The 132,834-nt window shown below is 45.0% G+C and overlaps 1 protein-coding gene across 1 annotated transcript; it reads right to left on the bottom strand.

The window, feature by feature from the left end:
* Positions 1 to 16,377: 16,377 nt before the first annotated feature.
* Positions 16,378 to 60,597, bottom strand: LOC122940809. The gene is made up of 10 exons (XM_044297580.1): positions 60,294 to 60,597; positions 34,968 to 35,043; positions 30,659 to 30,790; positions 30,203 to 30,326; positions 29,136 to 29,196; positions 28,213 to 28,259; positions 28,034 to 28,109; positions 25,496 to 25,582; positions 22,147 to 23,754; positions 16,378 to 18,353 (listed from the first exon to the last, which is right to left on the bottom strand). Exons 1-10 carry the CDS (start codon positions 60,320 to 60,322, stop codon positions 18,149 to 18,151), a joined length of 2,445 nt encoding a protein of 814 aa, XP_044153515.1. The 5' UTR covers positions 60,323 to 60,597; the 3' UTR covers positions 16,378 to 18,148.
* Positions 60,598 to 132,834: the final 72,237 nt, after the last annotated feature.

The raw sequence follows: 132,834 nt of genomic DNA, 5'->3' as shown, positions 1-132,834 counted from the left end.
CAGAGAGAAAGGATGGTAGAGTCTTGGTAGAAACCTCTGAAAGAGACACGCTGAGAGGCAATTCTCTCTGCAAAAGGCATTCCGATCATTTATTTGCCTTGCTTGCCAATCAATGGTGGGGTTATGTTTAGTGAGCCAGGGTAGCCCCAACACTAGAGGCGTAGGTAATCCGCTTAGGACAAAACATGAGACATCCTCAACATGAGCATCACCCACAGTCAAATGGATATTGTGAACCATGCCCTTTAACGATTTTTGAGAAAGTGGAGCGGAATCGATCGCAAAAACAGGTATATCTTTTCCCAAAGTGCATACCTGAAAACCATGTGTTATAGCAAATTGATTATCAATGAGATTGACCGCTGCTCCACTATCTACAAAAATCTCACAACATTTTTTCTTGCTCTCTAGTGCCACCCTCGCAAGTAGGACAAAACGGGAACTACAAGCAAACGGAAAAGCTTCAATTTCCGCATCAACCTTGCCAACAGATGAAAAGTTTTTAGAGGATTTTTTTCTTTTAGTTTCTTTATTACCCTCAAAATTCTCCCTGAATCTTCTAGAGGGGCAAACATTTGCCAAATGATTTATACTTCCACAACAGAAACAAACCCTGCCCTGAGAGCTGAATCTTCTACTATCAGAGGCAAGCAAACCCATCTGCATGGTCTCCTGCTCAGAGGGGATTGAGAGAGACTGAGACCCCTGTGCACTGAATGAGACCGCCCCACTGTCCTTGGACTGAATATGACAGGAAGGAGTGATCTCTCCTCTCTCTCTAAGACGCCTGTCAATACGAACAGGCTGAGACATGGCAGACTGCAAAGAGGCAGGTCTCTCATGAAAGGCAAATGCATCTTTCAATCCCTCTGAAAGACCATGGCAAAATTGACTTCGGAGTGCAGCATCATTCCAACCAGTATCAGCTGCCAATCTCCGAAATTCTGAACAGTATATCTCAGTGGACTGTTTACCCTGGCATAAAAGACGCAATTTAGATTCAGCCAGAGCAATACAATCCGGGTCATCATATATCTGACCCAGGGCTGCAAAAAATTCATCCACCGATCGGAGGGGCCGTGCCCCCACCGGCAGCAAGAAGGCCCAAGACTGAGCGTTATCCCTGAGCAGCGAGATGATGATCCCCACCCTCTGCTCCTCATCACCAGAGGAATGGGGAAGTAAGCGAAAATGGAGTTTGCAAGCCTCTCTTAAACAAACAAAATTCTTACTACCCCCGGAGAACGTATCCAGGAGCGAGATCTTAGGCTCAGAACAAACTCCATGAACGCAAGCTGAACCGGTCACCTGAAACTGAGATACAGTTTTACGGAGATCTGCTACCTCCAGTGAAAGACCCTGCATGCGTTCAGTCAAGAGTGAAACCGGATCTATGCTTAAGACGGTTTTGGTGGTTTATAATGTCACGGATAGTGTTGCAGAAAACTAGAAGACACAAATGAAGATCCGACTGACTTGATCCCAAACTAAGGAACATAAGGGTGAGCCCTATAAAAGCCCTAGAGCTCTCTCTGACTGCTCAGCCCATGCAAAGATCTTTATGATACATAATTGCATGCCCTCGTACCTAGGCTGTGTGACACCTGAAAACCCTATAATAGTGAGGAGACATGACCACCGGCTCCCTACACTTAATACGGAGGGAGTCAGGGTCACCTAGGATCAAGCCAACAGGAAAACACAAATAAAGGAACAGACTTATCTGAGGAACCAGCAGTTGCAGCATCTAGCAATGAGCACAATCCAGGAAGTTGTATAAACCGCAAAGTGATGCAGTATGGGAGGGGATATAAAGGGATGCAATCAGTGCAACTAGATGACAGCTGAAAGAGGGAAACGAGATGACAAAACGAAACCAAAAGAACCTCAAGCAAGAGGTACTGAAGAACGTCTGTCAGAGCTTCTCAGAGATCTGGCGGTGACACTACCATCTTTTATCACTACCACCCTACTCGCCCTTTCCCCCCTTGTCCCCCTTTTTCCCCATTACTCCTCAGTTCAGAGTTGGTCTTGACCAGTTCAACCGCTAATGTTGGATCACCTGGATTCTCAAAAACTTACATGAATTTGGCCCTGGAATTTTTTTCTTCGGAGGAGGGGGCGGGGGTGCTGTGCACACCTCAGAAAACCACATGCTTTTTTTGCCCACCTGAATTTTCAGTATTTTTGCGCTAGTTTTCCTGGCGTTTTTGTTTCCACACAAAGGAGTCATTTATCAAAGAACAGTGTTTTACAACATTTTTTTGTATTTCCCTGCTGCCAAATGATGCGCTTAATTGATGACGAGGCTCAGGCCTTATCATGTATTAAGAGCATCCGCCGGCAGTCCATGCACCCAGATTGAAATCTACTCCAGTCCTTAACCGGGGTACATTTCAGTTGTCATTTCCCCCCCCCCCCCCCCCCGAAAACTGCCATATCCAGAGAGTTCTGACAGGCTGATTACACAGGGAGATGAGCTGCCTACAAACGGGCCTCTTTCCACCTGATGAAAGATGCCCATCAGCCGATGAACGAGCGTTCGTATTCCCGATAATTGGACTGAAATCGCGCAGTTTAATAGGGCCTTAAAGGGGTTATCAAAAGTTGCAACTCCCCCCCCCATATGTTTTAATCTGCACGACAGGGAGATGCAGTGACAGCCATGGGGGAATCCGGGAGGACACAGGCGCCAGGGACCAGGTAAGTATTGTCTGTATGAGGGGCCCGGTAAGTTTACAGCTTTGAATAACACCTTTAAGGAACGCCTTCCAGTGTTTGCCTTTCCTCAACATTCAATTAATGCCCCCTGGTCAGTGGACAATTTTCATTACATTCCAATGGTAAAGATGATGTCCCAGAGTATACCGACCTTTAGAAATGTTCTTCAAGAATAACATACAGTGACTTCCATTGATCTACACGGATTGTGCCTCGTAGCGACATTTACAATACGTTCACCTGTCTAGCGCAAAGCTACAAAAACCATTGGGATGCGACAAGGATGTGGGCCATTAGGTGGATAAAAAGAAAAGGTTTGGTACCGTGTTAGCCAGTAGTGAGAAGTCTTGATGTTCTCCAAAAGAGAAACAATATAAAATATTATAATTTGATACCTTTTAATGGCTAACTAAAATAAAAGATGTTATAAGGCAAGCTTTCGAGTCTCTGTGGTCCCTTCTTCAGGTCAGACGTTTCTTTAGAGATTTTTTTCATTCCTGGCCTAAAGAAGGGACCTCAGAGACTTAAAAGATTGCCTTCTAACATTATTTATTTAGCCATTAAAAGGTATCAAATTACAATATTTTATATTGTTTCTCTTTTGGAGAACATCAAAACTTCCCATTAGGTGGGTGAAACCCCTTCCCAATCATCCTTCTAATGTAATATTTCTCTACATTTTCTTGTACAGGGCCTTTAAGGGGCTTGTCCCGAAACCTTTTTTTTTTTTTTTTAAAGAAACCCCCCTCTCGATCAGCTGCAGGTGCAGCTTCTGATATGGCTGGGATAAATTGCAGCTAGCCATACATATCCCCTGTTGTGGCTGCTGAAAGCATCATGTTAAACAGCATCCGTCAACAGGATCAACCCTTTCAAACCTGGCATAATGCCTATAACCATCCAAGTTTTAAAAAGCCCAAGGAGGGACAACATCAATGGCATGCACAGCGCACCATGTCAAATTTTAGCGCACCATGTCAAATTTTCTTTATACAAAAAAGCCAAACCGCGAACACCACCAAGTCCCCTTTGTCACCCCACACAGTAGATAAACCTCCTTAGTGCCCCCACACAGTAGTTATTTTCCCTTTTTGCCCTCACACAGTAGATATGCTCTCTTAGTGCGTTCAATCAGTAGATATGCCTCGTTAGTGCCCAAACACAGTAGAATGCCTTCTTAAAGGGATTCTGCCACCAGGTTTCACCCCTGTCAGCTAAACATATGCTGATGTTCAGGGCCTCATCAGGATTCCTAATGTGGGCTTCTAAATGTGATCTGTAGCCTTATTTTGCTAAAAAAAATTGTTTTACTAACCTGTCACTCAAAGAAATTAGGTGCCCAAGGGGATGTCAAGGGATGCAAGGTGCCGGCCGCACCCACCGCCGTTCGTGCCCAGCGCCGCCTTTCCAGACTTCTGCACCGCCTCCTAATCCTCTGTGCCGCCTCTCGCTCTCCCTCCCTCCCCCCTCCTCCTCCTGCTGTAAGATCTCGCGCATGCGCACAGGGCTCTGCCTGATGCACCCGTGCGGACTTCTCGATTTGGCTTCTTAAGGCGAAGTGTGCATGCGCCGGCACTTCGCTCAACCCAGGTATGACCTGCACTCTGGCGCCAGCCTCTCAGAGCCCTGTGCGCACGCGCGAGATCTTACAGCAGGAGGAGGGGGGAGGGAGGGAGAGCGAGAGGTGGCACAGAGGATTAGGAGGCGGTGCAGAAGTCTGGAAAGGCGGCGCTGGGCACGAACGGCGGTGGGTGCGGCCGGCAGCTTGGATCCCTTGACATCCCCTTGGGCACCTTATTTCTTTGAGTGACAGGTTAGTAAAACCTGTTTTTTAGCAAAATAAGGCTACGGATCACATTTAGAAGCCCACATTAGGAATCCTGATGAGGCCCTGAACATCAGCATATGTTTAGCTGACAGGGGTGAAACCTGGTGACAGAATCCCTTTAATGCCCCCACACAGTAGTTCTGCTCCCTCAACACTCCCCCCCTCCCCCCTTACAATAGTGTAGCCTCCTTAGTGCCCCCTTTCAGTAGTTCTGGCCCTGTACTGTTAATAAAAATAAAAAAGTAATACTCACCTAGCCCCATTCCCCCATTAAACAGACCATAACACATCATGCTCTCCCCAGTAAAGTCATTGTGCCTGCTTGACTGAACAAGAGAGCACACAGGCCGGGGAATGATGCCTAGTCTGTGCGCTCTCTAGTCTCCAGCTCAGCAGTGGAATCATTCCTACTGCCTCTTTTGATTCCATTAGGAGTCATGGTCTTCCAACAAGATAACGCCCGCACACACTGCCCACACTAGACAACGTGCTTTTCAGAGTATCCAGCAGCTCCTCTGGACAGCTTGATCACCAGATCTCTCCCCCATAGAGAATGTCAGGGACCAGAAGGGGTGACAGATCTCCCATGCACAGCAGCCAAGAACCACCTTGGATGAACTACAGTTGAAAGAGTTTTGGAATGACATACCACAGGAGGATCTCCAGCATCTGTATGACTATTACCTTGCCTCTATCACAGCAAGGAGAGATGCCACCCAGTATTAATGTGACCCTGCCTCAACATACACCCTGCTGCAGAACCCAAAATTAAGGGTCACACCACCTTGGTTGTTTGATCATTGACCAAGCAACACTAGAAGTTTATACTTCGTCAAGCCCAGCTCTATCGCATTGCTTTCCACTTGTTCAATTTTTTTAAATTTTCGAGTAGTGAATTTCTTTTAAAAATGAGATGAGTTTCAGGTATGTTGGCGGAGGGGGCTTACACACTGTTTTGTTTGTTTTTTTGCATAGGGGCTCTCAGTTGTCTATCTCCTACAACTGTAGAGAGCTGTGCTCCTGGCTCTTGTAGCACATCTTTTTGAAGTTCTGATAAACTCCTGAACGCTTACAACATAATTAAGGAATTTTAGCGCACTGTTCTTCATAACACCCTTTTGCTTCTTTGATGTTCAAAGCATTTCCTTAGACAGAGTTCCTTTAAGGTGCTGTCTGAGCATGTCAGTTGAGGTGAGGCCTGTTTCAGCTGGGTCTCCTGGCATTCGGGGTTACTATTCTGTTGCCTTAAGTTACGTGAGCTTCATAGTCTCTTATATTCTACCCTAGTATAAAGAAGAGATCTTGGCTGAAGCCTTGTAGAAAAACATCTCACCATCGCTGTCCATCATTAAACCACAAAAAAGAATAAAAAATGGCAGCACCTTAAAAATGGTTTCAGTGGAGCAAAGCTCATACTTCATTCAACCATATTCATCCCACATATGGGCTGAAGTACCAGCTTTTTCACTGAAATCATTTTTAAAGCCTCAATACACATTTGTGAATCCCCAGAAATGGTCAGGTTGGATAGTAATCTAATGTGCAAGGGGAATCTCCGACTCTTCCCCAACAGATGTATTGAACATTTTTATTATATTCTTATGTTCTTCCAGGAGATAAGCCACCAGAGATGTCTGCAGTGTCTCTCTCCTCACTGACAACACATAGATACTTGGCCAAATCAGATATGCATGTGTGTGGGGGCATCAGGAGGGAGGTGGGAGACATGGCTGTTGTGAATAGATCTTTTTTGTGAATATAATTTTTTTGTGAATAGATTTGATAGATGATTAAACGGGGTTGTCCGGGTTCAGAGTTGAACCCGGACATACCCATAATTTCACCCAGGCAACCCCCTGACTTGAGCATCGGAACAGTTCATGCTCCGATGCACTACCTTGCCCTGCTCTAAATCGCGCAAGGTCAAGGGCTCTTTTGTTTACAATCACACACTGCCGGGCAGAAGCTTCCGCCCGGCAGTGTGTTTGGTGACGTCACTGGCTGTGATGGGCGTGCTTTAGCGCTGCCCTAGCTGTTTTAATAGCTAGGGCAGCGCTAAAGCCCGCCCATCAGTGCCGGTGTCGTCACCAGGCTTCCTGGCAGCCCCATGGAGAGCCCGGTACGTCATCGGATCTCCAAAAAAATGCCTATGCCCTGCGCAATTTAGCGCAGGGCAAAGGAGAGCATCGGAGCATGAACTGCTCCAATGCTCAAGTCAGGGGGGCTGCCTGGGTAAAAATGGGGATATGTCCGGGTTCAGCTCTGAACCCGGACAACCCCTTTAATTGACCGATAGACAGATAAATAGATTCAGTGCATTCAGAAAGTCTTTAGTACCTTTCCCTTTTTTCGCATTTTGTTCTGACCTTGTGCTTTCCTCCATCATTCTGCATCCAATCCCCCATAATGATAACAGAATGTTAAATATCTTTGCTTCGAAATAAGTATTCAGACCCTTTACTCAGGGTTTTACCTTTGGCAGCCACTACAGCCTTCAGTCTTCTTGGGAATGATACCACACAATTTCCACTCCTGGATTTGGGGACTTTCTGTAGATACTATCAAACTTTGTCAGGTTGGATGGGGACCGTCGATGGACAGCCATTTTCAGATCTCTCTAGAGATGTTTAATTTGAGTAAGGGCTCTGGCTGAGCCACTGAAAGAGATTCACATAGTTGTCCCTCATCTACTCCTGTGTTGTTTAAGCTGTGTGCTTAGGGTCATTCTCTTGTTGGAAAGTGAACCTTTGACCTAGTTTGAGGTCCAAAGCACTCTGGATCAGGTTTTTATTAAGAATATCTCTGTACTTTGCTCCATTCAGCCTTCCCTTAACCCCAACCAATCTACCTGTCTCATCTGCTGAAAAACAGCTCCACAGCAGTATGCTGCCACCACGATGCTTCACTGTAGGGATGATAATGGGAAGGTGATGAGCAATGCCTGGTTCTTGGTTCCATCAGACTCCAGGCAGGTTTTCATGTGCATTTTACTGAGGAGAGGCTTCTTTCTGGCCTCCTTGTCGTAAAACACAGATTGGAGGAGTGCTGCAGTGATGGTTGACCTTCTACAAGTTTCTCCCATCTGCACACAGAATCTTTGGAGCTCAGCCAGAGTGACCATTGGGTTTTTGGTCACTTCTTTTACGAAGTCCCCTTACTCTCTGATTACTTAGTTTTGAGGGGCAACCAGCTCTAGGAAGAGTCCTCGTTTTCCAAACTTCTTCCTTTTAAGAATTATGAAGGCCATTGTCCTCTTGTGAACTTTCAATGGAGCAGAAATTTTTGTAACCTCCAGATCCATGCCTCCACACAATCCTGTCTTCTGAGCTCTACGAGCAGTTCTTTCCTTATCTGGCTTGGTTTTTGATCTGATATGCATGGTCAGCTGTGAGACCTTATATAGACAGGGATTGTCTTTCCAAATCTTGTCCAATCAACTGAATTTATCACAGGTGGACTCCAATCAAGGTGTAGAAATATCTCAAAGATGATCAAAAGAAATGGGAAGCCCCCAGAGCTAAATGTCAAGTGTCATAGCAAAGAGTCTGAATATTTATGTCCAAGTTTGCTTTTTAATAACTTTCTTATTATGAGGTATTGAATGTAGAATGAAGGGGGAAATAAAATTACGTTTAGCACAAGGCCGCAACATACCAAAATGTGAAAAAAGTGAAAGGGTCTGAAGACTTTTCCAATTCACACTAGATAAATAGACAGGTGATGATCATAAAAACAAATAATTAGTTGAAAATTGGCACCTGTAGTTTTCGAAAAATCCACTGCATTGCAATTGCGTTGCAAACCAAGCTAGATAAAAAGGTCTATCCCTGAACCACATTTATCATCAAGCCTGAGCCCCTGTGATACATCTAGTTCGGGTCTAGACCGCCGGTCTACACTTCCACCATCTATGCAATTTGTAAATCTGCACTGTGTGTGTGTGTGTGTGTGTGTGTGTGTGTGTGTGTGTGAAGCACACCTAAAGGAAATCAATATTGGATTTGAAATTGCAAAGTGACACACTGGGGAATATGTATCAAAACCGATATTCAGAAAAAGAGGAGTTGCTGCTTTTATTTTCCAAAGGAGCTCTGAAAAATGAAAGGTGGATTCTGATTGGCTGCTCTGGGCTAGGACAGATTAGAGCAGGGGTTAGCCACCTCCAGCACTCCAGGTGTTGTGAAACTACATCTCCCATCATGCACACTTGATTGGCTGCTCTCTAAACTCCCACAAAAGTGGAAAGAGCATACTGGGAGTTGTAGTTTCACAACAGCTGGAGTGCCGAAGGTTGCTGATCCCTGTATTAGAGAGTAGTGAAAAGCTTTGTAGAAGAAATGCAGCCTCACAATGTTATGGGAACAGCAGTCGGATGAATTGATTATGCATCATGCTGCGAATCATTAGGCAAACAAGGCTGGAGGTGACCGAGCACAAGAAACGTGACGTGCTCTGCAGGATAAATCACTCCGTGCTGATTATAGTATCTGACCTCCAACATCCTGCCAATTTTCTATTCTTACCACCACGGACTCCACCAGATTTGTGAATATGAAGCTGAACAAACTAAAGAAATTAACTAATCAGTGTCATTAACTTGACATGTAGGGCACCGGATTATTCTGGATTATTGGACACTCATAGCAAAACAAATCAAAATTACTTAACACCAGAAGGGGGATGCGTTGAAAAAGATCTTTGCCCTAGGTTTTATATATGTTCCCCTTTTTGTGTAAATGTGGTTTTCGATAGAAACAGGAACTCAGACTTTACTTTTAAAAAATAAAAAATTAATAAATGGCCAGCTTTTTATAAATAACTAGCTGATGACCCGGCGTTGCTCGGGTATTTATTTATTGCAGTTTTCTGCTAAATAACAGTGACTTTCACAATGGCCGCCCCTTTAACAGTGACCGCCCCTTTAACAGTGACTTTCACAATGGCCGCCCCTTTAACAGTGACTTTCACGGTGGCTGTCCCTTTAACAGTGACTTTCATGGTGGCCGTTCCTTTAACAAAGGATTTTAACAGTGACTTTGACAGTGAACTCCACAGCGCCCATCCGTTTAATAGTGGCCCTTGCCCCCCACGCTTGTAGCAGTGTAGTTGTACCGTCATACGTCATATGACTGAATATTTCAGGACATGCAAACTGCTAAAAACCTGTTATCGGTTGGTATGGCAATCTGGAGTAGGACCTGTGAGCTTCTATTGGCTGATAAGGGACATGTGACCATGTGTATGGCAGTTAGGATTTAAGTGAAAGACTTGCAGGCTTGTATTGGCTAATATCTTGGGAACGGTACATCCTAGAGAGCTGAGACCCCCGCAAGATTTCTTTCCAGGTAGCAAGGGATGTGTATACCAAGTTTCGTTGAAATGGATGGTTGCGTTTTTGAGTTTTCGCAGAACATACACACATCTATGTGTTTTTTATTTTTATATTTATATATATAAATAAAAAGCCACATTTATTGTCTTCCAGAATATATAAAAAACGCTGCATAAAAATAAACATGACATATATTGTAGTCTCGGTCCCTCTATGAGCAGATGGCGCATAGCTCACTCACCCCTGTAAAGTGAATACGTTCCACAGCGGTAATTAATAGAATATCTCGTTGATACAAGCTTCAGTTATACAGTTTTTTATTGTTTTGCCTTAGGATCAGTGGGGACATTAAGCGTGTCCAAATGTATTGATTGTATAGTTTCCACAAAGACGTCAGACGCGCAGTAGCAGTCACGTGTACTTGCAGTCACTATTTGGTATACTTAGCAGGTAATGCGGTTAATATGCGCTGTACTTAGATATTGCGATGATCTGCTTACCAAACTTGACGCATTCTTTAAAGGCTCGCACATACGTGACTTTGATCGAGTTGTAAAGAGTTTGTTGTCTTGTCGATGTATGTGCTGGTGCCGGCACATGCGAACTGGTGACTTTATAACGCTATCTTTATTCCTTGGCTTCAGAATTCATATCTTTATGAAGTCTGAAGCCAGAACAAGTGGCAACTATACAATCAACGCATTTGGACACACCTAATGTCCCCACTGATCCTATGGCAAAATAATCAAAAACTGTATAACTGAAGCTTGTATCAACGAGATATTCTATTCATTACTGCGGTGGAACGTATTCACTTTACAGGGGTGAGTGAGCTATGCGCCATCTGCTCATAGAGGGGCCGAGACTACAGTACATGTCATGTTTATTTTTATGTAGTGTTTTTTATATATTCTGGAAGACAATAAATGTGGCTTTATTATTTATAAAAAGTCGGCCATTTATTAATTATTCTATCAAGCAGCTAAGTGGGACAGCAGGCCGTGCTATTTTACAGTGAGCTCCCTTTCTGGAGATGATTTGTTAAGATAGGAAATAATCTTAAAAGGGCTAGCAGAGTACTAGATGTTACAACAAGAACTTTTAGACACTTGCAGGAGTGGCTCGAGGCGTAACCAAGAAGGCAGCAAACAGTTTGTCTCAGCTCGATAGGATATGCCATCAATGTCAGATAGGTGCGGGTCTTGGCTCCCGTGCGGTGGACTCGCTGCATTCTTAGTATCTCCTGTACCTACCAGATTGAGCCTGATAAAGGTCCATGGTTGATGTAAACGTTGCCAAATCTGGATCTCTGATACATGCCGATAACCATTTCGCTTTTGCTATATGGATTAACCCTTTGGTGATCTAATAAAATGTAACTCACTCTGCATCAAACATTGTGCCGTAAAATTGTTCTCTACTATCCTGAGGACAGGTCATCAATATCAAAATCTCAGAGAACCCCTTTCAGAATCAACCACTGAACAAGTCGTGTGCTGTGGCTTTTGATCTAGAACTGTAATGGTAATACGCTGTAGACTTTCACATTCTAAGAAACACCATTCCCATTTGTTTAGGGTCTGGACTAGGGATCGACCGATATTGATTTTTTTTTTTTTTTTTTTTTAGGGCCGATACCGATAATTTGTGAACTTTCAGGCCGATAGCTGATAATTTATACCGATATTCTGGGAATTTTCATTTTTGAAAAAAAAAAAAATTCCCACAAGTCTGCTGAAAATTTATGTTTATTGTTAATGTGTATTTTTTTTTTTTGTAAATCTTTCTTTTTCATTTATACTTAATATTTTGGTGTTTTTATAACTTTTTTTTTTTACTAACTTTTAGCCCCCCTTAGGGACTAGAACCCTTGTCCTATTCACCCTGATAGATCTCTATCAGGGTGAATAGGAGCTCACACAGCAGCATGGAGCTTACCATGGCATCCAGGGCTTCAATAGCGTCCTGGCTGCCATGGTAACCGATCGGAGCCCCAGCATTACACTGCTGGGGCTCCGATCGGAGGAGCAGGGAAGAGGGGATCCTGTGGAGGGGCACACTGCGCCACCAATGTTTTTAATACTGGGGTTGGGGGGGGGGGGGCCCTATGCGCCACCACTGCTTAATACTGGGGGGGGGAGGGGGGGCACACTGCACCACCAATGTCTAATACTGGGGGGCGCACTGCACCACCAATGAAGCTTAATCTCTTATTTATTCATATACAGGAGGCGGGAACTGGCTGCAGTATCACATAGCCGGCTCCCGACCTCTATGAGCAGTTGCTGCGATCCTCGGCACCTGAGGAGTTAACTACCGCAGATCGCAGCTACAGCTCATAGAGGCCGGGAGCCGGCTATGTGATCCTGCAGCTCCCGCCTCCTGTATATGAATAAACGAGAGATTAAGCTTCATTGGTGGCGCAGTGGCCATAGCTCCTCCTCTTGTCCCCTGTCCTTTCATTGGCGGCAGCAGCACAGGGGGAGGAGACACTGCTCCTTCTCCCCTGTGCTGCTGCTGCTGCTGAGGGAACACGGAGAGCGCTGACAGCAGCGCGATCTGTGTTCTCCATACGCTATCAGAATATCGGCAAAATAAATGCTGATACCGATAGCGTTCAAAATCCTGAATATCGGCCGATAATATCGGTAAATCCGATAATCGGACGATCCCTAGTCTGGACAGCTTTTTCCAGGCAACTGCATGAAGTGCCATTAAAGTCAGTACCTGTTAATGTGTCCTCCCAGGAAAAAAAAGGGAGTGGAGCCGACGTGAGAAGTGAAATCGTTAATTTCTAACGATAATTTGTTTTCCCTTAGTCCTAACAGCAGCACACTAATTTTCCCACCCTAAGGGAAAACAAATTATTGTTAGAAATTAACGATTCCCTTACATCCTACCAGCAGCACAGATGGGGAGATAGCAAGAAGAATCCCCTAGGGAGGGTCCTCATGCCTGGCAGAAGTAAGAACTGTCTGCCCGAAGGCCGAAAACTCTGCTACCTTAGCATCTATTCTATAATGAGAGATGAAGGTTGATTCAGAGCTCCAGGAAGTCGCCTTATAGATCAGCTCTAAGGGGAGAAGGCTTCTCTCCGCAACAGAGGTTGCAACGGCCCTAGTAGAATGGGCCCTCACAAACTCCAGAGGATCTAAAGATTGGGACATAAAAGCCTCCCTGATGGCTTTTCTGACCAATCGACTAATAGTAGCTTTAGATGCTTTACGGTCTTTAGACTTACCGGCAAACAGGATGACGTGTTTCTCATCTATCCTGAACTCCCTGGATCTTTCCACATAGACCTGAAGGCATCTCGAGATGTCCAGTGGATGTCTAACTGGAGCATCGGAGGAGGAGGCAGAGAATAAACACAGGTAGAGAGATTACCTGGTTAACATTTTGAAAAGTTGGAACCTTAGGTCTGAAATAAGGTAGAAATTTCAGAAGGACTCTGTCCTGTAAAAAAAATGATATATGGATGCATTGCAGAAAAAGCTTGCAGCTCAGAGATTCTCTTGGCTGAGGTTATAGCTAGAAGAAAGACCACTTTAAGAGTTAAGAATTTAAAGTTTGCCTCCTCCAAAGGTTCAAAGGGGGGAGATGCTAACCCCTTGAGAACTACTGATGGGTCCCATTGGGGAACAGGTTTCAGTATTGTAGGCTTCAATCTTTCAGCTCCCTTAAGGAAGCGTTTGATGAGCGGGTCCCGAGAGTATGGTCTGTTGAGACAGGCCAAGATGGCAAAGACTTGAACCTTCAGGGTAGATAGGGAGAGACCTTTATCTAGTCCATCCTGAAGGAACTGTAATATCGCCGGAAGGGGCGGATCTGCAGATGCCACCTGGTTGGAACTACACCATGACGTGAAGATCCTCATAATCCGGGAGTAGGCCTTCTTCGTAGACTCTGCTCTGGAATGCAACGGGGTTCTCAGGACCGACTCAGAGAGCCCTCCCACTCTGGGAAGGGACTGATCAACCTCCAGGCTGTCATGTTGAATCTGTGCAGATATGAGTGTCCCACGACACCAGGGTCCCCGGCTCATCTGAATGAGCTGCGTAAACCAGGATCTCCTGGGCCAAAATGGTATGATGGCTATTACCGAGGCCTGATCCTGACGGATATTCATCAATACCCTCGGTATCATGGAAAAAGGAGGGAAGATGTAAGCCAGCCTGAACTTCCACGGTATCGTCGGAGCGTCTATCGCCAGGGGGTTGTCCTCCCTGTATAGGGAACAGAACCTCTGCACCTTGGCGTTGAACCTGGTTGCCATGAGATCCACCTCTGGCATGCCCCATCTGTGGACTGCCTGCCTGAAGATCTCCGGATGTAGTGACCACTCCATGGTCGGTAATCCACGACTTAGGCGATCCGCAATGATGTTGAGTGAGCCTCGGATGCGAGTGGCAGATAGATGGGATAGGTTCAGCTCTGCCCACCGCAGAATTACCCCGATCTCTGAAAGAAGGGGTAAGCATCTTGTGCCTCCCTGCTTGTTTATATAAACCACCGCAGTCATGTTGTCTGACTGGACTTTCACTGCCTTGCCCCGGATCTGAGGGGCGAAGTGGAGGAGGGCTAGCCGGATAGCGCGCATCTCACGGAGGTTCGAAGAAAGATGCCGCTCCTGAGGAGACCAAGATCCCCGAACTGGGGATCCGTCTAAATGGGCGCCCCAGCCTACAAGGGACGCGTCTGTTGTCAATATGAGCCAATCTGGTTGGGTCATAGACTTTCCCACTGGCAGATGGAACCACCATCTGAGGGAATTCCGGGTTTGGTTGGATAGGGAGCACAGGGAATCTAGCCCCGCAGGGCTGCCGTTCCATTTGTCTAAGACCTCCAATTGAAGAGGACGGAGGTGCCATAAAGCCCAAGGGACTGCATCCGCAGCCATGAGCCCCAGCATCTTCATGAGACTCCGGATGGAGACTCAACGTGGGACAGAAAGGATCCTCGCCAGGTCCTGAATCCGCGCTCTTCTTTCTGGCATCAACTGGAGGGACATCTCCAGAGAGTCGACCACGAATCCTAAGTAATGGATTGAAGTCGATGGGCTCACATTCTACTTCTGCCAGTTGATGATCCAGCCTAGGCAGAGCAGAAAGGAAATTGCGACATGAAGATGATGGGTAAGTATTGGAACTGAAGAGGCTAGAAGAAACCAATCGTCAAAGTAGGGAACAATGGTCAGTCCCTGAAGTCTCAGAGCTGCCACCACCGAGGAGTCTGAAATTTCCTGGGCCCATACATGTTTGAAGTGGGAAAGACGTCCCCCCACGGGAAGCTGGGGGAGGGGTACAGGAAAATCCAGAGGCGTAACGACAGGGGCAGCAGGGTTTAACCAAGAGCCTCTGAGAGGCCCATAGTCAGGAGTGTTTTGCCTCCTTGGTGGGTTTGCGGGAGCATCTCGAGGATCTTCGAGACTGCCCCGCCCCCCCCCCCCCAATCTCTACGTGCCCTGGCCTGCTATCTGGATCTGCCTCCGCGATCTTGCCTGCCACAACCCCGAAAGGGCTGTTGGGGAAGATTCTTCCCTTTCTTATCGGAGAGTCCCTCCATGATCTTGTCTAATTCCGAACCGAACAGGCGGTCCGGCTCGAAGGGGAACCCACACAAATTGTATTTAGAAGCGTTATCAGCATTCCAGGGTTTCAGCCATAAAGGTCTTCGGGCAGCCGACACTAGCACCCCAATCGTCTATATATAATTTAGGTTTAAAATAACCTAATATTATCTTTATATTTAATAATAATAAAAAGAAATGCCCCCCCTGTGAAATGCTCCAGCTGGCAGCAGGAGAAAGCGCCACAGGCCGGGAAGGGAGAAACCGGAAGCAACGTCGCCGCCGGCCGCGCGTTACCTCCGGTCATGGCGGCGCCCATGCCCCGCCGGCATCGGAGTGCCGGGAGAGAGCGCGGCACCAAAAAATGGTACCGCACTACCCCCAAGTAAGCCGTAGGACCAGAGGTAGGTCTGATGGGGGGAAAAGAAAGAGTGCAACAATAAGCGCAGACAGCAAAGAAAAAAGGAGACAAATGGGGGGAAAAAAGAAAGAAACCCCCATTAAAAATACAGCCTCCTGCTCCCCCAAAAAGAGGGGGGAGCACCTCACTAGTCCACCTGTCCAAAGGACAGAAAAAAACATGGTGGGCTGGGGGGTGATCCCCATCCTTTATGGGAGCTGGAGTTTGTTCATTGGTTCTTTTGGGCTCATTAAAATTCCGCCGGTCCTACCAGTCCACAGGGGGCAGGTAACCTCATCTGTGCTGCTGGTAGGACATAAGGGAACCACACTTTCCTAGAGCCATGGCCACGTGGTTCTAGCAACTCTCAGGTCTCACAGTGGTTGGCGGCCCACTTATCAGACACTGGTGGTACATCCTAGCAATAGACGGTCATTTCAAAATGCCACCACTGAATATAAGAAGACAAAAACATAATATACACACACAAAAAAAAACAAAAAAACAACACTACACACATAGGAAGCACAACACAGGCACGCAGTTTAATAGCCAATAAGATAATACAGTGAAAAGTGCATTCAACTCAGCACATTCTGCAGTATGATCTCCATCTTATGAAAAGAAAGACTGTAAAGGCTATGGGCACCTTCGGGGCAATTTTTTATTGCATTTATTTATTTTGGGCTAAAAAACAAAAAAAAAAAAAATTGTAGTGAAGGCAATTTTCTTACCAGAGACTGTATTTGTGATCCTCAGCTGTGTCATGTGACCAACATTCTGACATTCCAAATAACACAGCATCTAAAGTGTGGACAGGAGGCCAGTTTTTCTATGCTTTCCTATGAGAACCTCAATGTCGGTCTTAAAAGGAATGAATAGAGAAGTAACGGACTTCTTGTCCTGTGTCAGTTGGAGATCAGTCTTGGTCACATGACACAGCTGAGGTTCAGAAGGAAAGTTATAACTCACAAATACTACCTTTCTAACAGGTCAGAGAATAAAAAAATCTGTGGGAGTGCTTCTTTAAACATTTTCTGAAGTTTTTCAGATACATGCAGTTAAACATCAGTCTATTTGCAGACTATCCCTCCTGAGTTCCGTCAGCTGATGGCTCAGGTGAAGCCTCATCTCTGATCTTCTGACCTCAAACACTCATTTTGATAAGAGTTTAGGTATAATGAATGTTTAGATCAGACTTCACCTTAGCCATCAGCTAACAGAACTCAGGAGGGACAGTCTGCAAATAGACTGATTTTTAACCGCATGTATCACAAACTGTTAAAAATATTTAATAAAGACCAACTGAAAAAAATTATTTTTATCCCAAAATGAAATCATAAAAAAATTGCCCCCAAAGGGGTACATAGCCTTTAAGTCCTTAAAAGGTAAATGATAAATTACATATACTTAATGGATATGCCCCAAACATTCAAAAACATTATCTGCTTGTAAACTATGAATAAGAGTATTGTAACTCTCCTACATACTATGGATATAGAGACACCATACAACGTACAAAAATATTAAAAAGGGGTTGTCCAACCCAAAAAAAAAACTATTTTAGGGATGGCCCTGAAAAGTAATGAATGGGGGGAAAAAATGCTACTCACCTGTTCACTGCTACTCCGTTCCATCCCTGAGGCTCCTGTCTCCACTCCTTACAGTTGCTGGTGGACTGGAAATGTGATGTCTCACCTGTGGTTAAGTGCACTGCTGCAGCCATTCACCAGCTCAGCGCTGATGTGTCCCCAATCGGCACGGCAGCCGTGATCACCACTGTGGATGAGATGCGAAATGTCCGGTCCACCAGTGACGGGAAGGAGCGGAGACGGAAGCCTTGGCGCTGGAACAGGACAGCAATGGATAAAACTGCTTTTGGGGCCAGACAGCCGAAGTCATGGAAATGCAGACTTTGTAATTCGATCTTTCCAGTTCGGTGACCAGCAGCATCCTGCTCATAGGGATAATGGCTTCCTACACTGTGACGACCATTAAGTAACACGTAAACAGTAATAAAATGGTCATAAAAAGAGAATATTACAAGACTCTTGAATCAATATCTTTTAGTTACAGTATACCCCTAATTATCTCTAATGACGTATATAAAAAAAAAAAAAAAAAAAAAAGCACCCTATAGGAAAAGATAGTGGGGGGGAAGGAAGGAAAAAAAAAAAAAAAAAAGACAAAAAAGAAGGATCATACACTACGTCTGACACTGGGACATTTTACAAATGGAAGTACAAGAACTCTTTACAACTACTGACATGTAGCTCCAAACTAGAAAATAGTTAGATTTCAGGTAAATCGGCTCCTTCGCAGAAAGCTGGTGGCATCCTGTGATGGAGGTAACATCTCGCGCGGATCTCTGTTGTCATAGCCTGGCAGTCCTCTGGCATTCTCTGCTGGTTGTCCTGACTTCATAAGAGAAGGGTATGGAGCGAATCTGTTGACTCCTCTAAGTGAGTCTTCAGAAGGATTCATCTTTCTTGCTTCAAAAGATCTTAGGAGGGAAAATAAGAAAGTGTCCATTTAAGTGGTCAAGATAGCGGTCAGACAAACAGCAATTTCAAGGGGTTGGGTCACAAAGCATATTCTACTTTTTTCAAACCAGCACCTGGATCTGAATACTTGTGTAATAGCATGTAATTAAAAATTTAGTATAGACAGCGAGTTATTCAATAAAATGTATCTGTATAGTGCCACCTGTTTGTTCTCTTCATTATTTTTTTTGTCCATCTGACTGAACTGGTCGAGCATGCTCAGTTTAGATCTTCAACTGCCACCAGCCATATGTTCTCTTAGAAGCTGTGCCAGTTACAGGGAGAGAGCTGCAGCAGAAAGGACATGTCCCCTGAGCTGCCAGCCTGAAGATAATCTAGCAGAGCAATTGGAGCAATGCATGTGGAGATCTCTGCATCTATGGGAGGTACAGGGCTGGTCCTTGCTTTCTTAGAAAGGTATTGTCTTTTTTTTTTTATTTCAAAACAATAATTTACCATACAAAATAAAACAAAGGCTGGTATTGAAAGGTATTGTCTTGTACTATATAATGTACGATTTTATTTTTTTATTTTCATGGCATGAATTATAAGAGTTAGAGAGAATAGAGAAGCTATAATGCGTGGCTTCCACTTGGGCATCCCTGGCACAACCTCACACTACGCTGTCACCCTTTTATTTTAATCATCACTAGGTAATATTACATGAATGTTAAGCCGCCCACAGCTTTGCAGGGTGGTATCCGTTGATGACCAGGGGCAGTTTCAGCAGCCATTAGATGAATGTCGAGGCAGCTTCCCTTTGAGAAGGCGTTGTCCAGGTGTGAAGAAGTGCAACTGCACACTGGTCGAGACAACCACAGAGGCAATTGTCCAAGGTCCAGCAAGTATCATACAAGGGTCCTACTAAATCAAACTTACCTGTACATGAGATCTGGTGGGCGTCAGATGGTTGCCTCAGCCACTGTCCTGCTCAGCGTGTATGATTGGCCGGGACAGTATGCCTGGACAACAGCTTAAATCAGGGATGCCCAACCTGGGGCCCTCCAGCTGTTGCAAAACTACAATTCCCAGCATGCAAGCACAGCCTATAGCTATGAGGGCATGCTGGAAGTTGCAGTTTTGGCAACAGCTGGAGGGCTGCAGGTTGAGCATCCCTGCCCTAAATCCTATAAAACCAATTCTAAGTATATATGGTGATAATTTACCCAACCCGCTATACACATGCGCGCTCAGTTGAGCATTCATGTGTTCTGACAAAGTTGGGCGTGCCCCCATAGACATCAGATAGCTGACAGGCGGGTTAGCTCTGTGCCATAATCTATTTTTATTGTTACTTACTCCCTGGATTTATTTTTCTTTAGATTTACCTCATTTGCAGTTCTCTCTTATCCCCCATGTTTGAATCCTACTTCCTGGTTTGTCATGTGACTGCTGTCCGATCAGGTCTTAGGGCAGTGAGATGTGTCCTGACATCAGCAGATCACGTGACGCTAACCACGCCCCTTGTTCGTACCAGTAATGCTTCCTACGAGGCTCCAATGCAGGACGTAACCTACAGCAACTGAATATGTAAACGATTTGCCCCGGGGTGCAATGCTAAGCTAATAACTTTATAATAAGGTAGTTTTTAGAAATGGTGGTATTTAGGATAAGGGATGTAACAGCGATATCTGTTGGGTGGGATACATTAATATTAGTGGCACAGCCCCTTTAATGTGTATGGCCAGTTTTCAGGGACCTACCTTCCATGGAGGCAGACTGCTATGGGGCCCTGGTGGAGGGCGGCATGGTGCTCACCTTTTCCCGACATGAAAAGACTGCATTTTCAAGTAACCACCGCTGGATGGAGCTCAGTGCAAAAATACTTTTACAATTTCCATTGCAGTCAATGGTAACTGTATAAATTCCTATGCACTGAGCTCCCCTAGTGGTGGCTACAAGCAGTTTTATAATTCACTGTAAGGGAAACAAGAGGCAGAGATCTGTATGGAGGAGATTTATCAATGTGTTTATGGCAGTTGTCTGGTGTAAATACATTAAGAAATTTGATGTTGAGAATGAGCGCCATATTTATGAAGCAGCGATTCAACATTTTCCAACATAGAAGTCGGATGAAGTGCGTGAGAAGGAGAGCAATTTTATTACTTTTTTAAATTAAAGTTTCTTCCACAATCCTGGGAATTGTGCTTTTGCATTCCCTATTACCTGGGAGTGTTTGATGCAAACTGGGAAACTAGGTGGGGCGGAAGGAGCTGAGATCTGTGTACGCCCCTGCCAGCTTTAGATGTGTAAATTAGGGGTTGACTAGGTGAAGCTGGACTCACAGGACTGCACCAGACCCATGTTAATAGTAGGAACTCACATTCATCCTTTCCATAATAAAAAGGTATTTAGAGGGTCATTTACTAAACTAAAATACACCTAAATTAGGCGCCGCTACCTGCAACTTCGCCCTGCTCACTCCAGGTCTAAAAGTTGTGGGTGTTGCGTGCGTGGGGAAGGGGATGGGCAGGCAAGCCCATCTCATTCATCAATTTCTACTTTTGTTTTAGGAGTAGAAATTGGTCTAAGGCTGGTTTCACACGGGCAGTGCAGGAAAATATGCGGGTGCGTTGCAGGAACATGCGCGATTTTTAAGCGCAAGTGCAAAACATTGTAATGCGTTTTGCACGCGCAAGAGAAAAATCGGCATGTTTGGTACCCAAACTCGAACTTCTTCACAGAAGTTTGGGTTAGGGTTAGGTCACGGTGTTGTGTAGATTGTATTATTTCCCTTATAACATAGTTATAGGGGAAAATAGCATTCTTAAAAGAGAATGCTTAGTACAATAGGGCTGGAGGGGTTAAAAAAAAAAAAAAAAAAAAATTTAACTCACCTTAATTCACTTGTTCGCGCAGCCCGGCTTCTCTTCTGTCTTCATCTGTGCTGTGCAGTAGGAATAGGACCTTTGATGACGTCACTGTGCTAATCACATGATCCATCACCATGGTGATGGATCATGTGACGGACCATGTGATGAGCACAGTGACGTCACCACAGGTCTTTTTCCTGTGCACAGCAAAGATGAAGACAGAAGAGAAGCCGGGCTGCGTGAACAAGTGGATTAAGGCGAGTTAAAAAATTTTTTTTTAACCCCACCAGCCCTATTGTACTATGCATTCTGTTAAGAATGCTAATATTTTCCCTTATAACCATGTTATAAGGGAAAATAATAATGATCGGGTCCCGATCGTCTCCTAGCAACCGTGCGTGAAAATCGCACCGCATCCGCACTTACTTGCGGATGCTTGCGATTTTCACGCAGCCCTATTCACTTTTTATGGGGCCTGCGTTGCGTGAAAAACGCACAATATAGAGCATGCAGCGATTTTCACGCAACGCACAAGTGATGCGTGAAAATCACTGCTCATGTGCACAGCCTCATAGAAGTGAATGGGTCCGGATTCAGTGCGGGTGCAATGCGTTCACCTCACACATTGCACCCGCGCGGAAATCTCGCCCGTGTGAAAGGGGCCTAAATGGAAGACAGCAAGGAGGCTGTCTTACAGTTAGACTGGCGCTGGATGCGCCAAAGCTATGGAGAGACTGGCGCCTCTTCATAACACCGGCCGATCCACCACCAGCACAGGGCCTTTATTAAGACCGACATCTAAAACGCTGGTCTTAATAAATGTGCCCATTTAATGTATATAATATTATTAGTAGTGGTGAGAGCTGGCAAACACAAATATTGTAGGAGACATGTACAATCACAATTAATACTATGGTTTTATAGCAATAACTAGGTTTACCTTGGGTCACTCATGAAGTCTCTTGGTTTGTTCATTGGAAAGTCATCTTCCTGTGGGTACATCCCTTCATTCACAGAGCCCTCCATAGCTCGAGCATCTCTCGGGTGCATTTGCTCATTCATGGACCCCTGCACGGTGCGTACATCCCTCTGGTACATTCTCGCATTCATGAGCCCCTCCATGGGTCGCGTGTCTCTTATGGGCATACGTTCATTCATGGCACCCTCTCTTGAATGCATTTGATTATTCATGGCACCCTCTCTTGAATGCATTTGATTATTCATGGTCCCTTCCATTCCTCGATCAATCCTTGGCTGCATTCTCGCATTCATGGGTCCCTCCATGGATCTTGGATCTCGGGGATTCAACATTTCATTTATTGGACGATTTAAGGCTCTTGAACCCCCTGTGGGTATTCTATCATTCAGAGAATTTTCCAAAGCCTGCCCATCCCTGGGATTCAACCTTTCATTTAAAATTCTTGCAACTCTGGTCTGCAGCCGTTCATTTGTCGAAGGCTCTACTTGTTGTGCTTCCCTAGGATACATCCTATTATGATTCATTGGGCCTTCTGTGAACTGTGCATCCCTGGACTGCATCCTTTCACTCATGGGCCGTACGTTTTGTAGCTGCATCCGCTCATCCATTAAATTTCTAGTACCCTGAGTATCTCTTTGGGGGAGTCTTTCATTTGCAGACCCATCCATATATCTTGGATCTCTTGAGTACATTCTTTCAAGATTAGGGCCTTCCATTTCTCGTCTGTTCCTCGGGGGCATCATTTCATTCACAGGCTCACCGAGAAGTTGTGAGTTCCTGGCATTAATTCTTTCGCTCATGGGACCTTCTAGGGTCCTTGCGTTTCTTGGTTGCATCCGTTCATTAAAAGGACCTTTAGAAGTATCGGTCCTCATTTCCCGCTCTCTAGGATCAAACCTCATCTCTCGCTCTGGGGCCAATTTTTCACTTTCCATGCTTTGAAACTCCTGGCGACGCAATCTCGCTCTAAAATCTAAATCACTGATCAAAGAGCGCATTATACGTTCTGCTTCTGTGCTGCCATATCCAGCACTGTTCATTTTCCCTGGTGGGAGTGATGGTACGTTATAAGAGGAAGGCTCGTTATAGTCCTGATAGCCTTGTACTGGGCTTTGTTGCTCTCTCGTTCTATCCCCATAACCCATCTGCTCCTGTGGCATTCCGCGAGGCCTAGGCACGTCTCTAGGTCCATAATTATCTCGAACATCCATAAGGGGTCTTGGTTCAGAACCATGAAAGTCTTGCCTGTTGTCTACCCCCGGGTTAAATCTGCCATCTGCATTAAAGTCAACTGGTCTTCGGAGCCTTTCATTCACACGTTCTTGCATATTAGAAGGAAATTCTTGTTTACGAAGATCAACGTCGTCACTCATATCCCTCAGTGGTAGCCCTCTCCCTCTAAATTCAGCCCTCGAGTTGAACAAATTCCTGCCGTCCTCTTGATATTCATCTGACCTAGCTCTCATAAGTGGTAATGGCCTTCGATCACGAGCATCAAAATCTGCATGTTCGTTTCCTGGAATAAGTTCAAGTAGCGGCCTGATAGCCTCATCTCGGACGCCTCGCTCCCTGCAAGAAGTAGCACATTAAAACATATAGGCAAGCATCCCATACATCACTAGATTTTCTCTTAATCCAATGCAGCCATTAGAATCAGTCACCCCGATTCTGGATTATCAGCCACAGTAACACATGAGTTGTACTGCATATAAGGAGCCCAGATCCCCATTTCATTTTCCTACTGCCCCCCTTTACCCCGCAGTCAGTGCTAAAAGCGGTACTGAAATGCACAGTGCAAACTGCTTTGCCAACATAAACGAGAGGACTCCAGTGCGCATGCACAGCAGTCCTCACAATATATTTGCCATAATAAAGAGGTTGGCTTACAAGCAGCATTTATCACCTACCTGCAAGATATGTGATAAATATATGTTTGCTAAAGGTCCAACTGCTGGGACGCACAGAGTCTTGTGTGCATAAAGCGGTAGCGGGCAGGCGTGTTCACATGATTTTGATGCAGAAAGTTGGGCAACTAAAAATCTGTTCCATTCATCTGAATGAGATTGCTTTGGCGGCAACACGTGAATTTTTGCAAGCTCTTATGCAAACGAATGGGACTGCCAAAGACATTTCTGCAACTAAATTTGTGTGAGCAGCACACACAAACTAATGGGGCTTTATAAAGAGACAATAATAGACAGGAGCTAACCAAAAACCTATAGCATTAATATAACAAAGGCACACACTGCCAGCCAAATAGAAAATAACAAAAAAAAGCATTTCTAATATCAGGTAGACACATTGTATACATTGTGTCACCATGTCACCTTTATCTTGCCCTCGATCACTTCATGGCACTTTGCGTGAAGCCCTTTGTATGATGTTAGTAATTGTGTAAAGCTTAGGTATCTATATTTTATAGAGGTTTCTATTATAAGAACCCCTGGATACAGGAATTAATATTTAGATATGTTTGCATTTGTTGATAGATTAATTATTTTTTTATAGTCCATTCAATGCCTTTTGTGATGCTGCAGAGATATTATGGTATATGTGTCTGCCTGATATTATAACTGCATTTTTATATTTTTCTAATAAAGATGAATTGCTATATTCTATTAGGCTGGCAGTGTGTGACTTTATATTATAGTGGAGTATAAAGCAGGCCATAAATATTAGCTCTATATCAGAATAAAGGTGGATGTACACCCAATTGTTGTGCAGATTATTAGGGATGAAGTTTGTGCAAACGCTCATTCCCGATAATCTGTCTGTGTAAAGGTGCCGCCAAACACCCGACGAACAAGCTAAATGCTCAAAATGGGACGAAACTATTGTTTGTGAGGACACCTCAAAAGTCATTTCTGGGCAGCAGATTGTGATGTCTAAACAGCGATCTGCTGCCCAGGAACAATGAATCTGTATGAGGACGAGTGGTAGCAGCAGCCGTAACCCATCCGCATACAGTGGGGGGAATTGCTGCATGTAATTCAGCTCTTCACATCCACTGACGAGCAGGCAGCGTTCCTTCCCCACAATGTCCTGCTTCATCGGGCTGTGTAAATAGACCTTCACTCACCAATTTCGGTGGGACTGGCCGACCATCTTATTAGTATAGGGGGAAATGAATTCTAAATGGTAAGGGTGGGGGGGGAAGCCACTACTCAACAGCCTGGTGCAGCCGACATAAATGTAAAATGTATGGCCAGCTTTAGTATAAATAATGCTTCTAATTGTTTGGAAAATGATCCCTTAATAAATGAAACCTACTCTAAGGTGACACCTTTTAGCAAAGGCTGTAGACGCTCACCTGGACAGAGTATCTGGAGCATAATAGGTTCCAGTATCCCAGGCTCTTGTTTCTTCAGTGGTTGGAGGCGAGTCTATACCAACATTACTAATAGAAGAAATGAGAAAACGAATATTATTACAAACACCATAAAATACTACAAATAAAAACTAAATAGTTTGGCCATTAATGGTTCATTTTTGACGAGCTATGGTTCATTTTTGTATCACATTCCAATGACCCATAACTCGTAGCCTTATTTTGCTAAAAAAACAGGTTTTACTAAGATGTCACTCAAAGAAATAAGGTGCCCAAGGGGATGTCAAGGGATGCAAGATGCCGGCCGCACCCACCGCCGTTCGTGCCCAGCGCCGCCTTTCCAGACTTCTGCACCCCCTCCTAATCCTCTGTGCCGCCTCTCGCTCTCCCTCCCTCCCTCCTCCTGCTGCTGCTGCAAGATCTTGCGCATGCGCACAGGGCTCTGCCTGATGCGCCCGTGCGGACTTCTCGATTTGGCTTCTTAAAGCCAAGTGCGCATGCGTCGGCACTTCGCTCAACCCAGGTATGACCTGCACTCTGGCGCCAGCCTCTCAGAGCCCTGTGCGCACGCGCGAGATTTTACAGCAGAAGGAGGGGGGAGGGAGGGAGAGCGAGAGGCGGCACAGAGGATTAGGAGGCGGTGCAGAAGTCTGGAAAGGCGGCGCTGGGCACGAACGGCGGTGGGTGCGGCCGGCACCTTGCATCCCTTGACATCCCCTTGGGCACCTTATTTCTTTGAGTGACAGGTTAGTAAAACCTGTTTTTTAGCAAAATAAGGCTACGGATCACATTTAGAAGCCCACATTAGGAATCCTGATGAGGCCCTGAACATCAGCATATGTTTAGCTGACAGGGGTAAAACCTGGTGACAGAATCCCTTTAACACCCGATTAAAAAAAATATATTTTAAAAAATTTACTCTACGGGTTACACTGCACTCCAAATTGACAGTATTTTTTGTTTTCTTAATGTTTAATAAAGCCTAGAGCAGGGGTCAGCATCCTTCGGCACTCCAGCTGTGGTGAAACTACGACTCCCAGCATGCGCAGTTGCTTGGCTGTTCTCAGAACTCCCAAAAAAGTGAATGGAGCATGCTGGGAGTTGTAGTTTCACAACAGCTGGGAGGTTGCTGATCCATGCTCTAGAGGTTGTTATAAATGCAGCAATAATATATTTAAGTGGTGGTGAACCTATGACATGAGTGTCACAAAGGCACTCAGAGCCCTCTCTGTGGGCACCCGCACCCTGGAAAAAGTCTATGGTGTACCGACATGCCTTAGACATTTCCTGCCATTCATTAGCGCAGGGCACAGTATGGACAGAACAGGCAGGGCATTGAATGCAAACAGGCTATTATAGCTAAATGATAAAGTACAAGGAAGATATACTATATTGGACTGTAGTATTCAGGTTAAATTACCGGGTTGGCACTTTGCAATAAATAAGTGGGTTTTTGGGTTGCAGTTTGGGCACTCGGCCTCTAAATTAGGTCACCATCACTGCTATATATGTATAGTTCCTCTATGTTTTAGTATTTCTGCACAATAAAACAGGTCTTATGGGGGGGAAAAAAAACAAAAAACTTGTATAGCTGAAAGTCCAAGAACCACTAGCATTTTCTTTCGCCCATCGACGTAGTCATATGGTATGTATATTTTTATTAGTACCATTTTGGACTACATATACTTTAACTATACTTTTGTTCTGAGTGGGGGAGAGGGTACAAATAAAATGTAAAAAAAAATAAAAAAATATTCTGTATAATTATATTAATTTATTGTATCGGATGTTATGATTATAATGTTTAAGGCAAACCAGGTTTAAAAAAAATAATAATTTTATTATAAATTTTAAATAAAATTTTATTAAAAATATTATTTAACTTTTCTTTAACAACTAGGGAACTTGCAGGCAACCTATTGGGTTATGCCTTATGGGCAGATACCAGACCCCGGCTGCCGTATTAACTGTTCAGCGCCCCACAATCACATCATGGCGATTTCCATCATGAACCGTAGCCACAAGGTGCCAACAGAGCCTCAAATGACAAATGTCACCATACTCTTTGTCCAACAGGGGTGTGTGAGCCTGACATTGTACAATCTGTGCTGGACTTGTCAGACGGTGTAGTGGCACACCCTAGTAAAAAGGGCAACGGCAACACCCAGTCGTAAACTTATTAGGAATTACAATACTCATATATAGGTGTATTCTCCTATGCAAAAAAAAATAAAGACACCTTACATGGCTTTGGATATATGAATAATTTAAACACCTCACATAAGGATCCTTATGTCATGTCTTGTCTTTCATACAAATGGGACTAGAGAGACGGTTTTCTTCCTTGTTGCACACGCTTTCCCCAATGAGCATTGCCTGTAGGACTCCCTATACCACCTGGATCTCTGCAAGGAGAACCAGTACCAAGAAATCTATATGGCACCAAAAGATTCTGGACGGGGCCCTGAATTAGAAGCTAGAAAAACACACCATATGAGAACATAGCTGAATGTTCAATACCTTCGAGGAGGTCCTTTCACAATATCCTCAATGTAGACTGTTCCTTCGATTGGGTGACCTCGAGCCTGACCAAAAGCTTCCGAAGAATAGAAAATATATATATTTAATATAAATAAATAAATAAAAAATCAGTGCATAAATAGATACATACATGCACACAGATAGATCTGTAGACTTACCAGATAGTGCATTCATTGGCCTCCATCCATCAACATCAATAAGGTACCTAATTGTAACCAGGGAGAAATAGTGTTGAGATAGGAGGTAAAGGTGGCCATACACTTTAGATGAATGTCACCCAAACTGGCAAATTGAATGTGTACAGGGAGTCCTGACTCTCCCACAGATGGGAGAAAGAAGAATCAGGTATGTTTGAGGTTTCTGGCACACTAGGCCGAACCAAGACTGCAGGTCTATGGAGAAATGTTGTGGAGGTCAAGTGGGGCAGTTGTAGGTCGAACGAGGATTCAGCCATCTAAAATGTATAGCCATCGTAAACGCCCACATACAAATTACAGTATTATAAGCAGGACCAGCTGACAGTAGGATATGTATGGGTGGCCTCCTGACTCTCCTCCGATAATGTTGGAGAGGAATGTATCAGGAGATTTGAATTTCCGTGCCCGATCCTTTAGTTCTTTGGTATAAAGATGCAGACAGGTGTCTGGCAGTGGCTTTCTCCTCTCTTCTCACTGAAAACACAAACTAAGGCTAGCTCCACACTAGCATTAAAACCATCTGGCAGAGAAACACCCACACATCATAACCGTAGCGGGCCGGAGCACCGCCAGGCCCCTTAGACTATAATGGGACCTGGTGGGAAACAGACCCGTTTCCTGCGTTAGTGCCGGCCTTCAACCACACAAAAAACGGTGCATGCACCAATTTTTGACCAGTTTAATCCCGACAGTAATGACGGAAACAGGCTGTGCCGCAACAGCTTGCCGGATGGTTTTAACGCTAGTGTGAAACTAGCCTGAGGATGTACGTGCGTGGAGGACTTGGGAGAGACAGCGGTCAGTGAAACAATGGTTTTCTGGCACCTACTAAAGGTGTATGGGAACATTAAACTGGAAGGTGACAGGCAGTGCATTGACCTTACCTGCATATAAGATATCCAGTCCTATTGATTCCGGTTGTACAGTGAACACCAATGAGTTTATCTAGTGGGGAGAAAAAAAAAAAAAAAAAGTGTAATATTGGTGATAGAATAGATAAGAAGTTGTGCATTTATATTCCTTGCAGGCACCCGCTGAGCAACTTTTACAACTTTCCACCAATCATAAACCTTCTGATTTACACAATGCATCTAGATGGCCTTCAGCAGTTAAAATACCGGTGAATGCAGCACAAAGCCGGCATTCATGCTGGACACTTGATGGATCCTATTATAATGAATAGGGATCGGGGGGGGGGGGGGGCAGCACTGACGGTAATTCCGGTAATCTGCTCTTCTGCCAGAACAGACTACACGATTTAGCAAACCCAAATGTGGAGGTAGCCCAATTGATTCGAATTCCCTAATGAATAATTCCAGAAACTAGTTTTCATGGTGTCTCACCTTACAGATGCTACATCCCCTTCTTAGCAGCACTCTCGCTCTTAAAATAGCTGAAATCAATAGGAGCCTACAGGAGCATGAGGCGCGCAGCATCCATTACAGTCACAGGTCAGATGACAGCTCGGCAGGGCGGCAAATTAACCCCCTGACAGGCCAGAAACTGGAGCGACTTTAACAACCACATTTCATAGAGATAGTTGCAGAATATTCTAAAATGTCAGCAGCAGCTACAGATCAACTATGATAAGGAAAAACCAGAAATGTGCGTCGCCACATGAGCCCATTAAAAGGGGCTGCCCGCAAAGGCAATCCATGTCAACATATAGGGCGACTGCCACTCTATGAGCCAGAACAGTGCGTAGCTCTGCACGAGCGGCTCTCATTACGGTGGAATCAAGCGGTCTTTATAATAAATGGAGGACTAACCCTGGCACCCGACTGGCAGTCATGTAATACTACATTTGTCCCGCCGCAGCCAGAATCCACCACCTGCTTGGGGTTACGCAAGCGGATCCTGGGGCGATCAAAAGAGCATCCTAGCACCTGCATTTTGAAATGGATTTTCTCAGAAGTTTCCTGATGCAGCTTTGGAGCCCAAAAATTCTTACCATTTTCAGAATTAGCCACCAAAAACTTCCATACGACTCTCTTGAACTGGTGAATGGTGGCGTCATCTGGGATCTTCAGTCCTGCTGTGTGCAGTTTCACATACTGTATACCTTTTGGCAAATCCTTTACGGAAAGTGAACATACATTAGTATCATTGATCGGTTTGGTAAAGGGTTTATCTAAAGGATAGGGGATAAGTTTCTGATCAGTGTGGATCCAACCACAAAGACTCCCCCCCTTACCCTTGCTGATCATGAGAAAGGGCCCCCTGCTCCATCTGAACGGGGCGGCAGACATGCATGCCTGTCCACCGCTCCATTAAACTGTATGCTGGAGACACCCGAGTACAAGTGCTCAGCTATCTCTGGCAGCTTCATAGAGGGGAAGTTTCCAATTTTATTGCAACTGTTTAAAGGGTTAAACCATGTGCCACTGACAGAAATCATTCCTCTTACCTTAGTGGTGTAGTAACGTTCAGTGTTAGTCAGGTCTATGATAAGTCCCAGTTCTTCATTTTGGGTGCGGATTGCAGTAATTAAATCTTTAGGGGTGAACTTCTGGTTCTCTGTTACACGCTGATTAGTGACCTGTAAGGAAGATGCATGACACATATAACTTCTACCCACCATAGGATGAAAGTGCATCGACTTAAAGACATTGGGCGCCATTTACCTAAACCTGGCATTGCACACCCTAGTCTTAGTATAATCTCCACTGGAGTAGGATGTGCATCTCATCAGCAAACTAAGCTGCAAAAAACAGTGTCAGGCAGCTGCTGCCAAGGCCAATAAGATAATGGGTTGCATCAGAAGGGGCATAGATGCCAGAGATGAGAACATAGTCCTACCACTTTACAAATCGCTAGTCAGACCACACATGGAGTACTGTGTACAGTTCTGGGCTCCTGTGAACAAGGCAGATATAGCAGAGCTGGAGAGGGTTCAGAGGAGGGCAACTAAAGTAATAACTGGAATGGGGCAACTACAGGACCCAGAAAGATTATCAAAATTTGGGTTATTCACTTAAGAAAAAAAAGACGACTAAAGGGGAGATCTAATTACTATGTATAAATACATCAGTGGTCAGTACAGAGATCTCTCCCATCATCTATTTATTCCCAGGACTGTGACTGTGACGAGGGGACATCCTCTGCGTCTGGAGGAAAGAAGGTTTGTACACAAACATAGAAGAGGATTCTTTACAGTAAGAGCAGTGAGACTATGGAACTCTCTGCCTGAGGAGGTGGTGATGGTGAGTACAATAAAGGAATTCAAGAGGGGCCTGGATGTATTTCTGGAGGGTAATTATATTACAGGCTATAGCTACTAGAGAGGGGTCGTTGATCCAGGGAGTTATTCTGATTGCCTGATTGGAGTCGGGAAGGAATTTTTTATTCCCCTAAAGTGGGGAAAATTGGCTTCTACCTCACATTTTTTTTTTGCCTTCCTCTGGATCAACTTGCAGGATGACAGGCCGAACTGATGTCTTTTTTCGGCCTTATGTTACTATGTACCAAGGAATTTATCACGCCCTCCACTCCAAAATTCTGGCTTCAAAAAGTCAGCAGTAATATATAAAAGGATTTGCAGCTCGAGGGGCGCTTCTAAAACGTTTATTAACCCTTTCAAGATTGGGTGATATATATATATTTTTTCGCTTTCATTTTTTTTACTCCCAGCCTTCCCAAACCTATAACATTTTTTTAAAGACTCCCGAGTATAGGGGCTGCTGCACACTGCATCCGGCAATCCCGTTCCTCGCTGTGGGGAGCTGGAGCATGGCCCGGAATCTCAAGGCATCTGAGGGGTAAAATCTAAGTGATAGACCTTATTGTCAGGAGCGGGCATAATTTTTAAATGCCCAACCGCCAAGGTACATTTACATTGGGCATTTGGGAAGGGGTTAAAACACAGAAGCTAAAAACAAATGTGGGGGTACGACGCGTTTCGTCAGCAGACTGCCACCCCTACATTGTTTTATAAAAAAAAAAATTTAGTCTGTTTTAATAAACATTTTAGAAGCACTCCTCTAGCTGCATTTTTCATCCTCTTATATCACTTTGTGCAGGACCTCTCGGAGGTTCTTAGTGCAGGGGGAGCTGCTGTGATCCCTAGGACTCCCGGTAAGTTGACACTAGCTTGGGTTATCGCCAATGCTCGTCAGTTTACAAATGAGGTGCGGCCCTCGTTTGTTTTTTTTTGTTTTTTTTTAAAGTCCTAACATAGGGCTTACTTTATAATTTTGGTACCGTTTTTTTGTGCATCATATTTGCTAGGCATGAGCAAATCGACTTCGGAAAAAAACATTTCCCAAACTCGGGTTCGGTTCCAACTGGTACCTTGGAACCGAACCTGAGTTTAGGAAATGGATTTTTACAGTAGAAATCAATTTATGAAATTACCTGAAGTCTCACGAGACTTTGCGAAGTATGAACTTCGGCTCATCGGAGCCAATACATTGTAATACTGTCCGGAGCGCTCGCTCTGTACAGTATTGAAAAAAGTTTTATGTGAATCGACTTTGGATGTTTTATCCGAAGTCGATTTGCACATGCCTAATATTTGCATTCAGGAAAAGTTGCAGCATCTTCTATATTGTGTGTTTTTCACGCAGCCATGGCTCTTTAGAAGTGAATGGGGCTTGCGTGGAAAACGAAAGGCATCCGGATGCGATGTGTTTTTCACTGACGGCTGCTAGGAGATGCTGAGTGTTATTCCTCAGTTTTTCTTCACGTGTGAAAACATGCAATCCAGACAGAAAAAGCCATCAGTATTTTCCACAACAGAACGATGACACAATCCGTATCTCTTGTGTGAGAGAGGCCTAAGGCCCTTTTCACACGAGCGAGTTTACCACGCGGGTGCAATGCGTGATGCGAACGCATTGCGCCCGCACTGAATCCTGACCCATTCCTTTCAATGTGTCTGTGTACACGAGTGTTGTTTTTCACGCATCACTTGTGCGTTGCGTGAAAAATCGCAGCATGTTCTATATTCTGCATTTTTCACAAAGCCCTGGCTCCACAGAAATGAATGGGGCTGTGTGAATAACGCATTGCATCCGCAAAAAAGTGCGGATGCAATGTGTTTTTCACTGATGGTTGCTAGCAGATGTTGTTTGTAAACCTTCAGGTTTTTTTTCACGCGCATGAAAAACACATCAAAACGCATTGCACTCGAGCGGAAAAAACAACAACTGAACGCAATTGCAGACAAAACTGACTGAACTTGCTTTGCAAAATGGTGCGAGTTTCACTGAATGCACCCTGAATGCATCCGGACCTAATCCGTCACGCTTGTGTGAAAGGGGCCTTAAGAGTTTGAAACCAAGCCATATTCATTGGCCATCAGCTGAACAAAGTCAGAGGGAAATAAGCTCTGCCATAAGCAAGTGTGGACTGGGAACTTAAAGTGGTCCTGGAAAAAAACTAAAATGGCCCTAATGTTTTAGGTGGGTCCAAACTGACAGAAGACCGGACAACAGAAGTAGATGGGGCAGCAATACCACAGTGAAGCACAGAATACCCTCCCAAAGACCCAAATACCACAGAATACCCTCCCAAAGACCCAAATACCACAGTGCAAAATAAAATACCTTCCCAGAAGCTTGTCTCTCTGTGGTGGCCACATTCTGTCTTCCTCCAATTAAGATATGAGCAGGGGACTTAGGGCCCTTTCACACTTGCGTTCTTTTGTTCCGGCATAGAGTTCCGTCGTCGGGGCTCTATGCCGGAACAATCCTGATCAGGATTATCCTAATGCATTCTGAATGGAGAGAAATCCGTTCAGGATGCATCAGGATGTCTTCCGTTCCGGAACGGAACGTTTTTTGGCCGGAGAAAATACCGGAGCATGCAGTACTTTTTGCTCCGGCCAAAAATCCTGAAGACTTGCCGCAAGACCGGATCCGGAATTAATGCCCATTGAAAGGCATTGATCCGGATCCGGCCTTAAGCTAAACGTCGTTTCGGCGCATTGCCGGATCCGACGTTTAGCTTTTTCTCAATGGTTACCATGGCTGCCGGGACGCTAAAGTCCTGGCAGCCATGGTAAAGTGTAGCGGGGAGCGGGGGAGCAGTATACTTACCTTCCGTGCGGCTCCCGGGGCGCTCCAGAGTGACGTCAAGGCGCCCCAGGCGCATGGATGACGTGATCGCATGTACACGTCATCCATGCGCCTGGGGCGCTCTGACGTCATTCTGGAGCGCCCCGGGAGACGCACGGACTGTAAGTATGCCGCTCCCCGCTCCTACTATGGCAACCAGGACTTTAATAGAGTCCTGGCTGTCATAGTAACACTGAAAGCATTTTGAAGACGGATCCGTCTTCAAATGCTTTCTGTACACTTGCGTTTTTCCGGATCCGGCGTGTACCTCCGGCAAGTGGAGGACACGCCGGATCCGGACAACGCAAGTGTGAAAGGGCCCTTAGGTCGGCGAGATGAAGGCCACAGCACCAAGCCAGCTAATAATGACCCTTATAGTGCCCCCAGTACTATGTACCTACCCAGCTGCCCATAGCAACCAATCAGATTGATTCTTTCATGTCCCGAAGGAGCTCTGAAAAAACGAAAGGTAGAATCTGATTGGTTGCTATGGGCAGCTAAGCCAGTTTTCCTTTGCACCACCCTCAGATTTCGCCAGCTTTCCCGCAGTGGTCGTTTGCCGTTATCTTATATTCTGCCCTGCAGTTACCAAAATAACTATTCCAGAAAATGCACTGACCATGGCGTTCTGCATGCGCTCATGTGTCCACTTGTTCTTACCCCTTTCAGCGGTACTTTGAAGGCAATAAATCGAGACCCCGGCACCCGCTGACCAATTGCTGTCAAATTGCGCCACCTGCAGAAGAAAAACTGTGAATTTAGTACTGCAACTTTATATCGCTTGCACTTTCTTAACTAAGTTAACCTAACAAATGACTCCTATTTCTTCTATAGCAGCTATATAAAGGAACATTGAAGCCAAATTGTATAAAACCGCGCTATACCTGGTGCAGAAACATGAACGGCGGTACATGACACAGGGACTCAAAGGGCAGCAAAGACTTCATAAACATCTCTGGCCCTGGCCTGGGCACGGCACAGTGTAAGGCCTTATGCACACGACCATTTCCATCCAACGGTGGTTGTATCAGCACCTAGCTATCATATCAATGTGCGGAAGTGGCTGAGCTTACCCGGAAGCAACTCTGATTGAATATACTGCATAAGGGCTCATGCACACGACCGTATGTATTTTTGCGGTCCACAAAAAAAAAAATACAGCTGATGTCCGTGTGCATTCTGTATTTTGCGGAACGGAACAGCCGGCCCCTAATAGAACAGTCCTATCCTTGTCCGTTATGCGGACAATAATAGGACAAGAGCCATTTTTTTGTGGAGCAGAAATGTGGACATACAGAAACGGAATGAACACGGAGTAACTTGCGATTGAAATGAATGGTTCCGCAAAAAAAAAAAAAAAAGACCTGATAGGGAAAGAAAATACGTTTGTGTGCATGAGCCCTTAGGCTATGTTCGCAAGACCACATTTGTGTTCCGCGTCTGTGCTGCCTTTTTTGCTGTTCGGACACCTTACCCATTCATTTCTATGGGCTCCACAAAGAACAATTATAGCACACGGTTGTCACGGTGTGCTTTCCGCAAGTTTTAGAACATGTCCCCTATTTGGTAGCAAAATGCAGTCCGTGGCCTCAGATGTCAATGGGTCTGCAAAGATCACAGATGGCACACGGAAGCAACACAGCCGCATTATATGGACTTGCAGAACGAAAGCGGACACAACGGAAAGACTGCAGAATTAAATATGGACCCAAGGATCTGCGATTTGCAGAACACAAAACGGCAACGGTCACCATAATATAGCCTTAAATGAAGACTATGGCATTGTCATCACTGGGAAGAAGACTGAGCACAAGCCGACGTATGTGCAACCGCTATCAGGCTACGTTCACATCTAGTGGATTTTCCATCCAGGTTTGCAGGTGGAAAATCTGCAGCACATTACAGTAGCAGCAAAGAGGATGGTACCTTAAGAAATCTCGGACACGTGCAGCAGAAGAAATCTGCTCAGACTGCTGTGCGGATTTATAATCTGCAACATGTCAATCCTTTTCACTAAGGAGTTCAATGGATAGGGTGAAATCCGCAGCAAATTCACACGTAGGACATAAAAATTCTAATTTACAGCAAGGAGTAGATTCAAAAAAAGAGGTTACAAAGAAAGAACTGGTAGGATCCCATTCTGTCACCACAAAAAACTAAATCAAAATCTTGTGCCAAAAACCGCTTGTGTGATTCCAGTCCAAGGCTGTTTTTATGGACTCAGCTGCTCATACATTGGGAGAAAGAAGCCAAACATGTCAAGGTCTACTATACCTGTGATTTTCTAGTCAAACCGGTTAGATGCCCCAGGGAGAATGTTATTAAAGGATAACGGTCGTATATATATTTTTTCCCTTTTTGCTAGTTTATTAGAGCTAGGCATGTATACCCGAGTTAGGCTAGTTTCACACTAGCGGCGAGGAACTGCCGCTAGTGCACGCGGTCCCTGGACTACCACTCCGGCCCCATTGACTATAATGGGGGCTGGCCGGAGTTCCAGAGGCAGCACGGCAAACATGCCGAGAGGCGGTCGGTATAAAACAATACGACAGACTATATACAGACTAATCCCTTAGTCTGTCAAAAGATCTGTAATTACCTTATAATAACAGCTTTCATTAATGTCCTCTGTCCCTTTCCACTGCTCCCTTAAAAGACCGTTGCTAGGGCTTAGCTGTCTCCGGCTAAGAAGACAGGAAGACGGAGGGGCGGTCCTTCACACTGCATGCCTGGATTAGGCTTCAGAGTGAGGAGGCGTGTCTCTCAGTAATCCAATCTGATTGGCTGGCAGGGAGCTGCCGGCTACATCAAGTGTGTATGGAAAGTGAGGGAAAGCAGTTTTGGCCTCAGAGAACTGGCAGAGGAGGCAGCCATACACAGCCGTAACTAAGGGAAAAACTCAAGGAAAACAGTGGTATGTGAAGAAACTAAAGATTGCTTTATGCATAATGCTGCTGCAGCAGGAACATATGCTAAAATAGATTTTTGATGAAAACATGACTTACATTTTAACATCCCCTTATGACTTAGTTCAAGGAGGGAGAGAGAGAGAAAGAGAGAGAGAGAAAGAGAGAGAAAGAGAGAGAAAGAGAGAGAGAGAAAGAGAGAGAGAGAAAGAGAGAGAGAGAGAAAGAGAGAGAGAGAAAGAGAGAGAGAGAGAGAGAAAGAGAGAGAGAGAAAGAGAGAGAGAGAAAGAGAGAGAGAAAGAGAGAGAGAAAGAGAGAGAGAAGAGAGAGAGAGAGAGAGAAAGAGAGAGAGAGAAAGAGAGAGAGAGAAAGAGAGAAAGAGAGAGAGAGAAAGAGAGAAAGAGAGAAAGAGAGAAAGAGAAAGAGAGAGAGAAAGAGAGAGAGAAAGAGAGAGAGAAAGAGAGAGAGAAAGAGAGAGAGAAAGAGAGAGAGAAAGAGAGAGAGAAAGAGAGAGAAAGAGAGAAAGAGAGAGAGAAAGAGAGAGAGAAAGAGAGAAAGAGAGAGAGAAAGAGAGAGAGAAAGAGAGAAAGAGAGAGAAAGAGAGAAAGAGAGAAAGAGAGAAAGAGAGAAAGAGAAAGAGAGAAAAGAGAGAAAAGAGAGAGAAAGAGAGAAAAGAGAGAGAAAAGAGAGAGAGAAAAAGAGAGAAAAGAGAGAGAAAGAGAGAGAAAGAGAGAGAAAGAGAGAGAAAGAGAGAGAAAAGAGAGAAAAAAGAGAGAGAAAGAGAGAAAGAAAGAAAGAAAGAAAGAAAGAAAGAAAGAAAAGAAAGAAAAGAAAGAAAGAAAGAAAGAAAGAAAAAAGAAGAAAAAAGAAAGAAAAAGAAAGAAAGAAAGAAAGAAAGAAAGAAAGAAAGAAAGAGAGAGAAAAAGACTACTAAGGCCCTTCACCCAGGAAGACAATTCCTGTGTATTTTGGCTAACACCTTATAGGCACAATATTGAGGTCCATGGCAGGATATAGGCGCCAGGCTATACTAATCGTAGCTGCAGTTAAACTTAATGTACTGGTGACAGACTCCCTTTACAGGGCTTCTGTCATCAGGAACAGCGGTATTATACTGGCTGACTTTAGACTGCTAAGGTCAGCTGAATCTTTATTCTATGTGTCTCCTTTTTTGACAAAAACTTTTATTTTATGCAGATGAGCCTCTAGTGTTGCCCCTACTACTATCGGCTCTGTTCTCCCTCCTCCAGCCAGGACCTCATCATACCGATTGATAGGGCCTGGCAGTGTTCACGTCATCCTGCGCCTGATAAATCGTGCAGTTCAATGTGGCAAAAGGAAAAGTGGCCGCCAACAGCGGACTGTCATACTGCTCCTGCACAGCATACATCACAGTACACAGCAGTCTCCTTCTCTTCAGAGCAATGCTGCCTTTGTCATCTTCCAGGTGTACTGTGACGTATGCGGCGCACGCACATTCTTTACCATGCCTGCACCGCATACGGAATGGCACAGCGCAGGCACACAATTTAAGGGTCCATTCACACGTCCGTAGCCGGCCGGGTGTATTGCGGATCCGCAATACACTACGGACGTGTGAATGGACCCTAACCCAGAGTCACGGCCAGCCAGGGTGATGAGACAGGGCCGAGCAGTGTTCAATCAGCATGATGAGGGTGCGGTGAGAGGAGGGAGAATGGAGCCTCTAAGGCTGAGTTCACACGGGCGAGTATTCCGCACGGGTGCAATGCGGGAGGTGAATCTGGACCCATTCATTTCTATGGGGCTGTGCACATGAGCAGTGATTTTTTCACGTATCACTTATGCGTTGCGTGAAAATCGAAGCATGCTCTATATTGTGCGTCTATCACGCAACGCAACGCAGGCCCCATAGAAGTGAATGGGGCTGCGTGAAAATCGCAAGCAAGTGCGGATGCGGTGCGATTTTCACGCTAGGAGACGATCGGGATGGAGAACCGATCATTATTATTTTCCCTTATAACATGGTTATAAGGGAAAATAATAGCAATCTTAATACAGAATGCATAGTACAATAGCGCTGGAGGGGTTAAAAATAAATAAAAAATTATTTAACTCACCTTATTCCACTTGCTCGCGCAGCATCTCTTCTGTCTTCTTTTTTGCTGTGTACAGGAAAAGGACCTGTGGTGACGTCACTCCGGTCATCACATGGTCCGTCACATTATCTTTTACCATGGTGATGGATCATGTGATGACCGGAGTGACGTCACCACAGGTCCTGTTCCTGCACACAGCAAAAAAGAAGACAGAAGAGATGCCAGCTGTGCAAGCAAGTGGATTAAGGGGAGTTAAATAATTTTGTTATTTTTTTAACCCCTCCAGCGCTATTGTACTATGCATTCTGTATTCAGAATGCTATTATTTTCCCTTATAACCATGTTATAAGGGAAAATAATACAATCTACCCAGCACCTAACCCGAACTTCTGTGAAGAAGTTCGGGTTTGGGTACCAAACATGCCGATTTTTCTCACACGAGTGCAAAACGCATTACAATGTTTTGCACTCGCACGGAAAAATCGTGCATGTTCCCGCAACGCCCGTGTGAACTCAGCCTAAGAGTAATGGCAACTTCATCTCCTATATTTTGACTTGTATGTTCCTCATGTATTATATGCTACTATAGACTGAAGAGAACTTATTTCTATCCTATCTTGATCTATTGGTACTGAATATCTGATATACTTTTTCAAAACTCAATAAAAAAAAAAAAGAATTTAAAAAGAAAATAGCCAACTTTGGTTGATTCTGCCTGCCAAAAATTTGATCCATCAGAATTGAAAAAAAAATATAATAAAATACAAAATTGTCAGCAGCGCATAGCTCATGAAGGAAGTCAGGTGTGCTGAGATGGCTTGGTGGGTATATGAGGTGTGCGATAGTCTGTCTGCACAGATATCCCTCGGTGGGTATATAAAGGTGTGTGATAGGCTGTCTGATCACATTCTGTATCGCTCATTATTGTCATAGGTAAAATGAGAGATTTATTACAGTTGCTAAAAGAGACGATTATTGGCTTTTGTCCAAGGGTGGAAGTATTTCTGAACCTACGCAGTAGAGATGAGCGAATTTGAAAAAAATAATTGATTCGGCCGCTTCGCCAATTTTTTTTTTTTTTTTAATTGCTTTGATCCAAATTTATTCACAGCGAATTACTTAAAAAAAAAAAAAAATAGCTATTTCCTGGCTACTGAGAGACTTTATAAGGGTGGAGCACACTGTGCCTTGCAGTAACACGCATAGGGAGTCTGCTATGGTAGTGAAATAATACTGCGAGTCCGTATGACATGCAGGTGACGCAAAGCAAAAATAGTGGACCAGTCATGAAGTGGGGAGGGTGGGAAAAGCATTAAAAGTCCACAGAGTGGACCTATGACATAGTGGTGAGGTTCAAGCAGCATGAGGAGACCACAGAGTGGCCTAATGACCGAGTCGGGACTTGGCAGCTGCATGAGGAGGCCACCGAGTGGTACAATGACCTAGTCTGGATGTGGCAGCAGCAGCAGGCCACAGAGTGGCACAATGACCGAGTCTGGAAGTGGCGGCAGCAGTATCAGTAGAAGGCCACCGAGTAGCATAATGACCGAGTCTGAAGGTGGCAGCAGCATCAGGAGGCCGAGTAGCACAATGACCGAGTCTGAAGTTGGCAGCAGCATGAGGAGGCCACCGAGTGGGAAAACCTCACGAGTTCCCAGTCATCATGGATGGGAAGGAGGGCATCCTGTGGTGCACGGAGATGGAGAGGATCTTCAGATTCCCCCTGCACTATACGGACGTATAGGAAATGAACCGCTGCTCCCGACAGTAGCTCCTGGGAAGGTCATGGAGCGTCCTGGTCATCTATTCGGCACCCTAAAGGATTATTCTGGAAGTGTGTAGAAGCCACACGGGGGGCCCCCATGCTGCAGATTTATCATGGAGATTTACCGCATATAAGTACAGCACTGAACACTGAATAAATTTAGTTTTTCGACCAAAATACGTCAAAGATTTAACCACATATAACTGCAAAAGTTAATGCTGAAAATATTTAGTTTTTCTACTAAAATAACTGCAGAAGTGAAATGCATATATATTTTTCGTTTTGTACTCAAATAGGCCACTAAACACTTTTACCAGAAATAACTGCACCAGTGAAGTGCATATATATTATTCTGTTTCCACAGATATAAGCCACTAAAGGCTTTTCAACGTAGAACTTGCAACCCAAGAACAAATAGCTGGAAGAACAGAGTTGTATAATGGCTTTTTGGATCCCCAAATAATCTTTCCCTGCACTTGTAAGTAGCTTTTCTAGCATAGTCCCTAGCTCCTTCTGACGTCTCTCCCTGCACTAAGATGCTGTGCAATGATTCCTCCCTATCCTTTCCCTACACTTATAAATCATTTTTTCAGTTTCTTTGTTCACAATGAGGTTTTTCCTATTGCTGTCCCTAGCACCTTCTCAAGTATGTCCCTGCACTCAGAATGCTGGAAAATGGCAGACTCTAAAACGGATGTATTTATAGGGCTGTGACATCACAGGGATGGCTGGCTGCATGCAGGCATGTCAATCTGGGTGATCCCGCCTTCCCAGAGTTCCTTGCCCCATGTCCTCACACATTTTTGTAAAAATTGCAAATCGTTACAACGAAGAGCGAGGAAATTCGTATTCGTTGCAAATCAAATTTTTCCTGAAATTATGGTCGAGATCCACTTCGTCAGCTTCGATTCGCTCATCTCTACTGCAGTTTGTGAACTGTTCTCGTGCTGCTGTGGTGAAAGTGTATCCTGAGTGGACAAATGGCGTCATTGTAGATAGGCGACATGGTAAGTGTGGAGCACCACGTGACATTGATGTAAGATGTGACTGTCTGCTACCAAGGTGCGTGAGGGTGGACTGGTACTTTGGTAGAGCAGCTCAACAGCAAAACGAACCAGGGGGCTATCAGACAAGTGTGTAAAACAGTGAATACTACTGCGTATGGGGCTCCAAAGCAAACTGATGGTCACTGCACCTCTACTTACGCATAGACAGGAAAGGCTTCCATTTTTCGCTACAGTATCTGAATAGGATGAGTCACATTTTCTGCTTCATCGAACGGATAGACGTTGGCAGGACAGACAAAAAAAAAAAACGGAACAAACACCCTGTAACCATTGCTGGAAGAACACAAGATGGTGGCGTGGTAGCGTTTTGGTCTGGCACTCCCCACCCATGTGGCTATAAATCGGCCCTTGCAGATCACGTATACTCATACATGCCAATTGTTTTCTCTGGGGCAGATCGGCTCCTCCAGCAAGACAAAATAACATATCACATGCAAGAAATGTCCGACATTAGTAGAATGAGCCTGACCAAGACTTTCAAGTACTCCCCATGAACCCAATTGAGCACCTGTTGGACCACATCTATTGTGTTTGCTCTATGGATTCCCCCCAGAAGCTGTGGTATGTACTTCAGTTAGTATGGCTTCAGATACCTGGCAAAACCTACCAGGACCTGAGTCACTCCCAGCCCATCTAGCTGCTGTCCGTGCTGCATACGGCAGTTACTCTGGATATTAGCTTGTGGTCATCATAATGTGACTTGACTGTGTATATGTACTGTACATTATTACAATATTAGAGTGAAAGGAGAAGTTTATTGGAGAAAACTGTACAATTGAAAGGAGGCTCTAGGACCCTGTTGGGCCACCTCTAGTCTAGATACAAGATGAGATATGGTTGGACATGAACGTATACAGGTTCTGTATGGTATCCTGCAGCACATTTGCCCACAGATGTTGTAGATGGGCCTGTGCACTCGTAGGTTGCTTAAGCTGGCATCCCACCTGGTTCTATAAATACTCAATGCCTCATTCACACATCAGTGTTCGGTCAGTGATTTTGAGCAAAATGTCTGAGTGTATCGTGGAGGCATGTCTAGTAGTCAACGATCTCTCACCAAGAGGTAAACTACCCAAAAGTGCCACGAAAACATCCTACACAAAAAAAGTGGTATTATAAGGCAGAAAAATGCTCAGATCCCAAATGCCGTTGCCCATTCCTAACCGGGGGAGCATATCCTGCACATGTGGTCCGTTGTTAACAGCATTCCTCAGCACAACTTCTCCCTCCTCCCATTGTATGTGTGATTTCACGCTGGAGGTAACTGGGGGTTAGTTGGCTGTGTGTTGGACTCTATGCCCCTATCTGTAATTGCCCATATGGCATAGGTAGGTTAGCAGTTAGGTCCCGTGCCACTTTGAGAGACCTTGACGAGGTGCGCGGGCTCAGGTATGTTCTTGATAAGAATATATTGGCGAAAGTCTTATTTTAATATCAGTGTGAGGGTTTAGCCATATATTGTCAATTGCATTTACCAATGTAGTGCACTAATTTATGTCAAGTTTTTGTCACTGCAGAAACATGTCCCCTAAGCGGCTCATGACAGAGCTTGGGGAACACGTCACCACTGTGGCTAGTCATTGGCTGCAGCGGCACATATGACCCACATTCCCGTAGAAATTGGCAAGCAGGGACTGGAGAACAAAGACCGTAGCTGTGGACCAGAAGAGTCAGAAACCAGCAGTGGGGAGCAGGTAGGTATGCCAAAGCTAGACAACCCCTTTAACCCCTTAAGTACCCATGACGTACATGTACATCATATCTGGACGGGACTTAAAGACCAGTGACGTACATGTACATAATGCTGATCGGGCGGGTGCAAGAGCCGCGCCCGCCCGATCAGCGCTCCGGCAGTCCCTGATAGCCGAACCCCCGTTGTCGGTAAAAACACAGATGCCGGTGCATTAACCCTCTCATTGCCGTGGTCAGCGCTGACCGCGGTACGTGTGGGATCCTGCGGGGTGCCCATCGCTGCCCACAGGGGACCTAATGGCAGGGAAGGCAGCCAGATGCCTTCCTTAGGCATTGTGGCGCCTGTGAGATCCAGTCCCCTGGATCTCACAGGCAGGAAGGCTGTAAGTGTATTACAGTGAGTAATACACTTACAGCCAATTCATTACAATACAGAAGTACTGTAAAGCATTGTAAAGGGGATCAGACCCCCAAAAGTTAAAGTCCCAGAGTGGGACAAAAAAAAAAAAAAGTAAAAAAATAAATAAAGTTTTGCAAAAATAAATAAATTTAAAGTTTCAAGAAAAAAAAAAAAAAAAGGGAATAAAAGTAGACATACTAGGTATCGCTGTGTCCGTATCGACCGACTCTATAAAAATATCACATGACCTAACCCTTTAGGTAAACACCGTCAAAACAAATAAAAACTGCTAAAAAAAAAAAGTGCAACACCAAGTGATCAAAAAGGCGTATGCTCCCCAGAATAGTACCAATCTAACAGTCACCTCATCCCGCAAAAAATGAGCCCCTACCTAAGACAATTGCCAAAAAAATAAATAAAACTATGGCTCTCAGACTATGGAGACATTAAAACATTTTTTGTTTCAAAAATGATAGTGTAAAATTTAAATAAAAAGTAGGCATATTAGGTATTGCCATGCCGGTAAGTTCCTGCTCTATAAAAATATCACATGACCAAACCCCTCAGATGAACACCGTAAAAATAAATGGTGTCAAAAAAGCCATTTTTTGTTATCTTGCATCACAAAAAGTGTAATACCAAGCGATCAAAGACATATGCACCCCAAAATAGTGCCAGTCATCTCATCCCGCAAAAATGATCCTCTACCTAAGACAATTGCCCAAAAAACAAACAAAAAAAAAAAACTAACGATGGAATATAGAGACACTAAAACATGATTTTTTTTTTGTTTAAAAAATGGTAGCGTAAAACTTAAATAAATAAATAGTATACATATTAGGTATTGCCACGTCTGTAAGAACCTGCTGTATAAAAATATCACATGACCTAACCCTTCAGGTGAACACCATAAAAAAATTTTTTTAAAAGGGTGTCAAAAAAGCAATTTATCATCACCTTAAATCACAAAGAGTAATACCAAGCGATCAAAAAGTAAATGCACCCTAAAATAGTACCAATCTCATACCTAAAAAAATGAGCACCTACATAAGGCCTCTTGCACATGAACGTGTGCGCCCCGTGCCCGTATTGCGGACCGCATTTGCGGATCCTCAATACATGGGCGCCATTCCGTGGGCATTCCGCATCACGGATGCGGACCCATTCACTTCAATAGATCCGCAAATCCGGAGATGCGGAATGGAAGCACAGAACAGAAACCCACAGAGTGCTTCCGTGGGGTTTCTCCCCGTACTTCTGTTCTGCAAAAAGATAGAACATGTTTTATCTTTTTGCGAAACGGGCGTATCATGGACCCATTAAAGTGAATGGGTGCGCGATCTGCTGTGGCTGTCCCACGGTCGGTGTTCATACATTGCGGCCCGCAATTTGCGGGCCGCATCACAGCCACGGGGCACACACGTTCGTGTGCAGAAGGCCTAGGACAGTCGCCCAAAAAATTAAAACTATGGCTTTCTGAATATGGAGACACTAAATAATCATTTTTTTCAAAAATGTTTATTATGTAAAACTGAAACAAAAACAAACAAAAAAAATTGTCATTTGTTATTGTCGGGTCCGTAACAACCTGCTCTATAAAAATACCACATGATCTAGCCTGTCAGATGAACATTGTAAATAACAAAAAATATAAACGGTGCCAAAACTATTTTTGTTACCTTGCCTCACAAAAAGTGTAATATAGAGCAACCAACAATCATATGTACCCTAAAAAAGTACCAACAAAACTGCCACCTCGTCCCATAGTTTCCAAAATTGGGTCTTTTTTTGGAGTTTCTACTCTAGGGGTGCATCAGGGGGTCTTCAAATGTGACAGGGCAACTTAAAAATATCCCAGTGAAATCTGCCTTCCAAAAACCATATGGAGCTCCTTTCTTTCTGCGCCCTGCTTTGTGCCCTTACAGCAGTTTACAATCACATATGGGGTGTTTCTGTAAACTACAGAATCGGGGCAATAAATATTGAGTTTTGTTTGGCTGTTAACCCTTGCTTTGTTACTTGAAAAAATGGATTCAAATGGAAAATCTGGCAAAGTGAATTTCATGTACATTTTCCTTTAATTCGTGTGGAATACCTCAAGGGTAAGAAAGTTTGCAAAATCAGTTTTGAATACCTTGAGTGTTGTATTTTTTCAAATACAGCTATTTATAGGTGGTTTCTATTATGTAAGCCTCACAAAGTGACTTCAGACCTGAACTGGTCCTTAAAAAGTGGGTTTTGATTTGCTTCCAAACTTCTAACGTAATTTACAAAATGATCCAAACATGAAGTAGACATGGGAAAGTAAAGTAATAACTATTTTAAGAGGTATCACTATCTGTTTTAAAAGCAGAGAAATTAAAATTTTGAATTTTCCAATTTTTTTGTAAATTTGGTATTTTTATTTTATAAAAAATAAAAAATATTTTAACTCAAATTTACCACTGTCATGAAGTACAATATGTGACGAGAAAACAATCTCAGAATGGCCTGGATAAGTAAAAGCATTTTAAAGTTATTACACGTCAGATTTGCTAAAAATGGCCTGGTCCTTAAAGTAAAAAATGGCAAGGTCCTTAAGGGGTTAAGCATGCAGCAATATTTTTCATTATCGCATTACAAAAGTCATAACTTTCTGTAAAAGTAGCTGTACTCGGCTCGTTTTGGACTGAATGATTAGCATTCGTCAATGGCACTGTTCTGTGATGCATCCAGGTCATGGTTCAGCAACTACCAGCACTCCCGCTGTTGGGAAAACTACAAATCCCAGCATGCTCCATTCATTTCTATGCGAGTTCTGAGTACAGCCCAGCAAGTGTGCATGCAGGGAATCATAGTTTCACCACAGCTGGAGTGCTGGAGGTTGCTGACCTCTGATTGAGGTTAATGACTACATTTTATTAACTCTTTCTGGGGAGGGGAATGAAAAAAATTCTGGCAGTGTATTTCTACTTTTTCAATATTGGTTCCATGGGTCAGTATGATTATACCACATATAATTGAGTGTTTATTTTCATTTATTGAGTGTTTATGTTCTGCTATAAAAATGCTTTTTAGGCGTTGACACTGATCGTACTATTCTGCTGAGGTACGGTACATATGACTGCTGCACATTTGCACTGTGTGTTGCTATCCCATGAGGTACATTGAGATGGTGCCGTTTGGTACTGTTAAAAACTGCATTAGAAAAAAAAAAATATAAAAATCCGTAAAAGTCAGAACTAACAACGGCATGCTTCTATTTCCCAGTGCAGTTTTAGGCTACTTTCACATCTGCATTCTGCAGTCTGGTTGTGAGATTAGTCACAGACTCTCAAACCCGCAGCACAACGCTTCAGTTTTGTCCCAATTCATTGTCAATGGGGACAAACCGGAACGGAGTGCAGCAGAATGCATTCCGTTCCAGTTTGTTGGGTTCCCATATCAGACACAGAATCCGTTGCAAGCAGCATGGGAAACGGAAGAAGCCGGATCCGGCACGAAAAACCATGCAAGTTAACGGTGCCGGATCTGTTTTCTTCAGACATAAAAAAACAGATACAGCGCCCATTGACTTACATTGGTTTCGATATAATACAACCGGATCCATTCTGAACGGATGCCGTCGGTTGTATTATTAGAACAGACGCGTTTGCTGTGGTTTTGATATCACCTGCCGGATCTCAAACCCAGACAACATAAAACGCAGATGTGAAAGTAGCCTTAACTGTACCAAAAGGCACTGTCCACATACTAAAGACAGTATGAGAAGAGACTTAGGCCCCTTTCACACGGGCGAGCATTCCGCGTGGATGCGATGCGTGAGGTGAACGCATTGCACCCGCACTGAATACCGAGCCATTCATTTCTATGGGGCTGTTCACATGAGCGGTGATTTTCACAGCATGAAAATCGCAGCATGCTCTATATTCTGCGTTTTTCACGCAACGCAGGCCCCATAGAAGTGAATAGGGTTGCGTGAATATCGGAAGCAAGTGCGGATGCGGTGCGATTTTCACGCACGGTTGCTAGGAGCCGATCGGGATGGAGACCAGATCATTATTATTTTCCCTCATAACATGGTTATAAGGGAAAATAATAGCATTCTGAATACAGAATGCATAGTAAAATAGCGCTGGAGGGGTTAAAAAAGATAAAATAATAACTCGCCTTAGTCCACTTGATCGCGCATCTCCTTCTGTCTCCTTTGCTGAACAGGACCTGTGGTGACGTCACTCCGGTCATCACATGATCCATCACATGATCTTTTACCATGGTGAGGGATCATGTGATGACCGGAGTGATGTCACCACAGGTCCTGTTCCTGTAATGAATGCTCACCACAGGTCCTGTTCCTGTAATGAATGCTCACCACAGGTCCTGTTCCTGTAATGAATGCTCACCACAGGTCCTGTTCCTGTAATGAATGCTCACCACAGGTCCTGTTCCTGTAATGAATGCTCACCACAGGTCCTGTTCAGCAAAGGAGACAGGAGATGCCGGCCTGCGCGATCAAGTGGACTAAGGTGAGTTATTATTTATTTATTTTTTTAACCCCTCCAGCGCTATTATACTATGCATTCTGTATTCAGAATGCTATTATTTTCCTTTATAACCATGTTAAAAGGGAAACATGCCGATTTTTCTCACACGAGTGCAAAACGCATTACAATGTTTTGCACTCGCGCGGGGAAAAAATAAATAAAAATAAAAAATAAAATCGCAGGTGTTCCCTAAGGCACCCGCACATTTTTCCCGCAACTCCCGTCTGAAAGAGGCCTTAGGAACACATGGAATGCACACAATTCCATTTCCTTTATTTTGCAGCCTTAATGAAATAAATGGTTCCGCATATGGCACACAAAAAAATAAAAAAACTTACAAAAAATATAAGTGTGTGTGCATGAGCCCTTAGGGCACTTGACGAACTGCAAGGAGTTCGCAATTACGTCTATAGTAATCTGGGCAGCCCTGTGGCCGCCATTTGTGACAGCATCCTTAAAGGGGTTGTGCTACCTGATGGTATATTGCTAGGTTATGCCATCAATGTCAGATAGCCTCCCCATGTCTAGAATGGGGCCCCCAAGCTAAGGAGAGTGCCTTGTGCATGTGCAGCATGCTCTCCATTCATTTCTATGGGACTTCCGGAAATAGTGAAGCTGGCGCTTAGCCATTTTTGTCACTCCCCTAGAAGTGAAAGGAGGGTGGCTGTGCTTGTTCAGTGCACCCTCATCCCCGTTCTAGAGATAGGGAGGGTCCCACACCTATCTCACATCCTAGCAATAGGACAACCCCTTTAATGTAGGTCTCCACACTGTATGTAGTGCACGTTCTGCGCGTACAAACCCCAGGCTGCTGCAGCTCACCTCGCATTAACCAAAACTGCCCTTGACAGCCACAGCAAAGCTTTCATTTTTTTCAGGGCAGTTTAAAGGGGTTGTCTCTTCAGTCACAACCGCTTTCCGAATGCAGCTCTTGGGGTGATCAACTTATCTCCAAATGGTTGTCGCAAAATATAGTATTACAAGGTGTCCATCCAGATGAGTAAGTCTGGATCATACCGAGGGGTCCACACTGAGGACCCCAGACTAAGAGGAGTATTTACAGAGGTTACCTTCACAAGAAAACTACGAAATGAAAGCTAAACTCTGATTGTTTGCTATGGGTAACGAGGACAATTTTATTCAACAGTTTTAGGCCTCGTTCACACCTCTGTCAAGCAGATCCTGCATGGCTAGTCCGGCACAGAGCAGCCTGCTGGATCTCGTAGGACTCCCGTAGACTTCACCGCCATTGACTGTAATAAGGTCCGGCGGTGATGTGGCCGCCATATCTTCTTGACGGAGATGTGAACGAGGCCTTATGGGTAAAATGAAAACAAAATCAAACAAGTTAAGTTCATAAGCCTTTTATTTAAAAAAATTTAAATGAAAACTAAACATTTCTTTTTTACACAGTTTAGTTGGAGTTCAATGACGCAACTATGACACTTGCCCTTTGATGGTTTAAAAGTCAGCTCAGCAAACGAGTTCTGATTTCATGCGGGTGACAAGAGGCTTGTGTTACACCCAACTCATCCAGTCCTATGCGGCTTCCGTCAAGATTGAGAGGGGCTTGTGGGGGAGGGGAAGGGTCGGGGCAGCACACAAAATTAGTTAACGACTTATCCTGGAAGTGTTCGACTGTGCCTAATTCTATAAACCATAAAATGCCTGACAGATGAGGATGAACCAGACCTGTCTGGAGAGAAAGGGTTCCCCAGGCTCATCGGAGCCCATACATTCTAATACTGTATGGAAACAGATCTCCGTACACTACTATCCCAAAGTTGTGAACAAAGCGACTTCAGATGAAGCATCCGAAGCTCGCTTCACAACACTACCCACGACCATATGTTCTATAATTTGTGCAATGGCTGCACAGACGCCAACAGCACATGGATGACATCTGTCCATTTTTTTTATTTTTTTTTACAGACCAATAGAAATAAATGGTCCAATCAACAGTCGCATGAGGCCTACCAGCCAAAGAGAGAGAGAGGTAATAGAGCCTTAACATGACACTTTATGGAAGTCTGCTGTCCTGTTGATATGTCATAGGTGTCTGCCGATATGAAGAAGATTGTGGGAAAAAAGTTGCAAGGCCGGGCACTCCAAAGATATTTTCCATGGTTTACAGATGGCCACTAAATTGGTCACCCACCAACTCTACGACTGATGCCACCAAAAGTCAGATCCAACAAGGAGCAGAAGTTAAAACTGTTGACTGACTAAAGGTCAAACAAATCCAACATGATATAAAAATCAGTCAGTAAGGCCTCATGCACACGGCCAATTTTTTGGTCCACATACGAGCCGCAGTTTTTGCGGCTTGGATGCGGACCCATTCACTTCAATGTGTCCGCATCTGCTGTCCGCATCCGTTGCTCCATTCTGAGGCCCCACCAAAAAAAAAAAATAAAAAAAAAATATAGCATTTCCTATTCTTGTCCGTTTTGCGGACAAGAATAGGCAGTTATATCAATGGCGTTCTGCAAATTGCGGAACGCACGCGGACACCATCCGTGTTTTGCGGATCCGCAATTTGCTGACCGCAAAACACACAACGGTCGTGTGCATGTAGCCTTACACAGAATAATATGGCCCCTAATACTGTTCATTTCAATATAAGGAAGAGTAGAATTTTTTATAGCACCACTTTACTGCATAACCGAGGTTTTTTTGGGGATGATGGCATAAAATAAAAATAAAAACAGTGGCTGAATTTCAATGATTCACTGAGCAGTAAAAATGTGGGTCAGTGCGATTATAGAGAAAACTGATTTAGGCTACTTTCACACTAGCGTTCGGGGCTCCGCTTGTGAGTTCCGTTTGAAGGCTCTCACAAGCGGCCCCGAACGGATCCGTACTGCCCTAATGCATTCTGAGTGGATGCGGATCCGCTCAGAATGCATCAGTCTGGCACCGTTTGTCCTCCGCTCAGCAGGCGGACACCTGAACGCTGCTTGCAAAGTAAAGTCAAAACGGATCCGTTTGCATTATCATGAACAAAAAAATAAAATAAAAATATATTTTTTTTTTCATGGTAATGCAAACGGATCCGTTCTGAACAGATCTAAGCGTTTGCATTATAGGTGCGGATCCGTCTGTGCAGATACCAGACGGATCCGCACCTAAACGCAGGTGTTAAAGTAGCCTTAGGCATCTTGCACAGGGCCGTTGTGCTCCTGTGGCCGTATTGCGGGCAGCATACGGCAATTTCGCAATACCAGCCGTGTGCATCACGGATGCGGATCCATCGACTTGAACGAGTCCGCAAATCCGGAGATGCAATGCGGAACGGAAGCATGGAACGAAACCCCACGGAAGCACTACCGAGTGCTTCCGTTCAGTAAAAAAAAATAGAACTTGTTCTATCTTTTTGCAGTACGGACTGATCACGGACCCATTCGAGTTGAATGGGTCTGGATCCGTCCCGGCAGCCGCACAGACATTGCCCGTGCATTTGCAGTCCCCAATGCACGGAACAGAACCACAACGGCCGTGAGAAGAGGCCTTATACATATCTCCACATTCTGACACAAGGGGAGCTGTGTGGGGGCTTGTCTTTTTACAGGATGAGCTATAGTCTTTACAGCCTGTTCCTTAAGGGTCCATTCACACAGCTGCAAAATGGGTGCGCATCCGTTCCCGCAATTTTGTGGAACAGGTGCGGACCCATTCATTTTCAAGGGCGCTGGAATGCGCTGTCGGCATCCGCATTTGCGGATCTGAAAAAAAAATAGAACATGTCCTATTCTTGTCCGCAATTGCAGACCAAAAAAAAAAAAAAAAAAAAAGGCATTTTCTATGAGAGTGCCGGCGATATGCGGTCTGCAAAATGCAGAACGCACATTGCCGGACGTGTGAATGGACCCCAAGAGGTTCGGAACGTCATTACCACACATGAGTATTCAGAGATTATAGTGATATCACCGCTATAGTATTGTGTATTTATTGTGGCTGGTTTAACGTTACGCATTTTGTTCTTTTTTTATTTTTGTTTGTAAACAGCACTGGGGGCACTACTGAGGAGAGGTTGGTGCATTATTTACTGGGGGGCACTGTATGTAAAAGGACACTACTTGGGGGGGGGGGGGGCATATTTAAAAAGAGACCACTCATACTTAAGGGGCACTATACATAGGGGCTACAACTGGGGGCACTTTATGTGAAGAGGCCAATACTGGGGCCTAAATTGGGATGATTACTAAGTAGGGGCATAAAAGAAGGTATTAATACTAAGTAGGTGTGTTCAATTATGCAGAAAGATGATGTGGTCAGGAGACGTCATCATAGCGATCTGTCCAGGACTGAGAAAAAAAAAAAAAGAAAGGGAAGGACTCTAGTCAGAGGAGACATCACCTGTAATTCCCTGGGGGGCCCTAAACAGGATTAATTACTGTGTTTTGTGCGCAATTTCCCCAACCCCCCGAAAAAAATTTGTTGGCATGAAGTCGGTCCCCGGTACAAAAAAAGGTCGGGGACCACTGCTATAGATGATGAGAACAAACCGGTTGTCTAGACCTGCACCAGATCCATCACAGGGGCTCAGGTTGGATGATGAATCTGGTGCAGGGACAGACACTTCTCTCTGACTCTATACCAACTACTGGCTGGCTAAGGCTTAGGCATTTGCAGATCCACAATACACGGGCACAGTTCCGCGTGCATTCCGCATCACGGATGCGGACCCATTCACTTCAATGGGTCCGCAAATCCAGAGATGCGGAACGGAACCACTACAGAGCGCTTCTGTGGGATTTCGTCCCGTACTGCCGTTCCGCAAAAAGATAGAACATGTCCTATCTTTTTGCAGAACGGCCAGATTGCGGACCCATTAAAGTGAATGGGTCCGCGATCCGCTGCCCCACGGTGGGTGTTCGTGCATTGCGGCCCGCAGCACGGCCATGGGGCGCACAGAGGCCTTAGGCTCCATTCACACGTCCGCAATGTGTTTTGCGGATACACGGAGCCACGGATCCGCAAAACACGGAAAGCGGCAATGTGCGTTCCGCATTTTGCGGACCGCACATTGCCGGCACTAATAGAATATGCCTGTTCTTGTCCGCAATTGCGGACAAGAATAGGACATGTTCTATTTTTTTGCGGAAACGGAAGCACGGATGCGGAAGTGCGGATCCGCAAATGTGGATGCGGACAGCACATTCTGGCCCCATTGAAAATGAATGGGTCTGCACCCGTTCCGCAAAAAAATTGCGGAACGGATGCGAATCCATTTTGCGGACGTGTGAATGGACCCTTACTATGAGAAAGACATCAGAATTTTAGGTCCCACTGTCACATTGAATTTTTGGTGCAGACACATTATTAAATCTGGGCCACTGAGTATAAAAAAAAATATATATATATATATATATATATATATATATATATATATATATATATATAATAATAATAATAAATAATAATGTGTAGGGACCTTTAGAGTGTGCAAAATCTATCAGGTAGCTGCTGGTTTTACTACAGACCACTGAGGAAGCCGAATGGTGAGTATGGTGCCTTTGGTTTTTGGACCTCTTGGAACATGGAATTGTTATAGGGATTTTGCTTCGTGCACTATTTGTTCTTTTACAGTTTGGTATTTTTGTGCATACTATTTATGTCATTTAGTATGGGACCTTTCCTATCCAAATATGGATGTGGCTTGTACCATGGCGCTTGGACTACTTTTGTTCTGAGCAGGGTCTTCTCTGCAGACAGGATTTTCACTTGTTTTGTGACTTTAAAGGGGTTGTTCGGCTCCACATAAAGATGGCCAGTGCTCAGGACAGGTCACCAATATCTGATCAGTAGGGTCAGACACCCCCAACCGATCAGCTGTTCTCTGCCGCCTGCAGCACCAGAACTAGCCCTTTGAATGGAGCCAGGTCAAAGAGGTTTGGCCGTGTCGGCTGTTCCATTCATGATGCAAGTTCAGCTCCAGAGGCTGATGGGCAGGGGGTGCCGAACCTACACCGTTCAGATACTGATGACCTACCCTTACGATAGGTCATCAAACCATATTCTTTTCTGAATCTGATCTGTGGCCCCCTATTCATTTTAATGGGGCCTCATAAAAAATGCAGACAGCACGCCGTGTCCTGTCTGCATCCGTGTGTCCGCCCTGCAAAATAAACAGAACATGTCCCATTCTTGTCCATTTTGTGGCTAATAGGCATTTTTATAATGAGGCCTGAGAAAATTCCCACAGCCAATATCCATATTTTATGGATCCATGGTTTATGGACTGCAAAATACATAGTCGTGTGCACCGTATTTTACATCTGTGCAAACAGACCCATACATCTCTATGTCATCCGTGTCTCTGTTCTGTAAATCATACAACATGTCCTATTTTTGTCTGTATTGCAGACAAGAAGCGTCATTTTTAGTAATGAGAGTGAGAAAAATGCGGATTGCACACAGGTGTCCGTATTTTGTGAATCCATGGTTTATGGACCGCAATATGGACAGTCGTGTGCATGAGGCCTTAAAAGTCATTTGTTTTATATATTACTTGGATGTGTGTGTGTTAGCTCAGTATACTTGTTTTAGGGACATTACTCTTGCGCTCTGTATATGCGTGGCTTGCGCCACCCTTTCCTGGTAATGGTGCAGTATAGAAGGCATACGTCAGAACCACCGGCGCCTATTACTACATCTGGTAGATGTTCCGGGAGCATTGTCCAGCATGTCCATAATTTCTCCTGATGCCGACAGGTCTGCGTTTCAATAAATCCTGACGTAACCTCAATTTGGCGGCTTTGCTGCGGAATCCCATTTCATATGACCGTATTATATGGTAAACCGTCCTCTAACTCGCAAGATGATCCACCAGAAAGACTTGGTATTAAGTGAACATTTGTCGGCGCACTGTCTGTTGACCGGAGGACGCCGTGAATGCAAGAAAACATTTTATCCAGCATCCGGCAAAATACTCTTTTTATATAGTTTTAGAAAGTTTCCGAGCTCTTCAAGGCACAAAGATCACCAACTGAGAGCAGACAACTGAGGGCCCCTTTACCCCAGACGAACGTTCCTTCAAATGTCCGGGCACGACAACCATGTAAAGGTGCCGCCAATCACCCGACAAACTCTAATCTGTCTGGTGATCGCATCTTTGGTACGGCACCTAAAATCCACCACGTGTAAACAGGGGATGTGCCACTGACTATATGGAAACTGATTGCAATTATGATCATTCATTCTCTTTCCACATGAAAAGGCCTTTTAAACATGCGCCAAAAAAATAACCCCTGTCCACAGCCCGTGTAGAAAACAGACCCCCTCAGCCCAAACAGATAAAGGGGCATTATAGGTAAAACTTTACCCCTTTCCACAGGATGGGGATAATTATTAGATTAATGGAAGTTCTACCAATCACGTGAATGGGTACCCCACCACCCTTGGAGTGCCCCAAAATGAACAGAGGTGCAGGTCAGGCATGCAAAGTGCCCCTCCATTCATCCTTAAAGGGGTTCTGTAAACAGCCGAGCACTGTACGCTGCTGTCTCTAGAAATCAAATCAAGATGAATGGAGCTGTAGCACGCATGCTCCATTAAAGGGTTTCTGTCACCAGATTTTACCCTATTAAAGGGGTTATCCCATCTTAGACAATGGGGGCATATCGCAAGGATTGTCTGATAGGTGCAGGTCCCACCGCTGGGACCCGCACCGATAAGGAGAACGGAGCAGAGAAAGTGGAGGAGGGCGCACTGCGCATGCGCAGCCGCCCTCCGTTCATTTCTATGGAGCCGCCGAAAATAGCCGAGCGCTGGCCCCATAGAAATGAATGGGAGCGTTGGCCGCGCATGTGCGGTGCGCTCCCATTCACTTCAATGGGAGAGGCGGGGAGCTGTGCCTGGTGGTGGTCGGACCCTGGGAAACCCGGGGTCCTCCAGCCACAACTCTCCCCGGCTCGCTTCTAGGAGCAGAAACAATTAGCATATTATAAAAGTTAGATTTCTGGCGTAACGGGGGCATAGATAAAAGTAGGAATAGGCTAGTTAGGTTTAGCTGACATTTGCACATCGCTACATCGCTAATGTCAGCTAGCTTAAAGGGGTTATCCCATCTTAGATAATGGGGGCATATCCACCTCTGGGACCCGCACCTATCAGACAATGGGGGCATATCCTTGCGATATGCCCCCATTGTCTAAGATGGGATAACCCCTTTAAGCTAGCTGACATTAGCGATGTGCAAATGTCAGCTAAACCTAACTAGCCTATTCCTACTTTTATCTATGCCCCCCGTTACGCCAGAAATCGAACTTTTATAATATGCCAATTGTTTCTGCTCCTAGAAGCTCCGTTCTCCCTCCAAGTCCTGGCCAGGCAAGCGCTCGCATCTGTCTGCCAGTCCTGTGCGCTGGGGAAATCTCGTGCCGTTCAGCATTCGGCACAGGCGCGGTGAGGGAAAGACGCTCCTAGGCTGACAGCTTCCTCACCGCGCCTGTGCCGAATACTGAACGGCGCGAGATTTCACCAGAGCACAGGACTGGCAGACAGATGCGAGCGCTGGCCCCGTCAATCAGGACTTGGAGGGAGAACGGAGCCTCTAGGAGAAGGAACAATGCCGCCCCCCCCCCCCCCCCTAGAGGCTAATTAGCATATTACAAAAGTTCGATTTCTGGAGTAACGGGGGCATAGATAAAAGTAGGAATAGGCTCGTTAGGTTCAGCTGACATCAGCACATGGCTAATGTCAGCTAGCTTAATAGGGTTAAATCTGGTGACAGGAACCCTTTAATCTCAGGGGGCTCCGTCGGGTATGGGGCACCCACTCTCCTGATCAGTGGGGATCCCAGTGGCAAGACCTCCACTAATCTAAGTTATCCCTTGTGCTGTGGACAGGGGATAATTTTAACAACCGGAATACCCCTTTAACTTTCCTGACGGCCATACTATGCAAATGAAACCAGAGGCCACAGATGATGCCTGCCACGGTCCAGCACCACATAAACAGTTAGCCTCAAACACGAGCCTGAAAAACAATACGTCAAACTTACCTAATACCCATATCCACGTATGATAACAGTACATACCTTCACGAGACATTCAGTAAGTAACATACAATGGGTATCCGCTTCTTCCCCGATGGGTATCACTATGCGGCAGGTGTCTGCAATCCTCAGACACTTACACATAGATCAACTCAGGGGAGATCACTGGGTCACTTTAAAATCCGTAAAATCTGACACAGTCCGCATGGTTACACATGGATCTGCAGCGCCTCAAGTAATCAAACTGGGAAATAGAGACAGTACATACTAAGCCGGAAATGAAGATGGCCATAAGTGCTGCGGTAATTTGGCCGATACGACCGGTAATTAACATGTGCGCAGATAATCTGGGACTCTGGTGATCAGATGATTGGACAGGCTGAGATTGTTGGGTGCTGTCCACAGCGCCATTAACTCTGCCAACATATCCTAAGCCACCGGGGCTCCTACAAACAGCCGATTCTTAAAGGTGACGGGAGACGGACACCCGATCGCCTGATAGTGATGACCCATCCTGAAGATGGGGCCAGTTTTTATAAACCTCCCCACCTTCCAAGAGCCATAACATTTTAAAGGCGTTATCCGATTTCCTTTATTGATGACCTATCCTCAGGATAAGTCATCAATATCAGATCGGCGGGGGTCCGACTCCCGGCACCCCCGCCGATCAGCTGTTTGAAGAGAGCGCAGTGCTTGTACTTCTCTTCACCATTTACCTGCTCACCATCGACATTGCGGCAGCGAGCCGGTGTAATTACAACTAAGCCGTCCCCCATTCACTTCAATGGGAAGGAGCAGGCGGCGTGTAACAGCGGCCAGGTGGGGCTTTCTTTTTTGCAGGATAAGTTGTATTTTTTAATGGCACTACTTAATTTACCATAAATTGGGAATTCTTTGTGGGGTGAAATGGCAAATAAAAAGCCAATTCCGACATTTTTTGGGGGGGTTGTGGGTTTACAGTGGCTGGGGTGTGCCATAAATGACGACAGCGTTAGTCCTCTTTCACACGAGCCTGACGGATTGGGCCCAGATGCGTTCAGTGAAACTCGCACCATTTTGCAAGCAAGCTCAGTTCGTTTTGTCTGCGATTGCGTTCAGTTGTTCAGTTTTTTCCTGCGCGAGTGCAATGCGTTTTTCACGTGCGTGAGAAAAAAAACGGAAGGTTTACAAACAACATCTCTTAGCAACCATCAGTGAAAAACGTACTGCTTGCGGATGCAATGCGTTTTTTCACTGACGCCCCATTCACTTCTGTGGGGCCAGGGCTGCGTGAATATAGAACATGCTGCGATTTTCACGCAACGCAGAACTGATGCGTGAAAAAAAAACATGTGCACAGACTCATTGAAATGAATGGGTCAGGATTCAGTGCGGGTGCTATGTGTTCATGTTACACATTGCACCCGCGAGGAAAACTCGCTCGTGTGAAAGGGGCCTCATACTGCCGGTCAATAGGATTTAGGCTATGACAAATTTATATACTTTCTATTTTATTTTTCTACTTAAAAAAAATAAATAAAAAGTTATTTTTCTTTGCTTCATCCTCTTCTGTCAGCCATAACTTTTTTTCCGTCAGAGCCGTGTGAGGGATCATTTTTTGCAAAGTGAGCTGTCGTTTTTATCTGTACCATTCTGGGGTACATCTGAATTTTTGTTCCCCCCTTTTTTAATTTTTTTATGGGGAATGGCACAATGTGAGCAAAACGAGCAAATAGTCTTTTTTTCCCCAGTACGGCGTTCACCGCACACGATAAATAGTTCGATTTTAATAGTGTGGATATTTTTGAATGCCGCAATATCTGTTACGTTAATTTTCATATGTAAAATTGATAAAGGGGGACAATGATTTTAATTTTTTAAAGGTATATTTTTTCACTCTATTCTGATTTATTGTCCCATAAACTGCCACAGAATACTGCTGCAATGTATGGGATTTATGGGGTTACCCGTCAGGCGGTGCCTCGGACACTGTGGGCAGCCAGCTATGACAAGGCCTCCACAAGGCCCCAGGCACGGCTAGAGCACCTAGTTATGGTAGCGCCTCCAAAGGCCGCAGGCGGTCACCAATCGGTGCTCCGTGATTTTGCCATGGAGGCTCCAATCAGTAGGAGCCCCCTCATTTTAACCCCACAGATGCCACGCTCACTACTAACAGCTGCATCAAAGGGGTTAAATGACCAGGATCGGCGTTCTCTCCGAACCCGGACACTGCCTGCTGTATATATATCTATGATCCGGACCCCGGAGCTCCCAGATTATCAGTATGGCGCTTACCGCTCGCCTGGCACAAGTTACCAGCACATCACACGCCATCTCACCCGCGTCCTGTGTACAGGGTTATACTTACCTTCTGATACAAATACCTACCTCTTGGGGACAGGTGCTAAAACCAGCTTCCCCCCTACTGATGGTTCTGCCCTGTTACAGGCAAGTGCTTGCTGAGACCTGTAGTTCTACAGGGCAGCAGATCTGCCAATTTCTCTAGGCTACAAATGGCGGGCGGCACCAGCCTGCAGATCAATGAGTAACGTCATGGCGGACCGGCCATACTCACCTGTCCGGGATGCTGTTCTTCTTCACCATGGTAACAAACGATCGCCGGGAGCCTCAATCTCCCCCCGTCGATTAGTATCGGATGCGACAACGGACGGCGGTTACGTCCTGCCCAAGCCAACGCGCATAAACCAGCGGAGGCTACTGCGTAGTGGTCCCTAACGACAAAGCACGGGCCTCAGGGAAAGCGGGCTCTGAGGATGGCGCAGCGTGTCCTCCCGTCACCTCTACCCTGAATGGGAATATTACGAGAGGGCGCTCTGACCAGCCGCTGCTCAGGAAAGACCAGGACTAGGCCTTCCGATGACGTCACGGCTACGGCGGAGCGTGCGAGCATCAACTACGCATGCGTACGTAAACATCGTAAGTGTTGCGTTGGTTAAAAATAAATAAATAAATGCGCTTCGCTGTTGAGACGCTACTTCTTGTAAACTTTGTAGATGGAGCTCAATGAAGAAATTGCATTAATAAGATAAGCAAATATATGAAGCTCTCAACGACACAGACTGCGAAATGTATCAGGTGCAGAAGAAAGCCTCTAGAATGGCTGTAGCCATTAGCAGCCAATCAGATTGCGGCTCTCATTTGTCAGAAGCTTTTCGCAAAATGAAAGCAGAGACCTGATTGGTTGTTGTACTTTAACAGTGCACCTAGTTGTGATGTCAAAGAGCAGATTGATATATATAGGGGGAGGTTAGTCAAAACTGGTGTAAAGTAGAACTGGCTTAGTTGCCCATAGCAACCAATCAGATTCCACCTTTTATTCTCCAAAGGAGCCCTGAAAAATGAAATCTGATTGGTTGCTATGGACAACTAGTTTTTCTTTAAACCAGTTTTGCTAAATCTCCCCCATAGTTAGGAGTCTGGTGGGAGGTCCTATATGTGATTGTGTCTGTGCATAAGAAATACCCATACTTGCTACTGCCAGTAAAACAGGAGGAGCTGAGCAGATTTAATACAGAGTTTTATGGGAAAAGATTCAGTAAAACTAGTCATTTATTTGTCTAAATCCCTGCTGATTCTGGGCTTAGGCTACTTTCACAGTTGCGGCAGAGTGATCCGGGAAGCAGTGATCCGGCAATCTGCATCCAAACGGACAGCATTTGTAGACAGATCCGGATGCGGATCCGTCTCACAAATGCATTGCAAGAACGGATCCGTCTCTCCATTTGTCATATAGACAAACGGATCAGTTTCTATATTTTTTTCTTCACATTTTTAAAGGTCTGCGCATGCGTAGACCGGCAGGACGGATCCGGCATTGCAGTATTTTTAATGCCGGATCCGGCACTAATACATTTCAATTGATCAACTGATCCGGAATTTTGGACGGAGATATTACCGCAGCATGCTGCAGTATTTCCTCCGTCCAAAACGCAGTTCAGTGACTGAACTGAAGACATCCTGATGCATCCTGAACGGATTACTCTCCATTCAGAAAGCATGGGGATAAAACTGATCAAGTCTTTTCCAGTATAGAGCCCCGACGACGGAACTCTATGCCCGAAAAGAAAAACGCTAGTGTGAAAGTAGCCTTAGGAGTCCAGTTGGCGGTCCTATTGTGTATGCAGAGATAGCTATGAAGTAATTGACAGGACCACCATTGAGTTAGAACTTTGCGTCCGGCTACACTGGTGACGTGTCATGCGACGTATCGTTGCAGAAAGGTGGCGCAACTTTTTTTGTAATGATAGTTAATGGTGTCACAATGCGACATGCTGTGACTATGATGCGACAGTCGCAAAAAATCCATTCATCCAAGATCCTGTCGTGTCACAGTTGCAGCATGTCGCATTGCGACACCATTTGTAGTACTCCAGACCTGGGGCTACTACAAGTTGCATATAGTTGTGCATTGTGTATTTTACAGCCAGGAAGGTTGGCAGGAACAGGATTACCCACTCTGTTCCTTCCCTCTTGGTAGGAATGGGCTGGTCCCGCTTCTTGCCAGGAGGGGGAGTTACTGAGGAGCCTTATAGAGGAGAGGAAGCACACCTCAGAGCTCCTGGTATAGAAATCTCCCCAAGTAAAGCCAGCATCGTCTAAGTGCTGAATTACCACCAACCAACCTGCCTCCATATCCTTGCTGGTGCCAGAAGAGAATTACACTAAAGCCTGCTGCTACTGTATCTATTTCAGCTTCTACGTCGCACTTCTTAAAAGAGACTTTCTTACTTTCAACTCTGGCCTCATTCTTCAGTGCTGTAATTCCACTGCACCGATCCTGAGGGAGTAACGGCCGGAGTGAGTACACCGTCACACTAGGGGTGGGCGATATAGACGATATGCGATATAAACAATAAAAATCTTGCCATCGATAGAGATTTCGTTTATATCGCCATATCGCAGTAGAACATGACATGCGCCGCTCTCGGCACTCACCATGTTCTCCTGAGCCGGCACAGTGGAGAAGGAGAGAGTCCCTCCCTCCCTACTGTGTGCGGCTGCCGCTGACCACCAATGAGAACAGACTAGGAGGAGGAGGGGAGGGACTGTGGCCACTGCGCCACCAATGAGAACAGAGAGGAGGAGGAGGGGAGGGACTTAATACAAACATAGGCCTCATGCACACGACTGTTGTGTGCATCCGTGGCCGTTGTGCCGTTTTCAGGTTTTTTTTGCGGACCCATTGACTTTCAATGGGTCCGTGGAAAAATCGGAAAATGCACCGTTTTGCAGCCGAGACCGTGATCCGTGTTTCCTGTCCGTCCAAAAAATATGACCTGTCCTATTTTTTTTTACGGACAACGGTTCACGAACCCATTCAAGTCAATGGGTCCGTGAAAGAACACGGATGCACACAAGATTGGCATCCGTGTCCGTGATCTGTGGCCGTAGGTTACTTTCATACAGACGGATCTGAAGATCCGTCTGCATAAAAGCTTTTTTAGAGGTGAGTTTTCACTTCGTGAAAACTCAGATCCGACAGTATATTCTAACACAGAGGCGTTCCCATGGTGATGGGGACGCTTCTAGTTAGAACATACTGAAAATCTGTACATGACTGCCCCCTGCAGACCCCCCCCCCCTGTTTTTAACTCATTGGTGGCCAGTGCGGCCGCCCCCCCCTCCCTCCCCTGTAGTTAACTCATTGGTGTCCAGTGGGCCCCCCTCCCTCCCCTGTAGTTAACTCATTGGTGTCCAGTGGACCCCACCTCCCTCCCCTGTAGTTAACTCGTTGGTGTCCAGTGGGCCCCCCCTCCCTTGGCTGTAGATAACTCGTTGGTGGCCAGTGGGCCCTCTCCCCTCCCTCCCCCTCCTAATTAAAATCGCCCCCCATATCATTGGTGGCAGTGGAGAGTACCGATCGGAGTCCCAGTGTAATCGCTGGGGCTCCGATCGGTAACCATGGCAACCGGGACGCTACTGCAGTCCCGGTTGCCATGGTTACTTAGCAATTTGTTGAAGCTTCATACTTACCTGCGAGCAGCGATGTCTGTGTCCGGCCGGGAGCTCCTCCTACTGGTAAGTGACAGGTCTGTGCTATAGGCAATGCGCCGCACAGACCTTTCACTTACCAGTAGGAGGAGCTCCCGGCCGGTCACAGACATCGCAGCTCACAGGTAAGTATGAAGCTTCTACAAATTGCTAAGCAACCATGGCAACCGGGACTGCAGTAGCATCCCGGTTGCCATGGTTACCGATCGGAGCCCCAGCGATTACACTGGGACTCCGATCGGTACTCTCCACTGCCACCAATGATAGGGGGGGCGATTTTAATTAGGAGGGGGAGGGAGGGGAGAGGGCCCACTGGCCACCAACGAGTTAACTACAGGGGAGGGAGGGGGGGTCCACTGGACACCAATGAGTTAACTACAGGGGAGGGAGGGGGGTCCACTGGACACCAATGAGTTAACTACAGGGGAGGGAGGGGGGGGCCCACTGGACACCAATGAGTTAACTACAGGGGAGGGAGGGGGGTCCACTGGACACCAATGAGTTAACTACAGGGGAGGGAGGGGGGGCCCACTGGACACCAATGAGTTAACTACAGGGGAGGCAGGGGGGCCCACTGGACACCAATGAGTTAACTACAGGGGAGGGAGGGGGGGGCCCACTGGACACCAATGAGTTAAACTACAGGGGAAGGAGGGGGGGGGGGCGGCCGCACTGGCCACCAATGAGTTAACTACAGGGGAGGGAGGGGGGGGCGGCCGCACTGGCCACCAATGAGTTAAAAACAGGGGGGGGGGGGTCTGCCAGGCAGCAGGGGGCAGTCATGTACACAGTTTTTCAGTATATTCTAACCTGAAGCGTCCCCATCACCATGGGAACGCCTCTGTGTTAGAATATACTGTCGGATCTGAGTTTCACGATCTAGCTCATATCCGACAGTATATTCTAGCATAGAGGCGTTCCCATTGTGATGGGGACGCTTCAATTTAAAATATACTATCGGATTGGAGAAAACTCCGATCCGATGGTATAAAAGAACTCCAGACTTTACATTGAAAGTCAATGGGGACGGATCCGTTTGAAATGGCACCATATTGTGTCAACGTCAAACGGATCCGTCCCCATTGACTTGCATTGTAATTCAGGGCGGATCCGTTTGGCTCCGCACGGCCAGGCGGACACCAAAACGACTTTTTTTTCATGTCCGTGGATCCTCCAAAAATCAAGGAAGACCCACGGACAAAAAAACGATCACGGACCTACAGACCCCGTTTTTGCGGACCGTGAAAAAATACTGTCGTGTGCATGAGGCCATAGCCTGAGGGGTTAATTGCGGCGGATCACGGCGCGCAGTAATAGAGGCCAGGTATGGGATATGGCCGGCATATGCAGGCAGCTACGTTTGTATTCGGGCATATTAACTAAATTCATTGGTGGCCACAGACCCTCCCTTCTACTCCCCCTCTTTTAAGTATTGCATTAATTGTGGGCCCCCCCCCCCTTCCACATGATTAAATCATTGGTGGCAGTGGCCCCAGGGTGGCAGCTTCTAATTAGAGCCCCAGCAGTGTAATCGCGGGGCTCTGATCGGTTACCATGGCAGCCAGGACGCTACTGAAGCCCTGGCTGCCGTAGTCGTCTCCCTGCTGCTGTGTGTACTATGCACAGGGCAGCAGGGAGAGTGTGAGGTCCTATTCACCCTCATAGAGCTTTATTAGGGTGAGTAGGACAAGGGTTCTAGCCCCTAAGGAGGCTAATAGTTATTAAATAAAAAGTAAAAAAAAAAAGTTTACCCCCCCCCCCTGAAATATAGAATATATCACGATATATATCGCACATGCTTAAAATTATATTGCAATATAGATTTTAGGCCATATCGCCCACCTGCGTCACACAATACTTTATCAGGGCCGCTACCACTTCTATCCTGTACCCCAGCTTCTCAGGAGGGTCGCTGCACATTGGTGTCATTACAAAAAAAGTTGTACAATTTTTCAGCAACACACATCGCCATGTACAGTAATGAGGACTCCCCCATTTGAAAAGTAAGATTTTAATCAATATCTCACTGAACACAAGAACAATTTCCCAAATTTTGACACGATTGAGTTTCATAGAAGATTTCTTTAACCCATAACATGAAAGTAAATTTAGAGGGGTTATCGCACGACTAATATAAAAAATGAAAATCAGACATCATATAGTAGATGACAATCTCTTTCTAAGGGCTCATTCAGACGGCCTTATGCTATCCGCAAAAATGTGGATCATTTTTTTTGCGGATTAGATGCTGACCCATTCACTTCTATGGGGCCTTTTCTATTCCACGGTTCCGCAAAACAAATGAAACATGTCCTATATTTGTCCGTGAAAATCAGGACATGGCCCTATTGAAGTCTATGGGTCCGCAAAGATACTGAATGCTATCCGTTTTTTTTTGCGATCCACAAAAAAACGGATAGCATTCAGTATTTTTGCGGACAGCATACGGCCGTCTGAATGAGCCCTAACAAAGCTAGAACCAGCCCTGTACCTCACATGGATCCAGAGATCTCCCCAGTCATTTCTCTGCTAGATTTATATCAAGCTGACAGCTCAAGGGGTGTGTCCTCTCTCCTGCAGCTCAGGGAGGCGTGTCCATGTTATCTCTATCACAGCTCAGGGGGCGTGTCCATGTTATCCCTTTCACAGCTCAGGGGGCGTGTCCATGCTCTCCCTATCACAGCTCAGGAGGCAGTTGAAGGATGAAACTGAGCATGTGCGGCCATCTCAGTGAGCAGGTCAAAGAATTAAGAAAAAAACAAACAGCAGGTGGCGCTAAACAGATACATTTTATTGAATAACTCAGTGGCTATGCAAAATTTTTAATTACATGCAATTACAAAAGTATTCAGATCCAGGTGCTTGTTTGAAAACAGTAGAATATTTTCTGTGGGACAATCCCTTTAATGGGGTTGGGGTTGTCTTATTTCAGCGAATGACATTTATCATGTAGAGAAAGTTCTTCATGCTGTCCTTAAAAATCATGGAATACAAAATACTAGATGTAATAGTTTTTGATGTGGGGTGTATTCATTTTTGCATCAACTAATTTGAGTAAAACTGAAGATTTTGAAATCTAAGTTATTATTATTATTATTAAAGACGTTGTCTCACTTCAGAAAATGGCATTTATCATGTAGAGAAAGTTAATACAAGGGACTTACTAATGTATTGTGATTGTCCATATTGCCTCCTTTGCTGGCTGGATTTATTTTTTCATCACATTATACACTGCTCTTATCCAGGGGTTCCGACCACCCTGCAATCCATCAGCAGTGGACATGCTTGTACACTATAGGAAAAAGCTCCGGCCTTTCTGGTGACTGGGACTGCGGGAGTGCACATATTTTGGTGATTTTTCCTATGGTGTGCAAGCACGGCCACCACTGCTGGATTGCAGGGTGGTCGTAACCATGGAAACGAGCTGTGTATAATGTGATGGGAAAAATGAATCAAGCCAGGAGGCAATATGTACAATCACAATACATTAGTAAGTGCCTTGTATCAACTTTTTCTACAGGATAAATGTCATGTGCTGAAGTGAGACAACCCCTTTAAAAATAACTTAGATTTCAAAATCTTCAGTTTGATTCAAATTAGTCTACTTTTTACACTCGCGTTTTGGCTTTCCGTTTGTCAGATCCATCATGGGCTCTCACAAGCGGTCCAAAACGGGTCAGTTTTGCCCTAATGCATTGGAAAAGCATCCGCTCAAAATGCATCAGTTTGCCTCCGATTAGTCTCCATTCCGCTCTGGAGGCTGCCTGCAGCATTTTGCTGTCCGCTTGACGAAACTGAGCCAAACTGATCCGTCCTGGCACACAATGTAAGTCAATGAGGACGGATCCGTTTTCTATGACACAATCTGGCACAATAGAAAATGGATCCGTCCTCTATTGACTTTCAATGGTGTTCTTGACGGATGCGTCTTGGCTATGTTACAGATAATACAAACGGATCCGTCCATGACGGATGCATGCATTTATATTATTGTAACGGATCAGTTTTTGCAGATCCATGACGGATCCGCCCAAAACTCTATTGTGAAAGTAGCCTTAGTTGATGAAAAAATGAATACACCCCACATCAAAAACTACCACATCTAGTATTTTGTATAACCTCCATGATTTTTAAGGACAACATGAAGTCTGACATATTGTCGACATATCGCAACAGCTATACTATTGCCTTCTTCAAGAACGACCTCTTTTAGAGCCTGGATTCAGGATGGAGAGCGAGGCTCAACTTGTCGCTTCAGAATTGCCCACAGGTGTTCGATTGGGTTCGGATCAGGAGACATACATGGCCACTGGATCACTTTCACCCTGTTCTTCTTCAGAAATGTAAGGGGCCTTAGGGCTCTTTCACACTTGCGTTGTTCTGTTCCGGCATAGAGTTCCGTCGTCGGGGCTCTATGCCGGAAGAATCCTGATCAGGGTTATCCCCATGCACTCTGAATGGAGAGAAATCCGTTCAGGATGCATCAGGATGTCTTCAGTTCCGGACCGGAAAGTTTTTTGGCCGGAGAAAATACCGCAGCATGCTGCGCTTTTTGCTCCAGCCAAAAATCCTGAAGACTTGCCGCAAGGCTGGATCCGGAATTAATGCCCATTGAAAGGCATTAATCCGGATCCGGCCTTAAGCTAAACGTCGTTTCGGCGCATTGCCGGATCCGACGTTTAGCTTTTTCTGAATGGTTACCATGGCTGCCGGGACGCTAAAGTCCTGGCAGCCATGGTAAAGTGTAGTGGGGAGCGGGGGAGCAGCATACTTACCGTCCGTGCGGCTCCCGGGGCGCTCCAGAGTGACGTCAGGGCGCCCCACGCGCATGGATGACAAGATCGCGTCATCCATGCGCATGGGGCGCTCTGACGTCATTCTGGAGCGCCCCGGGAGCCGCACGGACGGTAAGTATACCGCTCCCCCGCTCCCCACTACTACTATGGCAACCAGGACTTTAATAGCGTCCTGGCTGCCATAGTAACACTGAACGCATTTTGAAGACGGATCCGTCTTCAAATGCTATTAGTTCACTTGCGTTTTTCCGGATCCGGCGTGTAATTACGGCAAATGGAGTACACGCTGGATCCGGACAACGCAAGTATGAAAGAGGCCTTAGATGTGTATTTTGGATCATTGCCATGTTGGAAAAGTGCACGACAACCAAGAGCGTGGAGTGATGGTAGCAGTATAGAGCAGTAAGGCCTCTTTCACACGACAGTTTTATTTTTCCGTTTACGGGCGTTTTTTTGCGTTCCGTATACGGTCCATTTACGGAACCATAAATTTTTTTTTTTTAAAAGAGTTGAGGTTTTTATCGGTACTATTTTTGGGTATATAGGATTTTTTGATTATTTATTATTACACTTTATGGGACAAGGTGGCCAAAAAATTGGCTGTTTTGGAACATTATATATTTTTTTTACAGCGTTCATCTGAGGGGTTAGGTCATGTTTTATAGAGCAGATCGTTACGGACGTGGCAATACCCAATATGTATACTTTTTCTTATTTATTTAAGTTTTACACAATAATAGCATTTCTAAAACCCAAAAAATGTTTTAGTGTCTCCATAGTCTGAGAGCCATAGCTTTTTTATTTTTTGGGCGATTGTCTTAAATATGGGCTCATTTTTTGCGGGATGAGGTAACGGTTTGATTGGTACTATTTTGGGGTATATACGCCTTTTTTGATCGCTTGGTGTTGCACTTTTTGTGATGTAAGGTGACAAAAATGGCTTATTTTTTATTTTTTATGGTGTTTATTGGACGGGGTTGATGATGTGATATATTTATAGAGATGGTCGTTACGGACGTGGTGACACCTAATATGTGTGGTTTTTGTTTGTTTTTTTGTTTTTTTTTTATAGGAAAAGGAAATTTATTTTTTACATTTTTATTTATTTATTTTTACTTTTATTATTTTCACTTTTTTTTTATCAGTTCCCTCTTGGATCTTGAAGATCCAGTGGGGCTGATGGTTGTACTATACTTTGCAATGCTCTTGCATTGCAAAGTATAATACAATCAGATGCCTGTAGGTGGCAGCACCGGACGCCTATACCATGGCAACCGGACGCCTTTGCAAAGCGTCCGGTTGCCATGGCAACCATCGGGCGCTGCGATCGCAGCAGGGGGGCATTACTGCACTGTATGCTGTCCGTGACAGCATACAGGGCAGGGGCAGAAGCCCTGATGGTTGAGAGAGGGAGCCCCCTCCCTCTATTAACCCCATGGATGCCGCTACTGCGGCATCTATGGGGTTACAGCAGTGTCAGCATAAAGCTGACACACGCTGCTGATGGCGGCGGCTCAGGAATGGAGCCTGCCGCCATCACACACACAAGGGGGACCGCATCGGGGGCAGGGGGCAGCGGACAGGGGGTAGCGCTGGAAACGGGGGAGGGGGGGCAGCAGCACTTTACTTATTACAGATCGGGGCAGGAGGGGGCGGACCGCATCGGGGGGCAGGATAAGAAGATGGACAAGAAGGGGGCACAGATCAGGGCAGGAGGGGGTGGACCGCATCGGGGGCAGGACAAGAACAAGAAGGGGGCACAGATCGGGGGCTTCAGGACACATTACCGATTTCAGGCTCTGATCTGCAGAGCGCAGATCAGAGCCTGAAACCGGCATTTTTTCACTGCCGCGATCCGATTGGTTAGTCTGCACAGACTAACCAATCGGATCGATTGCCGGCAAGGGGCCACTCTGATTGGTCCCTTGCCGGCATTACTGCACTGTATGCTGTCCGTGACAGCATACAGGGCAGGGGCAGAAGCTTTAATCCAAGCGCTTGGATTAAAGAGGTGCCAGAACATATATATATACGTGGTAGCTGCACGGGGTATGAGCAGCTATCACGTATATATACAGATTGCAGTCGTGAAGGGGTTAATAAAGAATTAAGCCTGTATTACACAGACCGATTGAGCAAGCAATTGTCGGGAGGGAAGTGTTCCCTCCTGGCAATCGCCTGCTAGCTAGCGGAGATTGCTGCTATTACATGCAGTGATCTCTTCTGCAGCACCGGAGGAGCAACTGTTATACCATTGCTCGCCCCCCCCCCCCCCCATGCTGTCTAGTGGTTTGTCGGTGGCAGATCGTAATTAGACAGCGTGATCTGCTGCCGGCAAACAATGATTTTTAAGAGTGCAAATGCAAATCCTCATTCATCGGGCAATCTGCGTCAGTATTCCACTGCAAGATGATCGCTAAGGAACATTCAAACGCTCGTTAGCGATCATCTGCTGGAAAATAATACAGGTGTAATACAGGCTTTATTGAGGAGAAGGGTTGAGCGGCACTTCTTGGTAAAGTCTGGGCGGTGCTCAGTGGTAGAGGGTATATCAAATATTTATCAAAAAACCACGGCATTCTATAGCTGCTTAGAGCTTCTTATTTTATTTTATTTCATTTCATATTTTATTTCTTATCCATCCAAAAATTAGCCACTGGCCAACGTTTCGGTCTATACCTTGTTCACGGCCTTAGTGTTCATAGAAGGGAGTATATACCATCCTATATACTCCCTTCTATGAACACTAATTCCGGGAACAAGGTCTAAGACTAGACCCAAACGTTGGCCAGTGGCTAATTTTTGGATGGATAAGAAATGAAATGAAATAAGAAGCTCTAAGCAGCTATAGAGTGCCGTGGTTTTTTGATAAATATTTCATGCAGGCTTTAGACTCACCTGGGTTTGAATTTTTGTTAATTAGAAATTTGTAGTCTAAACTTTAGCTTTGCTCCTAAGACTTTCATTGGGGTGTACTCATTTCCGCAACATGATCTTGAATGAATTTGATAGGAAAATTACTTTTTTTTGTGTGCAAATTAACAAATCTTGATGGCAATCAATGGCCTATATTTGTGGAAGTATTTTGTAGCATGGTATCCCATAGAAAATGTTGAATCTGAAAGGAAATTAAAGGTTTTCTGACAAATTTCTTGGGTGTACTCATTTATGCTGAGCACTGTAGCTGCATACCTCCCAACTTTGTAAACGAACAAAGAGGGACACATTGTGCGGTGCGCAAATTTTTTCTACAATAGGCCACGCCTCTAACTCCGCCCAAAACATAACTATACACCTAATCCCACCCAGTCCAATTAATGTCCCACATGGTACTTATTCCCTCTTCATGCCACCACACAGTATTTATGCCCACATTGTGCCTCCTTCACAGAATTATGCCCAGATGTGCCCCCAGTAATATGCCTATTTATTTGCCCCCAGTAATATGTCCAGTTATGTGGCTCCACTAATATGCCCAGCTATGCCCCCAGTAATATGCCCACATTGTGCCCCCAGTAATATATGTATAAAAAATAAACACCACATACTCACCTTGTTCCTAGCAGCAGGACATCGGCTGCTCTAGTCTGTGAAGGAGGTAGAGCGGAGGCTAATTGCCGGCCGGCCCAGCCCCCTTCCCGCACAGATCAGAGGTGTAGAGAGCCAGTATTCTGTCAGAAAACCTTATCTTGTCAGATTCCCTTACCCCACGTGACTTCCGGGGGGGGGGGGGGGGGGGGGGGTTGACTCATGGACGCGCCCACGGATACCGTGTGTGCGCTCTTAGGGGTAAGGAGATCGAACAGTCTTTTGTCTTGTTAAATCTCCTTACCCTCACACTGCGCACGCGCAGATTGTAAAATCTCCTTACCCTCACTACACAGCACACTTACTGTCACGATGCGCTCAGGCAATTGGTGGCCAGTTCGTCTCCTGGAACCATGCACAGTTTGTTGGTCCTGTTTGTCTTCTGATTACCCGTCCGTCTCATCCCTTGGTCTTGGCCTTTCCTCCTGGTTCTGACTTTGGCTTCTCCTGGCGATCCTCCGCTTGCTCCTCTGGTACCGTGCTGCTCTCTTGGTTTCTGACTCGGCTTGTTTGACTACTCTGTTGCGTGTATTGTCTGTCTTCCCTGCACTTATCCTAGCTGAGGGTTTGTCGACCAGTTGTCCCTTGTCACTAGGACTTGTGAGGCAAGTAGGCAGGGACAGGGGCACGGGTTGAGTTCAGTGGTCACTTCCCCACCCCCTGTGTGTGTGTGACACTTACAATCCGCGCGTGCGCAGTGTGAGGGTAAGGAGATTTAACAAGACAAAAGACCGTCAGATCTCCTTACCCCTGAGAGCGCACGCATGGTGTCTGTGCATGCGTCCATGAGTCAACGCTCACTGTAATTTTACCTTACCCATGCCCTGGTACTGCACTTTCGTGGAGGCGCTGTGCAGTGGTAATGCGCTTGCGCGGAGGCGCTTACCCCCGGAAGTCACGTGGGGTAAGGGAATCTGACGAGGTAAGGTTTTCTGACAGAACACCGGCAGGAACGATGAAGCAGGGAGCCGATGCCGGCGACGGCTCTCTGCTTCGTTATGGCAACTGTCTCTGCTTCCTATGGAGGCAGGGACAGCAGACAGAAAGCGGGACATACCTCCCCCGTATCGGGACAGCAGACAGAAAGCGGGACATACCTCCCCCGTCTCGGGACAGCAGCCAGAAAGCGGGACATACCTCCCCCGTATCGGGACAGCAGACAGAAAGCGGGACATACCTCCCCCGTCTCGGGACAGCAGCCAGAAAGCGGGACATACCTCCCCCTTTTCGGGACAGCAGACAGAAAGCGGGACATACCTCCCCCGTATCGGGACAGCAGACAGAAAGCGGGACATACCTCCCCCGTATCGGGACAGCAGACAGAAAGCGGGACATACCTCCCCCGTATCGGGACAGCAGACAGAAAGCGGGACATACCTCCCCCGTATCGGGACAGCAGACAGAAAGCGGGACATACCTCCCCCGTATCGGGACAGCAGACAGAAAGCGGGACATACCTCCCCCGTACCAGGACAGCCACTGAAATCAGGTACTGTATGTAGCTGTAGCCTTTTTTGTCGCCTTCTGGCCGGACCCTTATACTTAATCTTTTCCTACAAAAACTCTATAACAATCTGCTCTGCTCCTCCTGCTTTCTCATGATCCGAGGAAAGGATTTTCCCATGAAAGCCCTGGTTGTGTTTTTTGGGACATGTACCCTATATGGCAGTATGCACCATGTAAGTTGAACCTAAGTTTTCATTTGTAATTTACTTATATTGCTAAAAATGATTCCTCCTTATTTGCTCTGAACACGCCATCAATAGCCCTTCATTGTCCTTGCCATAAATGATTTCACATCTGCCAAGTGCTCAGCCAGCCACAGAGCTCCTTCACCCCAATTACTGCTAATGGAGGCAAATGTAGCGTACATCCTGCATGGAATTGATCCTGAAGATGAAGTTCCAGCAACATCAGCTCCAGGAAGGTAGAGGGTTGTATCCAAGATATCTATGTGAGCCTGCCATCTGCTGGGGAAACAAAGTTATTACACTTTTATTTATCACTAGACCAATTGGGCTCATGCGCATGACTGTATTTTTCTTCAGTGTGCGGATAGCAACCTGACGCATACAAGTCAACGTGGCCATGTACGCATCAGTTTTTTCAAGTGTTTTTGCAGGTGAGAATAAGACTTTCTATTGATGGGAGCAAGGAAAAAAATTAAAAGCACGTGCGCGCTATCCTTTTTCCATGGATCAATTTTTTTGCAGATTTTAAGTCAGACGCAACCATGTGCATGAGGCCTTATAATATATGATGTGGACTTTCAATGTATATGAAATGTAAAGAGAAAATCTAGTCAAAATTAAGTTCACGTGCTGGCCACCTATCTCTGTTCTTATATACCTTCATTCGGCCATTCCTGAGCATGTGTTAGAGGGTCCTAACTGTAAGGTTTGGAGAGCTAGACGGGCATAGCAGTAAATGGTCTCATAAGAATATGTTTTCTAGTGAAAAAAGTGGAAAAGCTAATTTGGCACTGAATGTTTAATGTATTGTGCCATGCACTGTGTAATCCCACATGGCTGAATATGGGCAAGCAAATAGTTAACATCTAGTTAACAACCTTCTGGTGTAGTTGCCATGATGATGTGCTGGTCAGACCCTATGTCTGGTTGGTTTTGTCTAGTTTAGAGTGGAGTTTGGCTTGGGCTGTGGATGAAGCTTCAGCTTATGAGCTCCAGAAAAAACGTGGTTTTCCACTTTAAAAATCAACTACCGAAGTTGTTCAATGAATTCACTCAGAACTTCGTGAATAACTTACTTAGGCTCATCGGAGCCCATACATTCTAATAGTGTACACAAACATATCTCCATGCAGTATTATTCCGAAGTTTTGAATGAAGCCACTTCCGATGAAGCATCTGAAGCTCGCATTGCTCAACACTAATCCTCAGTAAAGAGACCGTTCTTTGTTATCACTTAATTGGGGCTGGTCATTGCCTCCATCTCCTGCCAGCCACCTAACATCAGGGGTGCCCCACCTAACATCAGGCAGGACCCCCAAAGAGCCCAGGGATTGCCACAAAGGAAGATTGGGTACGTCCTCCGTTCTCTGTACGTCCGTTGGGAGCGCTGGAGTGAGGATAGCCACAACTACTGTTATTTGTGCCACTACTACCCATCCTTTTCTCACCTTGCATCCCCTCCAGGTCGCTGCAGTTTCATAATACCCCATTAAAAGTTATGGATGAGGATCTGCCAGAGACCTCTGATCAGGAATGTAACTATAGAGGTTGGTTGCCTGAGGGGGCCCAAAAATGCCCCTCTGTTCCTCAGGAGAACACATGATGGTGTGTATGTTGGGGTGGGGTGGGGGTTGCTCTGTTATGGATTTTGCATTGAGGTACAGGGGCCACTAGTACTTAATATCTAAACCAGTAGATCAAATGTGGACGTGCTTCCAAAGGACAGCAGTAAGAGCTGAAGGTGCATTCCTTCACAAGTCTATATCTATCAACACAACTGTGTAAAGGGGATTTGTGAACATGCCGGCTTATGATGTCAGACTACCTGATCGGTGCTCTAATTTGCCAAACAATAGTAACTGAAGTAACCTGCATGGCGTCTCTTACATCCTTATACATAATTAACTATTGGTATGCTGTATCTCATTGTAGTGCAGTAGTATTAGTTACCTATTATACATACTATATTTAGTCACTTCTTGCATCTAGCCACCATTGTTGCGAATGACAGGTGGTAATCAGGTACACGTATGTTCTAACAATATTGTAACGGTCACGTCCACACACACACAGGGGGAAGGATAGTGACCACTGCGCTCCACCCTCACCCCTGGCCCTGCCTACTTGCCTCACAAGTCCTGATGACAGGGGACAACTGGATGACAGTCCCTTACTTAGGATATGTGCAGGGAAGACAGACAAGACAAAATACGGAACGTGAACGGATCGGGTCAGAACCAAGAGAGCTACGCAGTACAAAGGGTTAAGCAAAGAATGGTCAGGAGAAGCCGAGGTCAAATACCAGGAGAGTAGAGAAGTACCAGAGGAGTCTGCAAAGAGTAATCAGGTGGAAGCCGAGGTCAAAATACCAGGAGGGATGCGCAGTACAGGAGGAGCAGGCAAAGGATCGTCAGGGAACAGGATCAGGTGAGTATTCAGTAGTACAACAAATAGCCAGGAACCTAGAATTAACAGGCAACCTGTGGCCAGCAGGCTGCCTGTATTTATAGTAGGGTCATGTGACGTGGCCAGCGTCACATGACCGACCAGTCGAGCACCGAGTGATCAGCTCGGCGCTCAAGGCAGACCTAGGAGCAGGGAGCCTCCCAGCTAGCAAAGCCGCCCTGGGAACGAGGTAAAACACAGATCCTCGCTCCCGAAGCTAAGCAGCAGGTCTGCGGCTGATGGGAGACCTAGTGCGCCTTCGGCACCCCGTTACAAATATAGTTTAAAAAAAATTATGTTTACCAGCATGGATTTAGATATGAGTGTAGCACATGTAGCAGCTTCCATGGGGAGTGGTTGTCTGAGAGAGGTGTATTCCAGTTATCCACTATCCACAGTGCTTTATTCACATCTATACTGCTCAGCACTTCTCTATAATATTGTATATATGGTGCTTCTGTGTGATTATGAGTGTGTAAGAGACAGGAGGCAGAATCGTACTTCTCCATGTGTAGTTTATGGGTAGAAATGATGAACAACTAATCTCCAAACAGCAGCTCAGAGACAACAGAGAATTACAGATACAGCATGCAAAGGAAAAAAACAGCAAAAAAAATGCCAGATACAAATCATTTAATGGTTGCATATAGTGTTATCACTCGTATAGATGCACATGGCACCTTATTCTGAAAGGATATACTCCTACATAATAAAAAGGGGTGCCTATAAACCTACACACCACTACCAATAAGGACAAAGGAAAATTCACACATATAATAATAATAAATGAGTAATTTTGATTAATGAAAAAAAGCTTATTTTGTTTCCAGACCAAGTGCAAGCAAAAAACATGTTGGGTCCGAGAACGTTAGTGTGGTCTGTATACTTACTTTATGCACTGTTGCCTTTTATTATTTACTTGTGTTCAAGAAGGTATATATTTTTTCACTACGAATTGGACTGTTTTAAGGGGCATTGATGGCATATCACTTGGATATGTCATCAATGTCAGACAGGTGAGGGTCTTACGTCTGGGATCCACTCCTATCTCCAGAACGGGGCCCCTGAAGTGAACAGATCAGCCGCACATGTGTGACCCCTTTCTGTTCACCGCTGTGGAAGTTCCAAAAAAGCAGAGCACCCGGTCGTCTATTTCTGGCAGTTCTATAGCGGTAAATGGAGAGGGGGCAGCACTTGCGCAACGCTCTCTCCATTAACTGATATGGGACTTCAGACAATAACTATTTCAGCTCAACTCCCATAGCAATGAAAGGAGAGAATGCTGTATATGCATGGTGTGCTCTCCTTCACTTTGGAGCTCTGTTCTCTAGATAGGAATGGGTCTCAGAGGTGGGACTGGCACATCAATGCAGAGGGTGGACTAACCATTAAATCTACAGCGAAATTTCCCAATGGGCCGAAGCCCAGAGTGTCCCGGTCCCTTCTGTGACAGATGTCAGGAGATCAAGGAGACTGGCGGAGCGTGGAGGAATCTAACAGCCTATTTGATTACTAGTACTCATTAGGCCCCTTTCACACGAGCGTGACGGATTAGGTCCGGATGCGTTCAGTGAAACTCGCACTATTTTGCAAACAAGTTCAGTCAGTTTTGTCTGCGATTGCATTCAGTTGTTCAGTTTTTTCCGTGCGGGTGCAATGCATTTTGATGCGTTTTTCACGCGCGTGATAAAAAACTGAAGGTTTACAAACAACATCTCTTAGCAACCATCAGTGAAAACGCATCACACCCGCCCTTGCTTGCGGATACAATGCGTTTTTCACGCAGCCCCATTCACTTCTATGGGGCCAGGGCTGCGTGAAAAACGCAGAATATAGAACATGCTGCGATTTTCACGGAACGCACAACTGATGCATGAAAAACAGCGCTCATGTACACAGACCCATTGAAATGAATTGGTCAGGATTCAGTGCGGGTGCTATGCGTTCATGTCACGCATTGCACCCGCGCGGAAAACTCGCTCGTGTGAAAGGGGCCTTACTCTACCCTATTTAGTGTTGCCCCACCCTTCTGACTGTGCAGTAGATAGCTTCATTTGGGTTTGGCTGAACTGGTGTGAGGTCGTCTCTGGTGTTCCTGCTCGTCCATCACTACAGAAGTTAAGTGTCGTGTTTGTGTTTTGTTTTCCCTTCCTTGCTTGTTGTTACTAGGCCTCAGGGAGATGCCTGTTCCTTCATCGGGTAAGGAACGGGTTGCCTCAGCCCTGACAATATTCTTAGGACTCTCTAGGGCAGGGATGTCAAACTCGTGGCCCTCCAGCTGTTGCAAAACTACAACTCCCATCATGCCTGGGCATACTACAGCTATCAGGGAATGATGGGAGTTGTAGTTTTGCAACATCTGGAGGGCCATGAGTTTGACATCCATGCTCTAGGGTCTCCCAGGTTCCAGGGTATGGGCATTTCTACCTTCAAGGGGTGCCCATACGGTTAGGAGTCAGGGCCAGGAGTAGAATTACTAAGAGGTGACTTTTTCCTGTCCCTAGTGGCTTTCCCTTTCCCTCCTGGTTGTCAGTTTTGTGTTTCCTCCTATACCTCATCCGTGACACAGAGGGGTCGACCAATCCTTCCCCATGGCCGCCAGCTGGATACATCACGATCTGATGCTCTCATAAGTAATTAATGCTAGCAGCATCAGGTACTTATGCACCTGGCCAATAATGAATTCAACTGTATCGCCATCCTCAGGATGGTGATACAGTTGAATACTGCATAGGGGACGGCAGTATTTCGTGCTGCACTGTGGTATTTTGTGATGCACTCCCTGTCTACTTGTGTTGCCCAGCCTTCTTTCAATTTGGGCCCACCTACAACTTGGTGCCTCTTTTAAGTTTTTTTTCCAGAGCCCCTTTAAGGTCTCAGTCCACCCCTGCATCAATGTCTCAGATGGGAATACCCCTTTAATGCTGCTTTAGACACGTTTTTTTTTGCAGTCTGTCTATGATGTATTAATTATTTCATGTGTTCCACGTTAGCTCCCCTATCTGATGACCACCCCATCTTTTATGTATTGATTTTAAAATTAGCTTTTTTCATTAATAAAGAATTCTCATTGATCATTATTGTTTGGATTTTCCTTTTTTTCTGAAAGTTTATGCGTTAAATGACCTTTTCAGTACAGTGCTCCCTAAAGTTACAATATTAATTGGTTCTGGGACGCCATTGTAAGTCGAAACCATTGTAACTTGAGACCACAACTCTATGGAAAACTGGTAATTGGTTTCAAAGTCCCAAAATATAAACCCAAACTAAGTGTACATTAAGATTCAAGAGAAAATAAAGATTTATGAAAAAATAAGCAGATAACCAAGACAGCTAAAGCAAGTCCTTACATATTAGGGCTCATGCACATGAAATTTTTTTTTGTCCGTGTCCGTTCCGGTTTTTTTTATTTTTATTTTTTTATAGGCCATATGCAGAACCATTCATTTCAATGGGGCTGCCAAAAAAATGGAAATGACTCCGTGTGCATTCCGCTTCCATATGTCTGTTCCGCAAAATAATAGAACACGTCCTATTCTTGTCCGTTTGGGCGACAAGGATAGGCATTGTTACAATGGATCCACACACAATAAACGGATGCAATACGGATCTCACACGGACATAATCCGTATTTTTTGCGGATCTGTGTTTTGCATACGGTCGTGTGCATGAGCACTAAGAGTCAGGAATAAATGCTGAAAGCTGTAAATCACTTTCTATGATGAGGATAGGAGCTTCTTCAGGGGCCTTACTGTACAATTCCGTGTACTAGGGAAATAAACTGGAGCCCCCCTCACCTGGGCCAAAAGTAGCAGTTCATCGTGGCACAGACAGGGAGCAGTATACAACATGCAGTACCACAGAGGAGCTCCTAAACAGCCAATACTGGTGTTTTACCAGAGAAATGGCCATGTTGAATGGCTGGATCTGAGTTTGAGGCATTGTTAGGCCGCTTCTACCATGAGGTGAGATGAGAATCTCGTTTCAGGTGGCAGCTGACCTGCCTCTGAGAGGGGCAGCAGTTTACAGCGGGGCACAGGGGCCTCTGGCTCCTGTCCCTGCCATTCAGCCTCACAGGCCGCTAGGAGGTAGCGGTGATGTCATCGCGACTGCCTGTGTTGGGAGGCGGAAACTCAGGCCACAGGCAGGAAGAGGCCTGTAGCCTACAGCGCAGATGGTGGCAGAGAGTGGGACACGGGTATTTTGTTAAATATGTATTACCTCCACTACATTATACTTCCGACCCTAGGGGTGCTGGTGAAAGCTTTATACATATTAGCACAACAGGGGAGCAAATATATACCGGGGAACATTATGGGTGGCATTATACTACAGAGGGACTATGGGGTGGGGGTGAGAGCATTGTACATACTATCACAATAGGGGGGCATTATACTACAGGGGGTACTATAGAGGGACATTATAATACAGGCCAGACCACTACAGGGGGCATTATAATACAGGAGACACTACAGGAGGGGCATTATAATACGGCCCGAAACACTATAAGGGGCATTATATTACATAGGGCATTATATGTCTGGGCATTACAGGGGATACATTATATATACTGGCACTACAGGGGGCATTATAATACAGGGTACATTACAGGGGGTCATTATAGCTACAGGGGGCACTACATCTGGGCTTTATATATACCGGCGCTACTACAGGAGGCATTATAAATACTGGGGCCACTACAGGGGGCATTACAACTAATAGGGACACTATGGGAGCTTTATTAATCCTGGAGGCTCTAAAGGGGTGCCTTACAGAGGACCCTTGTTACTGCTGGGAGCACTATAGGGGGACCTTAATGCCCTATGGGGGATTTGTTAATATTGGGGGTCCTATGGGAGCTTTATTATTATTGGGTCCAATACGGAGGGCATACTGTAGGGGCACTATTACTATTTAAGGCAGTCTGTGAGCACTATTACTATTGGGAGAAATATCTGTATGGCACTGTTATTTCTGCTGTACAGTGTTTGGGGGCACAGTATTGGGGGTAGCAGTAGGATTACACTTTTGGGGCCTGAGGAGGGAGGGGTATGATGGAGAAGTATGGAACCCAAGATGTCAAACTCTGCAGAGATGAGACAAGGCTAAAAGATGTCATCATGACGGCCTCCTTCCAATGGAGAAGATGGGGAAAGAGAATGTCTGCATTAGAGGAGACATCACTGGATGTAAGAGGCATGTGGTGCTGTATTCTCCTGTATGTATAATAGAGCTGTTTGTAATGTTCATCTATGTATGTCTTTAACAGTAGGTCTGGTGGAGAGGGGTTGAACTGAGAATTTGTCACAGGAGGCGAGGGGATCACAATTGAAATTTTCGCCTAAGGCATCAGAAAGACTAGATGTCACACCCGTCTGTGGGAGGGAGACACCACACCGGATGAAGAACGAGAGGGAACAAGGAACAAGGCCTGAAAGCTAGCGAAGATAGAAGGACACCTCCTAGTCAAATCCCTAGTCACAGTCCTGACTGGCTATCAGTATGAACAGACCCCAAAGATAGATGAGTTCATACACAGGAGTACCTAGAGTCCTAACTCATCCTATAAGACCTTGGCGATAGTGACAGGACTGAGGCTACCTGTTCCTCTAGAAAGGAAGGACAACCAGGAGTCTCCCTCAGGCCTACAACAAAGGGCAGGGGAAAAACAACACACAGATAAACCAAAACAAAATGCAAAAGGGAAAGGAAACACTTAACTTTCCAGTAGCTATGGCAGCAACAGGAACATCGGCAGAGAACCAAACACCAGCAGACCACAGATACCACTGAAGCTATAAACCGCTCAGCATTGTGGGAGAAGCAACTATAAAAGGAAAGTTAAATGACCACAAAAGCAACGCCTGGAGGTTAGAGGTGTGGCCAGTATCAGAAACAACACAGACGTCTATTGATCCACAAGGAAACCTGTCAGATCAAAGCACGTGTTGCCAGTCTCACAGATCTTCTGTCACCCACTGTCGCTGGGACGTCCGTGACACTAGAATTGGCCCTGGACATTGTATGCTGAGTCTGGTTTCAAGTTACAATGGCCCAGGAAAGGCCATTGTAAGTTTAAAATACTGTATCCTGAAGCCTTGTATCTTGAGAGATCACAGTAAAACTGACAGATCACATTAGATACAGTAGGAATGAATGGCATAAGTATTCTGAAACCAAACAGGGGTGCCAAAAGTGGCCCAGCTAGTAGGAAATTTCTAGAGAAGATACGTCTTCACATACATAAATCCATATTGACATTTAGTACCGAACATCAGGGGCGTTTGATGAAGACATTCATGGCAACCATAATTTTTAATATCCATCAATCATATAGTCTCTTTTGTCATTTCATTTCAAGGACAAATTTTAATTGTTTTGCGCCAGAAAATCGCCAATGTTGTGTAACTTAGCATAAGACAACTAGAGGTCAGAACTCATAGGCACTTATGGGAGGCGTATATTTCTCAAGAAGTTCATCATATGTATCCTCAGGAATTCAAACGCTGGCAACAAAACCTAATTGAAAAGTTCAGGGTAATTACTCTTCCATGTCAGGCGGATAGTTATAATAATGATATCTAGAGAAGAAGCTTTACTTCATGGATAATGGCCCCAAGGAGACCAGTAAACTTTTCCCATAAAAGCTTCTGCGCCTCTCGCTTGTACCCTGCTGGGACACAAGAGTCATTATTTAACATGCTCATTGCAGACAAGACGGTAGTGATTGCAATCTGCTGTCTGTTTTGTGTGCCGTATGCGGGGGACAAGGGACAAACCGTCCCAAGATTTTTGTGACTGGAGCAGCTGCAAGAAGAATTTGACTTTGTTACTGACGGAGAAATGAAAAACTCTAAATGATTCCAGCTGCTCATGATATCAAAAGCCGGGCAAGACGTATTGACAGGAAGTTATAGAGTTGTCCTTCCTGTGAAAAGAAGATGCAAATTAAAGTCTATTCCTGACCAAATATAAAAACAAAAGCCAACATTCTCAATGCTCTCAAAATCTCAAGAGTAAGCTTTCTTTTATTTATTAAAGCTAAGTATGGTAGTTTTCTATACAGACGTCTCCTACTCCTTAATTCAGAAGATCTTGACGTCTTAATAGAGGAGCTGCTTGGGTTTACTGGGCTGGTCCTTGCTATCCCAAATTCCTCTCTCTGCCAATCACAGGTTGTTTTGATTTTCACAAAATGTCTAACCCGTTCCATTAGGCCTCATGCACACGGCCGGTGTTTGGGTCCGCATCCGAGCCGCCATTTTGGCGGCTCGGATGCGGACCCATTCAGTTCAATTGGGCCGCAAAAGATGCAGACAGCACTTCGTGTGCTGTCCACATCCGTTGCTCCATTCCGTGGCCCCGCAAAAAAAATAGAACATGTCCTATTCTTGTCCATTTTGCGGACAAGAATTGGCATTTCTACAATGGGCCGCCCGTTCCGTTCAGGGCGGCTCCCGTTTTTTGTGGACCGCAAAAAACGGGAACGGTCGTGTGCATGAGGCCTTACTGTGTGAAAGGTCCTAGAAGTGTTGCAGTGAAGATTCTACTTGTACAGTGTCTACAGATCTGTGAGCAGCATACTGAGCAGAAAACAGGTTTGCTGCAGAATTTTTACCAAACATAGAACTTATAGGTTTCCTATGACAAAGTGAACTTGAAAGGGGCCCCGCCGATCAACTGTTCTAGGAGGCTGCAGCACTCCGGTGTGTGTCACTGGCCTGGAAAGAGCCTGCAGCTCTCAACGGAGCACTGACGTCTAGGGGGTCCCAGGAGTTGGACCCCACCAATCCGATATTGATGGACTGATGCTAGACCCTTTAAGGACCCTTAACATTTCTGTTAGGAATCTGTGAATCAAAACCTGCAACTGTATCCGATAATTCTTCTCCTCTTGTTGCTGGATCCAGGATGTAGATAAGATACAACACCAGTTCTAGAAGATCCAGACTCTTCATGTACTGACACAGCCACCCAGGCTTCATAGAAACCTATAGCCCATGTTTTCTCCCGCTCCTGCCCCTCTCAAGGTTATACTATGTTTTACAAATCTATAATCCATATGTCCTGCTTGGAGGTAGTAGAAATAACTGAATGCTCGACCTTATGGTCTTTTTTTTTATTTTATTTTTTATATAGGACGACTTGGAACAATGATGGTGCAGTTAACCCCTAGGGTGCAGTCACATCAGGTAGATTTGCTGCAGTGGAATTTCTGGCACAGATTTTGTGAAGAATCTGTGAAAAAGATCACAATGGATCCACTGCTACATTTTTAGTTATATTTTGCTGTGGATCTGCCATTGACTTGGGCTACTTTCACATCACCGTTTTGGCATTGCGGTTTTGAGATCCGGCAGAGGATCTCAAAACCGGGCCAAAATGGTCCCATTAAAGGCCAATATATTGTGAATGGGGTATGCTCCATTCAGGATGCATCAGTATGCATGCCGTTCTGGTAGAATCCCGTTTAGTGACCGGACACAAAATCGTTGCAAGCTGCGGTTTTGTGTCTGCTCATCAAAACGGAACAAACCGGTTCTGTCACTGAAAACAATGTAAGTCAATGGTGTCGGATCCTAAAAAAAACTGATCCTTCGCCCATTGACTTACGTTGTTTTTAGTGACGGAACCGGTTTGTTCCATTTTGATTTAACACAACCACATCCTAAGGGCTCATTCACATGAACGTTTTTTGCGTTCCATATATGGTCCGTATACGGAACCATTCATTTCAATGGTTCCGCAAAAAAAAAAAAAACTGAATATATTCCGTATGCATTCTATTTTGGTATTTCGGCTCCATTGAAAGATAGAACATGTCCTATTATTGCCCGCAAATCACGTTCTGTGGCTCCATTCAAGACAATGGGTCCGCAAAAAAAGAAAAACACATACGGAATTTTGTGGAACCATCTATTGAAAATGTTATGCCCAGGCCAATTTTTTTAATGTAATTACTGTATACTGTATATGCCATACGGAAAAACGGAACGGAACCGCACACTACTAAAAAAAAACTGATCCGGAAAAAACGGCCCGCAAAACACTGAAAAAGGCCTCTTGCACACGACCGTATGGCTTTTTCAGTAATGACGTCTGTGTGCATTCCATTTTTTGCAGAACTGAACAGCTGGCCCCTGATAGAACAGTACTATCCTTGTCCGTTATTTCTGCGGACAATATTAGGACATGTTCTATCTTTGAACCAAACGGAAATACAGAAACGGAAGGCATTCGGAGTACCATCCGTTTTTTTTTTTTTGGCGGATCCGTTGAAATTAATGGTTCCGTATACGGAACGCAAAAAACGGAACTTAAACGGGGAAAAAAAAATGTTCGTGTGCAAGAGGCCTAAGGGAACAGATGCATCCTGATGTGTTAAATCAAACTGAACGGTTTTGGTCCGGTTCTGAGATCCTCTGCCGGATGTCAAAACCTGAAACCAAAGCGCAGACGTGAAGGTAGACTTAACCCTATGCGTAGCAAAAACTTGCAATCATTCACATGTAAACATACAGCTACAACTCTACTGAAGGTGCAAATGAATGGATTATATCAGCACAACGAGAGGAATTATGTATTGTTGTGCAAAGTCCACACCTTCTAACCCTTTTTGCAGAAATGTATCTATTATGTAGTAAGGCCTGGGTGGACCTTCACCTTCATTGTGGGAAACACTAGCTGCCCAGCTAGACTCCTTGGGGGTGGGGACACCTGCATCAAAATACCTCTGCATGTAGACACTGGTCCATTGTCATATAATAACTACTTTGTTACTTAGAATGCGGAGAATAATCTTTAGAATCAGTTGAACAATGTCATGCACCTCGCTGGAGATAGTTTGGACCCACTGGATTTGGCTGAGGGCTAAACCTAGGAGCAGAGTCTAAGGCCCCTTTCACACGGGCGAGTTTTCCGCGCGGATGCAATGCGTGAGTTGAACGCATTGCACCCGCACTGAATCCCGACCCATTCATTTCTATGGGGCTGTTCACATGAGCGGTGATTTTCACGCATCACTTGTTCGTTGCGTGAAAATCGCAGCATGCTCTATTTTGTGCGTTTTTCACGTAACGCAGGCCCCATAGAAATGAATGGGGTTGCGTGAAAATCGCAAGCAAGTGCAGATGCGGTGCGATTTTCACGCACGGTTGCTAGGAGACAATCGGGATGGGGACCCGATCATTATTATTTTCCCTTATAACATGGTTATAAGGGAAAATAATAGCATTCTGAATACAGAATGAATAGTACAATAGGGCTGGAGGGGTTAAAAAAAGAATAATTATTATAATAATTTAACTCAACTTAAGGCCTAGTTCACACAAACGTTTTTTTCATTTATTTCGGTGGTTCTGCAAAAAAAAAAACGGAATGTACTCCGTATGCATTCCGTTTCCGTATTTCCGTTCCGTTGAAAGATAGAACATGTCCTATTATTGCCCGCAAATCACGTTCCGTGGCTCCATTCAAGTCAATGGGTCCGCAAAAAAAAGGAACACATACGGAAATGCATCCGTATGTCTTCCGTTTCCGTTCCGTTTTTTCTGAACCATCTATTGAAAATGTTATGGCCAGCCCAATTTTTTCTATGTAATTACTGTATTCTGTACATGGCATACAGGAAAACGAAACGGAAAGGAAACGGAAACACAACGGAACAGCGGATCCGTGAAAAACCTTGTTCCGTTTTTTGTTTCTGTTGTGTTTCCGTTTCGTTGTTCTGTTCCGTTTTTCCGTATGGCATATACAGTATACAGTAATAACATAGAAAAAATTGGGCTGGGCATAACATTTTCAATAGATGGTTCAGAAAAAACGGAACGGATATGGAAGACGCATTTCCGTATGTGTTCCTTTTTTTGCGGACCCATTGACTTGAATGGAGCCACGGAACGTGATTTGCGGGCAATAATAGGACATGTTCTATCTTTCAACGGAACGGAAAAATGGAAATACGGAAACGAAATGCATACGGAGTACATTCCGTTTTTTTTTGCGGAACCATTTAAATGAATAGTTCCGTATACGGACCGTATACGGAACACAAAAAACGGTAGTGTGAAAGAGGCCTAACCATGGGTAATCCTCAGCAAAATCCACAACAGTTGGGGGTGGTTTTCGACTTCCCTTTTGAACGCAATAGGAAAATCAAAAACAAACTGACGACTATTCCGGAATATAAACTGATACGCTGCACATCTGGTCAATTTACACATGGACATTTTCCATAGGATGCTGCTACTGTATTCAGCTTGCTAAGCAAGATCTTAGGGCTCATTCAGATCGCCGTATGCTGTCTGCAAAAATGCAGATCTGTTTAGTCGCGGACAGTTCAGCATGACCGCAAAAAAACAGACTTCAATGGGGCCACGTCCTGATTTTCAGGGACATGTAGGACATGTTTTATTTGTTTTGCGGAGCCGTAGAACGGAAGAAAAGGGCCCCATAGTGAATGGTTCTGCATCTAATACGCAAAAAAACTGATCCTCATTTTTGCATATAGCATACAGCCGTCTGAATGAGCCCTTATTTTTCGGTTCCTCTGATCCATCAGAAAAAAATGGATCTTGTAAAAAATAAAGGATCCTGTGCATCAGTTATGCATATTTGGCATCCATCTGGGCCATTTCCGTCATAGATCCGTTATTTTAGATAGAAAAAAGTACTTTTATCTGTCTAAAATAAAGGATCTGTGATGGAAATGGTTCAGGCGGATGCCAAATATGCATAACTGATGCACAGGATCGCTGTTGTTTTTTTTTTTTTTTTTTTTACAGGATCCGTTTTTTTTCTTTCTTTTTCTGTTCTTCTGACGGATCAAAAGAATAGAAAAATAATGATGATGTGAACTCTCCCTTAGCGCTCATGCACACGAACGTATTTTCTTTCCGCTTCCGTTCCATTTTTTTGGCGGACCATATGCAAAACCATTCACTTCAATGGGTCCGCAAAAACAATGGAAGGTACTCTGTGTGCATTCCTTTTCCGTATTTCCGTTCCGCAAAAAAGTAGTGCATGTCCTATTATTGTCCGCAAATCGTGGTCCAAGGCCCCATTCAAGTCAATGGGTCCGCAAAAAATACGGAATGCACACGGAACGCATCCGTATGTCATCCATATTTTGCAGATCCATACTGTAGAAATGCTATGCCCAGCCCATAATGCCAGGCGTTCTCATGTTTTCACTGCCTAGTCCAGTCAATCAAAGTGCAGAGGGAGCAGCAGTTGCAGAGAGAGCAGAGCCTCTAGGTGTAATGGTAACGCCCCCGTTGCTCCTAGAGGCTCATTTGCATATATTAAAACACCATATTTCTCAGCAATGCGGGCACATATGAACATGGGACCAACACAGACGCCTTCAGCTGCCAAGCGCACATGTAACAGGTCAGCCAGTGTCATAGGTACAAATCTGCTGACAGATGCCCTGTAAACTGTTGTGTTCTGCAACAGAAAGCACATTGCTTGTCCCAGTTCTTCAGCTCAAAGCCCCCATCTGCCAATCTGGCAATGACCTCCGCGTCCATAGGAATCACAATGGCCGAGGTCACACAAATTACCCATACACTTCTCCGGCATCTTCAACTTCTGCGCTGGTGCTGAACAGTGTAGCTCTGTCAAGTGGACCAAAAATGAAGGCAGAATGGATGTGATTACAGCCAGGACTGCACGACTCCTATCCACGCCAGCACCACCCAGATGATTCTTGGTGAGCGGCATACATATGGCGCAGGCTGTGTTATAGCTACTTTTTACATATAATACTGAAATGGATTATTTAGACAGGGGAAAAGGACCTTAGGTGACGTCACTGCGCTCATCACTTGGTTCATCACCATGGTGACGGACCATGTGACGGCCCATGTGATGAGCGCAGTGACGTCACCAAAGGTCCTTTTCCTCCCAGGTCATCAAAGAAGAAGAAAGAAGAGAAGTCGGGCAGCGCGAACAAGTGGATGAGGTAAGTTTAATTATTTATTTCTTTTTTTAACCCCTCCATCCCTAATTTACTTAGCATTCTGTATTAAGAATGCTATTATTTTCCCTTATAACCATGTTATAAGGGAAAATAATAATGATCGGGTCCCCATTCCGATCGTCACCTAGCAACCATGCGTAAAAATCGCACCGCATCCGCACTTGCTTGTGGATGCTTGCGATTTTCACGCAGCCCCATTTACTTCTATGGGGCCTGCGTTGTGTGAAAAACCCAAGTTGCGCATAGAGCATGCTGCGATTTTCACGCAACGCACAAGTGATGCATGAAAAGCACCGCTCATGTGCACAGCCCCATAGAAGTAAATGGGTCCGGATTCAGTGCGGGTGCAATGCGTTCACCTCACGCATTGCACCCGCGCGGAAAACTCGCCCGTGTGAAAGGGGCCTAAGAACATGGCAGTATTTTCATCTCCTAAAATGACAGGTTCTAAAGAACTACTTTCCACTTGGAAATACCAGAAAAGTTCTCCAGATCAAGACCACCTTCTATTACCTGGAGTGTATATCCCCTGCAAAGAGCGGCTCTCACTCTGAAGAACCAAATACACGTGAAACTCGAAAAACTTGAATGTCGTGCAAAGTTCATTTATTTCAGTAATGCAACTTAAAAGGTGAAACTAACATATGAGACTCATTACATGCAAAGCGAGATATTTCAAGCCTTTATTTGGTATAATTTGGATGATTATGTCTTATAGCTTATGAAACCCCAAAGTCACAATCTCAGGTCCCCTTTGCTCAGGGGGTATGGATTCATTAGCTGACTAGAGTGTGACACTTTGAGCCTAGAATATTTAACCTTTTCACAAATTCTAATTTTAAGCTGCATTAATGTAATTTCTTTTAACTTGCATTACTGAAATAAATGGACTTTTGCACGATATTCTAATTTTTCGAGTTTCACCTGTAGGTCCATGGTCTACGTAGATTGCTCACTGATTGTAATGGGAGATTTGTACCATCCTAGCAGCAGCCTATGTGCCTATGTATATATACATAGGCACAGTATTTATGAGATTGTGATATGGTTTCCTTCTGATTACAAGTTTTAACCACCTCCCATCCGCCTATTGACTATAAACGTCCGGGAGGTGGTTTTCTAACTCTGAATGGATGTTTCTGAACGTCCATTCAGAGATCGCAGCTGCACGCTAATCGTGCAGCTGCAGATCGGGTTGCCCGCTGTCAGTGACAGCAGGGCAACCCTCAGAGAAGGCAGGGACAGTTCACAGGTGTCCCTGCCTTCTAGATCGCTGTATACACAATGCTCACCGATAGCTGTGTATACAGTGCAGGAAGCACATGACTGCCGGGGACGGGAGAGTGCAGGAGCTGTCGGGTCTTTCACAGACTTCGATCAGCCCTGCACTGAGGCTGTACAGCGCAGTATACCGCTGTACAGCCTCTCTGGGGGGTGTAATTCCCCTGTAACTGGGACTACTATGTTAAAAAAAAAAATAGACATATTTGGTATTGCCACGTCCGTGACGGTTGGCTCTATAAATATATCACATGATCCACCCAGTCTAATAAACATCATAACTTTTTTTTATAAAAAATTTGTCAAAAAAAGCCATTTTTGTCACCTAACATCACAAAAAGTGCAACATCAAGTGATCAAAAAGGCGTATGTCCCACAAAATGGTACCAATAAAGTCGTCCCCTCATTCCACAAAAAATGAGCCTCTACATAAGAAAATTTCTCAAAAAAAAAAAAATATAGCTCTCAGAACATGAACACATTAAAACATCATTTTTTGTTTCAAAAATGCTATTATTGTGTTAAAGTGAAATAAATAAAAAAAAGTATACATAGTATACATATTAGGTATTGCCACGTCCGTAGCAACCAGCTCTATAAAAATATCACATGACCTAACCCTTCGGGTGAACACCATAAAAAAACTGTGTAAAAAAAAAAATTTTTGTCACCTTACATCACAAAAAGTGCAACACCAAGTGATCAAAGGGGGATATGTCCCACAAAATGGTACCAATAAAACAGTCACCTCATCCCGCAAAAAATGAGTCCCTACATAAGAAAATCATTTAAAAAATAAAAAAAAACAATAGCTCTCAGAACATGGACACATTAAAACATAATTTTGTTTTTCAAAAATGTTATTCTTGTGTAAAACTTTATTAAATAAGAAAAAGTATACATATTAGGTATCGCTACGTCTGTAACGATCTGCTCTATAAAAATGTCACATGACCTAACCCCTCAGATGAACACTGTAAAAATAAACAAATAGAAACTGTGCTAAAACAACCAATTTTTGGGTCACCTTGCCCCATAAAGTGTTATAATGAATAATCAAAAAATCACCTGTACCCAAAAATAGCACCAATAAAAATGGCACCTTATCCCCTGGTTTCCAAAATGGGGTAACTTTTTGGGAGTTTCTACTGTAAGGGTGCATCAGGGGGCTTCAAATGGGAGATGGCATCTAAAAACCAGTTCAGCAAAATCTGCCTTCCAAAAACCATGTGGCGCTCCTTTTCTTCTGCGCCCTTCTGTATGCCCATACAGCAGTTTATGACCACATGTAGGGTGTTTCTGTAAACTGCAGAATCAGGGTAAAAAATATTGAGTTTTGTTTGGCTGTTAACCCTCGATGTGTTAAAGAAAAAAATGGATTAAAATGGAAAATCTGCCCAAAAAGTGAAATTTAAAAATTTGATCTCCATTTTCCTTTCATTTTTTGTGGAACGCCTAAAGGGTTAACAAAGTTTGTAAAATCTGTTTTAAGTAACTTGAGGGGTGTAGTTTCTACAATGAGGTCATTTATGGGGGTATCCACTATGTAAGCCCCACAAAGTGACTTCAGACTTGAACAGATAGAGAAAAAATGGCACCGGCAGCATCTCACATCCTCCAAACTTTATTGCAACCCCCAGACAAGTAAAAGCAGCAACGTTTCGGCTGAATCCCAGCCTTTGTCAAGCTTGACAAAGGCTGGGATTCAGCTGAAACGTTGCTGCTTTTACTTGTCTGGGGGTTGCAATAAAGTTTGGAGGATGTGAGATGCTGCCGGTGCCATTTTTTCTCTATATGTATCTCATGGCCTGTTGGATCAAGGGCCAATGGTGAGGCTGCTGCATCCTGCTACACATCGATACAGGACCGTATAGTGCTGCTTCTATTTTACTGTTGATTCAGACTTGAACAGGTCTTTAAAATGTGGGTTTAGGCAATTTTCTTAAAAATGTAAAGAATTGCTTCTAAAATTCTAAGCCTTCTAACGTCCTAAAAATATAAAATGACATTTCCAAAATGATGCCAACATAAAGTAGACATATGGGGAATGTTAAGTAATAAATATTTTATGAGGCATCACTTTCTGTTTTAAAAGCAGAGAAATAGAAATTTAGAAAATAGCAAATTTTTCAAAATTTTGGGTAAATTTTGGATTTTTTCATAAATAAAGGTGAAATACAGTACAGACCAAAAGTTTGGACACACCTTCTCATTCAAAGAGTTTTCTTTATTTTCATGACTATGAAAATTGTAGATTCACACTGAAGGCATCAAAACTATGAATTAACACATGTGGAATTATATACATAACAAAAAAGTGTGAAACAACTGAAAATATGTCATATTCTAGGTTCTTCAAAGTAGCCACTTTTTGCTTTGATTACTGCTTTGCACACTCTTGGCATTCTCTTGATGAGCTTCAAGAGGTAGTCACCTGAAATGGTCTTCCAACAGTCTTGAAGGAGTTCCTAGAGATGCTTAGCACTTGTTGGCCCTTTTGCCTTCACTCTGCGGCCCAGCTCACCCCAAACCATCTCGATTGGGTTCAGGTCCGGTGACTGTGGAGGCCAGGTCATCTGGCGCAGCACCCCATCACTCTCCTTCATGTCAAATAGCCCTTACACAGCCTGGAGGTGTGTTTGGGGTCATTGTCCTGTTGAAAAATAAATGATGGTCCAACTAAACGCAAACCGGATGGAATAGCATGCCGCTGCAAGATGCTGTGGTAGCCATGCTGGTTCAGTATGCCTTCAATTTTGAATAAATCCCCAACAGTGTCACCAGCAAAGCACCCCCACATCATCACACCTCCTCCTCCATGCTTCACGGTGGGAACCAGGCATGTAGAGTCCATCCGTTCACCTTTTCTGCGTCGAACAAAGACACGGTGGTTGGAACCAAAGATCTCAAATTTGGACTCATCAGACCAAAGCACAGATTTCCACTGGTCTAATGTCCATTCCTTGTGTTCTTTAGCCCAAACAAGTCTCTTCTGCTTGTTGCCTGTCCTTAGCAGTGGTTTCCTAGCAGATATTTTACCATGAAGGCCTGATTCACACAGTCTCCTCTTACCAGTTGTTCTAGAGATGTGTCTGCTGCTAGAACTCTGTGTGGCATTGACCTGGTCTCTAATCTGAGCTGCTGTTAACCTGCGATTTCTGAGGCTGGTGACTCGGATGAACTTATCCTCCGCAGCAGAGGTGACTCTTGGTCTTCCTTTCCTGGGGCGGTTCGCATGTGAGCCAGTTTCTTTCTAGCGCTTGATGTTTTTTGTGACTGCACTTGAGGACACTTTCAAAGTTTTCCCAATTTTTCGGACTGACTGACCTTCATTTCTTAAAGTAATGATGGCCACTCGTTTTTCTTTACTTAGCATTTTTTTTCTTGCCATAATACAAATTCTAACAGTCTATTCAGTAGGACTATCAGCTGTGTATCCACCTGACTTCTCCACAACGCAACTGATGGTCCCAACCCCATTTATAAGGCAAGAAATCCCACTTATTAAACCTGACAGGGCACACCTGTGAAGTGAAAACCATTTCAGGTGACTACCTCTTGAAGCTCATCAAGAGAATGCCAAGAGTGTGCAAAGCAGTAATCAAAGCAAAAGGTGGCTACTTTGAAGAACCTAGAATATTACATATTTTCAGTTGTTTCACACATTTTTGTTATGTATATAATTCCACATGTGTTAATTCATAGTTTTGATGCCTTCAGTGTGAATCTACAATTTTCATAGTCATGAAAATAAAGAAAACTCTTTGAATGAGAAGGTGTGTCCAAACTTTTGGTCTTTACTGTATATTGACTCAAATTTATGACTATCATGAAGTACAATGTGTCACGAGAAAACAATCTCTGAATGACTTGGATAAGTAAAAGTGTTCCAAAGTTATTACCACATAAAGTGAGATATGTCAGATTTTCAAAATTAGGCCTGGTCAGGAAGGGGGCAAATGGCCCGGATGTGAAGTGGTTAAAATCCTGACAAAGACATTTTAATAATTTTCAAACATCGGTGCCTGTCGTCCCTTGAGTCATGCGCAATCTGGTTTCAGAGATGAAAGCTGAATAACAGAACTCACTAAGAGGCAGGAATGAGGGAAGAAAAGCTACAGACAGCTGAAGCTCCAGCAATAGCAAAAAAAACTTCTTCCTAAAAATAGTCAATAATAATGCCCTATTAAATCTATGGCTGAGCATTTTAGATAAATGTCGGTGCTAAATGCATCCACAGAACACCAGGTCCATCACTATGGAAACCTTATTGTTCTTAACAAAGAGTTCTGCTTATGTATCCAGACCACCCACATTACCATACAAAATCTCAATGCAGGCTCATTGCCAATATGCTAAATACAACGTGTTGGTCTCATGGGTGGAAAAACATACATGAATCACAAATCAATCCTTAAAGGGGATCTATATGTTAATGAAAAGCAGTCATTTAGGCCATTTCTAACATGCAACCCATCCAAATACTGCCGCTCCATCTGATTGTGGGGCTTCTGAGGGGGCAGTGGTGAAGATGGAGAGTGTGTTATGGATGTCTCAGCTAGGAAGTGGTCTTCAATGTGGAGAAGTGCCTGTTTTATAATGTAGATGCATTTGCGTATAGGACAGTGCTTCCTGGATTTAGACAGGGTGCATGTTAAGTGGGATAGCTTTTTGCTGAACCTCTTTAAACAAAAGTTCTGACAGGGAGATAAGATGTTGCCCCTGTAGTCACATCTTTGTGTTTTCTGTGTTTACTCAGTAGACAAGGGAGAAGACACTCTTAGGCTACTTTCACACTAGCGTTCGGGCGGATCCGTTCAGAACGGATCCGCCCATAATAATGCAGACGGAGGCTCCGTTCAGTACGGATCCGTCTGCATTATTTTAGCAAAAAAAAGCTAAGTGTGGAAATAGCCTGGGACGGATCCGTCCAGACTTTCAATGTAAAGTCAATGGGGGACGGATCCGCTTGAAGATTGAGCCACATTGTGGCATCTTCAAACGGATCCGTCCCCATTGACTTACATTGTAAGTCTGGACGGATCCGCACGCCTCCGCACGGCCAGGCGGACACCCGAACGCTGCAAGCAGCGTTCAGCTGTCCGCCTGTCCGTGCGGAGGCGAGCGGAGCGGAGGCTGAACGCCACCAGACTGATGCAGTCTGAGCGGATCCGCCTCCATTCAGACTGCATCAGGGGTGGACGGCTGCGTTCGGGTCCGCTCGTGAGCTCCTTCAAACGGAGCTCACGAACGGAATACCGAACGCTAGTGTGAAAGCAGCCTTACACTGAGGCAGGAGAGGGGGGATATGTAAGTTAGCTCTCATCCAGGTGTAAGAATGCTTCCTCTTTGGTGCCAACTATTGGAGATAGTTCCAGATAAATTAGCTCTCATCCAGGAGGAAGAAAGCTGCCTCTTTAGTGCCACCTATTAGGGGTATATTCAGGTAATTTATCTATCTTCTAGGAGTAAGAATGCTGCCTTTGTGCGCCAACTATTGGAGGTAGCTCCAGGTAAATTAGCTCTCATCCAGGAGGAAGAAAGCTGCCTCTTTGGTGCCAACTATTGGAGGTAAGCTCCAAGTAAAGTAGCTCTCATCCGGGAGGAAGCAAGCTGCCTCTTTGGTGCCAACTATTGGAGGTAAGCTCCAAGTAAAGTAGCTCTCATCTGGGAGGAAGCAAGCTGCCTCTTTGGTGCCAACTATTGGAGGTAGATTCAGGTAAATTAGCTCTCTTCCAGGAGGAAGAAAGCTGTCTGTTTAGTACCACCTATTGGATGTAGATTCATGTCAATTAGCTCACTTCCAGGAGGAAGAACGCTGCCTCTCTAATGCCATCTATTGGAAGTAGTTCCAGGTAAATTAGCTCTCTTTCAGGAGGAAGAATGCTGCCTCTTTAGTGAAACCTACTGGAGATAGCTCCAGGTAAATTAGCTGTCGACCTGGAGGAAGAAAGCTGCCTCTTTAGCGCCACCTACTGGAGGTACAGTAGCTACAGGTAGCTATAGGTGGGCAAAAAATGGTAGCTTTATTCCTCCTAGATAAAAATGTATTTACATACTTTTTTCCCAGGGAACATTGCTTGTCCTGGAAGGTTCTCTACTCCAACTGGCTGTTACCACACAAAAGACAAACCTACGTAAATGGCCTTTCATCTACCCAACCAGTACCCTGCTCTAATGAGGGGCGAGAACCCCAGAACAGCTGTCTGCAGATGGTTTCTGGCTAAGATTCGGGGTTGGCTTATATCCCAAGTCATGTGCCTGGACATTGAGTCAGAAGCTAGCTACTTCTAATAGGTGGCACTAAAGAGGCAGCTGTCTTTCTCCTGGATGAGAGCTAATTTACATAGCATTTTATGAGCAACAAATGTTGTTTTTATTTATTAAACACACTATTTGATTTTCTGCTCCTACTAATTCTTCCATGAAGACCAGTAAATTATATCACTCTCATCACACATCATGGCCTAAGTGAAAACATTCGGTAGGTGAGACCGAAATTTGCAGAATTCCCAGACGGTTACTATAGCAACAATGAGTCAGGGTCTAAATGTAAACAGCCGATGCCTAAAAAAAAAAAAAAATCAATCGCAGGCAAATGTGCGAGTCACATAACCTGGGCAACAGCTGGTCTCTTCTGGCAGGTCTCTATGTAAACTCCTGCTGGATCTGCGCCTTCTCTTCTGGGACATCATTGCCCTCTGTGACACAGAGTTGACTCTATTCACTAACAGAGTGAATAATTAAACAGATGGATCTGGCTCATTATTTGCCTAATTCAGAAAAAGTACCCAAATATATCATATTAATAGTAATAATAACCATAATACCACATGTATGTTTTTATCCTCAGTGACTAAAAGTGATGTAAATTAGAAAAGTCAGCTTGGGTAAAATTATAATAATGAGATAGGAAATGTTGTGCTGTAGTATGTTCAGGGATTTTATTTTTTAATTGTATTTTTTAATTAAAATTAATTTTATAATTGAGTTTACAATGAAGAAGGTGGATAGATAGATTAGATGATAGATAGATAGATAGATAATGTATGGGAATACAGCCTTAGAGGCCTCCAGGAAATAGAGAGAGGGGTCAACGTGCAGACCCTATAGACAGCCATTTGAATTGCACACATCACTAGTGTCTCAGGATCTGGAATATTATTTGAACCCTGCCTTGTACCATGACGTGACATAATGTACTAGATCCATTTGGTGCTACATTTTATTTATGAATTTATATAATGCAAAATTATAAAAATAAATAAAATAGAAAAATAAAATAATAACAAAAACAACAATAATAAGAAAATATAATAATATTACATACAATAATATTTAATACATGAAATTAACGTATTAAATTGAATTCTAATCATATTTGAAAAATAGTAAAATATAAGAGTAAAATATTTAATATAATCTTTAAAGGCTTTATCATATAGCCCTCTCTCACCATTTTATGTTTACAGCTCCAATGGCGACCTAAGTGTTTCCATAGTTATAGACTAATACAGAATAGAGATGACGGAGTCGATTCATACAAATTAATTTGTCTCATCAAGCAGAGTTCAGCGCCTGTGACGGGGTGTCCCTAAAGCTAAAGACGCTCCCCCTTCCTCTTGATTGACAGGACAGGGCATCTCGTCCAGCCATGATAATCTTGCTCCAAGTAGAGGCACAAGTGTAGAGTTTCTGCTTCCACTACTGGAGCAGCAACTATTCAAGTAGCACTCCACTTCCAGTTAGCAGCGCCTGAACAGTCGTCCCTGCGCTTGTGCCATTAATCGGGATTGTTCGGGCCAGCCCCAGATGCAGCATGGGGAGCGTCCTCATATGTAGAACTCTGATAAGACAAATTAATTTGAACAAATCAATTCGCTCATCTCTAACACAGACTGTGCAGCGGTATTTGTCCGGTCGATTCTCAGCATATTTGCCAGGTTGCAACTGGATCTCTGCCGGTCCTCATTATAGTCAATGGGGCCAGCGGGCATTCAGGTGGCATCCAGCAATGCCAGATCCAGAGAGCCTGATCTCTTTAACATGAGTGTGATTTATAGAGTTATTAATTACATATTAAAAGCTATGAGTTTGTGTGTACAGGTCCTATGGAGACCTATGTGACTCCATGGTTACAGACTACAAACAAATCCTGCGTAGTCTGATCCTGCCTGCAAACTCCTTTCTGTCTGCCCCTATTTCTTGCCAACACCCATTCAATTGGCTGCTTTGGAGCAATAAAAAATTATCAAGCAGCATCCAACAAAAAATAAAAATGACAATATTCCACAATTTTCTTTTTTCTATAACCCCCAACCTGAGATAAAAAATCCTTTAGTCCCATCCTTTAATTAGAAATCAATTAGAGTAGGTTCACATATAGCAGATTTGTTGCAGAATGTCCCATACATCTGAATAGGGTTCTCAACAATCCATTCACAAGGTGCAAAAACAATCCCATCCGGAAGGATTGGGCAGATTTTCAGTTAAAGAAATGTTGGCAAATCTCATGTACGTGATGATACCATAATGCTACAGTGAATCTTACGTTAGGAGACTTGACTTAAACCTATGTTATGCTTTGAAAAGCAGCTGGTATGTGGAGCAGGTGCGGGTGCAGTGGGTAAAGCACTGGCATGTGCCTCTAACAAAGAGAGAATGGTAGCCATATAACTTAAAGGGACACTGCATGGAGTTTGTATGTTCCTGTGTTTGTGTCGGTTTCCTCCCAAAGACATAGTGATAGGGAATTTAGATTGTGAGCTCCACTGGGGAGAGCGGGTGATGTAGAGCGCTGCAGAATATGTTAGTGCTATATAAGCAAGTAAAAGAAATAAAGCCTGTATATATAATTTCTATGTATTTTTTTTATTTTTACAATAAATGTTTAGATGTTTTTCTGGATATCATTTTTTGAAGTCACTCCCTGTATTCTACTTCCTGTCTTGGCTCTTTAACTTCCTCCTTTCTTTGGAGTTTTAGAGCAGACGCACTTTTTAGCACTCTTTCTAGTCAGATCATTTACTCTAACCAGAGAGGGAAGGGATGAGTGGCTCAATAGGAACATTACATTATTGTTTTTATGTGGCCATCTTTATCTAGGACTATCAAGCAGGGACGTAGCTATAGGGGGTGCAGAGGTAGCAGTCGCTACCGGGCCCAGGAGCCTGAAGGGGCCCAAAGACCCTTGTGCCACATAAAAAAACACTGGCATCATAGAAAGTGCATGCTGGTCAAGTTACCCCTCTGGCTGGAGGGAAGGGGTTAGGCCAAGAATTTGGCATGTCAGGGGTGAGGGTGAGGTTTTTGCCTCCGGCAGTACGAATGATGTGCACTTCCCTGCCCCTGGCCACAAAGCACTGAGGGAAGGGGGGCCCAAGCTGAACTCTAGCACCAGGGCCCATGAGCCCATAGCTACACCCTTGCTATCAAGAGAATAACAGAGCTGTCATACTGATATTCCAATTCTACATCTACTATTATACTGCCAGATAGCATCTTTCCCTCACGGCAGCAGTAAACTAAATAACGGATTACCTATCCATATAGGAGGTTTATCTCTCTGTGCTGACTGCTATAGAAGGACAAGATTTTGTCAATGGTATAGTACTGCCGAAATGAAAAAGAAAAACAGCCTAACATTAAAAAAAAAAATAAGTTTCTCTGAGCATTCGGTTTAAAAAAAATACCCCTTTCTGATGTCAGTGTCCCTTTAATGGTTCTTTTATATGAGCCAAGGATTGAGTCAATTATCAGGAATGAATGTTCCTAGAAATGCTCATTCCCGATAATTGGCTATAAAATCTTTCTTTGACATATAAATGGGCCCTTTGTGGGGAGAGATAAGCATCTTATATGATGGGAATTTATAAGGCTTTCTGAATAGAAATTAAGTGGCATCCAGTAGAGGCCATCTTATTGGTGGCTTCTTACTACAGAAAGGCTGGATGTGAAATTATGCAGATGGTTTTAGAAATATTTGATTTCAGCAATGTAAAGAATGTCTTGGCTGCATTGCTTCTATAGCGGCTGCAACGACAAATCATAGGAGGAATACCAAAATCCAAAACGAATGAGTACTATCAAATAACTTTGAAAAAAAAAAATCACTTTTTATTAAATACAATTAAAAAGATTATTTCGTAATTACAGTAGGGATGCAAATAAAAATATTATAAAAAAAAAAATCAACAAATTTGAAACACACATAATATAACACCATAGTTTATTAGTAAGACAAATCATACAACATATAAGATTTCACATAATAATTATATATATAAAAGCATCAAATGTGATGACATAATTGCTAAAAATACATAATTATTATATGTCACTACTTCATGTGATCGCGAATGGGTCATGTGATCGCAAATTACATCTCGCGTGATCTGGTGTCCATTTTGGGGATTTACTCGGCGTGAGCTGCCGGAAATGGGACTCCCCTTCCCTCACAGGTAATAATGTTTTTTTAATATGGATAGGAGGAGTTAACCAATTAGATAGGGTATAAATAATATGTGGGTTGGATGGTATAATACGCCCCCAAGAGGAAGCGAGGCGAAAGGCACGTCGGGGTTGGTGTTCCCTCCTGGCTTCTGGTCTCTGCATGCTACTTTTGCACAAACTGTTTATATAGGCTTTTTCTTACCCTATAATTTGTTATATGGTGTAGCCATTCTAACTTTTTCAGGGTTATTCCCTGTTGGGACACATTGTGAAGCAGTATTGCCGTTATTGGCATGATTATTCAGGGGATCTGTGCAATATTGTTTGTAGCTATATGGGTATATATATGCGCACTTTATAAGATATTAGTGACATGATGGTCCAATATTTATTGATACCATATACCCCTTGCAGAATTGACTATGCTGTCCTGAAGGGCCGGGGGGAACTAATACTGTCATAGTACCATTATGCATTGCTGCTATTTAATTATTATGTGAAATCTTATATGTTGTATGATTTGTCTTACTAATAAACTATGGTGTTATATTATATGTGTGTTTCTAATTTGGTGATTTGTTGTGTATTTTCACACATATTACAGTTCTTATGGATTGTTATATTTAGGAATACAAATAAATAGCGTCATCGCTCATCTTCAATACTTAATTAATATCCATGAAAATAAATCTATTAATACTAAAAGAGATGCAAATGATGGGTAATGATAAACATCTATTTCAATCCTATGGAAGGTAACGACCTTTTCCTAACTCCTAAATGCCTGTTTAATAGCTGGCTTAGGTAAAGGGCATATAATAACCCCCATGCCTATCCTGTGCATTTATACACACTAAATCGTGATATAAGGGTAATAGGAGAAAACACAATAGTATTAGGACCTCGATGAGTGACATACCTGGACTTAAGGGAGTGATTTTAAAGTGGTTATGTAACGGTCACGTACACACACACACATGGGGGAGGATAGTGACCACTGCGCTCCACCCTCACCCCTGGCCCTGCCTACTTGCCTCACCAGTCCTGATGACAGTGGACAACTGGACGGCAGTCCCTAACTTAGGATACGTGCGGGAAGGACAGACAAGACAAATAACGGATAGTGAACGGACCTGGTCAAAACCAAGAGGACAACGCAGTACAGAGGGATAAGCAAAGACTGGTCAGGAGAAGCCGGGGTCATAAATACCAGGAGAGTCGAGAAGTACCAAAGGAGCAGTGGCGTAACTAGAGTGTTATGGGCCCCAGTGCAAACTTTGGATCGGGGCCCCCCCCCCCCCATTTATACAAAGAAGCGGCAGAATTTCTTACTAAGGGCTCTTTCCCGTGCGGCTAGTCCGCTGCGTGAATGAGAGCCAAGCCCCATTCCGGACAGCAGAGACAGCTCCGTGCCTCTCTGTGACCTTTTTACTACAAAATCACAATGAGATAAAGTTGTCACCGTGATTTTGTAGCAAAACGATCACAGAGAGGCAAAGAGCATTATCAATCATGTTACTACTCAGTGTCTCTGCTGTCCGGAGCGGGGCTTGGCTTTCTTTCACACAGCAGTTTAGCCACACGGGATCCGCTCGTGTTAAAGAGCCCTAAGCCCAATGCATGGCTACACTCACCCAGTCCTAATAAAATCTGGTCCTACCTCATCCAGGGTGTCTCTGGCGTCGGCGTGATGTCCACTGGATCCAGAACAAGGTTCCTGTGGTGATAGAGAAAAAAAGAATAATCACATAAGGAAGGGATGGTGACTGCCCCTATGAAACTACCAGCAGGGGGCGCTGTGCTGGCCTGGTAGACTGAGCTATGCCAATGTATAGCAGGGTAATTTAGGACATTTCCCCTAAGTGCAACCACACGGTACTAATGTCTACATTGTGGCCCCTCACAGTACTAATGCCCACCTTGTGGCCTTTCACAGTAATTAAGCCCACCTTGTGGTCCCTTCACAAAAGTTATGTCCTTCTTGTGGCCCCTCACAGCAGTTATGCCTACCTTTGTTCCTGTCACAGTAGTTATGCCCAGATATGTGTCCCTCACAGTAGTTATGCCAAATATGTGCCCCCTAACAGTAGTTATGCCAAATATGTGCCCCCTCACGGTATTTATGCCAGATATGTGCCCCCTCAAAGTAGTTATGCCCAGATAAGTTCCCCCTCACAGTGGATATGCCCAGATATGTGCCCGCTCACAGGGGTTTGCCCAGATATGTGCCCGCTCACAGGGGTTATGCCCAGATATGTGCCCCTCACAGTGGATATGGCCAGATATGTTACCCCTCACAGTAGTTATGCCAGATTATGTGCCCCTCACAGTAGTTATGACCAGATATGTGCCCCCCTACAGTGGTTATGCCAGATTATGTGCCCCTCACATTAAATATGCCCACATATGTGCCCCTCACAGTGGTTATGCTAGATTATGTGCCCCCCTCACAGTAGTTGATATATGTGCCCCCCTCACAGTAGTTATGACATATTAGGTGCCCCCTCAGTAGAGATGCCCACTTTTGTGCCCCCTCACTCTAGTTGTGCCCATCAACCCCCTTCCCCTTTGCCCCCAGTCTGCAGTGTTAGGAAAAGAAAATAAAAAAACACATACTTACCCTCTTCCCTGGTGTTGCGCTGCCACACTCACATGGCACTGCTGGCTGTGCTGAAGGCAGTTTCCCGGGCCTTCAGAGCTCCTCCCACAGCCAGCAGCGCGATGTGCGGCCAGCAGAGGGAGCTCTAGAGCTCCTGCTTCACTGATGATCTGGATACAGCCTGGCAGTGACAAGAAATGCCGGGCGGACTGTATGTGAGTGAGTGAGTGCGCGCGTCCCCCCTCTTCCTCCTCCCCCCCTCTGCGCAAACCTCCCCCACCTTGCTTCATATTAAACATGTAATGGAGCGCCCTGATGGGGGCCCGGCATTGTCACTGTACTTCATGCTGGGCCCCGTCACAGCGCTTCATTACATGTTAGTACAGCGGGCCCCTCCCCCCGCCGGGCCCGGTCGCAGTCGCACTCCCTGCGACCGCGATCGTTACGCCCCTGCAAAGGAGTCTGCAAAGAATAGTCAGGTGGAAGCCGAGGTCAAAATACCAGGAGGGATGCGCAGTACAGGAGGAGCAGGCAAAGGATCGTCAGGGAACAGGATCAGGTAAGTATACAGGTATCCAACAAACGGCAGGAACCTAAATTAACAGGCAACCTGTGGCCAGCAGGCTGCCTGTATTTATAGTGGGGAGTGAGGGTCATGTGACGTGGCCAGCGTCACATGACCGACAGACCAACCAGTCGAGCACCGAGTGATCAGCTTGGCGCTCAAGGCAGACCTAGGAGCAGGGAGCCTCCCAGCTAGCAGAGCCGCCGTGGGAACGAGGTCAAACACAGATCCTTGCTCCAAAAGCTAAGCAGCAGGTCTGCGGCTGATGGGAGACTGAGTGTGCCTTCGGCACCCTGTTACAGGTTATCGCCATATGTATTTAATAAAAAGTTTTGTTTTTTTCAAGGAATTTGATAGTACTCTTAGTTTTGGATTTTAGTAATTAACTGAGTATTCCGGTTAGGTGTTGTGCCAATCACATTGTGGATCGAGTATAGTGTAAATCATAGGAGGAAGCAGGCGGAATAAATTAGAGAGGTCATCAGTGTTAAAGGGGTTCTGCACTTTGGGACCCCCGCCGATCAGCTGTTTGAGAAGGCAGTGGCGCTGGCAGTAGCGCCGCGGCCTTCTCACTGTTTAGCCGCGGCCTTCTCACTGTTTACCGCCGGCCCAGTGACGTCACGACTAGTATCAAGTAGCGTGGGCGGGGCTAAGCTCCATTAAAGTGAACAGAGCTTAGCTCCGCCCACACCAGTTGTTAGTAGTAGTGACATCACTGGGCTGGTGGTAAACAGTCAGAAGGCTGCGGCGCTAATGCCAGCGCCGCTGCCTTCTCAAACATCTGATCAGCGGGGGTCCCGGGTGTCAGACCCCAACCGCCAATCAGAAGCTGATGATCTGTCCAGAGGATAGATCATCAGTTAAAACAAAGTGCAGACCCCCTTTAAAGAGTTGTTCAAATGTTCACCTCTCAAGCAGCATAGCTGGACCTGCGGAGGGAATCACACTTCTCATGCACACAACCGTTGTTCTGGTCCGCATCCAAACCACAGTTTTTGCGGCTCAGGTGCGGACCCATTCACTTCAATTGTCCGCATCCGTTGCTCCATTACGTAGCCCCGGAAAAAAAATATAACATGTCCTATTCTTGTCCGTTTTGTGGACAAGAATAGGCATTTCTACAATGGGCCGCCTGTTCTGTTCCGCAGATTAAGGAAGGCACACGGGCGGCTTCCGTGTTTTGCGGATCTGCAATTTGCGGACCACAAAAAAACGGAAAGGTTGTGTGCATGAGGCCTTACCTGATTCCTGCCGCTGGGTTCTGGCTCCTTCGCTCTCCCAGGGCCGCTGCAGCTTTCAGGTCTCACTGCATCACTATCTGGTTTAACATGGGTCACGTGGCCTCTGCAGCCAATGACTGGCACTAACTGCAAAGTGTGTCTCTTACTTGTCATTTCACTCGAGTCACATGAGGCATGGGCGACACTTCACCGATGCAGCCAGTCATTGGCTGCAGCTGCCAACTGACCCGCGTCACACTGGATGTTGAGGCAGGGAGACCTGGGAGATGCAGCTGCAAGGGGGGGGGGGGGGGGGGGTGAAGAAGCCGGAACCCAACGGGGTCTGCCCAAGAAGCCCCCAGGGGTGAACTAGAAAGAAAGGAAGAAAGAAGTGTGGAGGAATTGTTTTCCACTTGTGTGAGATAGTTGACTGGATTCACAGATAGTATTTAGGTCAGCTAGATTTTTTTTCACAGACCAGATGGAGGCCAAAAGGACACCTTTTAAGCCTCTTGGATACTTTTAGCGAATACAATACACCAGGAGCTGTCACAACATTACTATCTTCATGATGTGAACACATCCTAATACTTGATGAAATCCCAAAAATATTCCCATGCTGTTTGTAATTCGCAATTGTAAAAGTATTTTCTCATACTTGGATAAACCACTCAAGAATGATAAAGACTTGCTTGACTGATACATTGATTTCGCAATCTACAGAGCAGCACATCAGCTCGTTATATGTCACATTGCTGTTCGCTGCCGGCAAAGATAATGGCATCAAGCACTGACATTTTTGATAATTAAGTTCCTCTGTGTGAATCTACTTAGCAGCACCCCCTGCCGTGTTTCCGTTTTTTTTTTCAGACTCTCTTTCTGCTCTTCCCAATGATGGGCTTATTGGTTCGTACAACACATAGCAAATACATCATGGGACTGCATCACAAAGCGGAAGTGAAATCCTTCACACAATGCACGACACAAGAATATACCATATAATAGGTTCCTGTACATTCTGTTCTTGCCGCTCAGTTCCTTTCCCCATAGTAACAGTTTTAGAACTTGCTGACATAAGCAATTAATAGACTGATAACCAGGAATGCCGATCCTACACGTGCCGAGCGAGCAGACAGTTATTGGGAAGGAAGCGTTCCTTCCGGATAACTGCCTGCTCGTCAGTGGAGGGGAAGAGCTGCATTTACATGTAAAGATCACCTCCTCGTTACATTGGACATAGAGGAGAAATGCTTGTTCCAATTCCCCAAAAAACTGCTACCTACTGGAATCCATAGGTGGAGAAGGGATAATGGTCTGGGGCAGATTTTTTCCATATGGAAGTGTAATTGTACTGTTATGTTAAATATTGCAGTGATTGTCGCATGAACTGTATTTATGATTAAATTACGGTACGTTATTTTTGGGACACCGTCCTATAGTGCAACATATTTCTGTCTTGTTTTCACTTGAATGGGGCTCAGCAGCGATAACAGACACATCCCACGGACAAGAGCTTGTTTGGGGAAAAAAATGATTTCTCTAATTACATATAATCCCTGTCTGCACAAAAACAATTCAGAACTTGTCTACATTGTTCTTCTAGGAAAGTCTTCTCCAAATTTACATAATCAGGGGTGTTAAAACCTCCCTTTCTGCTAAATACTGTATTGTCGCTGCAATTTAGGACAAGTCCCAAACTAGGGGACTCCACCTCGCTGGTCTGTGAGATTGGAACTGGTTAATGGTCTTCCCCCGTGCTACAGGAAGTCGGCCAGCCTAAGGATCAAAGACTCAGACAACTTTGCTGTGTAATGGATTCTCTCCCAGGCATAGCCCGTGAAACCCTTTTATTAACCACAGCTTATTTCAATGCAACCTATTAGAAGCATTTATTAAAGCAACCGATCAGAAGTATAATGGAAAAATACACATAGACATTACGTACAAGCACAAGAGCCGAGATATTGCAAAAAGACCCTTTTCTAAATGCAATATCTTGCTATGTCAGCAGTTCCTCTATTTGCAAATACTGAAGAATCAAACCTTATAAATGACAGACCGGAAACAGAAAACACAGACTAAATTACTTAATTGAAAGCTATATGGAGGAAGTAGACAAAATGGATGCTGCTTAACACATATGCTAAAATATTGCTGACTTTATCAGTTCCTCTCTCCTTGCAGTGTGTAGAAATCATGCTCTTCATGACTCATATATACAGTGGATATAAAAAGTCTACACACCCCTGTTAAAATGTCAGGTTTCTGTGATGTAAAAAAATGAGACAACGATAAATCATTTCAGAACTTTTTCCGCCTTTAATGTGACCTATAAACTGTACAACTCAATTGAAAAACAAACTGAAATATTTTAGGTGGAGGGAAGAAAACAAACAAAAAAACTAAAATAATGTGCAAAAGTGTGCACACCCTCTTATAACTGGGGATGTAGCTGTGTTCAGAATTAAGCAATCACATTCACAATCCTGTTAAATAGGAGTCAGCATACACCGGCCATCATTTAACGTGCCTCTGATTAACCCCAAATAAAGTTCAGCTGCTCTAGTTGGTCTTTCCTGAAATCTTCTTAGTCACATCCCACAGCAAAAGCCATGGTCCACAGAGATCTTCCAAAGCATCAGAGGGATCTCATTGTTAAAAGGTATCAGTCAGGAGAAGGGTACAAAAGAATTTCCAAGGCATTAGATATACCATGGAACACAGTGAAGACAGTCATCATCAAGGAGAAAATATGGCACAACAGTGACATTACCAAGAACTGGACGTCCCTCCAAAATTGATGAAAAGACAAGAAGAAAACTGGTCTGGGAGGCTACAAAGTGGTCTACAGCAACATTAAAGGAGCTGCAGGAATATCTGGCAAGTACTGGCTGTGTGGTACATGTGACAACAATCTCCTGTATTCTTCATATGTCTGAGCTATGGGGTAGAGTGGCAAGACAAAAGCCTTTCTTACGAAGAAAAACATCCAAGCCAGGTTACATTATGCAAAACCACATCTGAAGTCTCCCAAAAGCATATGGGAAAAGGTGTTATGGGCTGATGAAACCAAGGTTGAACTTTTTGGCCATAATTCCAAAAGATATGGGGCCAAAACAACACTGCACATTACCAGAATAACACCATACCCACAGTGAAGCTGGTGGTGGCAGCATCATGCCAAGGGGCTGTTTTTCTTCAGCTGGAACTGGGGCCTTAGTTAAGCTCGAGGGAGTTATGAACAGTTCCAAATACCAGTCAATATTGGCACAAAACCTCCAGGCTTCTGCTAGAAAGCTGAACATGAAGAGGAACTTCATCTTTCAGCATGACAACGACCCAAAGCATACATCCAAATCAACTAAGGAATGGCTTCACCAGAAGAAGACTAAAGTTTTGGAATGGCCCAGCCAGAGCCCAGACCTGAATCTGATTGAAAATCTGTGGGGTGGTCTGAAGAGGGCTGTGCCCAGGAGATGCCCTCGCAATCTGACAGATTTGGACTGTTTTTGCAAAGAAGAGTGGGGAAATCTTGCCAAGTTATAATGTGCCATGCTGATAGACTTATACCTAAAGACTGAGTGCTGTAATAACATCAAAAGGTGCTTCAACAAAGTATTAGTTTAAGGCCTCTTTCACACTACCGTTTTTTTTTCCGTTTTGCGGTCCGTTTTTTGCGTTCCGTATACGGTCCGTATACGGAACCATTCATTTCAATGGTTCCGCAAAAAAACGGAATGTGTTCCGTATGCATTCCGTTTCCGTATTTCCGTTTTTCCGTTGAAAAGATAGAACATGTCCTATATTTGGCAGCAAATCACGGTCCGTGGCTCCATTCAAGTCAATGGGTCCGCAAAAAAAACGGAACACATACGGAAATGCATCCGTATGTCTTCCGTATCCGTTCAGTTTTTTGCGGAACCATCTATTGAAAATGTTATGCCCAGCCCAATTTTTTCTATGTAATTACTGTATACTGTATATGCCATACAGAAAAACGGAACGGAACAACGGAACGGAACGGAACCACAACGGAAGCAAAAAATGGAACAACGTATCTGTGAAAAACGGAACGCAAAACACTGAATTCAACATACTGTAGTGTGAAAGAGGCCTAAGGGTGTGCACACTTATGCAACCATATTATTTTATTTTTATATTTTTTCTTCCCTCCACCTAAAAGATTTCAGTTTGGTTTTCAATTGAGTGGTACAGTTTATAGGTCACATTAAAGGTGGAAAAAGTTCTGAAATGATTTATTTTTGTCTCATTTTTTTTTTTTTTACATCGCAGAATTCTGACATTTTAACAGGGGTGTGTAGACTTTTTATATTCACTGTAGATGTCAGGGTACTTTCACACTAACGTTATTCTTTTCCAGTATTGAAATCCAGGGTCTCAATACTGGGAAAAAACACTTCAGCTTTGTCCTAATGCATTCTGAATGGAAAGCAATCTGTTCGGTATGCATCAGGATGTCTTCCGTTCCGTCCCTTGTACGGTATTTGACTGGACAAAACACCAGACAAAATCCTGGAACACTACTGCACTTGCCGGATCCGGCATTAATTTCCATTGAAATGTATTTTATTAAGAAATTAAATACCGGATCCATTATTCCGGATGATACTGGAAAGACGTATTCGGTATTTCAATTAATAAGTCTAAAAAAAATATCCGTTTGTATATGGATTTCCGGATCCGGCAGGCAGTTCCAGCAACAGAACTGCCTGTAGGATTCTTCTAACGCTAGTGTGAAAGTACCCTAAGCAGACAAACAGACATTTAAGCATAAAGAATATTTAATAATAAAGAACAATTAGCACCATTTATGTTCATTCACACTTTATTTCTTCACACTGTACAAATATTTGACTTCTTTTTCACTGGAACATGTGTAGAACAATTCCTCACACAGCACACAACAACACACTGGGTATCCCATCAGAGGCTGGGGGGCCATATGCAGTCAGCCCTGAGGACCTACGAAGAACCCCAGGGCAGTCTGTAAGCCTTTACACCTCTTAAGGCTACATGCACACGACCTTATGTGTTTTGCGGTCCGTATGGAATCCGTTTTTTTTTTTGCGGATACATTGTAATAATGCCTATCCTTGTCCGCAAACTAGAAAAAATTAGGACATGCACTATTTTTTTTGCGGAGCAACGGAACAGACATACTGATTAAAATGAATAGGTCCGCATCCTATCCGCAAAAAAAAACAGAACGGACACGGAAACAAAATACGGTCGTGTGCATGAGGCCTAAGCCTCATGCAGACGTCAGTGTTTCACGGACTTGTGCTTTACGTGTTCTCCACGGACAGCACATGTCCCTATTCATTTCCGTCATTTCTCTGAGACAATAGAAAACAGATCCGTCCCCCACTGACTTTCAATGGAGTTCGTGACGGATCCGTCTTGGCTATGTTAAAAGAGAATACAACCGGATTCGTTCATAACGGATGCAGACGGTTGTATTATCAATAACGGAAGTGTTTTTGCTGAAACCTGCTGGATCCAGTAAAAATGCTAGTGTTAAAGTAGCCTTTAACGGACGCCAAATATGCATAACGTATGCTTAAAATACAGAAGCTGATGTTTTTTCTTAATTTTTTTGACGGATCAGAAAAACAGAAAAATAAACGGTGATGTGAACCCGGCCTTATCTATATAATCTTGGTGCTAAAATAACTAAAACTTATGTGAACAATTTCTCAGGCCGCATAGATTTGTATGTGGGGGATGGGTAGTGACGTTGGCTGTGACGACAGTGGGGTCTCCTGAGCTCCGAGGGCCTTTTTACAAGAAAAGCTTTACTTTATGGATTCACAGTGGATTCATTGTCCGGCTAATGTAAATGCGTCTCCTGGTCTTTCCCAATTCCTCGTTATTTACATGAAAATGTCATAATCAGCATCAGCTCGGCTACAGTTTCCTCACTGAAAACGGGTTAATGGAAGATGAAAGCCACCAGGAAAGACGCCTCCTTCTTCCTTGTCTCTTATCAGATCTGTCTGGCCCAGCTGAGCTGTGAATACCTATTCATTAACACGCTGACCCTTGCACCACTATGGCTTTTGTTGCGGGGCGGCCATTGTCCACCTGTCCCCCCTGTTACCTTAAAGAACAAACATTAACTTCCATCAGTCAACAGGAAAGTCACTGAAGTCCAATGCATGGGCAGCATATGGCCAACACTTAGGTGATGATAAAAGGGCGCAGCAGCCACGAATATTTCGCCTCATATGGCCTCATGCACACGACAGTTTTTTTTCACGGTCCGCAAAAACGGGATCCGTGGGTCCGTGATCCGTGACCGTTTTTTCATCCGTGGGTCTTCCTTGATTTTTGGAGGATCCACGGACATGAAAAAAAAGTCGTTTTGGTGTCCGCCTGGCCGTGCGGAGCCAAACGGATCCGTCCTGAATTACAATGCAAGTCAATGGGGACGGATCCGTTTGATGTTGACACAATATGGTGCCATTTCAAACGGATCCGTCCCCATTGACTTTCAATGTAAAGTCTGGAGTTCTTTTATACCATCGGATTGGAGTTTTCTCCAATCCGATGGTATATTTTAACTTGAAGCGTCCCCATCACCATGGGAACGCCTCTATGTTAGAATATACTGTTGGATATGAGCTACTTCGTGAACCTCAGATCCGACAGTATATTCTAACACAGAGGCGTTCCCATGGTGATGGGGACGCTTCAGGTTAGAATACACTACAAACTTTGTACAAGACTGCCCCCTGCTGCCTGGCAGCACCCGATCTCTTACTGGGGGATATGATAGCACAATTAACCCCTTTAGGTGCGGCACCTAAAGGGGTTAATTGTACTATCATATTCCCCTGTAAGAGATCAGGGCTGCCAGGCAGCAGGGGGCAGCCCCCCCCCTCCCCAGTTTGAATATCGTTGGTGGCACAGTGTGCCCCCACCATCGCCCCCCCTCCCTCCCTCTATTGTATTAAATCGTTGGTGGCACAGTGTGCCAACCACCATCGGCCCCCCTCCCTCCCTCTATTGTATTAAATCGTTGGTGGCACAGTGTGCCAACCACCATCGGCCCCCCCTCCCTCCCTCTATTGTATTAAATCGTTGGTGGCACAGTGTGCCAACCACCATCGGCCCCCCCTCCCTCTATTGTATTAAATCGTTGGTGGCACAGTGTGCCAACCACCATCGGCCCCCCCTCCCTCCCTCTGTTGTATTAAATCGTTGGTGGCACAGTGTGCCAACCACCATCGCCCCCCCTCCCTCTATAGCAGTAACATTGGTGGCAGTGTGCGGTCTCAACAGTAGAAGATTCATACTTACCTGCTTGCTGCTGCGATGTCTGTGTCCGGCCGGGAGCTCCTCCTACTGGTAAGTGAAAGGTCTGTGCGGCGCATTGCTAAAGAACTGTCACTTACCAGTAGGAGGAGCTCCCGGCCGTTCACAGACATCGCAGCAGCAAGCAGGTAAGTATGAATCTTCTACTGTTGAGACCGCACACTGCCACCAATGTTACTGCTATAGAGGGAGGTGGGGGGGGGGCCGATGGTGGTTGGCACACTGTGCCACCAACGATTTAATACAACAGAGGGAGGGAGGGGGGGCCGATGGTGGTTGGCACACTGTGCCACCAACGATTTAATACAATAGAGGGAGGGAGGGGGGCCGATGGTGGTTGGCACACTGTGCCACCAATGATTTAATACAATAGAGGGAGGGAGGGGGGGCGATGGTGGGGGCACACTGTGCCACCAACGATATTCAAACTGGGGAGGGGGGGTGGTCTGCCCCCTGCTGCCTGGCAGCCCTGATCTCTTACAGGGGAATATGATAGTACAATTAACCCCTTTAGGTGCCGCACCTGAAGGGGTTAATTGTGCTATCATATCCCCCTGTAAGAGATCGGGTGCTGCCAGGCAGCAGGGGGCAGTCTTGTACAAAGTTTGCAGTGTATTCTAACTAGAAGCGTCCCCATCACCATGGGAACGCTTCTGTGTTAGAATATACTGTCGGAAATGAGTTTTCACGAAGTGAAAACTTAGATCAGAAAAAGCTTTTATGCAGACGGATCTTCGGATCCGTCTGTATGAAAGCAACCTACGGCCACGGATCACGGACACGGATGCCAATCTTGTGTGCATCCGTGTTCTTTCACGGACCCATTGACTTGAATGGGTCCGTGAACCGTTGTCCGTCAAAAAAATAGGACAGGTCATATTTTTTTGACGGACAGGATACACGGATCACGGCCTCGGCTGCAAAACGGTGCATTTTCCGATTTTTCCACGGACCCATTGAAAGTCAATGGGTCCGCGAAAAAAAACGGAAAACGGCACAACGGCCACGGATTCACACAACGGTCGTGTGCATGAGGCCTATGTTGTATACACCGGGCATGGTTTAGGGATGCCGTATCTTCCAGTATAAGGGCTCATTCACTCGACTGTATGAATGGGTCCGCATCCATTCCGCAATTTTGCAGAACAGGTGCGCACCCATTCATTTTAATGGGGCGGCAAAAAATGCGGACAGCTGTCCGCATCCGTTGCGCCGTTCCGTGGGCTCTCAGAAAAGATAGAACATGTCCGATGTTTGTCCGTTTTGAGAACAAGGATAGGCATTTCTATAATGGGCCGCCCGTTCCGTTCTGCAAATTGCAGAACGCACACGGGCGGCACCGCAATACACGGCACGGTCGTCTGAATGAACCCTTATGCACATGGAGCATGACTGTAGATGGCATGAATAATGCATACCATGTGCAAGTCAACAGGTCGGGCACTCTGATACCAACAAGCACATAGGCACTGGAGGGTGAGAATGGGCAAAGTAAATGTCTATGGCAGGGATGGCCAACCTGCGGCTCTCCAGCTGTTGTAAAACTACAACTCCCACTATGCCCTGCTGTAGGCTGATAGCTGTAGGCAGTGTGGGCATGCTGGGAGATGTAGTTTTGCAACAGCTGGAGAGCCTCAGGTTGGCCATCCCTGGTTTATGGTGACCATCTGTTTTGGTCCATCAGAAATCTGATCTGTTACTTTTAATTCCATGCTGTCACATTTAAAGAGGACATGTCCCCAATCCTGACACGTCTCTTTTAGCAACGACTTGCGTTCACCTTGTAATGATAATTCTGGAGCGTCTACTGTTATGACTCTGTGTTGTGCCATTCCTCTATTATTCCTGCTAGAAGTTACAAATGAATTCTAGCAGTTTGTAATGAAGGACCAGATGGGTATTACCAGCTGGGGGGGGGGGGGGGGGGGGTTGTAGGGGAATCTCCTGGGCTATATGGGCATCAAGTACTCCAGCTCATACAAACAAAGCGATTCACATTCATAGTGTCCCTAGCTATTAGGGTGAAGGTCCAACGCCTTAAAACAGAGGTCAGTAACCTCCGGCGCTCCAGGTGTTGTGAAACTACATCTCCCATCATGCACACTTGCTTGGCTGCTCTCTAAACTCCCACACAAGTGGAAAGAGCATGCTGGGAGTTGTTTCACAACAGCTGGAGTGCCGAAGGTTGCTGATCCCTGCCCTAAAACAAACACACTTGTACATACCAGTGCTTATACTGGTACCATACTTCTTCCCTGTTTGCTGTGGTGGACCAGCCATAGACCCTACAGGGAAATATATCCCGGTGGGCTAATGTCCAGGGGGACACCCAAGCCCTCCTCCCCGCTGCTGATTGGGTACATACTGATCTGATGCTCTCAGCATTAATTCTAGGAGCATCTGGTACTTATGCCCCTGGCTGGCAGAAGAAAGTGCCCTTCTGTATTGCTGTGCCCAGGACCATGATAGAGTTGAATTCTGTGGCGGAATTTTGTGCTGCACTAAAGTATTGCTGCCCCCGTCTACTTATTTTGCCCTTGCCTTCTGTCAATTTGGACCCACCTACAACATGGGGCCACATTTTTTTTTTTCCAGGGCCACTTTAAGTTCGGCTAATTGCTATGCTGCATCAGTACATGAAACCATGGCAAATACAGATTCCGCATGCCAGTTTGTGTAATCCACGGGTGGTTACACAATGTGTACGACCATCAGAAATCTTATAAGGAGCCTTGTTAGTTGGCATCGGACAGCCCAAACCTGGACTAAAGGAGCGGAACCTTCACTGCTCTTTCCACTCCAGCAACTCGCCCCTTTTCCAAGTTTTTCACATGCTAAAAAATGAAAGAGAACGCTCTCTACACCAAAAATGTATGTGCATTGTGTATGTGCTTTCTGTAGAGTCATGACCCCATAATCGCAGCCCACCCGCATGCCAGACTTCTTGCTGTTGTTTTATTTGGGGAAATCCTTACCAGCATTGCTATCACCTAGATCAGGCATGGCCAACCTGAGGCTCTCCAGCTGTTGCAAAACTACAACTCCCACCATGCCCTGCTGTAGGTAGCCTGGGCATGCTGGGAGTTGTAGTTTTGCAACAGCTGGAGAGCCTCAGGTTGGCCAGCCCTGACCTAGAGTCCCCTTAGGCCCCTTTCACACGGGCGAGTTTTCCGTGCGGGTGCGATCCGTGCGGCGAACGTATGGCACCCGCACTAAATCCTGACCCATTCATTTCTATGGGGCTGAGCACATGAGCGATGTTTTTAACGCATCACTTGTGCGTTCAGTTGAAATCGCAGCATGCTCTATATTTTCCGATTTTGACGTGACGCAGGCCCCATAGAAGTGAATGGGGTGTGTGAAAATCGGATGGCATCCGCAAGCAAGTACGGATGCCGTGCGATTTGCACGCATGGTTGCTAGGAGACCATCAGGATGGAGACCCGATCATTATTATTTTCCCTTATAACATGGTTATAAGGGAAAATAATAGCATTCTGAATACAGAATGCATAGTAAAACAGCGCTAGAGGGGTTAAAAATAAAAATAAAAAACTTTAACTCACCTTAGTCCACTTGCTCGCGAAGCTGGCATCTCCTCGTGTCTCCGCTGCTGATGAACAGGACCTGGGATGAGCTGCTCCATTAAATACAGGTTAAGGACCTTCGATGACGCCACTCCGGTCATCACATGGTCTTTTACCATGGTGAATCACCATGGTAAAAGATCATGTGACGTACCATGTGATGACCGGAGTGACGTCATCGAAGGTCCTTAACCTGTATTTAATGGAGCAGCTCACCCCAGGTCCTGTTCATCAGCAGCGGAGACACAAGGAGATGCCGGGCTTCGCGAGCAAGTGGACTAAGGGGAGTTAAATTATTATTATTTTTTTTTTAACCCCTCTAGCGCTGGTTTACTATGCATTCTGTATTCAGAATGCTATTATTTTCCCTTATAACCATGTTATAAGGGAAAATAATACAATCTTCAGAACATCAATCCCAAGCCCGAACTTCTATGAAGAAGTTCGGGTTTGGGTACCAAACATGCGCGATTTTTCTCACGCGAGTGCAACGCATGACAATGTTTTGCACTTGCGCAGAAAAAATCGCGCATTTTCCCGCAACGCACCCGGCTCTTATCCGGGCAAAAGAAATGACGCCCGTGTGAAAGAGGCCTTAGTGTAAACCTGAACCTAGACCTCAGAAACAAAACCATGGATTTATGTGGTATGGATCTGTAATACGGTGCCTATGGTTTGCGTGTGCATCCGATATGGCGGCACATAGAGGGTCTGCAGTATGGATCCATTCAGCACTGCCGTGTGCAAGAGCCCTAAGTAGAGTATGGTCATCTTTAGTGAAGCATCATTATGTAGGCAGAAAAGGCCAAATCTTTTCAATTTGAACCTACCTGATTCCTCTGTGCCACCACAAGAAATATCCTGGGCACAGTTGGGTTGTGAAAAAACAATAGTAGGAGCGTTGCAGAATTGGTTAAGGCCGCTTTACACTGCTCAATGAAGAAGAGGATTTTCGGGACGGAAGCGTTCCTTTCCGACAATTGCCTGTTTGTCAGTGGATGTGACCATTGCATTTACATGCAGTGATCTCCTCCACAGTATAGGAAGGAGTGATCACTAATGCCATCGCTGGTCCCCATACAGAGTTATTGTTTGCTGGCAGCAGAGGCTGTTTAGACATCACAATTTGCTGCCAGCAAAAGATGATATAAAGGGGTTTTTCCATCTCAAACAATGGGGGCATATCGCTAGTATATGCCTCATTGTCTGATAGGTGCGGGTCCCACCTACACCGAGAACGGAGGCCCAAAAGTTGTGGAGAGTGCACCGCGCATGCGCAGCTGTCCTCCATTCATTTCTATGGGGCCACCGAAAATAGCCGAGCACTGGCTCGGCTATTTCCGTTTGGGCCCCATGGAAATGAGAGGGAGCGGAGGCCACGCAAGCTCCCATTCAATACTATGGGGAGAGCGCTTGGTGGTGGCTGGGTCCTGCAAAACTCGGGGTCCTCCGGCTATGACCTTCCCTGCTCCATTGTCGGTGTAGGTGTGGGTCCCACCGCTGGGACAATGGGAGGCATATCCTAGTGATATGCCCCCATTGTCTCAGATGGGAATACCCCTTTAAGTGACCTCATGAAAGATCCTATTACCCGATGAACGAGTGTTTAGCTTGTTCATCGGGTAATCAGTGACACATTTACTCCGCCTGATCATCGCTAATGAGCGTTCCTACGATTGCTTGTTAGCGATGATCTGCCCAGTGCCCTGGCAGTGTAAAGGGGTCTTCAGCCAGTTTTCCCATCTATAACCAGCATTACCTCTGTACCGTGCAGTTAAAGGCAATGGACTGTTCTCTGTTATCAGTCATTTCAGGCTGGGAAGAGTCTGGCTGGAGGTGATGACAGGAAGTCCTAAAAAAATCTATGCCCCCTGTGATCTCTACTTTATCTGACCTATATCTCATTGTGAGAACCTCCAGAGACATTTACACACATACAGTATAAGTTGCTTCATTTGAGGGATAACTGGGTGGTCTTACTCCTGCCTGATAGCTGGATGTAGGACAAATGGAGTATAACCCCCCCAAAAATGTGAATACATGGGTGCCAAACACCAAGGATCTTTATGGATTTGCTTCTTTTATTCCATTTTGGGAATAAACCCCTTTATTCCCGAAACGCGTCTGTGACCTGTTCTCAGGATATGTTGCCAATACCTGATTGTGGGGGTCCAACTCTCCTCACCCCCTTCTAATCGGCTGTTTGAAGAGGCTGCGGCGCCCGGTGAGCACCGTAGCCAGTGACGTCACATTCTTCGGTCACATGGCCTATGTGCCGCCCAGAATGGAACTGAGCTGCAATACCAAGCACAGCCACTATACAATGTACGGCGCTGTGCTTAGTTAGATATGAGGGGGCCACAGCAATCACTGTGGCCTCTTCAAACAGCTGATCAGCAGGGATGTCGGGAGTCGGACCCCCACCGATCGGATATTGATGGCTTATTCTTTGAATAGGCCATCAATATCGAACACCCGGAAATCCCCTTTTTAAGGCTTCTTAACACAGACCTACTGTGCAGGCCATTATCCGTGACCAACCATCCATTACCAATAATTGCCTGATCGTCAGAAGAGAGGAGAGCCGCATTTACATGCAGCAATCACCTCTGCTTTATCGGGATAGATGATCGCTACTGCAATCGCTCGTCCTCATACAGATTCATTCTTCCTGTGCAGCCAATCCCTGTTTATACAGCAAGACCTGCTGCCCAGGAACAGTGATTTTGGTGTCAGCATTAATGATGCTTTCACCTGATAGACGAGCGTTTGCTTGTTCATCGGGTGACCAGTGGCCTTTACACAGGGCAATTATTGGGAATGAGCATTCATGTGTTATTGGCCCAATAATAGGCCTGTCTAAGGGGATCTTTATGTGATATATCTCGTCAGACCATGCAGCAAAATTATTCAGGGTTGTAAAATCCTGTGTTGTATATCTGCTGATAATGGTGACATGTACGTCACAGTATATAAACAGCCCATACAGCTGCAGCGGAGCCCTTACCCTAAGTTCACACCTGAGCGTTTTACAGCGCGTTCCTACGTGCTGTAAAACGCTCAACATGGAGAAACCAATGATTCTCTATGGGAATGGTTCTCACCTGGGCGTTTTACAGCGTGTACGATCGCGCTGTAAAACGCCCAACGCTCAAACAAGTTCTTGAGCTTTTTTTGGGGCGTTTGTCGCGCGTTCCCGCACATAGATATTCGGGAACGCGCGACAATGTGTGCACGCCTGTCTCTGTATGCGCGATTGTAAACGCCCGTACAATCGCGCATACAGAGCGCTCGTTGCAGAAGGCTCAGGTCTGAACCCCCTGTTAGAAAGATGGGTCTAGGTGTAGATTATTTCATTCAGTTTGCTGCTGGGCAGTGAGAACCAGTGCAGGATTCTGGAGGAACTGCATTATTAGGAACGTTCATTCCCTTCATTTGCCGCAATTATTGCTGCTGTATGGGGGATGAACAATCGTTACTATGATCTTTTATTCCCATACAGATTCGTGGTTTGTCAGCAGTACATCCCTGTCTGCACAAGGCGATAGGCTGCTGACAAACTGATTTTCTGTTCTGCGTGAAAGATGCGATCACCCGACACATGTTGTGATCGGCAGCACCATTACATGTGAGTGTTGGCTCCCAGTAAGTGGCCTCATCCACACCCAGTGTAAAAGGGGCCCATAGCAAACCAGCAGGTGGGGAATTGGTCCAAGTGTCATGAAAAGGGAAAGAAGGATGGCTTCAAAATACATCACCAGGAGACCATTTTGGATCTTTATGGGGTCCTCTCTAATCTACCTAAACCGCTGTTTCCTGGAACTTAGGCCTCATGCACAAAAACGTATTATTTTCCGTGTCCGTTCCATTTTATTTGCAGCCCATATGCGGAACTATTGACTTCAATGGGGCCGCAAAAGAAACGGAAAACAACTCTGTGTGCATTCCGTTTCCGTATGTCCATTCTGCAAAAAAAATAGAACATGTCCTATATTGTCCTCATTACGGACAAACATAGGACTGTTCTATTAGGGGCCGGCAGTTTCGTTCCTCAAAATACAGAATGCACGCAGCCGGTATCTGTGTGTTTGCGGATCCACATTTTACAGTTGTGCCCTTAGGTGGGGATTTACTAAGACTGACATTTCATAAATCAGTCTTAGTAAAAAATGCGCAGGAGTAAGATGCGCCAAATTTATTAAGAGGCATCTTCCATCTTTCAATTATAGTAAAACTGGAGGCCCATCAAAGGCCACGCCCCCTCCGCTAAGCTCACCCTTTTTCCTCCCCACTTTTAATGTGGCACAAATATGGCAGGCGCCATAATCTGCAGCTTTTTTACACCTCTATTGTGGAGTAAAAACATTGATTAGAGGGGTTAGTGAACATGGTGGCTTCCCAGGTGCCTACAAAGCACAGCGCCGTACATTGTATAGCTGCTTTGCTCGGTATTGCAGTTCATGGCCATATGACCGATGTATGGTGATGTCACATGGCCTACAAAGAGGTCATCAATATTAATCCCCGATAATCCCTTTAGGCTACGTGCACTCAGCAGTGAAAAAAAACGTCCGTTAAAAACAGACACAGTTTTTCATGGCCATCTTGCATCAGTGTGTGCATCCATTTTCTGGCCGAGTGTCCGTTTTTAAGGTCCGTTTTGCATCAGTTGAAAAATGGATGAATTTTATTGTCAGTTATTTCTAGACCCACCCTTCTGAGAACACCCACAGGATGGTAGGCCCCCAGCTAAAAAAAATGTCCCCCATAGTGTAGGAATTTATTTATTTTTGCTGCCCCCAGCTTTAATAATGCCCCCATGTAGGCCCCAGCTAAAATAATGCCCCCCATAGGGTAGGAATTTTTTTTATTGTCCCCAGCTTCAATAATGTCCCCCATGTACGGTAGGCCTCCTGGTAAAACAATGTGCCCCATAGTGTATGAATATTTTTTTACCGCCACAGCTTTAATAATGCCCCCAATGTAGGCCCCCTAGTAAAATAATGTCCGCCATAGTGTAGGATTTTTTTTTTACCGCCCCCAGCTTTAATAATGTCCCCCATGTAGGCCCCCTGGGGGGTGTCATGTGGAGGTGACCGGTGCTGAACAAGTCAGCACCTGTCTCCTCCTAGGTCAGGCAGGGGACACCAGTGTTTTCCAAAAACTTTTTTTGCACTTTGCCTCTAGAGACCTGGTGTGCGCCAATACAACAGGCTACAAGCACATATGGGATGTTTTCAAAAAGGGGAGAAAATGGGGAACATATACTGGGGTCCTTTAACCCCTTGTGAAAGTGAAAAATTGGGGTCTGCTAGTAATTTTTCATTTTTACAAATGTGTGCTTTGAAATGCTTTTTCTAGTATTTCTGCCTTCTGAAAGTCAACTGTTTGCTGAAAAGTACCCTTTCCACCACTTAAAATGTTCGTACGGGGGTGCACTTACCGAAATGGGGTCACTTCTTGGGTTTTTCATTTCTGGGGACCTCAGGATATTTATTTAATGCGACATCTCAGCTAAAATCCATGTCTGCCAATTCAGGCCTGTCAACAAAATTCATATTTTGTAGTTTGCCTGCTGTGCGCCCATACAACAAGCTACAAGCACATATGGGGTGTTTGCAAAAAGGGGAGAAAATGGGGAACATATATTGGGGTGCATTTTCTCCTTTAACCCCTTATGAAAGTGAAAAATTGGGGTCTACCAGTAATTTTTCATTTTTACAAATGTGTGCTTTGAAATGCTTTCTCTAGTATTTCTGCCTTCTGTGAGTCGCCTGTTTGCTGAAAAGTACCCTTTCCACCACTTAAAATGTTTGTACGGGGGTCACTTGTTGGTGTTTTTTTAATTTCTGGGGACCTCAGGAAATGTATTGCGATATGGCATCTAAAATACATGTCTATTTGTTCAGGCCTGCAAAAACATTGTTTGCACTCTAGAGACCTGCTGTGCCCCAATACAACAGGCTACAAGCACATATATGGGGGGGGGGGTTTGAAAAATGGGGAGTAAATGGGGAACATATGCTGGGGTGCATTTTCTCTTTAACCCCTTGTGAAAGTGAAAAATTGGGGTCTGCTAGTAATTTTTTATTTTTACAAATGTGTGCTTTCTCTAGTATTTCTGCCTTCTGTGAGTCGCCTGTTTGCTGAAAAGTACCCATTTTACCACTTAAAATGTTTGTACGGGGGTGCGCTTTCCAAAATGGGGTCACTTCTTTTCATTTCTGGAGACCTATTGTGCGCCCATATATCTTTTTTTGAGCACATATGGGGTGTTGGCGTATTCGGGGAGAAATGGGAAACAAAATGTGGGGTGCATTTTGTCCCATTATCCCTTGCAAAAGTGAAAAATGTGGGTGTAAAGCAACTTTTTATGGAAAAAATTAAAATTTTTCATTTTCACAGACAAGTTTTTCCTAATTCTGTGAAACGCCTGATGGGTCAAAGTGCTCACTACACACCTTAAAATATTCCTTGAGGGGTGTAGTTTCCGGAATGGGGTCACTTTTTGGAGGTTTCCACTGTAGGGCCACCTCAGGGTGCCTTCATATGCAACATAGCTCCCAATCACCATTCCAGCTAAATCCACTCTTCAAAAGCCATATGGTGGTCCTTTTATTCTAAAGCATACTGTGTGACCATACATCAGTTTTTGAGCACACATGGGGTGTTTCTGTAAACTCCAGATTCAGGGTAATAGATTTTGGGTTTTGTTTGGCTGTTAACTCGACGTGTTGCAGAACAAATAGATAAAAATTTAAATTCTGCAAAAAAAAAATTTCACATTTCATTCCCATTTAATTCTCGTGAGGCACCTAAAGGGTTAACAAAGTTTGTAAAATCGGTTTTGAATAGCTTGAGGGGTGTAGTTTCTAAAATGGGGTGATTTATGGGTGGTTTCTAATATGTAAGCCCTAGAAAGTGACTTTATAACTGAACTGGTCCTGAAAAAAATTGGGATTTGGAAATTTTAAGATTTGCTTCTTAACTTCTAACGTCCCCAAAAAATAAAATGTAATTTTCAAAATGATCCAAATATGAAGTAGACATATGGGGAATGTAAAGTAATAACTATATTTGGAGAAATATATATAAAAGTAGAGAAATAGAAATTTGGAAATTTGCTAATTTTTCAAATTTTTTGATAAATTTGGTATTTTTTTATAAATAAAAATGAATTTTTTTTGCCTCAATTTTATAACTGTCATGAAGTACAATATGTGACAAGAAAAAAATCTCAGAATGGCCTGGATAAGTAAAAGCGTTTTAAAGTTATTACCACATAAAGTGACATGTCAGATTTGCAAAAAATCGACCTGGGATTTAAAGAGGACCTTTCACCTGGAAAAACATTGTGAACTAAGTATCATGACATATACAGCGGCGCCCAGGGATCTCACTGCACTTACTATTATCCCTGGGCGCCGCTCCGCTCTCCCGTTATGTCCTCCGGTATCTTCGCTCAGTAGGTTATAGTAGGCGGAGACTTAGGGGACTTGGTTTTAGTAGGCGGAGTCTGCCCTTGTTCTCCTGGGCGTCGCCTTCTCCTAGGCTGTATAGCTGGCCAATCGCAGCGCAGAGCTCACAGCCTGGGAGGTTTTTTTCCTCCCAGGCTGTGAGCTCTGCACTGCGATTGGCCAGTGCTACAGCCTAGGAGGAGGAGACGCCCAGCAGAACAAGGGCAGTCTCCTCCTACTATAACCAAGTCCCCGAAACATACTGGAGGACATAATAGGAAAACGGAGCGGCGCCCAGGGATAATAGTAAGTGCAGTGAGATCCCTGGGCGCCGCTGTATATGTCATGATACTTAGTTCACAATGTTTTTCCAGGTGAAAGGTCCTCTTTAAGGTCAAAAGTGGTTCGGTAGTGATGGGGTTAAATAATGCCCCCATAGTGTTCCACAGCCAAAAACAAAAAACCTCACCTTATACACTTGCTTGCGCTGCGGCAGTCTCTTCACAGAACGGGACATGCCGAAGGTGCGCAATGACATTACTGCGCGCTCCCACGTGGCTACGTCACCACGCATATCAGAGGTCCTTCGGCAGGTCCTGCTCAATGAAGAGAGAAGAGACTGCCGCACCGCGAGCAAGTGGATGAGGTGAGTTTTTTTAATACCCCTAAATGGCCTGGGTAAAGTGTAACCATTTTTAACGGCCGTTAGACGGGTGCACTCCTGTCAATCGGCCATTAAAAACGGTCCCATTGATTTCAGACCATGAAAACAACCAAAAATAGGACATGTCCTACTTTTGGACGGACACTATTCACTGGCCATTAAAAGAACGGCCATGTAAATAGCCCTATAGACTTTCATTGGTGCTAAAAATGGCCCTGTGATGGCCATTACTCCAAGGACAGCACACGTACTCATTTATTTTAATGTGTTCACACAGTCAGTGGAAAAACCACAGAGCAATGCACTACTTTGGTCAGTGATGAGAACCAAACACACCCATTGAAGTCTATGGGTCCGTGAAAACCACTGACACAACATGGATGGCATCTGTGTTCGGTTAGCGATTGGTAGGAAATGCTCTGGAAATGTTCAGCCTAGCAGTGCACGTGGAATACGGATGACACACTGACAGCAAAAAATTAAATTATCGCCAGACCGTTCCTTATGTCGTCACCTGCAGTACATGCCTTTAAATAAAAGGTAATACTGTAATCGGAAGAGAAGCCTGCCGAGTGACGACACATCCTACAGGATTTCCTGTGATTGCATAGCTGTGATCTCAGCTGCAAAGCATCCAGCGACAGAATAGTGACGAGGACTCTCTGGACATACGACTAAAGCTGGTCATTCTGTTGTTCCAGGTGGCAGGATTTCCAATACATTTTACACTCAATAACCAAAGCTATAGGATGGCCTACACACAGAAGAGACTCCAGCCCTGGACCATGCTGCTCAACATTTGAGGAGACCTAAACTATGTGTCCATGTGCATTCAGTGTACAGTAAAAGATGCTGCCTTCGCTATATCCGGCATATTTTTGCAGGATTGGGCAATTAGGTATTGCAATTACTCTCAGTTTTCCTTCCATCAGGAGGAACACAAGCTATAGTTGGACCATGCAATATACCTGGGAACAATAAATGTGGGCCATCCTCACTTTTTGCATTTTGAGTTATACATTATTGCTCCATTTTCACGATCAGTTTTCTACACGGATAATGGCCCTATTCATTTCCTAGCAATGCTTGTTCCCGATATTTGCCCTGTGTAGAGGTTGCTGATAAATGCTCGACACCTAAAGGTCTCATTACACAACCTGACTCCGCAGGCAAATATCGATAACTGATAATTCCTGCTCGTTGAGGGAGGAGAAGCTGTTCTGGTTCTGACAAAGCTGCCAGATTGATTTGATGTACTGCTCCAAATTAATTAAGATACGTGCACGGAGAGATCAGACAGACAACTCACTACATGGAGTTAATCAGTATCTCTGGTTTATTTCTGAAAACAACATGGGTTTCATGAGAGGAGGGAGTGGGAGGGGGGTGAAAGATAAAGTATATATTTTCTATTGGCTATGAACTCTCTACTTTTCTGTAACCTTGACGGCCAGAGGAAATTCCTTCTCCCTCCCCCCTGGGTGAAACCGTTACTTCTTTCTTTGTAGCTGCTTGCTTGAGCTGAACAGAAACCACAAAGAAACACATGATAAAAACACAAAGTAAGATTCTAGTTTATAGGTGTTGGCTGAATGCCTGGCCACCATCTTAGCTCAACAAGCAAGTATCCATTTTGTATCAATAGTCCATAACAGTCCCCCCTTGGAGACTTGATTGTAGACTTTCCCTTCGCCTAGCGAATCCCCTGGGCATACCATTCGTATCCTCTTCACCCGCAGTGGCGACAACCTACCCCTTATAGGTAGGCTCCCGGTTGCTCGGACTTGTGGTAATACCCTGGGATTCATCTCACCCTATCTCAGCCAGGCATCATTGTGAGGAGGGGGAGCTGTGTTGAACGATGTTTCCTTCTGTCCTTCTTCATCATAGAGGAGCATAATAGGTCGTTCATCAGTTTTCTTCATTCTTTTTGAAAAGCGGGTCACACAAATAAGAACGAGCTTAATCACTACATATATCACCAATATTATTAGGGCTACCTGTAATATTACCTGGACAATTCCCATGAGCCAACCCCCAATACCTTTGAACCAGTTATTGGGGTTAAGGGAAGAGAAGGTATCAGACCACCATGTATCTTTATCAGCTTTATGTGCATCCAGCCATTTATCTCTTAAATCCGCCATTTTCTCTATACCCACCTTAACTTGCAAATTACCCTGCGGGTCTATGTAATGGCAACAAGAGGGTCCCACAACCTGGCACATACCTCCATCTTTAGCTGTAACATAATCTAGAACTAATGTGTGTTGGTTGGTGACAATGATTAACTGGTTTTGCACAATGTTTGAGGTATTCATAAGTCTCATCACTTCCCATATTTGGTCATCCAGGTAGTCTGTTGCTACTACCAGATGATCCCACATCTGCGCTATCATGGGATATATGAAGATGGAACTAACAATTTTGTTGGTAATGCTCATCTCTACTACATGTGGCTTGCCATTTGGTCTGGGTGTGTTATCTTTGGCCCTATGATACAAGGTGTGTTTAGGTACTGCATTTATGCCAATTTCAGAGTGTGGTACTATAAAGGTGGCAGGAGTAAGCCTGGCGATGGTGCACAGTCCTGTGACATTCTCGGATAACCATTTGTACACTTTGTGTCCACAAACTAAGTATATGTCGTCTGGAACTGCTACTGCTGTGCCATTGAATAATCGGGTAATTAGTTTGGCTAATTGTGTCCCTTTCGCCAACTCATATCCTTTTGACTGACTTTCGGTGTCGTTAGCTAATATACCTGTCAGGAGATCCTGTACAGTACGGTTGTTACAGGGCAGATCCTTTCCGTTCTCAGCATCTACACCAATACACTGCACGTGGCTGTCTGTTTTTGAATCATTGCAACCTGAGTGTATGTGTGGACTAAATGTCATACCTTTGGTTTGTACTTGGAGCAATAACAGTGTGTCCAGCTAGGAAAACATGTGACATTAGCCCAGTGTCCCATTCATTACCCAGTGGCGTGAACACTGCAGATATGCCCACTGTCAAAGTCATGATCAGTATGTGAATCCTCATGGCTTATTGTTCCAGGGTCGTCGGGACAGCCTTTACTCTTTTACAATGTGAGGCGTGGATCCAGGTAAGCCTCCCTTCGAGTTTCACAGAGGTCGGGGTAGTCAGCAACACCTGGTACGGCCCCTCGTATCGTGGTTCGAGGGTGTTTCTGACGTGTTTCTTGACCACCACCCACTCTCCAGGTTTGAGAGTGTGTATTCCCTCTAGGGAGTCAGGATCTGGAATGGAAGAGAAAACTTGTGCACATATGTTAGACAATTGTTTACTATGGGCAATCACATATTTAGCAACAGATTCATAATGCATTTGCAATTGCTGTGGGAAGTACTGTCCCATCCTAGGCCGTGTCCTAAACAAAATTTGGTGTGGAGGCCTAGGGGTGTGTCTAACTGAAAATAGTGCTATTGGCAGGCATTGTACCCAACTGAGCCCTGTCTCCCCAGTCATTTTCAGCATCTTGGACTTCAGTACCCCGTTCAGTCGTTTGACTTTGTCGCCGCTTTGGGGTCTGTAGGGTGTGTGATAGGTTAAGTGTGACCCTACCATCTTCCAGACTTCTTGGGTTAATCTAGCAGTGAATGCTGGGCCCTGATCACTCTCAATGACCTCAGGTACTCCGAACCTACAGACAAGCTCCTGCATCAGTTTTTTTGCAGTAGTGGTTGCTGTCTGGTTTCGGACGGGGTAGGCTTCTGGCCACCCAGAGAACAAGTCTATCACTACTAGCACATATTGAAACCCTTGGCAGATTGGCATCTGGATGTGGTCAATTTGAATCCGTTGGAACGGGTACTGGGCTTTGGGGAGACATTTGGTTGGTGTAGGCTCAGGTCTTCCCGGGTTGCACTGCGCACAGATGAGGCAAGACTGAGTATGCCTCACCAGGACAGGGGTTATCCCTGGGGCCATTGTCTATTAGTTCTTTCATGATGGTCTTAGATTGGTGGGTGGGCCCATGAGCTATTGAAGCTATCAGAGGATAGAGAGCTTTGGGCAGAGATGCTCTCCTTCCTTGGGTCCACAGTCCAGATTCTTTCTCTTCTTGGGCTGACTCTTTTAGCCAATCCAATTTTTCTTGTGGCGTGGCCTGTTTCTGTATTTGTTTCAGGAGGTCCCATGTGATTTCTTCTTGTTCCAGGTCTTCCTGTGTTATCATAATCTGGTCTGACTGGACTCTTTCCTCTTTCACTGCTGCTTCCTTGGCCGCTTGGTCAGCTAGGGCTTTTCCTCTGGCTTCAGAGGTGTCAGCTCGAGTGTGCCTGTAGATCAATAAAATCTTCAGATTCTCCAGTATACTCCCCCCTTGGAAGAGGAAGGAGTGCAGCAGGATTGAGGATGTGGCACCTCTGAATGGCGACATTATCTGGCAGAAGCAAACTACACGGAAGCCGGAGGTGGCGCTGTGCAGTGAGGTGTTTAGGTTGAGTCTGCTGGAGGATGGCAGAAATGTCATGGGGAGCCAGAATAGTGAGGGGATGACCCAGCACAACGTCAGATGTGACGTTTAGAAGAGAGCTGGCAGCATGGATAGCTCTGACACAGGAAGGGGCTTCTCTGGCTACTGGGTCCAGTCTCTTTGTATGGTAGGACTTTGGGGTCCTTCAGGGTCACAGTGACTGGTGGGACACTGAGGTATCCAATATCCTGGGGTCCTCTGGCCCAGAGAGTATTGGGGATGAGGTGCAAAATGGTTTGCAGCGAATCCCCTTGCTCATATAAATCAGTGCAGAATTTTATTGTCAGACATCCGGCAGCCGTGGGTGTCACATAATTTGAGTAAAAACCACAAAGACCAAGAAGCGAGACAGTTTCTTATCAGAAAGAGGAGCTTAAACTAACACAGCAGAAACTAACATTTCTGTGAAAAGAAAAAAGGTGGGGGTCAACTGATCCCCCGCAGCTGTCCTGCAGTGTGGTGAAATGATCTGCTTGGAATGATCTGCAAATTTAGCTTTTGTCCATTTCTGTAGTTGTTCTATAAAGAATTCTCCAGACTCATGATCCCGGGGGTCAAAGTTAGCACCTTTAAGTTCAGGGATGTGGATTTGATCCATTATCAGTGTGGAGTATTCACCTGTCTTGTTTTCCACTATACTTTGCAGGTCCGACCATGTGCACCCATAGGTTTGATGCACTTGGGACAGCTTCCTGAAAAAGGGCATGGGATGGGTCTCAGGGTCAGGCAGTAAATTCACTATGGTGAATAACTGTTGTGGGGTGAAAGACACATATTTTGGTGGTCCCTGTGGCCGGTTAAGTGCTAGGGCTTCTTTCAGTGTCTCAAGGTTTCCCTGCTCAATTTTCTGTAAGTTCTTTTGTAACTCTGTAATCTGACCCTGCAGTATTTGATCTTGTGAACGTCGTGATGGGCGCACGGTCATGGGTACAGTCCACTGTGGTGCCAGGGGTAAAGTTGGCGGATCCCCGTAGTCTGTCGGGGTACCCCGCGAAGGAGTCTGCATATTACCCGGTGCATTTTGTATGCCCATTGTGGATTCTGCAGCACCGTCTGCATCCCCCTGTTCTGCTTCATCAGGTTGCCCCCCTACCATTATAGGAGTAAGGGTGGCAGGTGAGTGGGGTAGCATGAATGTACCGTCCGGGTTTATCATCGGGTACAGCATAGAGATCACCGGGACACTAGGGGTGACATAGGAGTGACGGGGGGGGGTCCGGACCGAATGATATTAAAGGTCCGTTCATGGGCGTTGCCTGGGGTACAAGATGGCGCTGTAGCTAACACGGGAAGTGATGGGACGTGCCGGGGAGTAGTTACCAAGGTGTGGTTTTGTGGGTGGGGAACCCCACAGGGAAGGCACGTATCACGGGAGGAGGGATTCTGTTGACCACATGTTTTGCAGGTCCACCCACCTGCTTTCTTCCCGGCGCCATTATAGGGTGGTGGCAATTCATGTATCAATGCAACACCAGGCTTACAGAAATATCTCTGTCTTTTCTCATCAAAATTTAGTTCCCCCCCGGTCTGTTCAAATTCTTTACTACAGTCCAACCACACACGGACCATGTCTGTCAATTAATCATCTTCTAACTTCCCTCTCTTCTCGTTTAACAACACTTGCCAGGTAGCACTACATAGGATGCCTCCTTTACAGACACCTTTAACTCTTCTCCAACTTACTTAATCCTTTTATGAGGATGCCTCCTTTACAGACACCTTTAACTCTTCTCCAACTTACTTAATCCTTTTATGAAACGTTTGCCTCTCCTGTCCGCCACGTACTGTTCAGGTGAACAGTAACCCTTCGGGACACTTTCCTCATTTCCCATTATCTCTCGTACCTACTGAAGCCGCCTAAAGACCTCTGCATAGAGTAATCACTGGACGTGAAGACCTTTGAGTTCCGGTCAGCACACTCTGGGCTACCGCGAACCGCTCTCCACCCATCTGTGATCGTCCCCTTTATGGAGATTTGAGTCAGACACCGGGCTGAACTCCGATACAGGAACACAGGAGAACTCCGTGTCTCAGTCAATGATACTTGTCAACAGGGTCTTCACAACTTATAGGCACAACACAGTACATCAAGACTTTAAGAAAACATATGGGGTTCTTACTTTCATGCCCTCGAGGACGTCCCAGACTGCTTCCGCACCCCTCCCTCAGACGAACACCAAGAGGCTACACCAGGGGACACTTTATAGGCAAGATGACTCAATTTTCCTACCTCATATCACGGGTTGCGATCCCCGGTGTCCGTTAGTGCGCCTCTCCTCGTCTGGTCTCTGGGGGTACGGGAACAGAGGGTCCAATCCTCGAGCCCCACGATTGGGCGCCAAAATTGTTCTGGTTCTGACAAAGCTGCCAGATTGATTTGATGTACTGCTCCAAATTAATTAAGATACGTGCACGGAGAGATCAGACAGACAACTCACTACATGGAGTTAATCAGTATCTCTGGTTTATTTCTGAAAACAACATGGGTTTCATGAGAGGAGGGAGTGGGAGGGGGGTGAAAGATAAAGTATATATTTTCTATTGGCTATGAACTCTCTACTTTTCTGTAACCTTGACGGCCAGAGGAAATTCCTTCTCCCTCCCCCCTGGGTGAAACCGTTACTTCTTTCTTTGTAGCTGCTTGCTTGAGCTGAACAGAAACCACAAAGAAACACATGATAAAAACACAAAGTAAGATTCTAGTTTATAGGTGTTGGCTGAATGCCTGGCCACCATCTTAGCTCAACAAGCAAGTATCCATTTTGTATCAATAGTCCATAACAAAGCTACATTGACAATCTCCTCCACTGTACTAGCGATCACTTGTCCCCATACAGAATCATTGTTTCTGCCCAGAAAAGATGATTTTGGGCTTGAATCAGCGACTCACAGTGTTTACTCATTTATCGATGGCAACTTTACAAAGGGCAATTATAGGGAAAGGCTGTTCCAAGGAATGCTCCTTCCTGATAACTGCCCCAATTGTCTGTACATGTATAGGAGCCTTAAAGGGGTTGTCGTTTTTTTATTGATGATCTGTCCTCAGGATAGGTCTGCGATTGCTAACCTCCGGCACTCCAGCTGTGGTAAATCTAGAACTCCCTACGACACTTGCTTGGCTGTTCTCAGAACTCCATAGAAATGAATGGAGCATGCTGGGAGTCGTAGTTTCACCACAGCTGGAGAGCTGGAGGTTAGCCATCACTGGTATAGTTAGTCAATATCAGATTGACATGGGTCCGACACCTGGCACCCCCGGCAATAAGCTGTACCTAGAGACAGCGACCGCAGTGTGCACATGCCGTCTCTCTTCTCACCCGCTGCTGCTGTCCTATAGACATACAGCAGCGGACAGGAAGAGAGAAGGGAGATGGCAGGTGCACACTGCGCGCGTCGTCTCTCTGCACAGCTGATTGCCAGGGTTGCCGGGTGTCAGACCGCCCCCGATCAGATATTGATGATTTGAGGATAGGTCATTAATATTAAAAAGTCCGGACAACCTCTTTAAAATCATTCACAGGAGCCTCAATAGGTAGGACATTGGGCTTGTACCCACATTGTGTCATCACAAGTCAATACACTGAAAATTCTCCATTTGCGATATTGAGGTCTTCTGTCGCAATCACTTGATTCCTCCTCCACATGATCAATCAATTTGGTCATGTGCGTCCGCTTTAAGAAGCTGAGCTGATATAGCCTTAGGCCTCCTGCACACGACTGTAGGTGTCCCGTGGCCGTATTGCGGATCCGCAATACACGGGCACTGTTCAGTGTGCATTCCGCATCACAGATGCGGAACCATTCACTTCAATGGGTCCGCAAATCCGGAGAAGCAGAATGGAACCCTATGAAAGCACGGAACCCTACGGAAACACTACGGAGTGCTTCCGTGGGGTTTCGTACCATACTTCCAATCCGCTGACCCACGGTCGGTGTTC

Source organism: Bufo gargarizans, chromosome 6, assembly GCF_014858855.1.
Source record: "Bufo gargarizans isolate SCDJY-AF-19 chromosome 6, ASM1485885v1, whole genome shotgun sequence".
NCBI classification, from domain to species: domain Eukaryota; kingdom Metazoa; phylum Chordata; class Amphibia; order Anura; family Bufonidae; genus Bufo; species Bufo gargarizans.
This window is presented reverse-complemented; position numbering and strand designations above follow the sequence as displayed.

What these genes read in the sequence shown, in the direction of transcription:
- LOC122940809 (XM_044297580.1), bottom strand. Translation starts at nt 60,322, where the DNA reads ATGGTGAAGAAGAACAGCATCCCGGACAG. An exon ending in TCAAAGTACCGCTGAAAGGG is followed by an intron (nt 30,791 to 34,967) that starts GTAAGAACAAGT and finishes TCTTCCTTACAG; the next exon opens with GTCACTAATCAGCGTGTAAC. An exon ending in GACTTCATGAGTGACCCAAG is followed by an intron (nt 18,354 to 22,146) that starts GTAAACCTAGTT and finishes TTCCCTCCTAAG; the next exon opens with ATCTTTTGAAGCAAGAAAGA.